At 38.6% G+C, this 144,179-nt stretch overlaps 6 protein-coding genes and 1 long non-coding RNA gene across 16 annotated transcripts; 4 read left to right on the top strand and 3 right to left on the bottom strand.

The window, feature by feature from the left end:
- Positions 1-1,441: 1,441 nt before the first annotated feature.
- LOC128321261 (uncharacterized) lies at positions 1,442-14,960 on the top strand. Its single transcript, XR_008304862.1, has 3 exons — positions 1,442-1,543; positions 2,205-2,306; positions 14,690-14,960. It is a non-coding gene; the product is annotated as an uncharacterized LOC128321261 (long non-coding RNA).
- LOC113532187 (FERM domain-containing protein 5) lies at positions 6,122-11,167 on the bottom strand. Its single transcript, XM_026923412.3, has 2 exons — positions 10,573-11,167; positions 6,122-9,175 (listed from the first exon to the last, which is right to left on the bottom strand). Exons 1-2 carry the CDS (start codon positions 10,787-10,789, stop codon positions 8,628-8,630), a joined length of 765 nt encoding a protein of 254 aa, XP_026779213.3. The 5' UTR covers positions 10,790-11,167; the 3' UTR covers positions 6,122-8,627.
- A 13,725-nt stretch (positions 14,961-28,685) lies between the features above and the next one.
- Positions 28,686-41,548, bottom strand: pfkfb3 (6-phosphofructo-2-kinase/fructose-2,6-biphosphatase 3). Of its 3 annotated transcripts, none has more exons than XM_034313327.2 (16): positions 40,925-41,547; positions 37,281-37,409; positions 37,029-37,125; positions 36,849-36,915; positions 36,702-36,776; positions 36,539-36,595; positions 36,275-36,399; positions 35,863-36,070; positions 34,353-34,499; positions 34,162-34,266; positions 32,980-33,109; positions 32,820-32,882; positions 32,393-32,457; positions 32,113-32,292; positions 31,760-31,782; positions 28,686-29,820 (listed from the first exon to the last, which is right to left on the bottom strand). In XM_034313327.2, exons 1-16 carry the CDS (start codon positions 41,004-41,006, stop codon positions 29,814-29,816), a joined length of 1,560 nt encoding a protein of 519 aa, XP_034169218.1. In that variant the 5' UTR covers positions 41,007-41,547; the 3' UTR covers positions 28,686-29,813. The 3 variants fall into 3 exon arrangements, with proteins under 3 accessions (XP_034169218.1, XP_026779190.1, XP_026779191.1); XM_026923390.3 differs by lacking the exon at positions 28,686-29,820 and adding an exon at positions 29,827-31,257 and having other exon boundaries at positions 40,925-41,548; XM_026923389.3 differs by lacking the exon at positions 31,760-31,782 and having other exon boundaries at positions 40,925-41,542.
- A 4,160-nt stretch (positions 41,549-45,708) lies between these two features.
- rbm17 (RNA binding motif protein 17) lies at positions 45,709-56,009 on the bottom strand. The gene is made up of 13 exons (XM_026923790.3): positions 55,876-56,009; positions 55,083-55,211; positions 53,444-53,560; positions 53,128-53,294; positions 52,922-53,031; positions 52,082-52,132; positions 51,504-51,630; positions 50,371-50,522; positions 50,117-50,173; positions 49,011-49,081; positions 48,774-48,872; positions 47,919-47,991; positions 45,709-46,141 (listed from the first exon to the last, which is right to left on the bottom strand). The coding sequence occupies exons 2-13, from the start codon at positions 55,203-55,205 to the stop codon at positions 46,038-46,040; spliced, it is 1,251 nt and encodes a 416-aa protein (XP_026779591.1). The 5' UTR covers positions 55,206-55,211; positions 55,876-56,009; the 3' UTR covers positions 45,709-46,037.
- Positions 56,010-60,358: 4,349 nt separating this feature from the next.
- Positions 60,359-77,966, top strand: LOC113532074 (mucin-3A). Of its 6 annotated transcripts, none has more exons than XM_026923211.3 (9): positions 60,359-60,815; positions 61,117-61,291; positions 71,325-71,495; positions 71,867-71,884; positions 72,221-72,337; positions 72,460-72,663; positions 76,084-76,110; positions 76,228-76,315; positions 76,410-77,966. In XM_026923211.3, the coding sequence occupies exons 2-9, from the start codon at positions 61,225-61,227 to the stop codon at positions 76,588-76,590; spliced, it is 873 nt and encodes a 290-aa protein (XP_026779012.2). In that variant the 5' UTR covers positions 60,359-60,815; positions 61,117-61,224; the 3' UTR covers positions 76,591-77,966. The 6 variants fall into 6 exon arrangements, with proteins under 6 accessions (XP_026779012.2, XP_026779013.2, XP_026779011.2 ...); XM_026923212.3 differs by having other exon boundaries at positions 61,113-61,291; XM_026923210.3 differs by having other exon boundaries at positions 61,071-61,291.
- A 9,358-nt stretch (positions 77,967-87,324) lies between these two features.
- On the top strand, positions 87,325-100,410 carry LOC113532413 (peroxisomal succinyl-coenzyme A thioesterase). 3 transcript variants are annotated; one of them, XM_053241896.1, is made up of 11 exons: positions 87,325-87,554; positions 87,667-87,866; positions 89,901-90,000; positions 91,680-91,870; positions 92,330-92,487; positions 93,995-94,114; positions 95,086-95,168; positions 96,196-96,286; positions 96,486-96,566; positions 96,674-96,720; positions 99,509-99,647. In XM_053241896.1, coding segments are annotated over exons 1-11 (1,089 nt in total). In that variant the 5' UTR covers positions 87,325-87,537; the 3' UTR covers positions 99,510-99,647. The 3 variants fall into 3 exon arrangements, with proteins under 3 accessions (XP_053097871.1, XP_026779630.1, XP_026779629.1); XM_026923829.3 differs by lacking the exon at positions 96,674-96,720 and adding an exon at positions 99,745-100,410 and having other exon boundaries at positions 87,333-87,554; positions 87,670-87,866; XM_026923828.3 differs by lacking the exon at positions 96,674-96,720 and adding an exon at positions 99,745-100,410 and having other exon boundaries at positions 87,335-87,554.
- Positions 100,411-106,813: 6,403 nt separating this feature from the next.
- lamb1b (laminin, beta 1b) lies at positions 106,814-143,768 on the top strand. Its single transcript, XM_026923198.3, has 33 exons — positions 106,814-106,971; positions 108,614-108,789; positions 111,405-111,537; positions 114,035-114,108; positions 114,288-114,476; positions 115,857-115,920; positions 116,684-116,886; positions 117,015-117,135; positions 117,278-117,466; positions 118,609-118,785; positions 118,962-119,074; positions 119,156-119,235; positions 119,398-119,533; positions 120,699-120,857; positions 121,293-121,414; positions 122,139-122,259; positions 123,216-123,405; positions 123,799-123,942; positions 126,093-126,324; positions 127,423-127,586; positions 129,671-129,895; positions 130,243-130,457; positions 131,455-131,551; positions 133,595-133,964; positions 135,532-135,716; positions 136,362-136,603; positions 136,898-137,098; positions 137,203-137,347; positions 138,851-139,055; positions 139,161-139,302; positions 140,427-140,603; positions 140,754-140,913; positions 141,598-143,768. The coding sequence occupies exons 1-33, from the start codon at positions 106,941-106,943 to the stop codon at positions 141,732-141,734; spliced, it is 5,319 nt and encodes a 1,772-aa protein (XP_026778999.3). The 5' UTR covers positions 106,814-106,940; the 3' UTR covers positions 141,735-143,768.
- Positions 143,769-144,179: the final 411 nt, after the last annotated feature.

Raw genomic sequence — 144,179 nt, 5'->3', positions numbered from 1 at the left:
TTCTTAAAGTGCCCATTGAAATCACCATTGGTGTTTTAGAGCCTTTATATGAGTCTCTTGGTGCTGTGAATTCAAGTATATATTTTAAAAAATTGACAAATGTGTTTTATAGATACTTATTTTATATTTTTTTCTGCATTAAACATGGATCATTTGTCTAGTTGTCTAATATTTTAATTTTTGAAGTCAGTAGTTAGTAACACCCCCTTGGGCAAATATCACAGCTTGCAGACACTTTTTGTAGCCATCTTATGTCCTAGGAAGCCCTTCTGTTTTGTATAGGAATGTTTGTCATTGACCTGCTGTGGTGGTGTTATAAAAACCAAATTCCTTTGTTTGCATAGGGCTTAAAGAAATTTGCTAGACAAATGAACTGGATACCAGCACAAAGGCATTGTTTACTGATGGTCAACTTTAAGCAAAAATTCCTGCTGTGTTTATATGCTCTAGTATCCCAGTACCCTACCTTTCTGCATAGCTGAAACATAGATTTGGCTGTATTATTTAGCTTATCTAGGTTTTCTAAGCCACTGTTGAGTCTATTTTGCATCAGAAAAAATATTCAGGTCTACATCCAGTACATCTCCATGGCCTGAAAGGCTGTCGAGCAAAGGATGAAGCCTCTAATCCAAGACCGGCATAAAAAAGCCAGACTGAAGTTTGCGAGTACCAGAATGAAGACCTAGGCTTTTGAAGGAGTGTTCTCTGGTCATAAAATTAAACTCTTTTGCCGTAATGATCAGCAGAGGTTTTTAATCCAAAAAACACCATCGCCATGAGAGAGAATGATTATCTAGAAATATTGAACACCTAAAGACATTAGCCAGAAAGTTAAAACTTGGTTGCAACTGGGTCTTCCAGAAGGATATTGATCCTAAGCATACTTTCAAAGTTGTAACAATATGGCTTAAAGACCAAAGTGAAAGTATTGGAATGGCCATCACAAACCCTGACCTGGAGTAGATTTATAAATTGTGGCAGTAATTTGTCTAAGATTAAAGTGATCAGGAATTTGGGTCAGAGAGGCCATGTGAACCAAACCTGGTCATCTAAACTATGTGTAACTACAACATTCCTCAGAGCATATTTCATGGTGAACAATGTGGTGACATTGTAAACATCATATAGGTTTAGGAAACATCATTTACAATACATGTTACAATATGTGTTCATTGTTCTCTCTCTCTCTCTCTCTCTCTCTCACTCACACACACACACACACACACCTACGCCCGCACATGTATACATTCTGGCACCACCTGGTCTGCACAGGAGACCTTTTGCCTTTGTTCACACCAACTCATTCTCAGGAACTTAACATACCGCTCCCTAGGTTGAGATAGCTGGCTGGGGATCCACCCTGCCATAAAACACATTGTGTCTCTTCCATTTGGTACTCTGGTCATGATGCACTTCAAAGAGGCTCAGGGGTATAAAAATGGGGGCTTTTACCAGGAAGGGGTGCAGTGAGATGCTTTACCATCATGCATCCAGATGCATTTCCATCAAGTGTCCTATGTCTGTGACTCCGTCCATTGGTTTTGTAAGTTCTCCTTGTTTTTACTTTCTGTATATTGTGTAGCCTATTTGCGTTTTGTACAATAAACCCATTCGTTACTTTATCTCTCAATGCTCAGTAGTTCTTCTGCTGTATGAAAGTATGTTGCATTAGGAGTGTATGACTTGAATGATTCTTCTGATTATAAGAAATAGTTTCCTAGCTAAAGTTTTAGTACATTAGACACATTTGAAAGCGACCTCTTACAAGCTAAGATAAAGGGCTAATACTTGCATGTTTAATGTAAACCTCTGACAAGTAAATAGGAAAAGGCCTAGGCTTGCATGTCCAAAGAAACTGCTGAGCTAATAGAATAATTGCTTAATAAATAGGCTTTATAAAAGCCTCTGATGTAGGAGTGTCACTTTATCATGAAAGCTTAGCATAGAGCTGTTTTAGATTAAATACAATTGATAGACTGAGATATTATATTTTTTATATTTTTAGCAATAACTAACAGATTATTCTTTGGAGTCAGTTACATGAAGTTAACACAGTAAATTGGAATTAGATAATTAATTAAATGTATTGGAGTCAGGTATTTTAGTCATAAAGTTAAAACACGAATTTAACCTTTGGCTGCACCTGTTTCTGTCTTTGGTCATTAGAAAGCAGTGGGCCAAGATAATAACCCTTTATATTTTAGCCCTACAGACCAAACCGGACTGAGTTACACCAGTTCTGTCTGTTGGAATGGGCAAAAATTCCAGCAAGGTTTAGTGAGAAGATTGTGGAAGGCTACACCAAGGTACATCAGTTTCTTTTTCTATGGAAGCTGCAATGGATGTGTTCATTGTAGCTGCATTTATTTCATTTGTGTAATTTAACAAACTGTATAAATTCAGCTACTGTCATTCTACTGTAATTCACTAAATCATACCATACAATTAACACAAAAATTTTATTTCAATTTTATCTTTAGTCAAGACTAGTCTAGTCAGAAGAACATCCCACATTCATACTTTAGGCTTGAAGGATATATTAGCTAACTAATACCAAATATCAACCTAAACTAATATTACAGTACATTACATTTCCAACTATATCCATTAATACCAGTGTCCTTCGGGTAGGTGGTATTTCTTCATTTTAGCCAAAACAAACTACCAAAAGCTACAAAAACACTTAAACAGATATTATATAAGTGGTGGAATAAAATTAGTTACATTTACTGTACAATTACTGGCCACTTTATTAGACATACACCATATGGCCAAAAGTATGTGGACACCTGCCAACCCATATGTGGGCCCTCCTCAAACTGTTGCCACATAATTGTCTTGCTGTAGGTAGTCCTATGGTGCTCCAGTAAGGTTTGGCCCAAGTTTGACTGGGCTGTGCCAGTAGCTGACATTGACACTGGTAAGCCAAAATGTCAAAAACTTCACGTGAAAGTCCCTATATTTTCATTAAACTTCCACTGAATTCATGCAGTGCACTCCTGATTGCTTGGGTAGGTCAATCCAAAATAACCAACACCTTGAAAAATGCTATTCACCTAAAAATGTTCTGTGCTCTTTTTTTTCCCACACAGATTTGTGATTGTCAGTCACAGGTTCAGGGCATGTGCAACATGTAAAAAAAAATGAAAAAATGAGGGGGGATCACAGAATCACTTGCCTGTGAAAGTGTGGGTACTTATGGGCTGCTTCTGCTACGCCCCTGGTTTGACCAAATGCTGTCTGACTAGTATTCATATCACTCCTGAGTACTAACTCTAACACACACTTATGCTTAGTTGTGTCTCTCACTGTTACTCTGTATGAGTAAAAAGTAACAGTGTTTGTGTAAGAAATAGAGTGCATTTTCACTATTACTTTTTCATAGCAATAGTATACAAATTGCACACAACCTAAGCCATATAATGTACTGATCAATTTATTATTTGTACAGTATATTCAATATCATTTTTTTAATAAGTTTATTATATGAGCTTAATTAATGCCTAACCTATGCAGGTAATACTGAAATGTGGTAAATATACCAGTTAACAACATATCAATGCAAATGCCAGATAATGTTACCTTACCAGCTGTGACTGAACTTTTCCACAAAGAATTTATATACTGTATTCAGCTCATACTCAACAACGTAACATTTCACAGGTTTAGTTTACATAAGGTTAGTCTCAGCAGTGTTGACAAAGACGAGGACAAAAATCTTTCCATTCTGAGCAAATGGAATAATAATGCCATTGTTTCTGTGGGAAACATTCATCTTTAAGGTTTACTGGAAATCATTTTACACTCCCTAGTGAAAAAAAAAGTATACTTTATTGTATTTGTAATATATTTCCTGTTTCAATAGTACATTGCAAATATACTAACAAAAAATTGTACCAACTTTAAATATATAAAAAGTGTATTACCACCATGCTTTTACCTATTTTTATCATACAACTTTTAACACACTTTAATAATAATTGTAATTTAGTATGTTTTCTAAAAATGAATTGAATGAATGAATTGAAAGTTTTGTTTATTTTTTAAAAGTGTATTTATTTGCACTTTATGTTAATATATTTTAGTATTATTTTTAACTGTGCTGAAAATGGCCATTGTAACAATGCATTGAAAGTATACTTTCAAAGTACATTATTAAATAACCTGAAGTTGTAGTATACTTTAAGTTAAATTTTGGAGTAATTTTTAAGTGGACTTCTTCATGCTTGCAATTCACTTCATTACTGCTTTCAGAATGTAATAAAACATGATAAATGCGTTGAAAGCCCATTTAAATAAAGTGTATGCACTGCACAAAAGGTTACTCTTGTAATTGTGATTTAAGTATTTTCACAAATTTATACAATGTCACACAGAGGTCCAATGTATAAACATCAATCCATGACTAATTTTATACCAACAGCACACCATATGAACACAAGCAAATGTGTTCTACAGGAAAGTAACCTTTTATCGAATGTGTTTTTGAAATGTTTCAGATGAATTTTGGGCGAAATGAGCAATTAAATTAGCATTAGCCGATGCTATTTTGCTTAGCTCGCTATCAGTGCTGTGGCTGAAGCTTACAGAGTGCTAACAGTTAGCCTACTAGCTAATACGATAGATTTCATATTGTTCGGGGAACTTAGTTGGCTTGGTATTGCTAACTTCATAGAGCTAGCTATTTATAAAGGCAGCGTTGCAGTTTACAGACTTGGTAGTTGATGTTTAACTGTTTGTGCTCTTGTTTGAAGGGATTTGTACATTTTTAAAGTTGCTATTCACACTTCTTGTTTTTGACAGCGAGGCCGCGAATTAGCCGTCATCTCAGTCTCCAATTAGCTTAGCCTGTTAGCTAGCTAGCTAGTCGTGTGTGTGTGTGTGTGAGAGAGAGAGAGAGAGAGAGAGAGAGACGTTGCTAAAGTTCGGTGCTGTGACTCGAGATGCCCGCGGTATTGGAAAAGGGTACGACGGAGATTTCAGGGAAAAGAAGAGGCAGAAACTCGGTGAACAACCTGACAAAAAGTTTTACTTCCAACGGCAGCAGTAACAATTGTTGGTCAGTGATGAGGAGCAGGGTAAGTGACGGGTGGTACAGGCCCGGGTTGGCTAATCGGGAGCAGCGGGAGGATTCCCGGGGGCCGGTCTGTGTTTTGTTGTCATGCCACTGGGTTGAAATACAGATGTCTGTTATTGAAGTTACATGTTATTTATTGTAATGACCCTGACAAGATGTGCATTCAGCATTGGGGGGGAAAATTAGCATATTTTTACTCAAAAATAATATATTTATGGTATATTGCTTGTGTTTTGCAGACACTCTTAATTAATTTGTAATGTACTTGTAATACAAAAAAGTACACTTTAATATCACTAATCAAGCATGCAATTATCTTACACAGGCATATACTTACAGTGTACTAAGTATACTTGAAGTTGTTCCAATTTAGCACATAAAAGTACACTAAATACACTTAAAGTTATGCTTTACTACAATTTAATTACAACTAAAATATACTTAGCACAAAATTAGTTGTTCCAAAATAGCACACTTCAAGTTAACTAATCATTAACACACTTAAAGTACACTGACAATTAGTCTGGCTGCAAGTATACTTCGCTTTTTTTTTTTTTTTTTCACTAGGGCTGTATCCACGTACTTCGGATTTTTTTTGTGAAAAGGGCTCAGTTAGGGGAAATTTGTATGTATATGTCATACGCCAGCTCAGATACTTCAGGGTTAGGCACAAAAGCAGAGACAGAATGAGAGCAAGTGAGAGTGTAAACAAACAGTCAGCAAAAAGGATTCAGAACTGATTAAGTTTTAGAATTTTACTTGCTGCAAAGAGATTATTATTTGTTCTTGAATTTACTGGATAGTCCACTGGTTTATCCTCATTGTGAAGTTTGTATCATAACCTAGTTGAGAAGTTGTGGAGACAGAGAACTAACAGGAGGTGTTGGTGAAGTTCTCTGTATTTTTATACTTCAAACTCATTTACATCAAATGAGAGGGCATGATTCAAGCCTTCTGCTTGCATGCTCTGTGTCTTTTTATCCTCTAATGTGTGTTTTAGCTATTTAGCTCTAGTGTGCATGACAGCCTGGAGAACAAAATTCACAGAATAAACAAAAAAATACATGAAGGGGAAAAAAGATCAATAAACAGAAATGACCAGTCATTGTAATTTTTGCTATCTACACTATATGTTAATTAGCTAGAATGAGCCAGCTGTGTCTATCAGAGAAGCCCTTACATTCATCCTGCTGTCTGTGAGATTACAGTGGCATCAGTGATGCACAGGCACTGCTGCTCAGTAACTGTGACAGACACATTTGTGTGCAGAATAAATTTATTTTATTCACATAACATTTCTGTAATACTGAGTAATCGTGACTCACAAATAGTTGGACCACTTCCCAAACTGAATGCTATTGTACTAAATAGTACTGTATATCGTACTACTTAGGGTGTTTTATTCAGTTTGGGACACAGACTTGAATTCTATCAGAATATATGCAGCTGTGAGACTAATGCTCACAGCGGGCAAGGCCACAGCACTACCCACGTTACAAAATGTTCCTCCTCAAGCAGTGAGTGTGCTAAATTCTGAAGTCTTACATTATGTAGATTTAAAAACAACAGTTATGAAAGAACTTCCTAGTCTTCACTAAAAATTGCATCATCCTCACACAAATCATTGTGACACTTTGTAGCCTTTCCACTACAAGTGAACCATCACCTCAGGGTACTGTCCATGTTCAAATTAAAGGTTAAGGACAATGAAAGACAGTCTCAGGGTACTTCAGCCAGAGTCTCCAAAAAAAAAAAAACAGATTGAGTGGGTCGACACTGTTTACTGTATGATGAAATACATAATGTATTCCAATAGATATGTCTCTTTGGAAAGGCATATGTACTTATTATAAATGTACACTATATGGTCAAAATTTTGTGGACATCTGCATACGCATACAGTATGTGCTGTGTGAACACCCCATTCTAGATTTAGTCCCCCCTTTTACTGTTATAATAACCTCCAGTCTTCTGGGAAAGCTTTCCACTAGATTTTGGAGCGTGGCTGTGGGGATTTGTGCTCATTCAGCTACAAGAGCATTAGTGAGGTCAGGCACTGATGTTGGGTGAGGAGGCCTGGGGTGCAGTCGGTGTTCCAGTTCATCCCAAAGGTGTTCAGTGGTGTCGAGGTCAGTGCTCTGTGCAGAACACCCGAGTTCTTCCACTCCAACCTTGGCAAACCATGTCTTCATGGATCTCACTTTGTGCACAGGGCCATTGTCATGCTGAAACATGTTTGGGCGCAACTCTTGGTTCCAGTTAAGGGAAACTGTAATGCTACAGCATACAAAGACATTCTATACAACTGTGTGCTTCCAACTTTACAGCAACAGTTTGGGCAGTGAACACATTTGGGTGTGATGGTCAGGTGTCCACATAATTTTGGCCATGCAGTGTATATTTCATTCATATTTTTGTGTCATAACAGCATAGGATAGGATAGAATTTTTATAGCACCTTTTTACAGTATAGACCACCTCAAACCTCAGATGCAGCAAGAGCTGCATCCCCTTCATCTCCTTCATGCGTACAGCAAACTAGCTGTGTCTGACAACTTTTTGTCCAGCAATGCATCCTGTGTTGTTATACCCTGTATAGCTATAAGTCAAACACTGCTGGTCATCACCCTACAACATCTCTTTGTTATAATATTACTTGCTCAGGAACCAAATAATCATAAATAACACTGCCTATCAAACTTTACAGATAACCCTCAAAACATTCATATCCTACTTAAGGCTCTATTTCTATATCATTGTTAACACTGGTGTTTTGCTATTTATGTTGGAGCACAAGACAATTTTATTTTTTATAAATTTATAAATTAAGAAGCTGCACCGGAATGGCACAAAAAAGGGTCTGTAACAAATAAAAACTCAGGTTTGTAGTTTCTATATTAAAAATTATACAGTAGGATGGATTGCTCAATGAAAATCCATCTAAATACATTACTTGTAATATATAACTAGCTTTTTGTTTTACCATATATACCATATATAAACATACTATATAATATAATTTGTTGTTATACCATGTTTTGGAAACATACGTCAACTCCAATTGCTGCACTGTACACACTCACTTCTTAAATGGAAGGAGAGGAGCCACACTCCTTATTTATTCAAACTCAGAACCTTTTTTTTTTTTTTTTTCATTTGCACTGCCCTACACCACATTATCACCTCCATCTGTGGTCACAAAGATATCAAAAATCTCAATCTTATGCCCTGTTTGCATGTGCATCATAATCACAAAAATATCTGTCTATTGCCCACTTTGGGGGGGAAAAAAAGGGAGAGGTTTTTATTTTGTTCTATTTGTATTTTGTCACAAGGCGGAGAATTTTTGATGATGATCAGTGGAAACCCAACTGGAAGATTTTAGATACATCAAACAAACCACAGTGCACAAATGAGGAGCAATATATAAGTTGCAACCTAGCAGCAATAAATGATAAATATGGAAAAGAAAAAAGGAAAAAAAGATGAAACAAAAACAACAACAAAGTAATCAGGATATCCAAAAATATATAGAGAGGCTCATTATCACATCATTCCTTTATGAGATGGACCCCTATCCACCGCAGTGTGCAGGTTAGCCAGCGTCTCAGTGGACAAAAGTAGGCATAGTGGAGCTGCTGGAATTCAGGTGTCTCACGGATGTCTCTCAGAAAAGACACATCAAGTTTGGATTCTGTTAGAGCAATGAGAAGCAGGAGTAGGGCGAGGAGCAGAGCAAGCATCACTAAGAGCAGCCGTGCCAGAGTGCCAATCACCTCACTAGCCTGCTGTGTCTCCATGCCACCAGTGGTTGGTTTGAGTTTTCCCAGGTGAGAGGGTTTGCCTCTAGGTGTATGGCTTACACTGCAGGCCGGTGTACCTTCTTTTGGAGGGACTGATTCTGGATCCCTCACCTCTTGGTCATGTGTGCTTTTGAATTCTGGTGTGGGTAACACATCACTGGAGGGCTTGTAGGATCCTTCTGAAAATTGTGCTTCTCCATTTTTACCCCCTGGACCACTGCAGTGTGTGCTCAACAATGAAGTGCTACTAGAGACGGAGTGCTCAGGCGTGGAGCGACTGCTGACACGTAATGAATCTGAGAGAGTAAAGGAATAAACAATAGATAAGAGGGTTTGTCAGTCTATTTATAAAATTAGTGTAATAATTTTATTTACAACGCTGATATATGTACACTAACCAGCCACTTTAATAGGAACACCTGTACACCTGCTCATACAGCCAATCATTTGGCATAAAATCATGCAGATACAGGTCAAAAGCTTCAGTTAATGTTCACATCAAACATCAGAATGGGAAAGAAATGTGATCTCAGTGATTTGAACTTTGGAATAGATGTTGGTGCCAGATGGGCTGGTTTGGGTGCTTCAGAAACTGCTGATCTCCTGGGATTTTCACACACAATAGTCTCTAGAGTTTACACAGAATGATGGGATTCAAAAACATCCAGTGAGCAGCAGTTCTGTGGGTGGAAATGCCTTGTTGATGCGAGAGGTCAGAGGAGAATGGCCAGACTGGTTCAAGCTGACACTGAAACTGGAGAGTTGACAATTGGAAAAAGACCGGTTGATGATCTGATGAACATTCTGATGTTTGATTTTATGCATTGTGCTGCCACCACATGATTGGTTGATTGGATTATTGCATGAATGGACAAGTGCAAGTGTTCCTAATAAATTGACCAGTGAGTGTATTCTACAATAATATAAAATTATGGTTGTAACATAAACATAAATCAGTGATTCGTACAAGACTGTACTCTGCATAAATCAATAAATCTTAACAAATGTTAGATACCATAGCTAACATTACACTTTAGTTTATTACATAGCTATTTGAATGTTTGTATGTATGTTTTGTTGGGGTTTTTTTGTATACAACTGACAATGTGCAGAAAAAGCACAAATGAATGTACTGAGCACAAAACACAGACCCCCAACCAAGGGAACAAAACTAATGGTTTTATAAATCATCTTTCACCACTTTCACCTTTTATTATCAGTATAGAGAATTCATGTATATCAGTGATTTGTTCAATAAACGGAAATGGAGTCGGGAGTGGAAGAAAGGAAACATTATATGTTCTTCTTCAGACTGAAAACTGAAAATCATTTACCACAATCTCAGAGAACAACACTGGGGTTGTGTTACAGAGCAATATTCTTGTTGTCAAGTTACTAGTACTACTGCGTAATAGCATTACTTTTGTGAATACAGTGACAAAATCCAGATATACAGTACACTGCCTATCTTCACTCTGGCCATCTGAAATTGTGCACAGTCTTAAAATGAAGGACCAAAGTGAATGCTGAATCTTTATTATTAGGTGCACAGCAGTATAGTTACAACTCTTTGAGAGTGAGCTTACTCCTGTGTATCGTAGAGCCAATTATATTATCAGAAATTGCAATATTCACTATTTATCCTTGAATTAAGTTTGTACACTTGATGCATTATAGTGAGTCAAAGTATTACCTGTGGTTCTGTGGCTTTGTCCATATGGAGAGAGGCTGATCCCAGAGGAGCTACTGGACTCAGGTAGAGAGGGTATGATGGGCAGAGCACCCAAAACGTTACCCAGAAGTCTGGGGCCCAGTGTAAGCACCCGCACTTTCACGTCCCGGTAACAGTGATTAATCATCCGCAGGTGAACATTGACCTTCGTCTTGATCCGGATCAGACACTTAACCATGGTGTTTTGCAAGTGTGTGTATGTGTGAGAAACTCTCTGATCAGGGTATGTTTTTGTCGTTGTGTGTTTGTGTGAAAGCGAGAGGGGGAGTAATGGAGAAAGAAGGCAGTCGGTCAAACACTGGACATGTGAGTACTCACTAGTTTGCTCCTCCTCCTGTTCTGAGTGCACAGTTGGACCTCTCGCTATATTTATGGCAGCGATAATAATAGATCTGTAGACAGTAACACGGAGAGCACAACTCTTTATGTCACTGTCATATTATGTCTATGTGAGAAAATAAGAAGGATAGTTTCAAGATTTATCTATATTTCTAAGAAGTAATATTTAATCTGATATATTAACACTGTTAATGTAGTACGATAAATAATAATTCACACTAAAACACAAATAAAACTAATAATAATAATACAATTGACTTATTAGAATATATTAGATATTTTAAAGTTTCATTTATATATTAAACCTAGTGTGCTGGAAAATTAAATACCTTAAATTTTACTGTTTCATGTTTCATGCTAGTATCCTCATCATAATTACAGTGTGATTTATTAATTTCGCCTCTTATTTGTCTGCACATGTTAATTGCCTGCCTTTGTTGTCTTTGTCCTCTATTTAGTTGGATTCAGATTTAGCCACAGTTTTATGTGTAAGAATGACAGTACAAATAAGAGAGTACTTACTAAATGTTACAAAATGATACAAAATTAGCATGCAAAATCCTTACTGCCATGTTTATGGCATTCAAATATAATTAAATCAAGATACAGACCTTACACAGAACACACACTCAGTGTACTCACACCTATATACCCCCAGTATAAAGGCAGAGTGACAGGTCCAGGTGAACACGCTGCACAATGGCAAGTGCTCTCATATTACAGATTGACTGACTGCTAGAGGAAGACGTCTGCAATTCTGCAATATGTCATGCTCTTTTTGACATGTCAGCCCAATAGGAATAAATGTCAATACATGTCAATAAAATCCGAGACATAAACAGATCTCAAACAGAACATTATGCCACAGCATCGTGTACAATGGAGCTGGGTAAAAATGTTTCTTTTCAGAAGAGATTTACTATATTTAAGCATTGTGTTTCATGTAGAAGAAAGGACATCATTGTTATTTTTAGTCTGCTGTAAAGCTGCTTAATCTGTGTACTGCTGTACTACTGCTCTCCTTAACAACATACACATAGCATGTGCAATAGTTAAAAACAGACTTGCTACGCTAGCTGCATTGACTTAGCATCAGAGGAGCACTGAACCCCTTAAACCCCCAGCTTATTATTAGCTGTTAATCCTGAAGCATATTATACTGTAAATGATTCAGTAACTACAGTAAATTTAGTAGTAAAGGTATGTAGTTATGATGGTGAGGAATATGAGGAAAGAGCCTTAGCTGACCTCAGTTAGTTAAGGGTAAAAATATAGGTAACAGCAGTTTGAAGAATTAAATATTACTGAACTTAATGATTCGACACTTTTTAAACTCAACAGCAGAGATTGTTTTTTTATAAAATATACAGGTACTCATACACAGATATCAAATAATAGCGCTCAAATAGATATCATACCTTGGCTATACATAAGAAAGTAGTTTTGGTTTACTGTAATGGTACCTTTTTGAGTATAATTAAATCGTAATCTTATAATTTTACTTGAGTTTATTAAAAATAAAATATGCAACTATATTTATTTTTGATCACCACTATGGAATAAAAACATAATAATGCATTTAACCCCAGAAGAGTGTAAAGGACAGTATGAGGCCTTTTTAAGTAATTTAATTGAGACCCAATCAAAATAAAGCAGTTTCCTGATGAAATTCTACACTTCCGACACCAAATGCTTAGTCAGCAGTAGCAAGGTCGGCGACAGTGAAGACAGATGGACATCCTTGAACCAACTTATCAGCTATCTTCGGTTTTAAATGCTGAAATGAAACAACATCATAATGATTTTCAATTATGTGAGCCAAAACCGGTGGAGATATCGGTATTTCACAGCTCAACAGCCAACCTGCAGAAACATGTACCAATAAGCAATTCACTAGCTGAGTGAGCTGCACTAGCTAGCCAGTTCCTTGGATGTTTTACAGTTTGAAAGCTCTGTATTAAACTTAAAATGTCACTTTGATATTCAGTAGCGATTGTCTGTTGTGTTAAATATATCTTTGTGCTGCTAAAGCTTATAGGTAATGATCAGGATAATGTGTAATGGATGGCTATGCTGGATAGCTAACTATGTATGTAGCTAGAAACATGTATGGATTAACATGAGCTAGCTAACGAACCTAGCAAGCTACTGAATCCCCCAGCAGCATTTGGCTAAGTTAGCTAGCCAGCTAACATTACCGTTCTTTATATACTATTGATAATGGAGGTGGTGTTCACTTCAGCAGAGCTCACTTGGGTAGTTTAATATATTTCTTCAAAAATGAGTGTTCCTCAGATACACAGGGTGTCCCAAAAGTCTCCATACATAAGGGAAATAACACTTTTTAGCAGAACATATTCTACATGATTGTCATTTCTTTGTAAACACACATGGAGAGGTCTCTCCCAACTTTTGGCAACAGTGTCGTGTGTGATGTGCTTGCCATGTTTCCTGTTAAAATCCATCACAACCTTATGACAGCTTCCTGATCCAGCCATGAGAATGATTTCAATATACTGTATATGTATATATATATATATATATATATATACATATATATATATATATATATATATACATACAGTTAGATCCGGAAGTATTTGGACAATATTATACACCACCACAATGGATATGAAATAAAACATCAAGATGTGATCGAAGTGTAGACTTTCAGCTTTATTTTAAGAGGTTCCACAAAAATATGGCATTTACCATTTAGGAATTACAGCCATTTTCAACAAAGTACCTCCATTTTCAATACCTCCATTTGAACAAAGTGACATAATTGTAAATATAACCATAATTTTAATAATTGGATGAAAATGTTCTCAAAACTCAAATTCTGAGTTTCCTCCCTGGAGATGCTTGGTCAGGCCTTCACTGCAGCCACCTTCAGTTGCTGCTTGTTTGTGGGTCTTTCTGCCTTCAGTCTTGTCTTCAGTAAGTGAAAAGCATGCTCTGTTGAGTTGAGATCAGGCGACTGACTTGGCCATTGAAGAATATTCCACTTCTTTGCCTTCAAAAAGTCTTGAGTTGCTTTCGCAGTATGTTTAGGGTCATTATCCACCTGCACTGTGAAGCGGCGTCCTATCATTTTTGTAGCATTAGGCTGAGTGTGGGCAGAGACTATAGCGCTATACATCTCAGAATTCATCTTGTTACTTCTGTCAGCAGTCACATCATCAGTAAACATCAGTGAGCCTGTTCCATTGGCAGCCATACATGCCCATGCCATAACACTTCCTGGTATACTTTGGATCATGAGCTGTTCCTTTCTTTTGCCATACTTTTCTCTTCCCATCATTCTGGTACAAGTTAATCTTGGTTTCATCAGTCCAGAGAATCTTATTCCAGAACATGAGAGGCTTTTTTAGATGTTTTCTGCCAAAGTTTAATCTGGCTTTTCTGTTCTTGAATGTTACCAGTGGTTTGCACCTTATTGTAAACCCTCTTTATTTACACTCATGAAGGCGTCTCTTGATTGTAGATTTTGACAATGATACCCCTACCTTCTCCAGAGTATTCTTGACTTCCGTTGATGTTGTGAAGGGGTTTTTGTTCACCAAGGAAAGGATTCTGCGATCCACCACTTTAGTTGTCTTCCGTGGTCTTCCAGGCCTTTCGATGTTGTTGAGCTCACCAGTGCTTTCTTTCTTTTTAAGAATGTACCCAACTGTTGATTTGGCCACACCTAAGGTTTTTGCTATCTCTCTTATAGATTTATGTTGTTTTTTTTCAGGCAAATGATGGCCTCCTTCACTTGCATTGAGATCTCCATGGACTTCATATTGGTAGCTCCAGTCAAACAGCTGCCAAATGCCAACTCAATACCTGATATCAACTCCAGACCTTTTATCTGCTTCATTTGTCTTGAAGTAACGAGGGAATGAACCGCACCTGGACAATTAACTTCTTGTCAGTCAATTGTCCAAATACCTTTGAGCCCCTGAAAATTGAAGTACTTTGCTTAAAATGGCTGTAATTCCTAAATGGTAAATGCCATATTATTGTGGAACCTCTTAAAATAAAGCTGAAAGTCTGCACTTCGATTAGACCTTGATTGTTTTATTTCAAATAAAATTATATATATATATATATATATATATATTTTGGAAGACATTTTGCTAAAAAGTGTCTTTTGAGACACCTGGTAGAACATTTTTTTAATTAGTTATGTCAGAGTTTAGTAACCTGTAAAGTAATTACTCAAGTAATTTGACCTATATACTCTTACATGAGTAATTTTCTTGATCACTACTTTTACTTTTACTCAAGTGAATGATTACAACAGTACCAATACTTTAACTCAAGTCGTAGGCAGTAGAGAGAGAGAGAGTCACTCTTAAGTAGTGTGTTGAAATTTAGTGACCAGTGAAGCATAAATGAACCTCTTCAACTCTGTCTTCATATTGAATGGTCATTCTAGCTGAAACACAGCAGCAGACACAGAAAGTGTTTTGTTGTTTCTAGAATCCTCTGAGTGATCTGGAATTGTTCCCTGTGTTATTCAGGGTTATCTAGGTAGACTAGGATATTGTCCAAGTATGTGACAACACTTTCCTTTATTCAGAAGTTGCTTTATCTCACTCTGAAAGAACTCTCGGGTGCTCATAATACCGAAAGGGAGTTTGTTATTATAATAAGATTTACCCAGGGATAGAGAAATAAATCTTGGGCAGGAACCTAAGCTAGGCCTTCCTTCCCATTCCGCTATGAATTAACAAATGCATGGAAACCCCGGTCACCCCATCCAACAAACTAAAACATACAAAATAAAGCACATGCATTACTACTTGACATGTCCATTATCAGTATTTGAGTAGTCTCTGTGATAATGTAGAAGGTAGTCTTACCTTCTAACGCTGGCTTCTTTCTTGCTTTTCACCAAGCAAACTCAAGCTCCTAACTAACAAGCTCCAACTAAATGGCCAGTACCGGTATGTTGAGGTTTCTTTGGACCATGTTCTTTTTATTATGACCCATTAGGGAAAATGAATATACTCAGGCTTCTTTTTCCTTTTTAAGTTTATGTTCATCGACCCACTTAGTGTGGGTTTACACTTATTCATGTTTTTCCAAGCAATTACAGCTGCAGTTAAAGTTACAGTTAGGACCTAACTGACCACAAACTGATTACAAATTCAGACGTCAATAACATTTCCGAATTGTTTCTTATACACATACACATAGCATGACATAGACTTCACATTCATTGGTTTGTTCTCTATGTATCGTGTTGTGTGTATGTGTGTGTGTGTGTGTGTGTGTGTGTGTGTGTGTGTGTGTGTGTGTGTGTGAGAGAGACCACATAATGTTCTATTTCATTGAACTCCCTTAGTGACCAGGGCCCCTCGGCACCTGCCCAGTAGGCCCAGTCAGCAATCTGCCCTTTATCAATCAGATGGCATGAAAAAAATTACAAAAATAACTGTTAGCTTGACTCTGTATGTCTTGTGTTAATTTCTAATGGGAAAATTCCTTGGTACCTGCAAGCAAAGATTAAAAAGTAGTGTCCCATTAGAAAAAAAATACATAAAGCTTGGTGTTATGCTCTGGGTGTTTAAGATTTGGAACAAATTTTAGTTAGTAAATGGATCCATTGCTCCAACTGATACTGCCATTTGCAAGTATGCATCATGTTCTGGTATGATCTACACTCCTGGGCAAAAAAAAAAAAAATGAATGGTGTTAACAACAAATCATTGGTCAGAAAATTAGCAAGAATTAAACAAATGTACTCCTGGGAGTGCTCAAGAACTCCTGAGCTAGAAACAGGGAAAATCACTTATATAGTATCTTATAAAATCACGATAATGTTTAAAATGTTTGATGTAAAATTCAAACTAACACATGTCTGGATGTACAAAATTTTCCAAAAAATATCTTCTGGGATGTTTTTTCTTAAAGGATTAGTCATTATTTGGTTATCTGCCACACCTGATGCAGCCCATCAAGGGCCACAAGGCTTAAACATTTAAAGAAATCAAAGGGAAAAGCTCCCATACTAGCTTCCTTTATCTATTTGTTTAATTCTTGCTTTAAAAAAAACTCCCACAATTGCCACCACACACAACAGCTCTGGAGATGCTTTCATGTCTTCATCACAGCCACCTGCAAGAGCTGTACCCAAATCTCCAGATTGCTCTGTACAGAGCAATAACACTCCCTGTGACAGCTGCCTCTGAGCAAAGTTTTTCTGAAATGAAGCTCATTAAAACATACTCGCGCTCATCTATGGTGGTCTGGCAATAATCAGCTTCAGCTCCGAACTGGCAATGCAATTATCTTACGATGAGCTTATCGATGACTTTGGAAAAAGCAGGAGTGTGCATTTGTAAATTTCTGAAACTTGAAATGCTCCAGCAGAAGACATAGGCAAAAGTTTATTTTTAAAATTATTTTATTATTATTCTTTTATGTCTTTTTATTTATTATGTTTATTATTTTTAAATTTTTAATAGTATCGTTTTTTTTTTGTATTATTTTTGTTGTTATGCTGTAGAGCAACAAATGTAAATGGTTTAACACTAATATATACTGTTTTAATTTTTTTTTTTTTTTTTAACTTTTCTGTTCTGACACCTAATGTAGTTGTTTTTTAAACTTTCATAATATTTGCAGAGGATGGGGGCACCACAATACAATTCCGGTTGGGGCACCTATTTGACCAGCAGCAGCCCTGGTGCAGTGTCCCTTATTGTCCACTTGGTGTCAGCAGATCCTTCAAAATATTTTCATTCTGCGTCACATTTTCATTCCCTGCGTTTACTGGAAGAGAATGAAAATGTGACGCAGTAGGTCATCAGACCGAGGAAAATGAGTCAGGGCTTCTGATGTTGTCAGAATAATGAAGCAATTGCAATTACCTAAACATGTATAATTGTCGACTTGGTGATGTATTAAGTCTTTTGATCAATATTTTGAAAAAGGTAATTAAACCTCAACTCATCCAGGTGTCAGGTGTAAGTCCCTCCTACTATATGTTATCCACTTATATGTGGTGTAAGTCCCTCCCATTTGCTGGTATCTACCCACTTGTGGTGTAAGTCCCTCCCACTAGTTGGTATCCACCCACTTGGGGTATAGGTCCCTCCCATTTGCTGATATCCACCCACTTGTGGTGTAAGTCCCTCCCACTTGCCGGTATCCACCCACTCGGGGTATAGGTCCCTCCCACTTGCTGATATCCACCCACTTGTGGTGTAAGTCCCTCCCACTTGCTGATATCCACCCACTTGTGGTGTAAGTCCCTCCCAATTGCTGGTATCCACCCACTTGGGGTGTAAGTCCCTCCCATTTGCTGGTATCCACCCACTTGTGTTGTAAGTCCCGCCCACTTGCTGGTATCCACCCACTTGTGGTATAAGTCCCTCACACTTGCTGGTATCCACCCACTTGTGGTATAAGTCCCTCCCACTTGCTGATATCCACCCACTTGGGGTGTAAGTCCCTCCTATTTGCTGGTATCCACCCACTTGGGGTATAGGTCCCTCCCACTTGCCGGTATCCACCCACTTGCGGTGTAAGTCCCTCACACTAGATGGTATCGTGGTATAAGTCCCTCCCACTTGCTGGCATCCACCCACTTGCGGTGTAAGTCCCTCACACTAGGTGGTATCCACCCACTTGGGGTATAAGTCCCTCCCACTTGCTGGCATCCACCCACTTGTGATATAAGTCCCTCCGACTTGCTGGCATCCACCCACTTGCGGTGTAAGTCCCTCACACTAGGTGGTATCCACCCATTTGGGGTATAGGTCCCTCCCACTTGCTGGTATCCACCCACTTGCAGTGTAAGTCCCTCACACTAGATGGCATCCACCCACTTGGGGTATAAGTCTCTCCCACTTGCTGGCATCCACTCACTTGTGTTGTAAGTCCCTCCCACTTGCTGATATCCACCCACTTGCAGTGTAATTCCCTTCCGCTTACTGGGCAATGGTCTGCAGATATACATGCTTGGAGCTCTCTGAAAAGTAACTGACACTCTCTGAAAGCCCCGCCCCCTTCCCCATCTCACAGTAGTAAGCTCTTGGCCAGACTTGAAAGATGTCCTGATGTGGTGTCCTCAGTTTGAGTGGCAGATTAATAATATGGGACTAAGCAGCCTTCAAGGTTGCGAGGTCTGTTCTATTATAAGTCTCTTTCATGTGGTTCCATTTTACCACATTTTCATGATTTTACCTGTTTTCCATACATAAACACTGCAGTAGTTAAAGTAGTCTATATGTTTGGCAACGGTGGGGTTCTCAAAAACTGGGAAGTGGGCCTTAAGGAGAAAAGTTTGAATATGTCTGCTGTACTCTATCAAAACGTTTAAGTGGAAAAGCTGTCCTTGTAACACTGATGCACTATGAAAGCATACACGTCAATACATATTCAAGAAATCCATTTATTCAAGTGAGCAAAATGTCTCGAGGATGGTTCTGTATATTGCGCATCAATGGAAACTTGGTAGTGCTGGGATACGAACTCACAAACTCTGATCAGTAGCTCAGAGACTTAACCTCAGAGTCACCCCTGCTGCGTCATCTGAATGGTTAGCTAGGAGCAGGTGCTTTCCCACAATATTAACTAGCCAGTTTTTCCAAATAATAATTATACCAATACCATGAGCATTATGCAGAGAAGCCACAGAGATGTATAGAGCACCAAGCAAACTCAGGTTCACTGCAACCCCAGAGGGCAGGGAGCATGTGCAAACAGAGTACTGAAGGTGCAATACAACAATGTGCTGTTGTTTTCTGTTCTTTCGCTGTAGATGTGGCAAAACAAGTTTGGCTAGCATGGTAGTACAATTTTAAATTAGTATCAAAAATACCGAACTCAGTGACCTCTCCTATACTCTGACATTTAGTATATAAATAATTACATTTTCCCTTGATGAGCTAATCCACTAAGTATATCTGTAAGGGACTGAGTCACAGAAATAAGCATGACGTGGGAATTGTACTGGAAGTGCTGCATGATCCTTAGTGAGTGTGTGTAACAGGATTAAGGTCTAGCTGACATGGCAGTGGATACATAAGAAAGGACAGTGTGTCTAATAGCAGAAGGATGGGTGCTAAAATGTACACATGTATTATACACACATATAATAAAAAACCAAGAATATTATTGACCTGTAGCAAAAATATACCTCAACGTCAAGTTCAAGAAGATTTCTGACACATTGCATCAGCACATGCACTGAAGCTGGAAAACTCCAGTACATGTACACATTAACAAATGAGGTAATGTGGGAAGAGTACAGAGAGAACAGAGTATACTCTTGGTTCTACTTGGAAATTTTTTGGAAAGCGAAACTCTCTGCTTTAAGGTTTTACATTAAAAGCTGTAAACCCAGAGAAGCTAGATGAGCATATGAGCCAATGAAGACAGAAATCAAAGATCCTTAGTTAGCACCTTAGATCTATTCTTAGACCCTCACTTACTCACTTTCAGGAACTGCTTTGGCCTGGTCAGGGTCATGGTAGAGCCGGAGCTGGCGAATGTTATGGCGAATGTTATTTGAATGTTATCTGGGATACATGTCTTTTAAAATGCTCATTGGGTTTCATGATGAAAAATAGAGTTTGTTAAAGAAGATGCTAATGTCAATGTTTGTATGATGATGTTGAAGATCATTTAAATACTCAAGTGAAGTTTAGGCTAATTAGACTGTAACTGAAATAGTGTCATTATTGGACCGTTTGAATTTGAGGGGAGGAGCCTCACTTATAAAAGCCTAACTGTTTGGTCAAGAAGAGAGGGGGGGACAAAACTGAGTCTTAGTTGGACTAGTAGCCAACATTTTCTTTGTCAGTATGTGAAGTGCAAATTCTTTGTGTAATTCTTTTTTTTTTCTCATTTTGTTTGGAATCACGTTGGACGACTTCTTTTCCATTGCTTGGTGCATGCCTGAAAAGACAATTAAAGCAACATCAAGAGACTTCAGAGTTTTGTGCTTGTTTTTGCTGCCTACTTTGCCACTGCTAAGAACGGCCTCACTACACACAGAATGTTAGAAATTATAACTTTAGTATTTAGATTGCTAAGAAAGAAATCAAAGATTATTAGACCCATAGCCAGAAATACATACTTTTAGGACTTTAAAAGACCAACAAGTTAGCCTTTTAAAAAAGAAATCAAACATTATATTCTAGGATATGATAAAACCTTAAAAGTTCTCCATATAAATTTTTATCTTAGCTTGCTAAGATATAAATGAAAGCATCTTGCCGGTTAGAACCGATAAGAAAACTCCTTAGAACTGTAGAACTCTTCTACTAAAGCATTAAAATAGACACTAAACACTAAACAGACATTAATGCTTCTTAAACCAGAACTCTTAAGCACACTTCTATAATTCAAAAGATTGAACTCTGACCCAAGGTGTAATGTCTGCATTTCTGCGTAATGTATCCTCTCTGTTTATTAATTTGGTGTGTAAATTAGTCTTTGGCCCAGAGTGTTATGTGAGCAGAGACTGATGGGGCTTAGACCTGATATTCAAGTGAGACACACTCAGTACATCAAAACACATGGTTTACTACAGCAAATGGGCCACCTTCTCTTTTAAGTAACTGTATACAATAACATGAACTTGTACTAATCCTATTTTCTAATTCTCTCCATCATTAATCCTGAGATGATGTCACATATGTTAAAGTTATAATTTATTTTATGTAAGGCATTTTAAGCTTTCATTATAGACTTGCAGATTAGAGTTGTGACCCAGGATATTCATTCTGCACAATTCTCTTTTGTATTGTTGTCTTTTCTTTGATCTCACTGTCATTATGTGCCTTGGAAATTCAGTTCTTCTGAGCTCTGACATTTGAATACACATTTGCATATCAATATGTAATATTGTTTTTCTCTTTGAGTTGTAGGATGATTTTGCTCAAACAGAAATATGTGTGTTTTCTTCTGTGAGAGTGAATTCTGCTGTATAATTACGCATCATTTGTTTATGGGATTTTTCAGGACATATGAATAATCCTATGTAATAAATATATTGTATGTAATTACTTATGTGCAATAAGAATTTATTACCATTACTTCAGTAACCACACTGAAATTATTTTCTCCTTTCATTTTTGAAAAAAGCACATAGCTTTAAAAAAAGAAAAAGCATGTAACATTGTCAGGAATATCTTTCTGGCCCAGACAAGGTAAGATGCACCTTTTTTCTGGTTTTCCTACATATTCAGAAGTTTTTGGTCCTGAAAACACACACACACACACACACACACACACACACACACACACAAAAAAAAAAAAAAAAAAAGCAAAAATTGCTGTCTGCTTCTCAAGTGTGGTCACCAGTAAAAAAATTCCATTCATCACATGATGTGTGTGTAAATGGTTGTCTGTACAAGTCTGGAAAGTTTGGTACTACAGTGCATCTCAGGACAACCTGAGCTAAGGCTGACACTCGTTTTTTGAAATAGTTTGCAGGGTCATGTCTCAATTTTTTCAGTTGCCCGAAACCTGAACTAACATCGCAACAAACCGTACAGAGAGTAAACACAATGTTGAATGTTGAAAATGAGTGGCATAATGTTGAAAAGGAGTCGTACAATAAATTATACGACTAGCTGACTTTTCTCACGTTCGCTTACTGACACGCCTTTTTTTAAGAAGTGTTGAGGAAGTGTAATTTGGCTCTTGCACTATATGGTGTCATTGTTGATTTTTTTAGCAATATCCTATTTCTTCTATGTGGGTTTCCATTTGCATTATATGTTGTCAAGACTTTCCCTTTGCAGCAGTTGCTGTCACACGTTATCATCCAAAATTTGCCTTTTTTTCATCAAATTTTTATTCTTTATATGCAGTGATTGTAATAAAATAGTTGTTTTTATATTGGTGCTTCAATATTAACAGAAAGTTGTTAATATACTTAATATACTTAGCATTTCAAAGCCCATGCCCATTTCCATTTCCATGTTGCCTACTCACAGTATGTGAGAGGAATCACGTCCACCTGAGAGCCTCTTCTCTCCTCCTCTTCCCCTCTCTTCTGGTTCTTCCTTCCAGCTTCAGACTCTCGCCGCCTACCCTGTGTTTGCTCCACCCCCAAAGCCAACATTAGTAACTGACAGAGTGGAAGTGCTGGTATTCTGCTGTTGGCATACCCACACTGCTAAGGATGAACAGCACTCTGGACTGCTTGCATTTCACTAAATGAAATATCCTTAAGCAAAAGGTCAAACAATGAGCCAAGATTTTGGAGAAAGAACACTAAATAGGGACTGTATATTTGTGCCTGTGCAAAATAAAGAAAGAGCTGCCTTTTAAATATAATTTTAAATTATGTGAAGAGTTCAAGTTCGGACATGTTAGTTTCCTGTACATGTAGTACTTTTATCTATTGATTGTGTTCCCCTTTGGCTAAATAATGACCTTGAATCCTACCACAACACAGACTTTTACATTTCATTTGCTGATGCTACAGTATCATCTGACAAAATCACTAACAGTACAACTAAACGTGCTTAACATGCTAACATGTAGACCATGCAGCATTAAAAAGCATATTAAAATTATTCTTATTCCATCGCCATGTGAATGTGAGTATTGGCTTAGCATGAGTGACATGCAAAATATTAGAAAACTAAAGGGAAGGGGTGGGGAACGAGATTGGCAGAGAAAGTGCAGAGTGTGGACTACGTGATCTCGGGCACATCACAAAGCAGGGATCAATTATTCAGCCATGTGAGAGAAAAAGAGAGATGGAGAGAGGGATTATAGGAAAGTGAGGACAACTGTGAAATGTGGTGCTTCTGTAGGTGAGTGTGCCAGTAAAATAATGGAATTAAATTAAACTTCACTTACTGCCATTGGACTTTATTTTCAAGTGAACACCAACTGCACTGTGCATCAGTTAAATGACCTTAAATGAGCTTATTTCATGCTTCATGTTTGTGCATGGCCACCAAAATCAATTTTACCTTGTGATTAATGTAGGAATGATACTGTGTAAGTATGGATTAAAACATGACGGGCTGTGTTGTTATAGGAAAATAACCACACATCACAAAATGTTTTATTCCTTTTAAACCACAACAATTTCTCAATGATGATAATTTTACATTCATTAAAGAATGATATCATGCTTTTTATTTGTTAATAGTTATGTTTAATGTTGTGGAACCTCTGAGAAAAGTTAGTGTCTTTTATCACTTACATTATAACAGCTATAAACAGTCATTCCCTCACCAGCCTATCTTTTTTCTCTATTGAGAATTGAATAAGACAAGCAGACATAAAAAAAAAACAAGATCGTTATCAAGTGTAAACTCCTGAAGTTACAGTTTTACCTCTGACGGTTACAAAGCACTGACACTGGAGACTCCTTCCAAAAATGCAAAATAATCGTCTCATCACAGAAAACTTCACCATAACAACAGTTACGTTTTTTTTAAAATCCGCCTAGTGTTGCGTTCACCATACAATTCCCTGTGCACATTCCTGTTACTACAGAAACAATAACATATTAGAACACTTGCATTAAAATAAATCTTGCAGCTGGAACCAATGTCAGTTATCAAATTAAAAAATAATCTTCTGTCCAATCAGTATCCAGCATTCAACAGCGCTGTGGTATAATTAAATAATATCGCATTAAGAACAGTGCTGTTATACTGATTCAGAAGGGCTGTGATCCAGCCGTAAGAACAAGGCTGCATGTAATCACATCGTGTGCTGATTTTCAATACAATAGCATGATTACAAGTGTGATATTGCTTTTATACAACGGGCCTATAAACTCAAATTTAATATTATGTAACTGACATTTCAGATATAATATGATCAAATATTTTGTTTATTTTTGCTCTGTCAGTGAAAGTAGTTCCCTATGAAGCCAGAGCTGGATAGAGCTTTGTATGTTGCCATGTCAATGCACAGACTGACTGACAGCCTGTAGAAAGCGTAGTGATGGTTTCAGTGTAGAACACAGACGAGCGGAGTGATACAAACACTGCAATGTCCATGTGCTGTTATACTAAATATCAGCACTCTGATGAAATTAGTTGACCAAAATGAACTGCTGTATACTTAACATTATCACTACTGTTATTGTACTTTGCCATTTCTCTCTTTCATCTCATCTTCTGTGTCTTGCGCTTGAGAGTGTGAAGAATGCAGCATCATTCAAGGGAAGTGAGCGATTATCTCATTGTTCAACTCTATTGAAAATCCGGCTTTGAAATTCACTTACTCTCTCTATCCCTGAACCAGGGATAAAGCCTCTAATCTCCTGACTGGACTGCTGTCTGGCTGCCATTCTAGGTCACGCTTTTCACTTGGATAAGAGTCAGCAGCATTCTGTTTCCTCTGGACATTGGCACAATGTGTGCAGACTGAAACGTAGAGGGCAGTGGTTCTCAGAGCGTTGCTTGTAAAGCATGCATAGATAGATAGACAGACAGACAGATGACTTTATTAATCACAGAGGGAAATTCACGAAAGACAAGGAGTCTGGGATTTTTAAAATTTTTAAAACTCAATAACTCAAAAACAAATAGCCACAAAATAAGGAATAACGTAATTACCAAATAATTGCAATGTGAAATCTGTAAACCAGCGCACTAGTTGTTTCAGTATTGACACATTTTATAATGTACGTAAGAACAATAAAGATGTTTGTAGAATATACATATTTGTGAGTTTAGCATATTTCTCATTTTGACACAAACAACTTTTATGTAGTTCAGTCTGAGCTGTACAGATTTTCCATGCAAAGTAATGCAGTAAGTAATGCAGTAAGATCTCTCTCTCTCTCTCTCTCTCTCTCTCTCAAGAGTTCAGGTAAGACACTTAGCTTTACATTCCCATGACTCAGGAAAAGTGTTGCCTGATAGATCAGCTTTGCGAGACAGCATTACTTTGCTTTTCCTTTTGCCTTCTAATCACTATGAAGCCTAAATAACACACTGAGGGCTTGTAAAAGCATTCACTGCAACCAGACTAGGAAGGTGTTTTTTCCTGGTGACTCAGCTCTGTCTGTGTGTTTGGTCTCAATGCACTCAGTGACCTGCTCTTCCACATGGCCCCAAGTCTCTTTAGCCTCAAGGACTGATGCCTTAATATGTCGATGACAGTCGGAGCATGGGAACATTTGCTAAGGGTAAGAGTGTAATTAGTCTGTCTGCTAATCTCCATAAAGAGCATTATCAGTCTATTTCAAGCAGGCACACCTAAGTGGATCGTGTCAAACCACTGGAGTAGCCATGTGTAAATGTAAGACACTTAATGAAACAAATCAGTTCAGAGATACAAGACATGAAAGCAAAGACTCAGATCATGCATGGGAATGCAAGGAACCTCATCCAAGCTCCTGGAGGCCAAAATTTTTTTAAAAGGAATTTCCCATTCCCCTTCCTGCTTCAACTGCTTATATAAAATGAAAATGTGTTCTCGATGCTCTATCCCAGATAATGCAAAGCTTTACTTCCCTTCCTCCCTTTGGCTTTCCAAAATGTTGTGAATTAGGACAAGAGGCTGGTCTCACCAGTGGACATGAGAGAAGTCACATCCACATTCCACACTATTAAATGAAACTGCCACCACTACGCAAATGTTCCATAAAGATGACTCGGTTTAATAGTCATGTCAGGTCAGTAGCAAATGTTGAGTCTCCAGCTGCTTCAGTTTGCTACCCAACCACACATACACAATTCCTTTATACTGTGTATCTAATGTTATTCCAACAATAATACACTAAAGGAAATGCAGACAGCTTTGTTCTGTTAGAGGTTAAGTCAGATGGATGCTTACGTTTGTGAGAGGAAGCTGTGGTTTCAACACTGCTGCCAAACCGAGCTTCCTGTTTTCTTCCTTCTAACATAAAGCTAATAAATACTATCCCATGCATTATGTTTTTGGAGATATTAGTAGTGATGTGTAGGGTGAATTCAGTTATATTAGGACAGTTTCCAAGGTTCCATTTTCTGAGCCATTTTCTTGCCATTAATTAAAAAACAAAACAAAACACATGATACATCCTCATTAAGACTTATTTTTTTAGCATAATTATTCATGAGATCATTAAATCAGATTTCACTAAAAGGATGTATATATATATATATATATATATATATATATATATATATATATATATATATATATATATATACATATGCATCCTAAGTGTGTGATACTGTATATTGGTCATGTCAATTTAATAACCATAATGAAAAAGTTATAGCCAAAGCATTTTTATTTTTACTGTCATTTTTATTACCTTTTGGGGTCAACTTCCTATTTGATCCTGCCACACCCTCTTTTATGATGCTACATGAATTAAGTCATGTTACCTAATAAGCAGTTATGGCTTGCTTATATAAGTTCTTACTTTTACATATTAGACAAGAAAATAAATGCTGCTAAGTTTAAATGTCCAAATTTACCTGATGTGTCAGTATACCTGAGTTCACCCTATTTACACCCGTTGAGTTAGGTTACTTTATAGAAATTAAAGAAGTCTATCCATCAGTGATTATTTTATAACTCTTAAACTTTATGATTCTGTGCTATGGCATCTGACTGAACACAACATCCCATAAGGAGTCTTCAGACTGACTGCATGTTGTCCTATAAATACCTATCTGAGCTCACAATGCTGTGCCTGACTGCTGTCACATCCACACAGCTCACTAGACTGATGACCCAACCTGCAATTAACACTGTTGGCTTGAAACTCACTAGTAAGTTTTGTGGATAAGATACTAACTGGGAGGGACTCATTACAATTGACACACAGTTCACCAGGGTTGTGGCAATTAGCCTTTTGTAAATCTTGAACAATTTGTAGAGTCATTTCCTGTACATATCTGCTTGTTTACCTTCCAGTTACAAAGCAGTGTAGAGTTCAAATGCTTACTCATTTAGTATTGCTGGCTGTTGCATGGTTCTGGTGACTAATGATGAGTTTATATTCACCTGTTTCTTGTTGTTTATTGCAGTAGTATATTAGTCTCTCACCCGAGTCAAAGTAGGATTCCACCACTTACTATGATTGCGTGTGGGGAAAAGACATTTTGCATAAAAAGTATGTTTATGCAAATAAATCTGCAGTAGTGAAATTATGATATATAGAAATTACAAAGAAGTCAAGATCTAAATTTTAAGCGTGTTTGTCTAGGTCAGGGGTATTCAACTAAAACTGTAATGATTTAATATTAGTGATTCATGTGACCACTTTTGACTAGCACCATGGACTCTGAATAGATGAGATATCTATTTTCTCCACTATGCTGCAGTTTCATCCACTGACATACTTTCTGAGGTTTGCATCTGGGCTGCTTTACCGACATGCGAAAGAATCATTTCCTTGTTTCATTTCCTTGTTTACCTTCTGTTTATTGCACTTTAAAGATATCATATGATTTGAATGACTCATTTAGTATTGCTAGCCTGTTACATTGACAAGACTGACGCCAAGTGTCTAGGACTGATAGACAAAGGTGGCTTGGGCTGCATTTTCTCTTCCGATAGATGAAAACAGAAAGTAAAAAGAATCATCAGAAACTGAAGCATGGGGTGCGGGAGAGATTCAGAATTAATGACAAACACTGTGTCTAAATAAAGCCAGGCTGTGGGCCAAAGCAAACTGAATGCTTAGCTAATGACAAGTTCTGCTCATGACCATTTTGGGAAAACAAGGAAAAGGAAATGAGACAGCTCTGTAGAAGGAACTAGTTTTTTTTTTAAAAAAAAACAAACAATAGAAAAAAAGCCATTGCTATTTCCTTCAGGTTATTTATTGGTCCAGCAAATACATTTTTTTTTTCCTTATTTAACATTTCGTGTTAAAGGGACAGGTAAGTGTGTCAATAATCTCAACATAGGTGCTTTGTACTCAAAAAAACAAATGCAGGTTGTACTTTAAAAATAAATAGTTTAACAGAATAGATACAGCATTACAAAATACAGTATTCAGGTCAGAAGCAAACAAAAAATAGTACCTCTTACTACAGTTAGGAGCAATATAGTACAGTGCACCTACATTGTGTTATGCTTTACATAACTAGTATTTAAGCTGAGCCAAGGCTCCTCAAAGTGCATTTAAATCTTTACTAAATAAATGATACTTGTCTGAAATAGTAAATAGTAAAGCTTGTTTTTACCTACAAAATATATAGATAAATCCTTGCAATTCAAACGGTAAACATTTGGTTTACATGAACTGCATATGGAAATATGAGACACTTCCTCCTAAGAAACACAGTATAATTGTATGATCTTAGATAATTAGTACCGAAAAGCGTTGTCGGCCTGAAAGCCGAAGCACTAGGCACTCTACGGAATTCGCTCAGTCATACATCAAGTAAAAAGGAAATCACCTTTTCTCCATCACAATAAACAATTATAAATACCCTGTCAATACAAACATATTCCAGTTAGAAACACACATAATTACACTCTCAATCTTACGTACACCTCTCTCATCATAGAAACATTCTTTCATTATTAAACACACATTTATCAGACACATCTAAAACTGACATTAACAACAAATTAGCTTTCCCAAAGCCAGCAGCAGTGTTCAGGAACTCAATATCATATAACAAACATCATACGACATCATAAGACAATAAAACAACATGTAAAGAACTTAGTATTTGTGGTGCTACTTGAGGCTTAGTGTGCTTTGTGAACACACCTCCACCTAGTCCCACACAGGTGCTTCATTATTCCTCTTTGAGGGTGAAAGACCCTCAGTGCCCATTTCTTGTCCTTGTCATTGGAGAAAGACTCAAATGGTCCTGCACTGCAAGTTTTTGGTTTGGTTAATTCCCATCAGAATGAAGAAAATCATCCACCTCACTGGCAGAGCCGGGCAATGTCATGCTTCTCTGTGATGTGGTGTTTCAGGTTCTGCAACAAGGACAACAAACAGTTTGACTTTGATTAATAATAACAATTATAATGATGATGATGAAGAATCTATGAATCTATGAAAAAATTACAACAAATCATGAAAGACGTAGTACAATAACATAAATAACTAGTTAAGAAGCCTTTGCTATAGCCCTGATCTTAATCCCTCAATCAGGTTTGGAAAATATTCTTACATCTAGTGTTAATATACCACAGAGGTACAGCACAGCTACCATAAAGACACCAATAAATGGCCATATAAAAATTAAGCTAATAATAACAGTTGTAACATACCTGTACCCCTGCTCATTCATGCAATTATGTGAAAGCAGAATAATGTGGAAGCTGAATAATGCATAAAATCATGCAGATACAGGTCAAGAGCTTTAGCTAATGTTCATATCAAATATCAGAATAGAAAAATATGATCTCTGTGACTTTGACCGTGGCATGATTCTGAATGCCGGACCGGCTAGTTTGAGTATTTCAGAAACTGCTGTTCTGGGATTTTCAGGCACAGTGTACAGAGATTACACAGAATGGTGCAGAAAACAAAAACATTCAGTGAGTGGCAGCTCTGAGGGTGGAAATGCCTTGTTGATGAGAGAGGTCAGAGCAGAATGGCCAAACTGGTCTGAGCTGATAGGATAGCTACAGTAACTCAAATAATCACTCTTTTGCAACCGTGGTGAGCAGAAAAGCATCTCAGCATAAACACATCACAACATTGAGGCAGATAGACTACAACAGCATGGCGGGTTCCACCCCTGTCAGCCAAGAACAGGAATCTGAGGCTACAGTGGGCACAGGCTCACTGAAACTGGACAGATTGAAAAATCAGTGCCTGGTCTTTTTCCAATTTTCCAAGTCATTCGACTCCCCATTGGATAATTAATTGTATGAATGAGAAGGTGTACAGGTGTTCCTGATAAAGTGGATGGCGAATGCATATTAATACTAATAGAAGTGACAATGCTGAAAAAAAAAAGCAGTACAGTACATTGCATCAATGTTCTCACGTTCCAGGAACCATGTTTTTCTATGTGCTAGGGTGTCCTTAAAACAAGTCTAATGTTGACCCCTTTAACATTAAGATTCTGTGTAGGTTATAAATGATTTAATTGTTTGGTAAACTCTGTGCACTTGCCCCTCCCTTCAGCCTACAGTGTAATCTAATTTGTAGGTTGAAGGGAGAGGCAAGTGCACAGAATATACCAAGGCCAGGGTCATATGAGGTTGCAACAGTAAAAAGCTGTGGGTATCTGCTCTCAGGTGACCTAATATTTTGAGCACCCAGCAAATATTACAATCTGAAATCATTGTCAAGTCACTGAAATAAAAGCAGGCAGCTTTTCTAATCAGCACCAGAGGCACCAATATTACCTCTGAAACAGCAACACAGTCATGACTGTCAGGTAGTGGAATATGGTGCGTCTTTAAGCATGCAAAACAAAGACAGGATACACGAGACAAGCATTACAAAGTGTTTAAAAGAAAAATTAGCAATAAGCTAACTGACAGCTTGAAGAAGCACAGCAAGCCCACACGCACACTGCAGGGATATATAATGTTCTGTTATCTATGACTGATGATGCAGGGGGAAATGCCAGTTACAGAAGTGATGTAATTGCAGAAGAGAGGGCTTGGGGCGAGGTTATTTGAGTACAGATGCAGTATAATTCCTAAATGATAATGGAATTTTACCTCAAAACACACTGCAAAGTTTTATAAGTAATGCATATAATGAGGTTCTATCTGGCATTTCTCCTTCACCCAACATTAATTATTAGTATTAATTATTAATACTAATATGACATGTTAATGAAGACTGAATGTCACCAATTAAGTTTACTTGATGAAATAAATTAGCCAGTTGAGCTGGTCTACAAGCTCATATTAAATAAGAAAGCGAAAGACAGATGCCATTGATACTTACAGACAAGCTAGGCCAAGCCAGTGCTGTAGTGTTAATAAAGGAAAGAAAATGAGGAAATGGGGAAGAGTGTGACTAAATGATTAGAGCACATGGATCTCTGTTAGTAGCAGACGAGTGATAGGTGTGTGGCGGTCTGGGAAACCCTGTGGTTGCAACTGAATTCTGAGAAATATTACAGAAATATTACAGTTTTGTTCTGATCAAAACTGGTATTTTATTCCTATAACATATGTTAAGGATATTTCATGTATAGTTGAAAATGTCAAAATTTCACCATGTGAACGGTTTTCCAGGCTGCCATATGTATACAAACACATCCACACAAAGATACACACACAGAGGGTTTGTCATACCTGTGTGGACAGTGCAAGGGAGTTATTTGCACTAGCACAGAAGCTCATTGGTGCTGGAGTGAGGTCACGGATGGCTGTATCGTCCAGGCTATCGATACGAGGCTTCTTAGTGGGTTCATGACTCGTCAGAGGAGTCACACTGTTCCTCCTAATCAGAGTGCCTTGACTTCTCTTCATCTCCTAGAGAGACAGAAAAAGAAAAAAAAAAAAAGATAATCAGGCTTGAGGTCTAACTTAGTAAGCGCATGTCTTAATTTCTGTGTGCATTTCGCGTTTTTACCTCAGGTCTTTCCCGGTGTGTGTTTACTGCTTCAATGTTTAACGAGATAGACTCCACTTTACATCCTGGAAAGATTAGCAAACAGCACCAGTTAGAATAGCTTCCTTTTACGTCAGACTAATGCTGCTGATAATATGTTTTCCGGAGCAATTTTTTTTGCTATATCCTAATTGTAATGTTACAAGAAAATTATTGCAAGCTATAGTACTGTTAGTTTGGGGCTATAATAAAAATAAGGGGGATTACATCAAGGGGGATTACAGGGGGGTTACATCAAGACTGTAACAAAGTCTTTAGTGCAGACAAATTTTTCTTCAAGCAAACAAAATCTATGGGGTGTGTCATATTCTGGAGTGACTCAATGTCTGGAAAACATTGTAAGAAGTCTGAATATGCGAAGAAGTGCAAATAATGACAAGGCTCTTACCATAGGCCACTGGGGTCAGCTTCAATATGGTGTGGAGTGGACACTTCAGGTACGGCATCTCATCTGCAGCCAGAAACCCAAGGATCAGTCACATGACCCTTAAATACAAAGCAGTCAAAAATAGTACCTAATCAGGAGTGATGCATTACACAAGTCTCACCAGCACTCTTGTCTAGGAAGTAGGCAAGGAGGCAGCGCATGACAGCTTGGTGACAGACGACTAGAACGTTCTCCTGCCTCTCGAGCTCCATGATAACAGGCTCCACCCGCTGCACCAGGTCCTGGTAGGACTGCAGAGAAAAAATGAAGAAAACAGGGAACGGTAAGCAAGAACAATAATCATCATCACTGATACTTCAAAGTGTGCTCAGTTTGGACAAATCCAAAAGGAAGCATTACATGTGTCCTTCTTAAAGAAGTGCTGTAATTATGTGGTACTGTAATTGAGATCATTAAGTTATTTTTAGGTAAGGAATAGAAAACAACATGGCATGTTGTTATAGGAAAATAAACAATGAAACAGTGTGATACCACCCTGAAGTTCATTATTTTTCAATAACGGCAAGCCCTGAAGTATTTTATTCCTATAAGTATACTAATATTGTTCTCTCACCAGCCTCTCTTTTGTCTCTCTTGAAGTTAACAAGACAAAAAAAATGCAGCTTGTCATGTTACAAAAAAAGACCTCCACAAAGCCTTCCATCCTAAAGACTCTCCCATATCAGAAAACTTAAAGGGACAGCTTTACTCTGACTGATACACATTTCTCACACTGGAGACTCCTTCCAAAAATCAACAATATTAGTGATTACATGTTATAAATCTGTTTATGTGTAGTGTCTGCTATACAAGTCCCTGTGTGTTACCATCATCAGTATAAAAATGATAGCTATTACTGTAATTATCTACTGCCAAAGCTGCTATTATTGAAAGTTAATCAACATAATGTATTGTGATAATATTCTGAACTGGGACAAATGATTAGGCAATTATTGTGATAGGAAGATTTTGACATTTCGAGCATTACGGATCCTAAATATATATAAGTACTGGTAATGGTTGAGTAGAAATTTTACAGGATATTTCAGGTAGATGAGTTTAAAGCAGCAGTTACAGCAAGTGTAATAAAATGTGCTCTGGGACAGTTCTAGACCTAAAACTAATTTCTTTAGTCTAGTTCTTTATTCTTATTTATTAAGTTCATTTTAAATGGATTATAATTACTATTGTTTTTTTTATCAGTATAATATGACAGCTTTGTAGGTTTGTATATTGCAGCTGGTCATTGTGGATCTCTTGCTGTAATGTCATGGTGGATTGTGTGTGACTCAGTGGCACTCACCTCCCCAGAGGGGTAGCGGTAATAATACTTGTCCTGATCTCTGAGAGCGAACTCTTCAGGGTATCGCTCCCGCATTTCTTCATATGTCATCTCTTCGCACACACCCTGTTGACATACACAACAAACATACTGCTTACTAGAAAGACTTTTGGCAAGAGACTAAAGGAAGACGGCTATGTTGATGAACGTACTGCATCGATCTCGTTCAGGGCTTTCCACTGCTCATACGGCACGTTCAGCGCCTCAGCAGTCTGAATGCTTCTCCTTAGCTGGCTTGTCCATACCTTCAGGTTCTTAAGATTCTGCTCCCCGACAAACTTGGCCAGAGCTCCAGCGAACTGCAGAAAGAAAAATAATATGCAAATTAGAAATACACATGCCCTCCTGCCATACACTGTGCTACAGCATACTACACTATGCTATTGATAAAAAGCAAACGGCTGTGTTGAAGAAATACAACAGTGTTTTGAACCTCAAACTTACTGGGAATCAGAAAAGGAAGAAAGAAGTTGCTGAAGGAACAGAATGGTAAGTTCTTTTACTACAGTGTTTCCTACAACTTTACTATTACCTTACAATTTTAATGTAACGTAAGAGTGCAGTATTCCATACACGTCAGTATTCCTGTTCAGTATACCTTTTCCTGCTAATAAAACAGTACAATACAATGTCATGTATTAAATATAACATAGAATTATTGTTATTTATTAATTTTTCCATCAGATCTGTTAATAAGGCCAACCTTGCTGGGATTTACCTCAAAATCTCCCCTATTCCCCTGTATGGAAACTGTAGGTGGAGAAGTGTCAGAAAATGGAGAAATCTTTTTGCCTTTTCTGATTAAACATTCACATCAGCATAAAAGTTCATTTCTCCCATAATTTCAAATGTGAGGAAATGTATTACATAGAGCAACTGTTACATAGAGAACAAAACAGAGTATAATTATAGTACAAATATAAAAGCAGTATAAAAAATATTAAAATGTAACTTCACTTAACACTGTCCCAGTTGCGCAGAGATTCCCTTTATGGAATACTGTCGCTTCCTTGCAAGCATGTGTTCATAACACTGTCAACACATACAAATGATAAAGAAGTTTTTGTTTTTTTTAAGTATTAGCCTTAGGTAGATTTTACAGAGCCTCAATCATCACAGCCTGTATGAAGGCTGGTATTATTCACTGAAAGGCAAAAAATGCTGAAATAGTGTATGGAATACCATTCTCCTACATTAGTTCACATTAGTACATAGCTAGCCAGCCAAGTAACAGCTAGTTAACTAGCTTTCATTTAGCACAGTTCTGTTTTTCAACTGCGTTTCACACTGAGTTTTAATTTTAGTTCAATATTAACCCAAATATGTCAAAATCTATCATCACAACCAAGATTCTGTTTATCACTAACACTGGCTAAATTAGGTAGCTAGCTTGAATAGCCCACAAGTTTTGTCAAAAGCCAAAATTGTCTGTTTACCACATCATCCTTTAATAATTTACATATTGGTTCAAGTCATTGGGCCTATTCTATTAGATCACTATCTGAGCTCATACATAAAATAATATACATGAATCATTTTTATGGAAACACTGAAAGAGTATTTAAAATTAATAAACAATCAAGTTAACTATCTAAAAAGCACATTTTCAGTGCATAGTTCAGCCCAGTAAAATGTAAGATTTATCCGTCCTGTTAACCGTACCTTTCTACCACGAGTAGAGAGGCCTGAGTCTCCTCCCAGGCGGCCCTGCAGGTTGTGCTGACTCTCACCATGTCTACACAGGTAGATGGAGCGTGGTTGGACATGGATGTTCATTAGATAATAGACTATGCGGCTCTGAATGTGATCCTGAATGCAGTTTACTAGGAATCTGCGGCCAACGTCGATCACCTTGATAAAGGACAAGTTCCTGAAAGTAAAGAGAAACCAAGGTTAAGTATGGAGAGAATTATGTTTAACTGTACTTAACTTTTTTTTCCATTTATTAATAGATGCACAGTTTGCTGCGTACTATTTCACCTTTCATTTTTATTTTATTTCAGGAAACTGTATTTACGATGATTTCAGTACCAACTGGAGGCTGCTTGAGATAAACTTGCGTTTGGGTGAGTACCTGTCATAATCATCAGGGTCCAGAGGCTGATAGTTTATTCTGTAACACTCGATCCTCTTCTGAAAATCTTCCACAGCATCGGTTTTGTTGCAGTCTTGGTAGTCAGGACAGGAGACCTTCACTTCCTGTTATTAAGCAAGTTCATATTAAATGACTTTCTGAAAATCTAATCAGGAATTCTTTGATAATAGTAGACTTTCTTCAAGCCCTCATTAATGCAGAAATGCATTTAACTCCAGACTGGCTGCTTATCACAAAACGTACCATGATGTTGGTAGCAATGACGTTTGGGTCATCACAAACAGACTCAATGAAGAAGATCTGTAAGAGGAAAGAGTCTTTTGGATTGTGCCTCACTTTTAAGTCACTTTGAACAAAAGCATCTACAAAAGGCATTATGACAGATGCTGTGATTGAAATAACAAACCTTGAAGCTGTTCTCTGCACCAAACTCCAGAATCATGTCTCTTCTTTCTCTGGTTGTGTTTGTGGCATCAAAAACCTATAGACAGTGATACCGGTAAGAATCCATACCTCGCGTATGTAGTTATATGCGTAGAGACAGGATACTTACTGCAACTTGACCACCCAGCTCAGTGAGGTACATCTTGACATCTTGGAGAGCAGTTAAGGCACATTGTCTAAGGAATCGGACAAAATGGATAACATAATTAACAATTTTATTTATTACTTATTTATTTATTATGATGTCATTTCACTGACTAAAATGTATTAAATAAGGTGTCTGACTCACTCTCTTATTTTGACTGCTTCTTTGTTGTCTGATTTGAAGAAGTCATATGAGCTGTAGTTCTTTACTGTCTCTCTGCGATACTCACCAACGTTGAAGACTGGAAAAATAAAGATTGACAGTGTAACATCGACAGAGAGCCTTGGGAAACACCTTTAACCCTCAGCTTGGATTGGATTCTGCCTCACTTGCATGCTGACTTTGTTTAAATGTAAATATCCAGTCAGGAGGATTTTTGAAATTTGGTTAGTTTACCTTTGGTAGGGATGCCGATCCAGTTGAGGTAGCGAGTGAGTTTCCTTGACATGTATGTTTTGCCCCTGGCAGGTAGACCGACCATCACTATGACCAAGGGGGAGTTGGCCAGATTAGGACCTCCACCAGCTGTAACAGAAGAATGAGAGAGGGAGTGGAAAAAAAGAGTAGTGAAAGAAAGAGTAGTGAGTAGTTAAACCAGGCTGTTTAAAACTTTATAGGTGGGCAGTATGATAACAATTATCACTATACATTTTTCTGAGAGTATCGGGTGTCAGTACTTCTACTATACTGTACTCTCCTACATTTCCATTGTAATAAGTAGATGAATGGACATTAAATTTTCAACTTGCCCCTTTATTGTTTATTTTTGTTAGTTTTTAATTAAAACCAACGTTGCAGAACGTTGGTATTACCAGTATGTTGTGTTTGTTTCAAGCTCATCTTATTAAAACTAAATATTGTGCTGTACGTATATCATGTATTGTGATGTGATGAGATCATGATATATTTGCCATTCAAGTATTGTGATATGATGAGATATATTTTTGCTATTTCGCCCCAATACTACTACAACTGACTTTTAAAAATGTTAAATAAATACTGGTATATGGCCTATCTGCAATATTTTTTCCTCTGCAAAACATTTTGTTCTTTCTGATCTGCTCATCCTCTCCCAGCACATCCTCTCCTAGAATTAGGTCATTTTCTCAGAGAGATTGAATGAATTGGCAATTGAGCTCAAATAAGGAGAGAAAAGCTTCTCTCCTCCTTCTCTGTCCTTTTTCTCACTCCAATACCTAAATTTCAGAGATCACTGGCTAGCTAACCCTAATCCTACACTGAAAAAAGGAATGTGAGCTCGGTCAGATTTAAGGGAAAATATTTTTTCATCAAAAAAAAAGGTTTTTCATCAAAACAATTTCATTGCTTATACTAAAATTAATTGAAACAAGTGTCTAATGTGTTTTTAATTATGTTATAAAATCTCGCAAAGATGTTGACTCTGGCAGGAAGAAAAGACTACAGTATTAAATTAACTTAATTAACTTGTGTGGCAGGATAGCACAACGAGTTAATTAACGAGTCCTGGGTTTGATCCTAAGCTCAGGTAACTGGCTGGAGTTTATCCCAGGGCTTTGAAAATACATGATCAAATCATGTTGGCTGTATAAAACAAATTGTGTTAATGTGACTCAATTCATGTGGAACCAGTGTATGCATTTGAATTAAGTAAATTCAGTGAACTTTTATTCAGAGTAGGGATAATTCTACAGGGAAATGTCACTATTCAGCACCTTAACATCACTACTATCTTTTGTATTTTGATTTCAATTTCATACATTAAAATGTTCATAAAGGAAGTTGTGAGTGCCTTTATAGCTATGTGTGCAAGTCTCCGTTCATCAGTTAGTGAGGCAAAAGTATGAATGGTCCAGAAAAGGTCACCAGGCAACTCCAGAACTCTGCTGATCTCATTAACCTCCACGGCTCAGACTGATCAGTCATACGTGAGACAGAGCTGCATCTGGCTTGTACATTCTAACCCCTCAGCCTCATTAAACATTGAGTCTATGCAAAATGAGCTGTACCAAATAACACAGAGGGCATATTAACATGGTCATAAGCCCAATTTTCAAATATCAGAATCAGAATAATTTTATATGCCATATACAGTTACATGTATTAGGAATTTATAATGTGTGGACTGAGATTTTTCTGACAGAACTTTGGAGTACCGTGCACCAATTTAGTCCAAGTATGCACATGTAATTCCCGCTTTCAAATAAACATGTGAACAGTTTTATGGTTTTATGGTTTTATGGTTTTACGATCTAAGGGGTGTCAAACGACTGCCTGCCAGTTCCAGCCCAATAAAGGCTCTAATCTGACCAACCAATTGAATTTAGAATCCGAATTAAAACCGTCATGTAGACAATAACTGAATTGAAAGACTGGTGAAAAAAAGAATCAGTTATTCCATTGGGGGCAAAACAGAGGAATAAATTCATGGCCATAAACTCAGGTGCTAATGATGTAATTGTTCTTTAGCAAGCTAAAAAAATAATAGAAACCTTGTTTCTTTCCAAAATAATTAATTTAGTGGTTTCACAACAACAGGGGTGAATACTTATACACAATCACACCTTTTACGTTTTTATTATGTATACAACTATAAATGTATAATTATGTATAATTTATATAACTTGGAAACATTTGTTTTCTTGGTAATGGATTGCAGTCTGTTCATCTGTTTTGTATATGAGATATGGTTTATGCATTCCGAATGGACCGTTCAGACACATGCTGATAAATGAACACATTTAAGAGGAGATGTTGATGTGTTATTACAACAGTGATTAACGTCACTAAACTGGTTCGTTTGACACTGGACTAAGTGTAATGTGACCCGTTATCTAAAATGAGTTTGAGACCCCTTCTTCATCCTCCTTTTTTTTCAGTGAGCAGGATTATATTAGAGTCAGTCACTCTAACATAGGCTGAATCTCAAACAACAGGGATTCTCAGGGAGCTTTTACATCCTGCGTAGAGCATCGTGTCCAGTAGTGAGTCACTTGAATTCAGTGGTGTTAAATTGAACCGATGAGGTGAATCGTGACGCGCTCCATCCTCTAGGTGGTTGCCATGGTGACGCTGGCTACTCTGAAAGCCTCCTGCTTTATTCATGAATTGCTAAGAATGTGAGTCTGTGAATCACAGTTGCATATTCATATGTGCAGTGTGTTCAGTTAAATTGAACACCTTGCCTTTCATCAACTCACTGGCAATCTACTAAACTTGTGACAAACTATGCTTCCCATTTGAAATGTGGCCAGTTTTACCTGTATGTCAGGATGGCAAATTGGAAATGAATCGATTTAAAAGAATTAATAAATTCTTTACATAAACGTAAAGACAGCCTTTAAGCTGATGCTTTTCGCATTGTGTTTATTTGAACACAAGCCGCACCACCATATCCGAAAGGACCCTGCTGAAAAAAAAACCTATAGAAACCCTCATAGAATTTGTAATGGTTTTAATGGAAACTGTAACGGTTCCTGTGGGTCTCTACTGGTAATTTGTTGCTGTCTATCGGTGGCATGTTATGTCTAGTGGATACCATTAAGGACCAGTAATGTAATGGTTTTAATGGTTAGCTGAAGGGTTGTAATGGTATTTGAAGTGGAAACCATTAGAATTTCTGTGGTGGTTTCTGTTGGGGATTTTTTTCAGCAGGGGAAGTAAAGATGACCTTGCATTCCATCACTCTCTACTTTTTGAGTTAGCTTAATTCATTCATTCCGTGTTTGTATTAAGCAGGGATATGTTTTTCCTCACTCAGCACCCATTCGACATATCTGACCTGCTTCATTAAGCTTGTTTTACACTGATCACTGTAACCATTCACAGTCCTGGTATTAGCAGGCTGACTGGGTTGTGAGATGTAAATATGATGTAAATATGATCTTTAACATTATTATATCTATTATCAGACATGTTAATGCTGTAAAACCATTTGGACAGTCACAGTACAAATCATCCTCATCATCATCCTCATCCTCATCATCATCCTCATCATCATCATTATTATCATCATCATCATCCTCATCATCCTCATCATCATCCTCACACAAGCCACTTACATTTAGGAGGCACTGTGGGTTTCTCCTCCCTGGATGGAACCCAGATCTTCTGGATTCTAGTCTGTGTTAGTTCTCTTGTCATCTCTTGTAGAAATTTCAGCGAGAGAGAAACGCAGCTATTCGAGCTTTCGGCAAGTCCTGTTATCTAACAGAAAACGAAAAAGAAAGCTAAACTGTATTACCTTATTATCTAAGCCGCCCTATTTAAAACACTGCTAGAGAAGTCGTTTCTTCTTCGTCTTCTTTTTCTTTTTCTTCTTCTTCTTCTTACTTAAAACAGCATCTTAAACCTCTGTCTTGCTCGCACTGAAGCGCGTGAACCGGCAGGTGCGTTTTTAAAGCGCTTTACGCCCTCGTGACGTTCTGCGTGGCGTCATTTCTTCTACCGGCAAACAAACCCCGCCTCCTGCAGTGTGATTGGCTGCAGCTCATACTCACGCGCAGCTTCTTGTTGGATCGTTGAGAAGCCGTTCACATCACCATAGCAACCCTTATAGCGAAACTTGCTTAGCGTTAGCGACGAGTTATGAAATCTGATAAGGACGTTTTATCCTGGTTTTATTTATTTTTTCTCAATATCAAGCTTTAAAAAATGTTTTCTCATAACCGTTCTCGTCGCTGTTCAAACTCGTGTGTTTGATCTAACAGCCGCACTAACCAATCCTAGAGCAGGAGGTGGGCGTTACAGGAAACCCCCCCTCCCCCTCCCCCCCTACACACGTGACCTGGTGTGTGCACGTGCACAGCACATGAACACGCTGCGCCACGCCGTGGTGGAAAACTGAGAACCAGTACCAAAATATACCAAAAATTCTGTCCATCGAGAGGGAATATTGTACTTTTTTACATTATATTCACGACATACTTGCACGATCCAATGATCAGTAGACCTATGTCAGTTGAATCATTTGTTAGCCGACGTCCTGGAATGTAAAAGCCTCCCAGTAATGCATTCCTAACCGGTATAACCATGAATTTAGCCAGTGCACCAAATTATCCTCACCTCAAAGTGCCTACGTGCGGATTGTCACTGCATCACCAGAAAAAAAACCCACCGAAAAAAAAATGTCTACCCAGCACATCCTGGGTTCCTGCCACTTCTATTTAATGACACACTTACTTTTAATAAATGCATAACTTCATGTGCATCTGTGGGGGTTTGTGCTGTTATTTTAAATTGCCATTTATGAGGACATTTTTGTGCAAATTATTATAAAAGCATATCGGTTTTTGAAATACATTTAAATTATTCCACCATCATCTCCATTTTGATTGCATTTCATCCGAAAACTCGGCTCTTTGTTTCCCACAGAGTTAGGCTCGAAATTCAGTGGTTATGGACGGATACTGATTTGCTCTAAGCTGTGAAATGGGCACATAAATGTGTGGTGCATGATACATCAGATTTATTAGTTAAATATCAATAAACAAAATGTTACAGCAGGTTAAATGACTTTATTTGGATTAAGTACATGAATAATACACTACTTGATGATACACTGCAAAAAAAATAATAAAAAAAACATATAAGCAAGAGAAAATATCATGGATATATAGTCAGATTTATGTAGTATTTTTTATTATATGATTACAATAAACCAAATATAATTTCACTATATTATTAAACCTATTTCTAGACGTTTAGTGACTAAATTTGAATTTATTTATTTTTAAAAAGAAGCAAAATTATTTGCCAATAGAATAAGAAAATTCAAAAGCTTGAAACCGGTTAAAAATGTGTAGAAATAGATTAAATATTTGGTTTATTGCAATCTTAAGGAAATACTATCTGAGTCCGACTATATTCAAGATATTTTCACTTAGGGGGTTCAGTTGGTGACCAAATAAAGATAACTCTCTAGAATATTGTGCATTGCTTAGAAGAATAATAAACTATATTGACACATGTATTTTAAACAATTCCCGACTATTGTTATTCTGTGGGAAATTTTGAAATTGTAAAAAAACCTTTACATAAAGCGTCACACTCCCCCATTTCACTGCTGCACTGTGGGATGATCCGTTGCTATGGAAACACAACAACAACCGTTATTTATATTCTAATGGTTATGTACAGGCGTGCATCCGAGCAGCGTGTACTATTTACTCCATTAAATAAAAAACGCAACTCTTTTTTTTTAAAGCATCTAACCTCTACTGCAGCTTCCAGAATGGGATTACTGTGTGTGTGTGTGTGTGTTCTCGCTAGTATAGGTAATATTTTGCCTGTATTATACATGTATTATTGTACCTGGTGTAGTAATGTGCAGCTGGCACCCTTTTGTTAGAAAGCCGAAGCCCCGCCCGGCGGACGCGCGAGCCCGCACGTATCTGTGCGTGAACGTGTAGGGAGTGCCTCTTGGAGTATCCTCACCATCACTGACTGCCAGTGGTGTGCCTTAGACTTGCTGGATTTCACACCTGCAGTCATGTTCGGTAATAAATAACAGTCTGAAATGCGATGAGCCCCAGTGCATGCGAATTTCTTCAGAAAGAAAATAAAACGTCGGGTCATTGTAGTTTGGATGCCAGCACTGACATTTCTTCTGAACAGAGACTTAACGTGTAGTCAGTTTTACAAAGTTGATGGTAAAAAGTAGATAGACTACAGAAATGCTCAGCTACTTTGCATATTACTTCTTCAGCTGGAAGTGGTTCCCCCCAGGGTTCCTGCTTCTATCCTGAGCTCAGGTTAATGCCTGTGCTGAGTTTTGCATGGCCTTCAGCATCCGTCTGGGTTCTTGGGTTTCCTCCAACCTTCCAAATTGGTGGCTTGGCTACTCTAAATTGCCCCTAGGTGTGAATGTGTGTGTGTGTGTGTGTTAGTGGCATTCCTGGAATAGGCTCCTTGAGCCACAGCCACCATGACAGGATAAAGGGCTTACCAAAGATACTTAAATTTTCATTTAATTTTAGCCTGTGATGTTTCCATATATATCGAGCTCTTCAGAGATACTAAGAAATCAAGTCTATATGAACAATGGACTTCATGAGCGCAAAAAGCATTGGCAATCTACATCTGGATTTCTGTAAAGCTGACAATGTCTATTGTTACAAGTGCTATATAAATAAAATGGAATTAAAATTAAACACAATTTCCAAAAATGGTAGCCAAAACTATTTATAAGTGTACATTTATAAGGTTACAGTGGGCACAGATTCACTGAAAAATTCATTGATCGGCTGGTCTTTTTACAAACTGTCCCGTTTCGGCGAGCATGTGCCCACTGTAACCTCAGATTCCTGTTCTTGGCTGAAAGGGGTGGTACCCGATGTGGTCTTCTGCTGTTGGTCCATCTGCCTCAAGGTTTAACGTGCTGTGCTGTCTGAGATGCTTTTCTGCTCACCACAGCTGTAAAGAGTAGTTATTTGAGTTATCATAACCTTCTTGTCAGCTCTAGCCAGTCTGGCCTTTGGAGTCTCTCTTACCAACAAGGTGTTTCTGCCCACAGAACTGGTGCTCACAGGATGTTTTTTGTTTTTCACACCATTCTGTGTAATCTCTAGAGACTGTTGTGTATGACAGTCCCAGGAGACCAGCAGTTTCTAAAAATACTTAAACCATGCACTTTGGCACCAACAGCCATGCAAGGGTCACTGAGATCACAAACCTATTAAGGATGTTGTTCTGCCACTACATGCAGGTCCTTCTTGAATAAGGATAAATTAGATCCTCCATCAGCACTGCACAAACCAGTGGCCTGAATGATCACCAAGATGTACCCTGGTTAAAACTACAGATATCTCAATGCCTCTCTCTGTTTTGTTCTTAGAGCATACAAAGATGCTTCTCTCCACTCTATTCCAAGTAAAATCCCCATGGTGTAGACAGGTACTTCAGCGAGTCCCCCAACACATCTCATAACAGCTTACATAAGTGACACTGTTTTAGCAAAGTAGCACAGCTACTCACTTTTTTGACTATACATTGTGAAATACTGTATATTGAGAGAAATACGTGCTCTTCTGGATTACAATATTACAGACACCCTAGACTTCGCCAAAGTATTCAGTGAACCGCTATCACCCCTTTTGTTCAAACCAAGGTGTATATAAAGAAACATTGGCATTATCTCAACTTTTTCATCCAGCCCAGATTATCCTTTTCCTGTCTGGACTGGACAATCTGATTGAATAAAACTGCATCAAGATAGAGAACAATGTTACAGACTTTCATAAATCTAATGGACTGGAATGGCCTCTCAAGATAAGGACATATAAACCAGGCCTCGGGTCTATCAATAGTCTGCAGACGAGAGTGTGAAGTTCTCACAGGAGCTGAGATGACATCAGCCGTATGTAGGTTCCCTACTTTACAGATTCACAGGGGGACAGGTGAGTGGCATTGCATAACCAAAGAACCAGGACTCATTTACTCTCATTCATGTTCTTTTCTCCAAGCCTGGATAAGTCATTACAAACCATTTTTATGTGGATGACCTGAAAATAAGCACATGGATCTTGAAATACAAAGGAATAAAGCTATGGCACACTTGTTTTAAAAAAAAAAGCAAAACACACTATTAAAGTAAGCCAAATATTTTGATCTTTGAGATGTTTCATGGCAGGACTACATTTTGAGCATCTGTCTAAAATAATTATAAGAGAAATCTCATTTGCTGCCGCTGACATACCAGACATATTTAAACTCTTTCCCGGTGAGACCCACTTCCCAGGGATTTCCTTCTTGAACTAAACCCCAAATCTACAACACTGATGTGAATAAAACAAATCCAAAAAAAAAAAAAAATTAAATTAAATAATAAAAAAAAAACCCACAAGTGTAGATTTCCAAAATACGCTGTTTATTTCCTGGTTTCTACAACACAGTATGCTTCTTATTCAGAGTCAAGAATGAGATGCTCATGCTAATACACACTGAACTGAGAACACAGAGAATCCTTGTGTAAATTAAATCGCAAATTAAAAAAAAGAAAAGAAAAGAAATCTATTTCAGGTTGCAGGTTAAATATTCCAATGTTCATTATAAACAAATATGAGAATGAAAAATGAAAAAACATCCACTGTATGTACAAAAAGAGGGCCACAGACATTTTTTTCCCCTGGAATTTTCACACAGAGAAAGGGAGGGATGTTATCCTGCTTGTGTGGCTCACACCGGTTCTCCCAGGTCTAGCACACGGAATTTGTCCAGGTTATAGAAGCAGGCTTTCACCACTCGACCTCCAAAATACCTTCCGTTCAGATCCACCACGGCTGAAAAAGAAAATGTACACACACCCAGATACAGGTTATCCGGCACACATCCATACACATGTATCTGTAAACAAGAACAGTCATTCACAACTTTCTAAACCCCGATGTTAGATGAGAAAATTGTTTAATATACCACAGTGCTGTTGAGTTCTCGAATCTGAAGGTGTGGATTAATTCTCCCTAAGAGCATGACCTGGATATTAGTTCCAGCTGTAATTCAAATGTGCTTGTTCTAATACATTACTATCTCTATAGTAACAGCTCATTCACATGGACTTGTATGGCAGTAGCTCTACATATTCTGAGCATAATAATAAACAGATTAAAAACGTACTGTTATTAAACAAATAAAAATTTAATCGCAGATATGCTGAGATTTTCTGTAAGTAATTTTTTATGTTATGTTATTATTAACCGTTCTGAAAGGAGGTATCAGTTCCATCAGTAACAGGAAAGAGTTCGGGACAGAGAATTCTGCACTTTCTGTATCTAGTAACATGACAAGCTGTGTTTGCTTTTTCTTTGTCTCATCAACTTCAGCAGAGAGAAAAAGAGAGGCTGGTAAATGTAAGTGGATAAATATTGATAACTTTTCCCATCCATGAAAAAAAATGCACAGGACAGGACTACACAGCCCAAAATAGCTGGGTTGTGTAAGTGATCATTAAGTAAAAAGAGGACAAGCGTATATTTTATTAGTAACCAGAATGTGCTCTTCATTGCAAAGCAGTTTGTTTAATGCTCAAAGGAATCTGGTAGCAGAATTTCATTGTTAACTAATTAAAGAGTACAAATTTTCAGATTGAATGATGTTCTATAACCCCAGGATGACATGAACAAAAGCTTCTTTTTTCTGGTATGCACAGTTACAGTTATAAATACTTCCTGCGCTTATGTTCTATGTGTGAGACACCTTCATGACTTGCGGGTGAAATGACATTGCACCTGAGAGCACCTTACTTCCTGTCATTCTTAGAAAAGTGCTTTAGCATGGTTGTATTGTTTATAGACATTACAGATTATCTGCCACTCAAGTGTGTGTCATGCAAGTGGAATTTGTTCCAAGTCTGTTTCTTGAATCAGTTTTTTTTTTTTTTTTTTTTTTTTGAATGTTCTGTTTTCTGGAGAGGCCTGTTCTGAACATTTGTGCTTATTAGTTATTAAAGCTTTTTAATAAATAGTCGCATTGACATGATCCAAAAATCCAAATGATCCTCCACTGTAACAGATCTCCAGCAGTTTATCATATCAGATATTTTTTTTCTATAATGCATAGTACTAAGATAAGAGGTGAAGCAGAAGTATAGCTAATGCTGTAAAACACTATTACTACTGTGAGTAAAAGGCTTGCTGAAACCAACATTCTACCTTTTTTTTTTTTTTTTTTTAATTCACCTGGCAGAAGGTTTTATCCGAAGCTATTCGTGTGTGACACAAAATCTAATCCAAGCAAATAGTTGAGCATATGAGGGTTTAAGTGCACAAAACTGGCTTGTGGTTTGAACTGACAACCTTCTGGTCACTAGTGCAGTACCTTAGCGAGCGAGCTACCACAGTCCATGTCTGAGCGTGGGAATGAATGAATAAAGTGAACTGGTTTGCTTTGCCAGTTCTCTGGAGGACATGACTCTCCAGGGGATGTGATGTAACTTATTACAAAGGAATAAAAGAGCGATAAGGGAGATGATGAGAAAGAGAGAGGCAGAAAGAGACCTGAAGCACCTAATTTGGAGTCTACCAGCCATAGACACAAAAAAAGTGATGAGAAAATGCTCACCTTTAATGGCTGACTCAACCCGTTCAAATTCCAGGAATATTCTCACCGCTTCATCATCTGCCACATCTGAGATCTGAATACACACATAAACTGATTATGATTTCTACAACTGTAAAACAGACACAAATTATAGATGTTCCATCGACAAAAAGTGCCAGTGCCTAATTTGAAATCTGTTCACCCTTTTCCACCACAGAAACAGCTGATCACTTCCAACACCCACGGGCTGGGCTGGGTCTTGGAGTCAGCATCATTTTATCACCATGAGAACAATTCCAGCATCTCAAGTTATTTACATGAATGCCATTAAAGATGCAAACAGTGCTGTTCAAAGCAATAAAAACATGCATCTATGATCTTGCATTAATATTAATTGTTAATTAATAATTGTTGTCTATGATGACATTTGTGCGTTGTGTATTTGGACTTTGGTAAAATATGTTCTTAAAACCAGTAGAGCAACTTAAAATCTTGTTATTTTTTTCAATGTGTATTAGAATACTAATTTTCACAGGTAAACCAATAATTAAAAAAAAGTAGTCAACTAGCATTTTTCCATAGGTCAAGAAAAAAACTGTTTCAGGACATCGCTCTTTTTAAGTCATTTTATTTGTGCAGCAAAGGATGCAACAAACTGCACTTCAATTAAACGCATGTGCTGCTGATCTGACTCTAAACTAGTTGAATGGGATTATATAGTGATCTGCAACTTGCGGCTCTGAAAGCACTCTTTCACACAGTGCAAGGATTTTATTTAAATTTTATTTAGCTTTAATGAACAACAAAAATAATTGCAGGAGGAATTTAAGCTGTGACCCACACCAGCTGTCTGCAGACAAATAACCAATTACTCACCTCAAAGATAACACACTTGATGACTTTGCCATATTTCTCACATTCCTCTTTTGTTTCAGCTTCTAGGTCTTCATCCACCTCTCCTCTTCCCACCATGTTCTGCAAACATACACACACACGTTAAGCTCGTCACTAGTACATTTATGTGCTGCATAGTTTTTAAAAAGCAAAAAAAAAAAATCTCAGTTCTTACATTTTCACTTTTCATGTGCACACACACTGCCTTACACCACTTACCCGCAATAACACCACCTTCGTAGGGCACTTGAGGATCTCAGTCAGAGGGTTGACCTCATTCTTCTTCGTATCTGCCGACGAAGAAATATAGCAGAAACCTTGTGTTATATCACGACTGTTTCTTTTAACTGAACAAACATGAAACTCAGAATTTCTCTTTGAAAAAGGCTAGAGATACTGTCCTGGACTGTTTGCTATATTTGGTACAGCAAAATTTAATTATTTATTTGTTTAAATGAATGAACATGTTTGTTGTCCAACATTGTCCAATCTGAACGAGTAATGGAAGACTGTCTTACCCCCCAAAAAATTTTTTGCAAATGCACACTCATATAATTGCCTCAAATTGCGTTAACACTGATATATTTCCATATATATCTGTCAATTTGTGACATTTGTAATATTGTATTACAGAAAGTGAAATGGACACGGGCATGAAAAAGCAAAGTATTGCATGTCTCAAATGTGTCTTCAGCTAACAAAGGCAGAGAATCAAATCGAATCTATTATAGTGCCACACTGCCACAATGTAATGTATGTTGCTGTCCAATTGTAAATGTCGTTCTACACATATACAACTGTAAAAGCATGAAGAACAATATTTTAGTGCGTCCTATGGATCTCGAACCAGTTTGTATATTTATTCCAAATTTCCTAACAAAACTAGAAATATCTGACGCAAATATGCAGAATGCCCAGAAATACTGAGAGCACAGTTGTTTATTTGGACTTCTAGATTTACATGTAGGTCTAGAAGCAATTTTGATTTTTTTTCCCCCCTCCTAACCCTTCAAACTGCACTTTAATTTCACATTGCACACGAATGACAGAGTTATCTGAGAGACAGACAAACAGACTGACTGACAGATACATGTATACAGAACAACTGATAAATACACAGAGAGCAAGTGTACGAAAGTACTCATCTAGCATGATTCTGACCAAACACGAGGCAAGAATAAGTGATTGAAATATCCAAAAGCGTGCCACATTTTACGCCCCATGCTTATAGCAAATAAGATACAAGGTAATAACATGGATATCTGGAAGATAAAAACAGAAGCCTGATGTGTAGCTATGAGAGTAATGCACTATGGAAGCCAAACCTGCTGCTCCTGGATTATAGCCAGGCGTGTCAGCCGCATTCTGACTGGATCCTCCAGCTGAGAAACATACACACAGTCCACAAATGATTAACCATGTTCTTAAAAATGATAACCATGTAACTTGAATATGAGTTTATTCAACATTTAAAAACAGAATCATGGTTAACCCAAATTTTCTTGTGCTGTGTATGAAAGTTGATGAATGTGTGATTAGTGTGATTAGTGAGTGTGTCTGATTGCACTTGCGAGCTCACTCTTTTCTGTCGAGTCTCCAACGATGATCTTCCCACCCCGTTTGCTCGTTTTCTCCACTGATAGAGCTGTACTTAGCCCCTGTTCATGCTTGCCCAGGCCCTGGCCTTCCCGAAAGCCATATTTCTGCATAATCTTGTGCGCCACCGTTCCTCTGCAATATACACACACATACACACACCTAGCTGTGGCACATCAGACAATACAGCTATTGACAAGCACACCACCAAGTTTCTAGAAAATGAGCCTTGCTAGCTAAGTTCTAAATGACCATGTCTGTTAAAGAAATATGAAGTATAGCCAAAAATTAAAAGTACATAATTTTCCTCTTTATCGCAAATGTAGTAAATCAGTCAGCTGTTGATTTAGAATTCTGCAAAACATATTGGTTGGCTCAGTAATACTATTTGTAGATAAACAGTTTGATAAAACAGCAGAATAATCAGCAGTCAGGAGATCAGTTTCTCCTGCCAGTTTCGGAGGAAGAAAGTGATTCATTCCGTAGGACACTTTCTCAGCGTCAAGAGCTTTGCTACGTGGCTATGTTTTTTTAAATAGATAAGAGACAAATGGGGTCGTAATGGCTTAGTGAGGAATATTCTGGTCTACTCTTAGGCCCTTAAGCAAGGCTCCTATCTGCTCTTGGAGTGCTGTATCACGGCTCACCCTGTGCTCTGACTCCAGCTTCCTAATAAGCAAGGACATTTAACATTTAAAAAGCATTTAACTGCACTGTACTTGTATATGTGGCAATAAAGGCTATCACTGCCTTGTCAAGTGTCTGATGATTATTTAGTAATGCATGAGTAAACTACTGAAAAAGCAAACTCTGGACAAGAATTGTCTTGGTTAACTGTCAAGAGGAAAATTGTTCACATTGCATTCTTGCCCAAAATATGTTTTTAAGGAAGCTGTGGCGGCTTCCTGATTCTCCACAGATGATCTTCTCTCTCAATATGGTTTATCTCATGATATATTGTATATCCTGTGCCCATTATCTTCTTTCTTTGAGAAAACACACCTTCTCTTGTCCAAGTTTTCACGCATATTAAAAAAAACCTTTAAAAGGTGTAAAATAAAGCAGGAAAGAAAAGGTAAAAGTAAGGAATAAGCAGTGTTCAGCAATGACACTGACCCCATGTTGGCCAGGAAGGAGCTGGTGGGTCCTGGAGGCGAGCGTGGTCTTTCAGAGTCCTCATAAACAGGTGGCGGAATCGCCGCTTTGGACCGCTGACGACCTTCATCATCATATGAGTATGACGCTGACACAAAACAACAGACAACATGAGAATCAGTGACAGTGATACTGACCCACAGAATCACTTTCAACTTCACCTATATATAAGGTGGTGATGTTCAAAAAATACAATGAGAGGTGACTGATTTTTTTTTTTTTTTTTTTTTTTAAATTAAGTGATTATACTGGCTTCCATGTTACTGTGACAACTAGGCCCTGGCTTGTGGCCTCATGTCCAAAACCACTATGACTATTTCTTTTGCAGACCTTTTAGAACCTGAGCCTAGTGAAGACCAGTTTGTATGTAAACTACAGCATGCACTAGGACACCAACACGGGAGCTGTCTTACAACTACGCCAGATAAGGTTAGCAATCATGTCCAGTGCATTTGCACATTGCAACTACGCACAAACATAGAGAAAAAAAATACACAGTCACTATAAACAATACACAATAATTATAGAATTTTACTTACAATCCTTCTCCACTAGAGACGATGGAGGTGCAATCGCAGCTCCGCCCATAGCTGTGTGCCAAACAAGACGCAGGTCAGCATAAAACGTACAGAATGAAAAGTAGAATTGTGTTCAAGTATCAGCTGGATGAAAAGATCAGCCTCCACCTCTGGTGATGGAGTATTTTATCAAGATTTTCAGCCAGTTAGTAATGAAAGTGCAAAAATCTACCTATTCTTTCTTAAGAAACATTAAACAGCTCAAAAAACTAGTGATCTTAATACACTACCTTTACATACATTTTCAATTATCTGGTCTTCTTTTCCACTGCACATAAAATCATTATTTTGAATACATTAACATTAAATTAAATTACTATGGAATAAAATGTGATGATATCGTGTAATGCAGTGTTTTATTCCTCTTATGGTACGATTTACCACCTAGTGCCACCTGAATTTTCAGGACATAACAGATGTATCTATCACAGTGACTATTGCAATGTAAATCTAAAATTCTAAATCCTAAGAATAGTCTAGATTGTCCACTAGTTTGTGGAAAATGCATTCTGTAGTGCATCATGCCAGAACTTCTTGCAGCATGAACATAAATATCAAGTGCATTTAATTTGGGAATGTGGATTTGGAGCATGGATTTTTCTTTCTTTGATTGTTGGATGAAAAGGAATAAAATGCTAGTGACTGTAGAATCAGCATCTTTCTAAGCTTACTTTCTGCCAGGTTTTAAGAGGGGGGAGAAAAAAAAAACAGATAGGTCATAATCCACCTTGTGCAACATAGCTAGTGAGTAAGACAGTAAGAGCATGTGATAACAGAGCCGATGTTTCAGAAGACACCTACTTCTCTTCCTCTTCTCTTTCTCATACTCCTCTTCTTCGTCAGAGTCTGCCTCTGAAGGGAAGCGAGAGAAACCGCTGGGCGCGCTTCCTTCATGACGTTCTTTGCGTTTCCTGCAGGAGCAAAATACACCAGAGAGCTTAACAGTGAGACGACTATCAACAGATCAGAGATATATATTGTATGATTAGTATAGTATACACGCATACTTCTCCCTCTCCTCAATCTCCTTCTGTCGCTCCTGCTCTCTCTGCCTCTGGCGCTCCTCTCGCTGTCTTTTCACCACTTTCTCATAATCGTTGGGGAACATGGGATCATATTCGTCGGCGAGCGGGATCAGGACATCGCCAGAGGAAAAGCCAGGGGGTGCAGAGTCCTGTTTCATACACACAAATTGTTATGTATAATATTTTAACGTTATTAATGTATTAACATACACATACATAATATGTTCGATTGCGTTTCTTGATGCCATTTTGTAAAACGTTGTAATTAAAGACAATCCTGCACATGCACAGTCCTCACCTTCATCCCCGCTGCTGTGTGTGGAGGTGTGTCTGAGATCTGTCTGTCATCTACACTGCTTCCCCTTTTCAGATCGATGACCGGAGCCAGAACATTTGACTGCCTCATCCTCTGTGTCTGCAATACATTAGTGATTCATGTGAAAAACTCAAACTCAAAAACATTCAAGTCACATTTTTACATGTTGAAATCATTTTAGGGAAACAAAGTGGACAAAGTGTGAAAAAATGTTACAGCATAGGTTTTTGCCACATTCTTTTAAGAAATGGTTGAGCTGGGTCAGTATTCAACAGATAAGTGGCTAAGAGTTGTTGGGTCATAAAAAATAAAAGCCAATCAGGTTCCAATATGCAAATGTATGATTTACCAGGCAAACATGGTGGGGCATTTGCAGTTTGCATACTCACAGTATCAGGATTTCATAATGATGGTGTTCATATCATGCAATTTATTACCGCCAAGTATGAAGGCCAAGTTGCTGCGGCGCCCGGGGAGCAGTTTGGGGGTTCGGTGCCTTTGCTCAAGGGTCTCACCTCAGTCGTGGTTTTGAGGGTGGGAGAGAGCGCTGGTCATTCACTCCCCCCACTTACAATTCCTGCCGGACCTGAGACTCAAACCCATGACCTTCAGGTTCACCTTCGGGTTGCAAGTCCGACTCTCTATCCATTAGGCCACGACTGCCCCACATTTACAGGCTTCAACAGCTTTTGTTTAATTTTACAATAATAATTTCAATTTTACAATACATTGACTTTGTCGTAACATAGATTTTATATCTAGGGACTGGGAGCACCATGTCAAAGCTTGAGTCTGTCGTCACTGAATCATTTTTTTCTGGATTTGGATGCATGTTTCAGAGCATTGTCCTGCGACTCAACCATGATTCATCTGTAACTCAACCATCATTCATCTGTAACTCAACCATCATTCATCTGTAACTCAACCATGATTCATCTGTAACTTCCTGGCAGAGGCAGTCAGATTCTCATTTAAAATTTCTGGTATTTGATGCAATCATTAATGCAATCATTTAATGCAATCATTTAATGCAATCAAAGAGTAGTGGAAGCTCAGTGGATAAGACATTGGACTACTATTCGGAAGGTCAAACCCCAGCACCGTCAAGCTGCCACTGTTGGGCCCTTGAGCAAAGCCCTTAACCATAAATGAGATACATGTGGACGTGATAAGAGTGTCTGCCAAATGCCATAAATGTAAATGTAAGAACAATCAATGCCATATCATGCAATTTACATTTCCCTACAGAAAACAATTTAAAATTACTATAAGTTCACAGACAAAATCCCTGTTAATTAACTAAAGTAATTAAACAATTAAAACAATAACAAGCTTACATGAAATCTTTTTTTGTTGTTGTTTTTCTTATGACAAAGCTTGACACCACTGTTGTTATATCGATTTTATGCATCATGCAGTTCAGCACTACTCATGACACTCACAATACTCACGGTAGAAATGAACATCATGACATGCTTTGTCACAATACTTGACTACATATCATCATACTGGCCATTTCTGTTTTAGTTTAAATCAAACAAAGCTCATATCATGTGTTTAAACACAAATTATACTTACATATATTCTCAAATAAATAAAGTTAAGCACCAACAGTGTGTACCTTTGCCTGTGTCAGGGCAGCTTTCTTCACTTTAAGCTGGGACTGCAACAGTTTGAAGTTCTTCGACCAGCCTTCAGTTTTTGCATCGCTGGTGGCGACCCCCAAATCATCATACAGAGACATGGTAGCCTGCACACACATACACATGGAAAGGAGAAAAATTAGGCTGCATCCTATTCAGTGAATAGAACTAAAGAAATATATATTTTAATTCTCAAACGATTTGGGATTAGGCTTTCTACATACAAAAAATAACTCTAAAATCATTCATTGTTTAACATCTAGGGCAGCAAACAGAATGTAAAAACCATTCCAGTACACTCTGGTGTACAGGATCCAAATATTAAGTGGTTCCTCACTGGTCATGTAGTGCACCACACAATAAATAGACGTTACTATTTCATATATTATATATACTGCACTTATATAAACATTTGTGCTTCAGCACTAATAACTAACTCTGGTTATTATTAAACACCACACTGCTACAGATGATCAACACACTTATTCCTGCCAAAACATGACTCAATCTGCTAACCAAATTACAATTTCATAACAGCAAAGATGTCTGGGATTGAGTATCTGGCATTATTACACCTATTATCGCTATAATACACTGTTAATCGGTCTAGTATCTAAAACATAGCTATAGCGTTAGCTAGCTGGAGGGAAAAGCAGTTAAATAAGCAGCCAACAAACACAAACAAAACAGCAAGAAGCAGCGACACCGCAGTGTTTTGAAAACCGACTCGACTTTTCCTCCAGTAAACACTCTACTGAGAAAAATACCAACCAAAAGTCAAAGAGTTCAGTATATTCCACAAAATTAGCACAACATGCTAGCTAAAACTGCGCCGTCGCGTTTTGTCGCGTTTACATGACGTCATCAGTAAAGTGACCATCCTCTGCCTTTACTCGTTGCTTTGCTGCCCTCTAGTGGAACAATCTAAATGGTTCCATACTGGTCACTTTATTAGGAACACTTACATAAGTCAAGTCAGGTCAAGAGGCTTTTATTGTCATTTCAACTATATATAGCTGACGCAGTACACAGTGAAATGAGACAACGTTTCTCCAGAACCTTGGTGCTACATAAAACAACATCGTCACCTCACACAACATAGAGTTACAAAACACAGAGCTGAGGACTAGACTAAGTTGTCCTAGTCACATAAAGTGCGTCGTGTGCAACCTAGTGCAACAGTGCAAAACAAAACAGTGCAGAACAGACAACACGAGACAGTGCAGGACAAGTACACAAACACAAAATAGCAGCAACCCGTAACCTACTGTATATATATTTATTTACAGTGCAATGTGCAAATTTACAAGTAATAAAGTAGCAGTGCCAGTGATGTGCAAAAAGAACCGAGCAGAGCAGCAGTAGCAGTGGTGGAATGTACAATGTAAACAGTAGAACAAGAGAACAAGCCAACTTGTTTGTAATAACTTAATGAATGTATGAAGTTGAATGAGTGTGTGTGTGTGTGTGTGTGTGTGTGTGTGTGTGTGTGTGTGTGTGAGTTTAGTTCCAGTTCAGTTGTGTGTGTTGAGGAGCCTGATGGCTTGAGGGAAAAAACTATTGCACAGGCTGGTTGTGAGAGCCCGAATGCTTCAGAACCTCTTCCCTGATGGCAGTAATGTGAAGAGTGTGTGAGAGGGGTGTGTGGTAACTGTTCTTTCATGCAATTATCCAATCAGCCAATCATGTGGCAGCAGCACAATGCATACATGTACACATACATACATAACACACCTGAATTTCCCTTCGGGGATTAATAAAGTTTATCTTATCTTATCTTATAAACAGATACATGTCAAGAGTTTCAGTTAATGTTCACATCAAATATCAGAACAGTCAGGTGAAATGTGAGCTCAGTCACTTTGACACTGGTGATAGATGGGGTGTTTTAAGTATTTCAGGAACTGCTGATCTCCTGGGATTTTCATGTACAACTGTCAGCCAAGAACAGGAACCTGATCACGGGTTCACCACAGCTGGACAGCTGAAGACTGGAAAAAACATTGCCTGTTCTTTACCAAATCCCATTTTCCCCCATTCTGATGTATGATGTGAACATTAACTGAAGCTCTTGACCTTTATGTGCATGATTTTATGCATTATGCTGTTGCCACATGATTGGCTGACTGGGTAATTGCATGATTGAGTAGATGTGAAGGTGTTCCTAGTAAAGTGATCGGTGAGTGTATGAAAAGCACTGCAGAAGTCAACATTAGTAAAGTGACTCCCAGATCTTTTCAGTGAGTCAGAGCAATCAGGTCAGATTGGTGAAAAGAACCAGCTAAAATTGTTGGTCTTTGTTTATTGATCACTTATTGTTTAATAAATTCATTAGCCTGAATGGCTTTTTGACCTAGTAAGATTTTTCAGGGTCCTCAGTCCTCTCTTGTGGACTCCTCTTCAGCTCAGCCCACAGATTTTCACTGGGGTTTAGATCAGGGACTGGGATTGGCAAAAGCTTGATTCTTTGAATGCATCTCCTTATCTGTGACTCAAGAATAGTGTGTCCCTGCCTTATAAACCTGTAGTAATTCAAATGGTAGTAATTCATTTCTAAATCCTATCCTTATCAATGCAGGGTATGTGCTTTAAACATGAACATTCATTAAATAATTATGTGGAGGTACAGAACAGAAACAGTTAAGTGAACTTGCAGTCAAATAATCCACATCTTGTAAGGATATTGCATAATTGCCAGTAAGAAGCTGGAATGTGAAAAGCAATAGTATTGTGGTGGCAGAGAGTCTGCAATAGCAAGTATAAAGTGTCACTCAGTGTACTTTTAAACAGAATGTCTTCCCTGAGGCCAGAACTGTACAGGCATGCATTTACCGCTCTGTGGAATTTAAGGATTAAATGTGCTTAAAACTTTATGGCCAACAATGTAGAACGGCTCCACAGTAGGAACTCAATGCAACAAAAGTCAGTACTCCTTTCATTACTGAGATTCAATTCTTTTATTTTTTCAATACTTCATGTGTCCACCTGCATTTTTATAACAGACTCAATCTTCCTAGGCAGGAGGATACCAGCATTGCACAAATTTCTGGAGAGATGTTCTGCCATTCTTCAGAGGCATTTTTTTCAGCTGCTCTTTGCTGCTCTTTGCTTTAGAAAAAAAAAAGAAGAGCAGGCATTCATGGTGCCATCTATAAATGTCATCTCCCCAACACCTTTTGCACTCCTGCAGCCCCGTATCATCACACTCTCACCTCTGTGCTTCACTGTCAGGACTATGCATTCACTGGGGTAGTCCTGACCAGGTTCACACCAAACATGCTGGATACCATCTGAGCTGAACCAAATTATCTTGGTCTCATTTGACCAAGGAATGTGCTCCCAATATTAATCAGGCTTCTTTTCATGCTCTTTAGCAAGGTTTATCACTGCAGTTTTGTGCCAAAGAGCAAGCAACGTTTTTTCTCTTGGACACCATCCATAGAGGTTGATGTTATGCAGTGCCATTGTCTGATCTGTCAAAGAAAGTCCAATTTCCACGATTACATTACTCTGTGCCAAGTCTGAAGCACTTGTCTGTCAGGTTTTCAGAGATAGTTGTGCAAGTAGCACATTTTCCTTGATGTCATTTTAGGAGGACAGCCACTGCGGCTCTGATTAGAGGTACTATGGCTCGTTCTGTACCTCCTGATTACTGCTGCAACTGTGTTTCGACTGATTTTAGTTGGTCACCGAACATCCTGTATCCCTTTCTATGTTTTTCTATGAAGTCTCACAATCAGATTTTTCAATTCCTTTGGCAATTCATTCCCATATGGATCCATGATGCAGACATGCAGATAGACACAGCCCATTGGTCCAAAACTGATAAAGTTCTGGTGTTCAAAGGTCATTTTATAACTATGTTCATGCATTTAGGGTAATTGGAAATCACAGGTGTACTCAACTTTGCTTCAATGATCACAGGTTCTACTATAGGGCCTGTATTTTCAATATAGTCTTCCTAAAGTATATGTTTTTGATTAGATAAGGGGAAATATTCTACTTGTCATCCTTGAAATAATGCAATTATTGAGAGGTGATATAATTTTGAATCATTTGACATTTAAGTGATATTGGTTACTTAAACCACTTACAGGGGTGTATTCACTTCTGTGGTCTACTCTGTGTGTGTGTGTGTGTGTGTGTGTGTGTATGTATGTGTGTGTGTTTAGACTGTAATTTTTAAGTTATCTATTTATTACATATAGAAAATATTCTTTGATTTGTTATGTATATAAATAAAACTTTTTTTTTTTCTTTTTTTTTTTTTTTTTGTCTGTACAGAATCTCTTTGGAATGTGGCATTTGTATTACTAGACCAGAGTGGTACTTTAGGATTGAGTGTGCTAAACAACAATTAGTTTTAATAAAGTCTAAAAGGTTAATATAAATGGTTTAAAAAATTCCAAAATTCCAGGAACACATTGGAATTGGAATTTTCATCCTATAGTTCCAGGCTTATTGAGAAGGAACTGGACAGCTGAAGACTGGAAAAAGACCAGATGATGTTTTTTTTTTCTCTAATCTTCAACTGTCCAGTTCCGGTGACTCTGTGCCCATGATAGCCTCAGATTCTTGTTCTTGGCTGACGGGAGTGGAACCTGATGTGGTCTTCGGCTGTTGTAGCCCATAGACCTCAAGATTTGATCTGTCGTGCGTTCTGAGATGCTTTTCTGCTCAACATGGTTGTAAAGAGTGACTATTTGAGTTACTATAGACTTCCTGTCAGTGCAGACTAGTCTGTTCGTTCTTTTCTGCTCTCTCTCATCAACAAGGTGTTTCAGCCTGCAGATCCTCCACTCACAGGATGTTTTTTGTTTTTCACACCATTCTGTGTAGAGACTGTTGTGTGTGAAAATCCCAGGAGATCAGCAGTTTCTGAAATCAGACCATCTCCTACCAACAAACATGCCACAATCAAAGTCACAGAGATTGTACTTTTTCTTCATTCTGATGTTTGATGTGAAGATTGGATAACTGCATAAATGAGCAGGTGTACAGGTGTTCCTGTTAAAGTGACGGGTGAATGTACATCATTATTTAAAAAGATGGGACAGGGACAGGCAAAACTAAATTCCCACCTTACGCGCAGTGTTCCTGGGATAGGATCCGACCCTGACTAGGATAAAGGGCTTTAAAACTCATGCAACCTCACTAAGGCTGTTTGGCAGTGAGGGGTGCAAGAGCAAAGTGCACATTTAAATCCAAAACCCTCCCAGATATTACGGAGTGAAAACAGCAGATCTGGCAACTCCGTATTTGCGTATACAAGTACCACTGCAGCTGTGTCAAGTGTTAGATTATCCTGTCTGCCAAGTGTGAAAACTGGTGATGCGGATTTCTGCCATTTGACTTGTTATTTTATTGTAAGGTTTGGGCAGTGGAGGAGAAGGAGGGGTTTGTCAACGGAAGACGAAGTTTTTCAGGTTTTCTGAATCTGAAAAATGAAAATCGAAAGTCAGAATGACATGCGATACACCACACGGAAACTTCTGCGCGAACTCACAACGGGTTTGATTTCACACTAGGCTACTAATAATTATTAAATCAAAAAAAAAAAAGGAAGTAAAACCCTCGCAAGAGATGGAAAAGCGCGCTACGCAGCGCCTTTACGGTAAAAACTGTGCGTGACGTGACGTGAGCGCTAACGGAAGCCGTGTGTTTGTGCTCCTGGCTCAACAATAAGTGCTGCGGTCGGCTTAGCATTTAAGGTAGGAAATAACTCATCATCGAAAAAAAAAAAAAAAAAAAAAGTTGTTTAGATGGCTTGCTGACTTCGTATGAAGTCTAGAGGTTTCTTTCCCTGTAGATGGCACTGCGAATTATATAATTTGCTTTAAAGTTGTGTTTATCTGTGGATTTTTAAGAGCATTGTAGTGGAAATTCATTATTTTGGAGATGAGTTAACATACACAAAGCAGAGTTGGATGTGTTTTATTTCAAGTCTACTCTCTCCACGATTTAAGCGTCTCACCTTCAAACAGAAAGTGAAAGTTTTTCTTGGCTAGTCAGGAAGGAAACCCCGACGACAGACAGTGACTGCTGCATCTGGGTAGTCCTTAAAATGCGTGTACAGCTCAAGCAGGTCAGTCAGCCTCGGACACCCAGGACGCACTGGATATGCGCGCGGCGACCCTAACTTTCCTTTTCATCATCTCTGAATACTCCACCATCACAGGAGGAGATGGTAAGTTCTGAGTTAGACTACCTCCCTAATAGTATTCACAGTCGTTGACGACTTACTAGAGCACGAAACCAATGCTGTAGGTACAGAATGAATTGGCAGATACAGCCATTCAGCCTTCAGACATTATTTACAGGCTGAACTCAGAGTCAATATACAAACTACATATACACAAAATACTATTTTAATTTCCTTCTGAAATCCACAATCCATCCATTCAAATAGGAAGGCAAAATAGCATGAAGAGCAAACTCACAGGATATCACACAACAATAACTCACAACAATCACTGAGCCTTCTTTGTACAAAAATAAATTTGGAACAAAAAGTAGGAGTGAGACATTTAGGAACACCTAAATCTGCTCAGTTTATGTGTATTATGTGTATTATGTGTAACCTTTCTTTTAACATCAAAGTTTTGCTTCTTCTTGCTTTATACAGCAAATGAACACTTTTATGCTGTACAATTTATTAAGTATGCCTTAGGGTTAATTAGGATTTAGGATGTTGGAATAGTACTATTACCATTACTATGTACTATTATAAGGAGTTTACAACATTGATGATATATATGTGAATTTATATATGTATGTGTATATATATATATATACATATATATATATATATATATATATATATATATATATATATATACACAGAGTACTGTGCAAAAGTCTTAGGCACCCTATTTTTTTAGTACAAACTTTGTAATAGATTTTTACTTTATGACTTCTACATTATTGATTCAGTACAAAAACATTTTAAATTTCCAAATATTAGTTTTCCAGCACAAAAGTAAATTTACTTTACTTAATTTACTTTTACTTTTTACTTGAATTTAATTTACTTTGAGTTACTTATGTCAGGGCTATTTATGACCCAGACTAAGATTTTATTTATACAACCATTTTTGCTTTTTTTTTTTTTTTTTTTTTTGTGAACAATGTCAATTTGTACAAATAATAAGGCTGGTACTAATGGGTACTGGAGGCTACTTTATCTTAACTGTATCTAAACTTCTAATCTTTTGTCCTTCGTTTGTCTTATGCTGTCAACACATCAGGTTTTTCCTGACAGAATTTTGGAATAACTAGGAGTGAATTGTGCTGGGGAAACACAAATATTTTGAATAAGGTCTAACATCATTAGCAGGATCCTGTGGCTGATAAAATGAATACACCCCGCTGCTGCAATAACAGTCATAATTAAAGAAGAAAGAAATGTAGAGGATATTTGTTTTGTTTTTAAATGAAGAAATCCTGGCTGTAAAAGGAGGCAGTTTCAGTATCAACAAACTGAAATCATGTGAATGATGCATGTAAATGATGTCACATCCAATGATTAAAGGATGTCTGATTGGTGCATTTTTTTAAAAACAGCTCAGACCATTTTGGAGTTTTGCACTGTGATGGGAACAGTGAAAACATCAGTGACACTGACATGGTGGAAGATTTTTGTTTTATGTGTTTTATGGATTTCTTACTTTTTTTTAAACAGAAGAATTAAATATATATAGCATTCTATATATAAGTAAGCATTCTGTATGTAAGCTCTTGCACCTATGTTCTCTTTTACTATAAAGCCATTGAGCACACAGCAGGTAAAGCACCAGACATGAGACTGAAGCTACTGTCTGTTGGACATGAAACATAAAATTTATAGACAAGCTACATCATCGTGACTCTGTTATAACTATATTTGGACCAGGGCCCTAGCTACAGACTATATGAAATGTGATATTTTCTCTACAGCGAAGATGTATGATTCTCTATGAGACATGTCTCAGTAGTAATGGGAGAGATTCATACATAAATAAAAACAAAATAATAAATACAAAGGGGGTTTAACTTAAAGAACATTAAAAACATTCATTGCAGTGATAACTGTTCATAAGTTCATTCAAGTTGTACATGAGAGAGTTGTTTGTGTAAGAGGGAAATACCCGAACCATGTCCTTGTCGCACTTCTTCTAAGCATTAACCAAAATTCACACGTGGTCATAACATCCATCTCTGGTGATCAGATCACAAGCGGACACAGAAAGGTGTGATTGCAGTCAGATGCATCTCTCTCTTGAAGTTAATAAGAAAATTAATGCAGCTTGTCATGAAAACTTCGATGACAGAAAGCTTACAGAGTGTTACAAAGCTCTGACATACAAGACCCCTTCCGTAAATGTTAAATAAATGTCTCTTTACAGAAAGTTTCAGTATATCAATGATTATACATTCTTAGGGCTCATAATCGCAGTTATGGATGTTAATAAGTGTGAACAGGTGCTCTGTTCAAATCTCCTAAAAATCAGTTAAAATCAGTTGCACGTAAAGCAAATTTTTCCCGGCTCCACCCTCCATTCAGAATCCAGCGCTTGACCACGCCTCCGCCTCCACATACCCCCAACTCCGAACTCAGGCCGGGGAGCCATCCAGCCTGCCACTGACTCTCACCCCAATGCCGAGAGAGGAAATCAGCCACAGCCATCTGCGCCCCCGGGCTGTGGACCACCTCGATCTTAAATGGCTGAAGTGACAGATACCAATGAGAATGAGTGATCAACACATTGGCATCCTTCATGCGGTGGAGCCACTGGAGCGGGGCGTGGTCTGAACAGAGGGTGAACGATCATCCCAACCAATAGTATCAGAGGGTGAGGTCTGCCTACTTGATGGCCAGACACTCTTTCTCAATCGTGCTGTACTTACTTTCTCACACCAATAGTTTGCGGCTGATGTACAGCACAGGGCGCTCCTCCCGCTCCACCAACTGGGACAACACAGCCCCCAGCCCTCTGTTCGATTTTACCTGAATAAAAGCCTGTTGGCACGACTCCGTCCACTGGACTGGATCTGGTACTCCCTTTTTAGTGACATCTGTCAGTGGGCTGGTGACATCCGAATAATTAGACGCAAACCTATGGTAATAGCCGGCCAGCCCCAGAAACTGTCTCACCTCCTTTTTGGTCTTGGGTTTCAGGCAGGTCGCAGTCACTGCTGTCTTATCAATTTGGGGATGCACCTGCCCATGGCCCAAGTGGAAGCCCAGATACTGTACTTCCACCCATCCAGTTGCACAGTTTTTTGGGTTTGCTGTGAGTCTCGCCAATCTCAATGATCTCAGGACAGCCCTCAGATGCTGCATGTGTTGCTGCCAATCATTACTATAAATAATAATGTTGTCCAGATATGCAGTGGCATAGGCAGCGTGTGGACGGAGGATTCTGTCAGTGAGTCATTGGAACGTCACAGGGCTTCTGAACAACCCAAAAGGAGGGGTCACGAATGGGTGTAAACCAAATGAAGTGGAATAGGCCGTTTTCTCACAAGATATTGGAGTCAAGGGGATCTGGCAATATCCCTTTGTCAAAGCCAGTGTTGATTAACAGCGAGCTGCACCTAACCGATTGAGCAGTTCATCAATGCGGGGCATTGAGTACCAGGACCACTGGATTGGACCAGTCACTGTGGGACTCCTCGATTTCCCCCATGTGATGTTGTATGAGATTAGTGCAACCGGGTAGCGGCAAAAACACGTCAGGAAATTCCATGATTTTGGGACGGTGAGAGGTGGTCTCTATATGGGAACGGGGTGAATTGAGCGACCATTTTTAGATTCATCTCCACTCCTAGTTCCTCTCTCACTGGAACAACCATCGCCAAAGCCACAGGGGCCAACTCTCTCCATGATTTAACAAGATTGAGGTGGTATATCTGCCACGCCCCACCTCTATCTATTTGCTTCACCTCATAGTCAACCTCCCCGACTCACCGTGTGACCTTGAAGGGCCATTGCCACTTGGCGAGTAATATGGAGCTCGACGTTGGTAGTAATACAAACACTTTATCTCCCTGTGAAAACTCACTCGCCAGGATTGACATTCTTGCACCAGTAGCAAATTCTCCTGTGTTATTTGCCCTAGTGTTTGGAGTTTTGCTCTCAGGTCAAGAACGTACTGAATTTCACTTTTGCTCTCTGAAGGTCCCTCTTTCCAATTTTCTCTGATGATGTATAAGATGCTGTTACGCGTGCGCCCATATAGTAATTCAAATGGGGAGAACTCCATGGAGGCTTGCAGGACCTCTCATACTGCGAATAGTAGGGATTTGAGCCACTTATCCCAATTCCGAGGGTCCTCATGTACGAACTTCCGAATCATATTTTTAAGGGTTTGATTACACCACTCGACCAGGCCATCCATCTGAGGAAGGTAAATGCTGGTACGAATTGATGTAATCCCTAAGAGTTCGTATAGGTTGCGACGGGTGCGTGACATTAGCATGGTGCCTTGATCGGTCAGGATCTCTTTCAGGATCCCAACCCAGGAGAAAATTTTGAAGAGTGCCTCCGCAACACTGCGTGCTGAGATGTTGCGAAGAGGAACGGCTTCGGGGTATCGCTTTGCTAATCCAGTAGGACCAACACAAAGCGATGCCCTCGTGCAGTCCGTTCCAGTGACCTAACAATGTCCATACCAATTATCTCTAAGGGGACCTCAATTAATGGAAGGGGGCTCAATGGCACTTTTGGGGTGACTTGAGGATTCAGCAGATGCCGCGCACCATCTGCAAACATCACCAGTAAGAAGTGGGCCATGAGACGGTTTAGCGTTTTGTCCTGACCTAAATGTCCCACCATCGGATTATGATGAGCTGCCTGGAATAACATTTCCTGATGGCTTTTTGGGACGAACAACTGGGTTGTTTATTCTTTGGTTTGAGTGTCCTGCATCACTCAGTATAACCTATTTTTAATAACCGCAAAATAGGGGAAGGAGAGTGCAATGTCAGGCTGAACCCGCTGACCATCAATTACTTTCACTTTGTTGAAGGTGTGCCTGAGGGCTCAGGTTCAGGGGAAAGGTTTCAGGGAAACTGGCCCCCGTTTCCATGGTGCAGGGAAAGGGGGAGGGCGGGGAGAAAAAGGAGAAGAACAAGAGAGAGAGAGGGAGTGAGAAGGGGGAGGGGACTCACCTGCCCCAGATATGCCACCAAGTGGTCCTCCGCCAGTTGGACTGCTTCTTCTAGCGACGCCGGACGGTGGCACTAGACCCATTCAGCTGTCTCCTCCAGTAGCTGGGTGACAAACTGCTCCAACACCACTATGTCGACTACGTTGCCAGCCCCATGCTCCTCTGCCAGCAGCCACCTGCGACAGGCGTCTAGTAGCTGTTGGGCTAAGGCAAATGGGCAGCCAAGCTCACTGCACACCAGCAAGCAAAAGCATTTTCATGGGTGCGGGCCACCCGCCTCAAAATAGCCTGCAAATAGTCCAGGTACTCCAGCTGATTCACGACCGGAAGCTGTTGGGCTGTCAGCTGGGTTTCCCCCGACAGTAGCGGCAACAAGCGGAATGCCTAGTGTGAGTCTGGCCAGCCTCACGCTTCCGCAGCATGCTTAAAGAGTTCCGTAAATGCTTCCGGGTTGTCCTGTGGTCCCATATTGGAGAGCATGATGTGGGGCATGGTGGCAGCAGAGGCCACCAGGGCTGCTGCTGGAGGACCCACCGTTTGGACCAGGCTCTGCAGCACCTTCCAGTCCTCTGCCTGGGCTTGAAGCAGGGCCTTGAAGTGCTGCTTCTGCTCTGTGTGCAGCGGGAGGAGGGCCTGATGTTGCATCTGGTGGATGTCAGCCAGGGTCTGGACAATCTCTGCGAGTGGCGCAGACTCCATGATGGTGGATCTTTCTCCACTCCCGGGAACACGCCCCCACATACACAATGGCATAATTACAATTATGTCTAAAGGTATATCTATTTTTCAGGCTTGAACATTTCCACATTTATGTTTATTTAATTGCAAGAAAGTGTTCACTATTACACTGCCAGACTGTACCACGGCTTAAGTTTGTTGACCTGGGAAATTGCTTTATATAATTCAATACATTATGCTGACTTTTTCAGTATAGATTCTAGTTGTGTTTTGTGAAATTTGTGCACCATTACTTATTTTTCAGATACTTTCTTTGTTGAGCATGACAGTATTATGCTGTTTATGCTAGTCAGTATTTCTGTTTTCTGTGTACTAATTCAGGCTGTGGTCTTGTGATATAAATGTGTGCACAACATTTAGGGAGTAGGAGCTTATCATATACAGAGGAAAGGATGTGGTTAGCTAAGGAGGTTCGCTAAGTGTAGTGTAGAGCTAGTAATAATTCAGCATACTACACACAGTTACCAGCATTTTGTGAAGCACTTGCACAGCTGAGCTTTCACTACATCTACTATTAGGCACATAAACAAAAGAATCTCAGAATTGACTGGAAATTGACATGGAATATAATACTTGCACTTTCAATCTGTCTGTCAAACCCCACTTGGCAACTCGACAAGGTTGAATATTTATACATTCACCAGCCACTTTATTATGAACAACATATTAATACTGAGTAGTCTCACCCATTTAGCTAAACACCACACTGTATACCCCTAATGCTACCAGCCAACAGCAGGAAAAAAAATTGCAAGTGTTACAGATTGAAATGTGGAGAAACAGCATGAAACCAGGTGAGCAGCAGTACCCTGAAGCACTCAGCGCAATCTCATCTGGAGTTTTGGAAAATACAAAGTAAAAAGGATGTGATGAACTATGTCTACACTTGTCAGTAACATGATCAGTGCTAGTGGTTGATTTTCTTCATATTACAGTGGCCTTTTATGAAGGTCAGGACTTTCTACCATCACACAAGTACAGATGACATGATTAACTTTAAATGGATTAAATGATTAACATGGAGTGCTTATGTTTAAAGGCAGTGGTTTAGACCTTGTAGCCCATGTAGGAAGCCCTACATTTCATTTAAGTGCAGCAATGAAATGTTTCTGTATTTCATGTATAAATTAATGTATAAGTGTGTCTATATGTCAGGCGTCAGAGATGGCAACAGTTGCAGTGAATGAGTTTATTAAAAGAGACTGGCAGGTACAAACAAATCCAAATCATAATATCAAGATCAGAATCCAAAAACAGACTAAAGGTCAGGCAATGTACAAACAGGTTATCAAGGAATAAGGCTATAAGCACAAAATGAGATAACAAACGTGGGTCAAAACAAGAAGTAGCAAACATGGACAAAGGCTTGATACGTCAGATGAAATACAGAGCTGACCAAATATGTCGCTCTGTGTGTGTGTGTGTGTGTGTTTGTGTTTGGAGTGTGCTTATATGCTGTGGTGTGATTTGAGTCCAGATGTCTGTAATTAGTGATCAGGTGAACATGAGTGTGTAAACTGGGAGTTGGAGTCCGTTATGGCCATGTTTGTAGGTGGAGGTGCATTCTGGGAAATAGAGTCTGACCCCGAATTCGGCATTGACATGACACTATATTATTCAACTTTCTGGGAGAAATTCAATAAAAATTCAGTAAATAACGACTTCTGTGGGCTCTTACGGCAGATTTAAGTACCCTTTGTTTTAATGGGTGCAATGTAATGAGGCTCGTAATATGTCATTTTGGGTCCTGGCTGAATATACGGCTTCACTGGGGGTGAATAAGTGTGTGGACGGGGTTTAAAAAAAAAAAAAAACATATCTCGACATTTAGTGGACAGTGCACTCTTTGCTTTCCCCATCCTGATGCATGGCTTCTCCATATGATGTTTAGGAGATCTCTCAAAGGGGTGGAACCTTGTAACCAACTGCCAGTAACTGAAATCATCTCATACTTAAACATATCCGCACTAGTCAGACTTGCAGAGTGCTCAGAGCTGCAGTAGTGGTCAGTAACTAAATCCAAAACAGTTTTACATAACTAGTATAGTCATTGTAATTGGTAACTATTGCATTTAATTATGTTTGATTATTTGTGTTAAATTTTTGTTTATTTATAGTTCTATTTACCTAGCTGTCATTACCTTCTTCAATGAAACTGAGCTAGCTAGGTATCAGCTTACCTGGCAGACACTACCAATTCAGTTCACTACTAGTTCAATTCAATTTTATTTATATAGCACTTTTAACAAGTACATTGTCACAAAGCAGCTTTACAGAAATATATAAATTCAGGATATAAATTTTAAATGTATAAATTTATCCGTAATGATCAAGCCAGAATCTGCGGTGTCAAGGAAAAACTCTCTGAGACGATATGAGGAAGAAACCTTGAGAGGAACCAGACTCAAAAGGGTACTCATCCTCATGTGGTTGACACCGGATAGTGTGATTATAAATAATTTCCCTTCTATAACTGTGTACTACATGGTCAAAAAGTGTAACTAGGAAATTCATTATAGCTTTCACATGAAGTCTATTTTGTTGAAGTTATCAAACTGTTCACTGATGGAGACTTGAGAGACTTAAACACTGAGACTGTGTCTGAGTCCTGAACATTAATTGGAAGGCTGTTTCATAACTGTGAGGCTTTGTAAGAGAAAGCTCTGCCCCCTGCTTTAGCCATCACTATTCAAGGTACCACCAACTATCCTGCACCTTTTGATTGAAGTAGGCATGGCCGATAATAAAAGACCAGAAGTTCACTCAGGTACTGCGGCGCAAGACCATTCAGTGCTTTATAGGTCAATAGTAGTATTTTAAAATCCATGCGAAATTTGAATGGGAGTATTCAAATAATCCAACCTAGAGGTAACAAAAGCAAGAACTAATTTTTCTGCATTGTGTAGTGACATTATATTTCTTATCTTAGCAATATTTCTGAGATGAAAGAAGGCTATCCTAATGTTGATACTCTTACTTATGAGGAAGACAAGAATTAAACAGGCTAGACCATCAGATGGACCAGATAAAACAGGACACACACAAACATATATACACTTGTGCTTCCCCTAGTCTTGAAAAAAAATGTCTCAGATGCTTGTTAACAAAAGTGAAATGCTTTACTAAATAAAGCTTATTCCAAGGTATAAGATTTTAAGAAATTTGTTAAATCTAAACAGAATTTGTTTTTGTGTTCTGGAGCAGCAGGGTGTGGCAAAGACTTATTAAATATTAGAAAGTATTATCTGGGTATTATCTATACATCATACAGTTAAATCCCACTCAGTGTCGACTGCTAATCTTCTATCTTGGAACTCTAGTGTATACATGTGGGAAGTAAATTTAAACTTTCTCTCATTAATGGGGTTGGGCTTGCATTGGCTGGATGTGGGTTCTGTAAGTAGGTTTTGTTATATGGGGCTTTTTTTCTGCAATGTAGCTCATCTTGCTGTAATATTAATGTCACGCATGTGTGTATGTGTTTGCATTTACACTTACTCACACAGGCTAATTTCCATGATGACCAATTGGTAATTATACCATCCTTGTGTTATCAGTCACATGTGCTCAAGCATCATGGATATGACAAAAAAGCAGCTGACTCGGTTGTGATCAAAAGTAATGTGGCAGAACAAGGTGCTAAAAAAGCAAGCGAGATGTCATTTCTGTTTCTAAAATCAAAGTCAATGCCAAAAACATGCACTTTTGGATCTCTAAAGGATTCTGAAGTGTCACAGATAAGCAGAACAAATTTTAACATTGACTTGACTGTGCTGTGGAGTCATTTGGATAATTAGGAAGTCTTTGTGTTTTGATGTTGGCATTTATTTTGTTATTTTTGTGGTTTGTTGTTTCAAGGGCACAATGTACTTTTGTAAGGCCCAGTGTTCTGAGTGCATATTGTGAAGAAATCTTAAGGAAATCTACAGTTGATTCCATTAATCATCCCGTACCATCACTGAAATGTTATGGTTGCAGTCCATCTTTGTACCACAGTCATCATATCTAGACTGTTAGCCCTATATGACAGCTTTCAACACTATTACAATTACATGAAGGACTATGAGGAATGTTGTGTGCGTATATATCCTGGGACCTTTTCTCTCCCTGACCATTTGCTGGATAACTATTTGGGAGTGAGCCAGTGAATAATTTACCAGAGTGTAACCATAATCCCATTTCAGTTACTTCAAAACAAGGAGTCATATTCATAAGTCATAATGATATGATCTCATAGATCAGCATTTACAAATTTATGCAATATAAAAGTGCATGTATGTTTGTCTGAGTTTGTATTAGTGTTTGAAATGTTTTATTCTTTTTTTCTTCTAGGAAATTGTGGGGCTCCTCCAGAGATTGCAAATGCAGAGAAAGTAAAAAATATCACAAGTCCCAAGTTCCGCATGACGTGTAAAGAAGGATACCTGAGAGCAGCTGGAACTTCCAGCCTCTTTAAATGTAGAAATAACTCATGGGATAACAGTCCTCCTCTAGTATGCAAGCGTAAGGGACTTCTATTCAGCAATACATTTGCTTATAATGGTGTGTTATAGTGTGTGTATAAGTAAGGCTTTGCTAGAAATTTTCCTTACAGTCCTTTTCTTTATCTTACAGTGTATCACTCCACAGCAATGCTGAACTCTGCAGCATGTTTTTACTTTTAGACATATTTTAATTTGTTTTCTTATTATTTCAGGTTACCACAATATCACAATTTGTATTTAAATAGTGTCTTTTATAATAATAGCTTTTATTCAGCACATAAGTCACAATGACTGATTTTCTTATTGTGATTATGCATTTGGATTATGCTAATAAGTCATCTTTTCTTTTTCTTTATGTGGCATTCATGTTTCAATATGGGTGTCCTGCAGGTCGTCCATTACCGCCAAGTGAGTAGTCTTCTTTTGTAAACTTATTTCCTGTCTACCTTTCTTTGAAAATTGATTTGGATTTATATCCTGCAACTGTCTCTTCCTGCCTTGAGCTTAATACATACAAATAGATTTCTGGGACAACAGATGTGTGGTCAAGTCAGTACTTTCACATGTCTTTCTGCATACCCATCTCTGTCTGTATCTCTCGACCTTTATTCCACTTACACATTTACAATAAGTTAAACACACTACACATTCTGTCAAAAAGGACGTTTCTATAAGAGTTGCCTGACCGAAAACCCAAGACCTTTTAACTATGACTCATGTTGAACTTTATATATTATATTACAGATGTAACCCAGCTGATTCACACTTCTAGTTCAACTGTAACTTCGTCAATGTCCAGTCCAACACCGAAGACATATAACGTGACTGCATCACCAGGAAAACACACTTCCACAACATCTGGTATGTATGTTTTAAGAACTTGCATGGGTGTGTGGGTGTCTGCGTTGTATGTGTTTCCGTGTGTCTGTGTGTTTGCATCAGGCATTGCTGATATTTTCTTGTATGATACACTTCTACGACAGGGAAAATTGTCTTCACAGCAACACACACAGCTTCCACAACATCATGGACATCCCGCCAAACCTCTCAGAGGACCACAACAATGGAGGAGACATCTGTCACCACATCAATTACGGCTAGAATTACAGCTTCGTCCACGACTGAGAAAGAAAATATGATCACAATGTCCTCACATTCCTCTAGCAGCTTCTCTCCCACAAGCACTGGTCAGCATGAACTAAAGGAAACTAATGGGCTAATTTGTCTTTATCCAGGTTTAACTCAAATAATCTACTAACCTGACAGCTGAAAACTGGCATCATAGTCCAAAAAATATGATTTTTATTTCAAGTGGAATCTAGATTGGGTTGCCATTTTATCAGGTTCACCTACCATATGTTACTTTGTATGCATATAAATGCTATGTACCATTCACCAGCCTCCCTTTACCCTGTTCATCAGTGGGAACAAATACCACCAAAGCACCACCACTCATCAGATATTATATTATATATTATTATATTATATTGGGTGTTGGATCATTCTCAGAATGGCAGTGACACTGACATACTAGTGTGTGACACTGGCACAAGTGTCAGCATCATCCAATAAAGTGTTTGCAAAAGAAAATAATAATTAACATTTAACAAGAGTCATAGTTTTAAATCCAAATCCATGGCGAATTCAGGAGCTACCACAAATCTACAGTCCAAGACATTATGGAAATACTCTCACTCGCCTGCCTGTTGAACTCACCCATTTCCTGTTAACCCTCATTTATATCCATGTATTTATGCCAGTTTATTTACCACTTACCATTGCGAGGTTTTGTCATTACAGTGTGCATTTCTGTTTTGTTATTCCTGTTTTTTTTTTTCTTTTTGCGTCTTGTCAGGTGGCAGAAACAGTATACAGATTTTGAGTGCCTTATCTGTGCTGATATAGCAAAATATTGTGGAGAAAGAACTTTGGAGGGACTCACCATGGGGGAGCGAGAAGTGGGGGGCGCTCGCTCATGGGCCTACTGTGGAGCCTGGAGGAGCATTGTGCCAACTGGTGCTTTGGACTGCCACAGTAGTAGCACAGTCTCTCCTTCTGACGCCTTTGGCATTTCACAGGGGTTATTATGACTTGACCTAGTTGCATGGGTTCTGCAGCATGGAGTTCTTGGGCAGGGTTCATTTTCATGTTAAACAACCAGGCAGTTGTGTGAGTTCGTTAGCAGGAGGTGTAGACGAATGGACAGGTCTATGAGTGAGTCAAGGGACACCTGATCGTCCTGACATGCCAGCTTGGTGAGTATGTTAGTGTTCAATCCTTGATGATAAGTGGCCTTGAGCACCAGCTCATTCCAGCCATTACCAGCTGCTAAGATTACCCTATTTGATAAGACAATACTTTATTGATCCCAAGGGGAAATTAAAATTAGAATAAGAACTGCTTAGCGTATACAGTCATCAGTGCCAGAGGCTGGTGCAGGGTTTCGAGGGTGATGAGTCTCTCTCCAATCTCCTTGCCCTCTGGAGAGTGGTCTGTTGGAATAGCTGGAGGAAACGGTAATAGGAAGAAGTGTGTTGACCTCCTTGAGATTAAAATGCAGTGGCCCAGGTTATCTGTTATCAAGTTGATGAATTGAGCGATTTTGGTTTGCTCGGAAACTCTGTCTTAGCTTGAAAAGTATAGCGAACATTGTAGCATGAAGCCTCTATACCTGCCAGGATCACCTGCATATTTGTCTGGGCATACAATGAGCGGAGAAGCCAATAGAGAGGGTGCCACAGAGGGGGCTAGCATGGATGTCATTGTGATGTAGAACTGTGCTAGCTGCAGGTTGATCATGGCTATCTGCTGCTGTTGTTCTTCAGTGAGGCAAGCCCTGTGTCATCACAGCCCAATGCCAATCCAAGTTACCCGCTGCATGTATTTATGCAGGCGAAGTATTCTGTTAGGCGGCAGGGATGGGCACAAGTGCAGGTAAAAACGCTTTATTTTTCCAAGTTGACAGACAGATCAAATCATAAGACAAACTAAGTATCAAAAAACAGGCAATGGTCAGGTGACAGCATGGACTAGGAAAAACAGGAATCAAAATCCAGGAAAACAAGTGTGTCAGAATACAAACGCTTGGTAACCACTGGTAACAGACACAGAGTATATACTGAACTGCATTCAATGCCACCACCTTCCACCTTGTGACAAACTTCTGTGAGTTTCTGCTACCTGCTATGCCACCAGATTTTTATTAGTAGTAGTAGTAGTTAATGGTAGGAGCAGTGGTATTATTATTATTATTATTATTATTATTATTATTACTTTATTTTAATTTTTATTTTACTTGATTTTTAATTATTCATTGGGTGTCATTAGGTACAGAAACAGGATATTCATAGCCATAGTGTGTATTTTGAGTGAGTCACAGCTTTTTATCATGACATATTGCCTTGCCATTTTGATTTTCCTTTATTTCCTTTATTTTCCTTTAATTTTGTTTTTTTAACTGTTGCTGTATTGTATTTTATTTTTTATTAACGAATCAACCAGATTGTGTTTCAGTTGTACTGTGATTGTTTAATGTATGCGTGTCTTAATTGCTTGCTGGTGCATCTGCATATCAAATTCTTGTTTTAGAAATCTCCTGATCCACTTATACCAGTGCAACACACACTACCATGTCAGTGTCTCCAGTGTGCCAAGAATGAGCCACCAACCAAACAATATAGGGTCAGTGGTGCTCCTAAGGTGTTTCTGCTGATGTACAGAGAAGAGTGGGGCTGGCATACTGCATAGCAACAGATTGTTGTAGGCACATTCAAGACACAGACAAAATAGTTTTCTATCTATTCGATCTGTGCAGGGTGCACTCACTGACATCAGGAAATCCAAAAATAGAGATCTTAAGTGTGGTATGTAATTATTGCAAGGGATAGTGCTAACCTTCTTCACAGGTATTTTTAAGATGAGCATTGGCTGAGGAAGAACAACCGATATTCCGAGCGCTGTCTCACTAATCCATTTGCCTAATCCATCTGGCTTTCTGTTCGGTCCAGCTTGGTTTGACAATGCACAAACTTAAACAAATCAATAGCAAAAAATAGAAGGCGGTGGAAGGGATGTGGAAAACCTACTTGCAAAAGTCTTTAATACATTAAAAAAATAGCAATGGACAATGTAAACAAACCTTTTTCAATTCTGGAAATAAACCGAGAGCCGCTGCTAAAAATGAATACATATGAATAAATAGTTTAGAAAACAGTAATTTTGTAACCTTTATCATTTCTTTTCAGAATATAATTAAAGCAGCACTTAAACTCTGTCTTCTGCCAGTTGTTGTCTTGTGTGTCAGTTTAGCAGCTCTCATCGGCTCGATTCGGCATTAACACGTGTACTTCCTGCAGCTTACTTCCTGTTGTTTAAGTGTGATATGTGATTACTCTTGTGATTCCTGCCCAAGCAAACAACACAGAGGGGATAGTAACCTAATGATTCAATTGAAACAGACTAAATACTGCATATGTAAATGCACTCTCAGTTACTTCATCTTTCTTTGTTAATTCACTCAGACTGGCTGTCACCACTTCATGTTTTTACAGAAACATGTTCAACAGCACATCACTGCCTCACACAACCTCTCTCTCTCTTTGTTTCAGGAGACATTGGTGCTTTGTCTAATACAGGTAGAACTTTCATTTTTCATGCGCGTGTCTCACCTCCCAGTATCTCTCTGCTTCATTTTCAGATCTGTCCCTCTCTGTGTCATTCTAATAATTTCTCTCTGTTTTATTGATGTTTAGCCACAAAGGGCATCACTGCAGGGATTTTAATAGTTGTAATTATTGCTGGATTGGCAGCTACAGTAGCCGTTCTTTTTTGGCGTCGACGGTAAGATTTTGAAAATCTATGCAATGTAAATTAACATAGATGCCTTATTGTACACTACTGAACTCATTATCCTGTCTCTGTTATTCTCTCTTAGTTCAAAGCTACCTGGTGGACATTCTGTAGAAATGATGACCCAGAATTCTGGCTCAGATCAGCCCTTAATGAAGCCGCACACCTTCACAAGCAGCTGTCCTCCAGACCCTGTTACACCTCCAGTCACTCCTTATAAAGACTCTTCCGGGAGCACATATATTAATGCTCCTCTTTCTGCTTAAAATGCTTACCAGGGCAAGTTAAATAGAAAATATTTCATGTGTGGACAACAGCATTATGATCAAAATGCTATGTTTACAATGAAAATGCAGCAGACAATCCTGAAACAGTGAATCCAAGACAAGAAAAAAAAATCCTTCTAAACATCCTTCATTGTAATGGCCAGTTTTATTCTAGTATTTTCTAGCTCTATAGCAATATTTAGATCATCAGACCCACTTTCGTGCATTTCTACAGAACTTCAGCTGCATTTGCTTTATCTGCGTTGCATGACACTTGTATGTGCTCTCAGTATCTTTTCACTTAAAAAGTGCAGAAATGGCCTTAAATCTAAGTTCTTTTACAGACAGTTCGTGTGTTTGTTATTACTTTCACACAATATTAAAGTTTTTTATTTATTTATTTGAAGTATATACAGGATAATTTTTTTTACGTGTTAAACTGGAAATAATGAATATATGAGTTATATTTTTCCAAAAACCTGCAGATTTTGTGTGTGCAATCCCAAATGTCTGGTACAGTGGACACAGCATTATATTATATATGTTATAGTGACCCTATATAAATATATAATAAATGTGTTGTGGCGTTTAATATGCAGCAGTAAACTTTGAACAATATGTACATAATGGGTAATGTTTTTGCTCTCAGAACTGAGAAGTTAAAGTAATATAGAAGTTTAATAATTGGGCTCTGTGCCCCAGCAGACTGTTTGACATGAAAAAATGACCATACATTTATTTGCTTGCTTTAAGTGTATTTACGTGTATGAACCATATAGGAATCATTTTAATACTATTCTTGTACATACACTCCTGGGCAAAAAAATGGGCCAAGCCCAAAATGGCAAAATATTAAGCTTTTAATGGTCTTAACAACAAATCATTGGTCAGGAAATTAGCAAGAATTAAACAAATAACTAAAGGAACTCAGTATGGGTTTAAGACTTGTGGCCCTTGATGGACTGCATCAGGTGTGGCAGATAACCAAATAACATCCCAGAAGATATTTTTAGAAAGTTTTGTACACCCAGATGTGTGTTATTTTACCTTTGCATACAAGAAGAATATATAAGTGACTTTTCCTGTTTCTAGCTTTTCCTGAAGCAGTGCACTACAGCAAAAGTAAACCAGCAAATGGTGGCACAGGAGCTCTCAGGAGTGTGTTTGTTTAATTCTTGCTAATTGTATGACAAATGTTTTTTATTTTTTTTATTTATTTTATTTTTTTTTCGTTAAGACCATTAAAAGCTTAATATTTTGCCATTTTGGGCTTGGCCCATTTTTTTGCCCAGGAGTGTAGTCATCTATTTTCAGAAAAAAGCATGAGCAATCTGATGATGTAAGATCAGTTAAATAAAGTAAGTTAAGTAAGTTGCCTGATGACTCATGGATACTGTTTTTTTTCTGCATGTTGTTTGTTTCAGGGGTTCTTTAAATATGATTCTGACTACATATATACTGAATAAGAGGGCATGCCAGAGCAAAATGTAATCATAGCAGTGAAAAATGTGTAATGCAGTACAGAAATGCTGCTGCTTTTAATTTTTGACATGTGGATAACATGCCACCTTGAAAAGCAAAACATTCAATGCATTCCTCTTATGTCACTTGACGTCTTTAAGGAGCGAAAATCAGCATGGTATTGCTTTTTAAATAGTAAAATGCTGAATTTGTGTCAGGAGTGAATGTGAGCCACCTTTGAAAGTAATTCACACTGCTGCACTACATTTCACTAGATTCAGTTTAAGGTAGAAAAACAAAGAATGAAATACATTAAACAAACACCATGGTATTGTTTTTTTATGAATCAAATACAGACTTTGTGTCAGAAGTTAAAATAATCAGTGATTGAGTTGAATAATAATTGAGTCATAAAATAATCAGTGGTTTCTCAGAAACTGTAAGTGACAAAGATGCACACACGTGCCAAGCCCTTCCAACAAAGTTGTTAAGTATGTTATAGAATTTGCATGACTGCTTGTGACAACAAGCTGAGCTACAACTGATGCTTTCTTGAGTTGAGTTCCCTCATTAGCTTGCTAGCCTTGTAACCTATCTTTCACCTCGCTGTCCCTGAGTTAGTTACGACTGCTCTCCTTGTTCAGCATGGTACCCACCTTTCAGTCTAGTGACCTGCGGCCCTGTGGATATGCGCTGCTAGAGTGGTTTAGTGTTCCTCCTTCACCATACCATGCTCTTCACCACTGAGTTTGAGAAGTTAAATTGACTTTGCTAACATGCATACAGAGGCCAAAGTAACGTTTCCCTCCATTTCCCAGCATATCTCTGCTAGGTTGTGCTATCGGCTCTATCTTGAGCTCCTGACTAATGGGCCTGTGGCTGAGCAGCTTGCTATACCACACACTCTTTTCTGGTATGTTAACAAGATCATACCACACACCACATTGGGGCTGAAGTTGATTCTCCCCATGTGCACTCATTTCCCATGCCGGGTAGGTTACTCTCTCAACACCTCCACTCAGACTTTTCCACATACACCCCATCTGGCCATTTAGCAGCCTGTGGCTAAGCACCACTAGTGTATTAACAGCATAAATAGCATTTTTGCCTAACAAGCCATAATCGTGAAAGACTCATTGCAGCCAAAATCCCCTGGAAGCTAATAGTGAGCCACAATTATGTGCACGCTGCCTCAGTGTTGGTCAGGTGCAGGAAGCAGTCTCTGGTTTGGACGTCCCATGTGCTGACTGTGCGGCGTTACACATGCCAACACATTATGCTCAGCTGGCAGGTTCAGGTGCTGATTCGGAGTTGAATCTGACCCAAGAGCATAACCTAGCCTAAACAACCTGCTGGTCATAAATGTCCGTGCCCAACCATGAACAATAAGCGGAGTAAAAAGTAGAGAAAGCACTTGGAACCTCTTTTGAAGTGAAGTGAAGTGACTTGTGGCTAAGTATGGTGACCCATACTTGGAATTTGTGCTCTGCATTTAACCCATCCAAGTGCACACACACAGTGAGCAGTTGGGGCGCCGCAGCAAAAAAGGCTGCCCACTGCTCCGGGTGTGTGTTCATGGTGTGTGTGTTCACTACTGTGTGTGTGCACTTGGATGGGTTAAATGCAGAGCACAAATTCTGAGTATGGGTCACCATACTTGGCCACAAGTCACTTCACTCCATTTAAGGATGGACTGGTGTCAGACGTGGCTCAGCTAAAACAACAAGAGGCAAAGTATGAACATAGTTACAGGATTACGTATTATGTCTTTACATATTACTTTAGTCTGAAATGATCAACTCTGTGTTTTAATGAGTGACAAAATACAAATACAAATGGAGACTATCTGTTTCTGCTACTGATTTCACTGTCAATTAAAGGACTGAGCAGAAGAATCAGATCTGTTTTCTGACAGTGTTCCCACTCATTAGCATTCAGGGTGTGGTATTTCCATGAACTCTGATTGTTTGGGTCACATAGCAATTCCGACATGTAGGACTCCTGAATACCCTGGAATACAGTGGATATCAGAAGAGGAAGACAGTGCTGTACAGTATAGCAATCATTTTCATACTTTCCTTGCATATATTCATATATTTTCAGAAAAAGCATGAGCAATCTAATGATTTAACATGTTAAATAAAATCATCACATCATGCAATGGCTGTGGATGACTGCCTGATGACTCACTGAGATGTTCTTCCTGCCCTGTAACACTGTTATTTTTGGATGTTGTTTATTTTAGGAGTTTCCCTTCAGTATCTTAAATACATCTCAGTTGGGTTCATATCAGGTGTTTTTGGTGGCTAGAACAAGACATGTTTTCATTTTGAAAATGGTCAGGATAGTATAGATTCTTCATGAACACCAGTGTATCTTGCTGATTGATGGTTATGGATCCTTACACATAGGGCTCTTTTAAATGTGATTCTGACTATATGATTATAGAGAAGATACCTTGTCAGAATGAAAAGTAATCACAGCAGTGAAAAATGTGTAACGCAATGCACAAATGGTATTGCTTTTCATTTGTGATATGCCATACCTATAAGCAAAACTTTCTTACAGCGTGGGATTTCTTTTTAAGAAATAAATGCTGAATTTGTGTCAGAAGTGAGTGTGCACTTCACTTAAGAACAATTCACACTGCTGCACTGCATTTCAGTGTGAGATTCCATTTAAGCTACAGCAGTGAAAGAATGTGAAATGCATTGAACAAAGAACAAGTGCCTTTTTTTTAAGAAGTAATGCTGACAGAAGTTAATGTAATTCCCCATTGCACTGTATTTCACTTTCATTATGCATATTACATTTGCAGCCATGCCACACTGAAATGCAATAAATTGAAAAACAGGTAGATTACATTAATCACACATTAATTACACTTTATCCTGGTCTGGGTCACGGTATTTTGATCACCAAGATACTTTCTTGTGAGCGTGCACACACATCTTGAGACCTTCCAGCAAAGTCACTTAGTATGATGTAGTATTACAGTAAATACCACAATAAATACCACTGCTGCCTCCTAAACAAATTGCTGGTCATAAATGTCCACACCCAGTGATGACAGATAATCAGAGTAAGAAGCAGCCAACTGAGCCAAGTTTGATGATTGGCATCAGATTTGGCTCAGCTGAAACAAGAAACTTAATTCTAGACAAAGTATGAATATAGCTAACTGGATTACTTAACCTTTACTTATTGTTATTTTAACCTGAAAGTGTAAACTCTGTGTGCTAATGAGTACAACAGTCTTGTTCTTGTTCTTGCTCCCCACTTGTACAATGAGGTCCAAGCCCAGGTGGAGTATAATAAAGACTGTTCTTCTCTTTTTGCTGCTGTCTGTTTTTTCTACTGAACCGAGCAGAAGAAGCAGATCTGTTTTCTGACAATGTTTCCACTCACTAGCATTCCGGATGTAGAATTTCCATCAACTCTGATGGTTTGGGTCACAGAGCAAAGGAAGTTTTCTGACATGTAGGAATCCTGATTACTCTGGAAGACAGAGATGGGAGAAGAAGCCACAGGCAATTGCTTTAAGACTACATGGGAAGCCTGGCCTTCCCTAAAATATAATTAATATGTGTAAGTGAAGTGGTATCTATATTATTCATCACTCTTGGTGAAAATCAATATTTTAGCAAAACAAGATATCATATCTCACTGGAATATCATCCTGTTCATTCATTTAACACAATCTGATACAAATGCAGTGAGGCACAACTCCTATGGCTGATTCAAGTGCACTGTTTTAATGGGAGAAAAGATCAACGATACTTGGACAACAGGTTTATAAGACATCATTTTGGGTCCCACCCAGATGTCATGCTTCACCGAGAGTCAGAGAGTGTATCATGGGTGGCTTTGCATAGAAAAAAAATGATTGATGTTTATTTGACAGTATGCTCTTTGTAAATGCATTTTGTCCCACCTGGAAGTACAGCTTCTGCCAATCACTGAAACAGTATTGAATATGACAGACAGGATTTTAAACTTAAACACTGGAACAACATGAGTGAAAACAGGTCCTTTCAGCTCTCTTGGTACAGTAACGTCAATTGGATTACTGGTAGTCCTGGCCTTGTATGACAGGGCTAAATTTATACATTTACAATTTATATCCTGAATGTATTTCTTTCTGTAAAGCTGCTTTGTGACAATTTCCATTGTTAAAAACCCTATACAAATAAATTGAATTGAACTGACAGACATCTGTGCTTCCCCTGCAACATTCAACATATCCTGGAAATCAGATGACAGAGGTAATTTTTTTTTCAGGTTATTGTTAGATTATTGTCATCCATGTTAGTTGAACCAGTCAAAAAGTAGCTACTCGGATAGCAAATGTGATGCTATCATGATCGTAATATGACTACGTCAAATCAGACCGCACACCTGATCAGACCACATTTCAGACACGATATGGACCTGACTTACAGTTGAAATGGCGCAAGCGTTAGTTATCTACGTTTGGGACTGTTACTATGAAAACAGGACATTTAAAAGGTCATTTGATACTTTCTGAACACTTAGCAGCACTATTAGTTCTGCTGTGTACATGCCAGAATTGCAGCTAACAAGTTAAATCTGTACATAGTTCAGGCTGCTATAAAAAAAAACATTCAAATTGCAAAACTGTAGGTGACATCATGTCTCGTTTCTGGTCCCTAGGAAGTCAACAAGGGAAGTAGCAAAATTTAGTAGCTTTAGAAGTCTTGCATGCTAGACTTCTAGCAGACTTCACTAAAAGCAGCCAAAAACTTGCACATTTACTATTTCTAAGGACATGGAACAGAGACAGAGAAAGAGACAGAGAGAGACATTTAATAATACATATACATATACAGACGTGGACAAATTTGTTGGTTCCCTTCCATGAAAAAGAAGAACCCACTATCTCTAACTATCTCTGAAATAATTTGAAACTGACAAAAGTTAATGGCATCAATCACTGTTAATTCCATGTTTAACAAAAATCAGACATTACTTTTGATTTTTGATTAAACTGAATATTTTACATAATGAACCAAATGAAAATGACATGGACAAAAAAGATGGTACCCTTAACTTAATATTTTGTTGCACCACCTTTAGCAGCAATCACTGCCAACAAGCAATTGCAGTAGTTTACAAGGAGACTTCTGCATCAGGTAACAGCTTTTTGGCCCACTCCAGCCCCAAAACATGACTGAGCCCCCTCCATGTTTCACAGTAGGTATGGTGTTATTTTCTTTGAAAGCTTCCTTTTTCTGTGTGTGAACATACAGCTGGTGTGACTTGCCAAAAATTTCTAGTTTTGTTTCATCAGTCCAAAGGACATTCTCCCAGAAACTTTTTTATGTTTATGATTTTTATGTTTTTCTTTCAGTACTGGCGTTCTCCTGGGTCTTCTTCCGTTGTTGGAAGAATGTGACAGATGGTGTGATTAGATAGTGATGTACTTTGACCTTGGAGATCAGTGGCCTAAATGGCTTTGAATGTTTTCCTTGGCTCTTTGTCTAACATCCACACAATCCTTCTGATCACCCTGGGGTTGCATTTCTTCTTGTGGCCAAGTCCTGGGAGGTTGGCTACAATCCCTGGCTACAAAGTGTAGTCACAGGAACATCAAACTGCTTGCATGTTGATGTTCCTGTGGCCTTTAAGATGGCTATTTACAATTTTCTTTCTGCACTCCTGAGACAACTCTCTCCTTTGCTTTCTCTGGTCCATGTTCAGTGTGGTGCACACAATGATACCAACCTGCACAGTGGCATGTTTTCTCTCTTTAAATAAGCTGATTGGGTGTTACAAAGATTGAAGATACCTGTGACACTAATTAAGGTTAAACAATTAGTTTGAAACATGATTAGAATGCAGTGATTTATAATCTTTTTTAGGGGTACCAAGAAATCTGTCCAGGCTGTTTTAGATTATCTTGATAAAATAAACAATAAGTAATTTCTCTTCACAATTTTACTGGTTTAATCTATCACATTTTCAGGAGCAATGAATCATATATATATATACAGTCAGGTCCATAAATATTGGGACGGTGACACAGTTTTGGTAATTTTGCCTCTGTACACCACCACAGTGGATTTGAAATGAAGCAATCAAGATGTGACTGAAGCGTAGACTTTCAGCTTTAATTCAAGGGGTTTAACAAAAATATTGCATTAACCGTTTAGGAATTACAGCCATTTTTTTACAGAGTTCCTCCATTTTCACAGGCTCAAAAGTAATGGGACAAACTAATATAATCATAAATATTAGGATTATTTTTATTACTTGGAGGTAAATCCTTTGCAGTCAATGACTACCTGAAGTCTGGACCCCATGGACATCACCAAATGCTGAGTTTCCTCCCTTGAGATGATTTGCCAGGTCTTTACTGCAGCCATCTTCAGTTGCTGCTTGTTTGTGGGTCTTTCTGCCTTCAGATTTGTCTTCAGTAAGTGAAAAGCAGCTCAGTTGGGTTGAGGTCAGGTGATTGACTCGGCCATTTAAGAACATTTAATTTCCAAGCTCTTGGGCTGCTTTCACAGTATGTTTTGGGTTGTTATCCATCTCTACTGTGAAGCGCTGTCCTATCAGTTTTGCAGCATTTGACTGAATCTGAGCAGAAAGTATAGCTCTGTACACTTCAGAATTCATCCTGCTACTTCTATCAACAGTCACATTATCAATAAACCCCAGTGACCCAGTTCCATTGGCAGCCAAACATGCCCATGCCATAACACTGCCTCCACATGGTTGACGGATGATGTGGTATGCTTTGGATCATGAGCCCTTCCTTTCCTTCTCCATACTTTTCTCTTCCCATCATTCTGATACAAGTTAATCTTGCATCAGAACTGGTCAGCCTTTTTTTAGAGGTTTTTTAGCAAAGTCTAATCTGGCCTTTGTGTTCTTGAGTGTTACCAGCGGTTTGCATCTTGAGGTAAACCGTCTGTATTTACATTCATGAAGGTGGCTCTTAATAGTACACTTTGACAATGATAGGCCTACCTCCTCCAGAGTGTTCCTGACTTGGCTAGATGTTGTGAAGGGGTTGTTCTTCAATAAGAAAAGAATTCTGCAATCATCCACTTTAGTTGTTTTCTGTGGTCTCCTGATGGCCTCCTTCACTTGCATCAACACCTCTTTGGACGGCATATTGAGAGTTCCCATGAACAGCAACCAAATGCAAATTCACCACTTGGAATCAGCTCCAGACCTTTATCTCCTTAATTTATCATGATATAAGGAGGAAACAGGCCACACCTGGCCATGAAACTGCTTATCTGTCAATTGTCCCATTAGTTTTGAGCCTGTGAAAATGGAGGAACTCTGTAAAAAATGGATGTAATTCCTAAACGGTTAATGCAATATTTTTGTTAAACCCCTTGAATTAAAGCTGAAAGTCTACGCTTCAGTCACATCTTGACTGCTTCATTTCAAATCCACTGTGGTGGTGTACAGAGGCAAAATTACCAAAACTGTGTCACCGTCCCAATATTTATAAATATTATGCATAATATTTATCCATAAATATTGGGACAGTGACACAGTTTTGGTCATTTTGCCTCTGTACACCACCACAGTGGATATATATATATATATATATATATATATATATATATATATATATATATATGTGTGTGTGTGTGTGTGTGTGTGTGTGTGTGTATCAGGGGCGTTTCCTCCGAGGAGGCATGGGAGGCAGTGTCTCCTCAAAAAATTGGATGAGAAAATAATCGATATTGCAAAAATAAAACGAAGCAAATTACTAAAAATTACTAAAAATTGCATTAAAAGTATAAAAGTCACTCGTTTTTATAAAGTAACGCTGTCCAACAGCGACACCTGCAGGTACAGTTACAGCGGAGGTTTGCCTCCCCTCAGCCCATTGACTTATAACAGAGACCCCATAACGTGCCGTGGGTTTAGTGGGGGGTCATTGAGAATGAATGGGGGAAAGTCACGTGAGAGGAGGCAACGCCTCCATTCCGCTATAATTGGATGTGATAAGTTATGATTGGATGTGATAAGTTATGATTGGATGTGATCGGTTATGATTGGATGTGATAAGTTATGATTGGATGTGATAAGTTGGTTCGATAAATCCCGCCTCTTGTTTTGGTGCGAGCTCTCGGCCTGAATGGACAAAATGATGGCGTTAGTGACTAATTATAAAGTAAGTAAACAACTCACTGGCTTAGATGTCACTGTTTTGTGTCACGTCAAAAATTAAAAATTTGAAATGGCCTGAAAACGTGATGACTGTTAGTTTTTAGTGAGCATTCAGCTTGATGAAATGAAAGCTATCTTCGTGTCTGTGTTTGTGTTTACAGAGCTTTTATGACGATGACCTGAAAATAAGTTGACTATTAAAAAGAACAGCTGAACATCAGTTCACAAATAAAATAATATTAGTAACACTTTACGATAAGGTGTCATTTGTTAACATTAGTTAATGTGTTAACTAACGTGAACAAACAATGAACATTTATTACAGTATTTATGAATCTTTGTTAACGTTAGTTAATAAAAATACAGCTGTTCATTGTTAGTTCATGTTAGTTCACAGAGCATTAACTAACAAACACGTTTGATTTTAATAATGCAATAGTAAATGTTGAAAATAATATTAAATAAAATTAATAAATGCTGTAGAAGTATTGTTCATTCTTGTTAACTAATGTAATTAACTAATGAAACCTTATTGTAAAGTGTTTCCGAAATATTGTTCAAATTGTTACTGCAATAATTGTTACTTTAGTTATTATTTTGGAATAAATTTAAAAATGCATAAAAACACCATGAAATGTATAATTAGTATTAAAAATGTGTGTGTGTGTGTTCACTACTGTGTGTGTGCACTTGGATGGGTTATATGCAGAGCACAAATTCCTAGTATGGGTCACCATACTTGGCCACATGTCACTTCACTCACTATATACATATATATATATATATATATATATATATATATATATATATATATATATATATGTGTGTGTGTGTGTGTGTGTGTGTGTATACATATAAATTGTTTTTTTTCTTTGCCTGTCTGTCATCTTTTACATTTTTCAAAGAATTTCATTTTTCATTACCAAAATTATCTTCCCAGTGCATTACACTGCACATGATGAATATGAATCAGCAGTGCTACCTGAGACACACAGAGAAGTGAGACAAACACACGTCTTACTCTCACTAGAACTGGCTCGACCACGTTTATAAGGTGTTTTTGTTTAATATTGTCGTGTTGTTTTCTGGCTAATGTGTTCCCCTTCTGTTAGCAGGCAGGTCAGTGACAACAAGTTGAAACAAGCTGAGTTTCCTACAACCTCTTCTCCACCACCTACAGTTCAGTCGGCTCCTAATGTTCACTTAAAAGAGTCGGTTGAAGGAGTCGGTTGAAAGAATCGTTTGGCTTGCGAGCGACACATCTCTAGCGTTCCCAGGCGTTGTACTTTCCTAGCTAGCTCTTCTGTGCAGGTACAGGTCTTATAAAACATGTTGGCCGCGAATAGGTGAGTTCCCCAGGGTTAAAGCAGTGAGAGCTTCTGTGAGACTATATAAAATGGCGTCATTTGTGGAAAAAGAGCTTTAAACGTCATGTTTTTGTCTTCTCTGGGCTCCTAGCAGGATGGTGGTGAGCGGCCTGTGCCCTTTGCTCTCAGTTCAGCCCACTCGAGGACTCGTGGACGAAAAGATCCGGATCATCGTGACAAATTTAAACCCGAGCCAGGAGGTGACCCTTCACTGTCTGCACCATTCAGAGGATAAGGACTTCTGGGAGGCGTTTGGGCACTATGTGAGCGACGAACAAGGCACTGTAACGGGTACAAACTAAAACTTTCTGATCCCAACACACACACAGACTTTTCTATAAGTGTCTATTATTTAGTGGACGTCTGTAGTTATTACAGAGATCAGAATGTTTTCACATAGCTGTCACATTAAAACTTATATGTACTACAACTACATACACCTCATTTTAATACAAACTGATTATTTTCACCTTTCTTGAGCCTGTTGCAGGACTTGTGGCCTGCCAGTGTTGCCAACTCTTCAGCAGCTAAGTCACAAAGTCTCTACATAATGCCATAGACCAATTTGCATATTGATATACAGTGTTTCCCTCACATAGACTTTACCAGGGGGCCATCATATTAACGGCTGCCAAAGTATATTTGGCGACCCATTTTTTATTTGTTTATGCGTCCGAGAGAGTGACGCCATTTGCAATCAAGTAAACAATGTCAGCTCGCACTACTCTTCCCCTACCTGTTCCTTGGAAGCAAGGAGTGCTGGTCACAAAGCAGTCAGTCAAACTACAAGCTACACATGAGTGTCATTACACGTAAAATGCATACAATAAAGGGGTAGTATACGAGAAACTGCGAGGAACATTAGTAAATGTTAAAAGTATAGCATAAGCCAACATAAGGAAGAGTGGGATCACGTACTCCTAACTGACAGCAGTAATCGATTCTAAAAACTAAACTACAATAAATATGTTAGCAAACACATCAATGAGTTATTTATTTAATTTTAAAAATCCTGAAACATCATCAAATACATTTAATATTGGCTGAGGTACAGTACCATATTACGACGTAAATAGAGCCATAATCGTCATTTGAAATCATCTGACTGCACAGATGCTCATTTCGAAGCACTGAAAAACAGAAGCAGTGGAACGAATGACAAAAACATGATCTCATAGGTTCACAGTATTTAGTTTCAGTAAGGTTAAAATTGGATCACATGGAGCAAGTGAAACATTGACACCAAAAAAACATTACATACATGTTACATAAATGTTACATACACGGGGGCAGTCGTGGCCTAATGGATAGAGTCTCGGACTTGCAACCCGAAGGTGAACCTCTAAACATTACCAGGAAATATACACTCACTGTAGGAATTCCTGTATAACTACTTATTCATGCAGGTAGCCGTGTGGCAGCTTTGCAGTGCATAAAGTCATGCAAATACCAGCAGCTTCGGGTAATGTGCACATCAACCACCAGATTGAGGAAAAAATGTGATCTCAGTGATGTTGACGGTGGCATGGTTGTTGGTGCCAGATGGGCTGGTTTGAATATTTCTTTAACTGCTGATCTCCTGGGATTTTCATGCACAACAGCCTCTAGAGTTTACTCCGAATGGAGCAATAAAGAAAAAACATCCAGCGAGCAGCAGTTCTGCAGATGGAAACACCTTGTTGATGAGAAAGGTCAATGGAGAATGGCCAGACTGGTTCGAGCTGACAGAAAGGCTACAGTAACTCAGATAACTATATCTACTATAACTCTGTATAATCGTGGTGAGCAGAAAAGCATCTCAGAATGCACAGCACTTTGAATCTTGAGTCAGTTGGGCTACAACAGCAGAAGACCAAGTCAGGTAACACTTCTGTCAGCCAAGAACAGAAAGCTGAGGCTGCAGTTGGCACAGGCTCACCAAAACTGGACAATTGAAGTCTGGAAAAATGAAGACTGGTCTGATGAATCTCCTCTTTTGCTGAGGCACACGGATATTAGGGTCAGGATTTGGTGCCGGCAGGATGAATCGATGGAGCCAGCCGGCCTTGTGTCAACAGTTGGAAGGAATGTTTCCAATATCTTGTGGAATCCATGGCACAAAGAATTGAGGCTGTTTTGAGAGCAAAGGGAGGCCCTACGGAGTATTAATATAGTGTTCCTAATAAACTGCTCAGTGGGTGTATATAACTCTATAAATACAAATGATCAGCTTTAATCCTTCCATGAAGAAACTTCATTTTCATTTTTCACATAAATTCAGCAATAAAGCAGTCATCCAGTCTGCCTTTATGTGATGTGTATGTATGTGAACATGTGTGCACGCAGTGGCAAAGGACGCCAGTGTGGGAGGCACGTATACAGGTGTGGAGTCCATGGCACTGATGTGGAGTCTGCGGCCAGTACCAGGCAGCCGAACAGGACTGAGGTATTTCATATTACAGCACTCAATCACGATCAATTATTATGCAATTAAGTGATTTAAAATGTAAATGTACGGCAATTGTATTTTATTTGAACACTTAATGCTTAAAAAAATGAAATTATTTTTCTTAAAGTAGTGCATTTTTAATGCAAACACAGCTCTTCCCCAATGAATATTTGTAAGGCTCCTCTGTACAGAAGGAGGTTTTAAGTGTATTCTGAGTCTCTTTTTTTTGGAGCACTCCTTAATTCAGAACATTTCATGCTCCTTTGTATTCATTTGTTTGCCGTCTTCACTTCAGTCCACAGGTCCTAATGCAGAGACTGAGACGGCCATTTTAAAACATAAATTTTTTTGTTCCCACAACCATTTATGCCTTCATTTGGGTGTATGTTTGGGGTCATCATGTTGTTGATGGATCTGTCTGTGGCCAAGTCTTAGCTTCCCGCAACCAGAATGCTTATCCATCTTAATAATACCTGGCAGGTTTAACATTGTGCAGGTCAGCAACTGTTTGAATAGAAAGTAAGCACCATTTTGTGTAATGTTTAAATTCCTTTGACCCTGTTAGATTAGATTGGATAGATTAGATACTAAATTAATGTGTGTGTGTGTGTGTGTGTGTGTGTGTGTATATATATATATACTACACACACACACACACACGCAAGGTATAAGGTAGAGAAAGTAGAGACCAGCTCAGTGCAAATGACAAGGTGTACAAATATAGAAGGTGCACTGTGCAGAGCAATGAGGCATATATCCGGTAGAGAAAGTAGAGACCAGCTCAGTGCAAATATAGAAGGTGCAGATACAGAATACAGAATGAGGTATAAGGGCAAGTTACCATGGTAGTGCAAATGACAAGTGCAAACAGCATTAATATTGTACAGTAGGGTTTGTTTGTTTGTTTGTTTGTTTTTAACATGGGTCAGAATGGGGGTGTTCACTTCAGAATTCAGAAGGCTGACAGCCGATGGGAAGAAACTGTTCCTGAGTCTGCTAGTGCGACAGCGAGACTCCTGTAGCGTTTCCCAGATGGTAGAGGAGTAAACAGACCGTGGTTGGGGTGTGAGATGTCTTTGATTATACGTCTCACCCTCCGTAAGCGACGTCTGTGATTATTGTCTTTGATGGAAGGTAGCTGGACACCACTGAAGTATTGGGTGGTTTTCACCACCTGCTGGTGCGCCTTCTGATCTGAGACAGTGCAACTGCTGTACCACACTGTGATGCAGTTTGTTAAGACACTTTCAATAGTGCAGCGGTAAAAGTTCAGTAGGATCTGGGGGGATAAGTGAGTTTTCCTTAGTTATTAAATTACAGGCTATAAAGACATTAGCTCTGGAGAAAATTAATTGACTTGTAACTGAGTTTGGTGCTGTAAAGAAGGGGTTCTCAAACTTTGTGGAGCTAGGGACTCGATGATCTTCAAAGCCAAGTACATCTTTACTGGACTAAATAATTTGTTTTGGTTTTCCTTTTAGCTGGTCCTGTTTTTGCATGATATGTTTTTTTAGTAAGCCACATGTTCATTTCACTTTTGTTCTTACTTTTGTTAAATTTGTGATTAGTACGATGACATTGTTTATAGACCTGCTTGGTTTTGGGTTATTGAGGTCTGAATTAAACCCATTCAGTGCATGTGACAGTTAAACCTTATGCACCTATGTGTAATTTAGGTTGCGAAAGCAAGATGTCCTCTCCCCAATGATATTCCACATTTCTGTGTATGATGGACACATCGCTCAGGATTTTAACCAGCTCACACCATTAGTAACCATCATCATAGAAAGATGGTACATGGCTCCAGGTGTGCAAAGGGTCGACGTCCGTGAGAAAGGAGTTCGAGGAACTTTGTTCATCCCTCCAGGTACACACACAAACACTCAGTCCTTTGTAGAAGTTAGGTTATGAGTTTAAATCCCAACATCACCAACTGCCACTGTTACCTGCTTAGTTGTATCATGTCTCATATATAAGTTGCCTTGAATAGAAGCATCAGCAAGTTGAGGTAAATGTAAATGTAAAACCTGAGAACCCAGATGAAACCAAAGCAAACATGGGGAGAACATGCAAAACTTCACACACAGTAACCAGAGCTCAGGATCGAACCAGAGACCCTGGAGCTACCATGTTGCCCCTACCCAATATGATGTATGTAAATAGCCTAGGCAAAATTAAAAAGTATATACAGTACAGAATGATAAAAATGAAGATTAGCTATTACTATCACTGTTACTATTAATAATAATAATAATAATAATAATAATAATAATAATTATAGTAGTAATAAATGCTCATAACTGAAGTGCTCTTTCTGTTCATTCAGGTCCTGGCCCATTTCCAGCTGTGCTGGACATGTGGGGAGGAGGTGGAGGCCTGGTGGAGTATCGAGCTGCCCTGCTGGCATCACATGGCTTTGTTGCTTTTGCTCTGGAGTATCTGTCTGCAGAAGAAGCAAAAGACATTAATGTCAGTTACTTTGAGGTAATTCAACCCAAAGCTCCTTATGTTCTCATGGTTTGCACATACATACCTACATTCAAACCTGAGAGGTATAAGTGCACAGGAAGCTTTGTTATCATGCTTAGAGTGTGTATAATACACTGCCTGGCCAAAAAAAAGTTGCACACTCTAATATTTTGTTGCACTGTATTTAACTTTGATTACGGCACACATTCGTCCTGGCATTGTTTCAACAACCTTATGCAACTTCACAATGTTTATTTCCATCCAGAGTTGCATTAATTTTTGGCTGAGATCTTGCACTGAGGACAGCAGAGTCTAACCACTCAGTAAAGTCTTCTCCAGCACATCCCAAAGACTTTCAGTGGTTAAGGTCAGGACTCTGTGGTGGCCAATTCATGTGTGAAAATGATTCCTCATGCTCCCTGAACGACTCTTTCACAAGTTAAGCCTGATGAATCTTAGCATTTTCATCCTGGAATATGCCTGTGCCATCAGGGAAGAAAAAGTCCATTGACGGGATAACCTGGTCATTCAGTACATTCAGGTGCTCAGCTGACTTCATTTTATTGCTGCACAATGAGGCTGAGCCTCGACCTGACCAGTTGATGCAACCCCAGATCATAACTGCCTCCAGAGGCTTGTACAGTAGGCACTATGCATGACGGGTGAATCACTTCATGCATTTCCCTTCTTACCCTGACACGCCCATTGCTCTGGAATAGGGTAAATCTGATTTTATCAGACCACATGATCTTTTTCCATTGCTCCACAGTCCAGTCTTTATGCTTCCTAGTAAATTGAATTTTTTCCGATTAGCCTCACTAACAAATGGCTTTCTTGTGGCCACACAGCTGTTTAGTCCAAATCCTGTAAGTTCTCATCACATTCTGCTGTAAAGTTGACGGTTCACCACCATCCTTCCAGGCTTTAATAATGCACTGGACATTTCATAACCCAGTTCCAGTGATTTCAGCAATCTCCTTAGTTGTTTTCTTTGCTTGATGCAGGCCAACAATTTTCGCCTTCAGTAACATCTTTTCCACGACCATGGGATACGTAATCTGCCATGGTTGTTTAAGAAATGAGAAGCTGAGATTGCACTGAAGTCTCCTTGACCACACAGCACTCTATGTTTATCATCAGAGTGCATGAATGAGTTGCAAAATTATAGTAAAACAGAAGGCAGAGTCCAATCCAATGACTTTTGCCTACTGTAACTACCTGCTGTTTCCTGTGTGCATGTGTTCACGTGTGCCACAAACAGAGGATGTACCTTACTGTTGTTACTTGGTTGACGTACATTCTGTGTACTATTTCCATATACAGTTTTGTTTTTGGAGAATATTTTGAATAAAAAAGGCATTCGGGGAGAAAGCTTTCCTGAAGAGAGAACCCACATTCTCAAGTGCTCACCACCATTTATGCACATAGATCACATGGATGTTTTTCGGCAGCTGTGAACATTTTGGTTTATGCATTTCATTTCATACTTGAGCACAGATTGGTGTTTGTGTCTGTTTTGTAGGTAGCATGTCAGATCATGCAGGAGCATCCCATGGTGCTAAGGGACAGAGTGGCTCTGTTGGGCCTCTCATTCGGCGCTTCTGTTGTGCTATCTGTGGCTGCCTACTCCTCTGTCATTAAGGTGATTTACCATTATACATACAATAAACACAGAAAAAAAATATTAGTGATAGGCTTTTCCACTTTCCACAGGGATATGCAACCAAATACTTTAATTTACTTTTAACTCTAGACTGTTAAGTCTATCTAAATATTTGTCTAGGATATTTGTCTATCTGTTCCATTATTTGCTCACCTAAAAATCGGGTGGTCTGCCACCAAAGGTCCCATGTTCTTGATTTAACACATCTAGTTATCAGGAAAAGAAAGCTGAAATTCTGTTCTTTCATGTCATATTCATCTTTTGGTCTCAAATGTCTTCAGTGTATAGCAAAAAAAAAAAAGAATTAGTTCTCCTGCTCCAATAATCTAGGAGGGGGCTAATTACACCCACTATCCACTTTATTAGGAACACCTGTACACCTGCACATTCATGCAGTTTTCTAATCAGCCAGTCATGTGGCAGCAGCACAATGCAAAAATAATCATGCAGATACAGGTCAAGAGCTTCAGTTAATGTTCACATCAAACATCAGAATGGGGTAAAATGTGATCTCTGTGACTTTTATTGTATTTTATTGACTTTTATCACAGCTACAGTGGTCTTGTTCATAAAACGATACAGGAATAAAAGTGGGATTCATGTAGTTTGCTAAGTGGTTCTTTAATAGCCATTGTTGTCTGAGAAAATTAGTCAGCTAATAAAGTACACAGCTAAATAATGCTAACGCCACTGGTCATGAGTTTGTTTGAAGGTCACAGTCTCAAATGTATGACATGTCTGCTTCTTTGCAGCTCGACCAGGATCATATGTCTCTGAGATCTCAACATGTTCCTCACTGTCTCAGTTAGACTGATCAGAATCACTTGCTTTTAGGAAGAAGTCGACAGTTTCGACCACGCGAATGTACACAATCCACTTCTTTCTTGCTGTCTGTATTGTTATCTCCTAAATACAGATTGTGAACACTCTCGCACGTGATTTTGTTTCAGCCCCGGTGTTGCATATGCATCAGCGGCAGTCACGTCACTCCTGTACGTAATACTATGTCTGAAGTTTATGAAAGGCTTCACAGGTACGTACACTGGAAATGTGTGTGCTGCTCCATCATTTCAAAACATTTTTACCAACTCTCACTTTCCTGTACATACCAATATTATCTCTATACTTTAGATTTTAGATGTGATTTGTGTAAATTAATTAAAATAGTGCTTTTTAAAGTATGAAATTATAAAAAGGCCCCACAGCAACATGTCAGGATAATATACAAATAGTTGAGAAAGTTTATTCAGCCATTAGACATTACCACTTGTGCTGATACACGAGTGTACACGTGTCCTAATACACCAGTGACATCTGCACCCCACAAGTACAATGTTTTTATTGATTGGGTGGTAAGAAGAGATTAAAGTGTTGAGCCAGTTGCATCATTTGCTGTACCTACAGCTGTTCATTCAAGACTTTATTTGCTACAAAATGTAATAAAACAGAAAGGGAGATGAAGAGATAGAGATAGAGAAGAAAAAGTAGGTCAGTAACTTCCACTTTTTCATCCCATGTTTGAGAGTTTATTGTTGAATTTTACACTGATGTTGGTACATTATGAAAGCTGTTACTAAATATGATCAGAAATCTTTTAAGAAAAAAAAAGATTGTGAACTGCAATCTGATCTTTACTCAAAGGGGGCTTTGTGACTTCCTATTCATTGCAGTAGAATACAGTAGAATCCTTTGTTATTACTTCGGCGTGAACACACACGTTGCTTTTTAGGGATTCTGGTGGTGTGATATTACTGACTGTTGTAAGAAGTCTGGAAATTGAAAACACCCCCAACCCTACACCCCCTTCCCTTTTCTGTTAAACATGTAATAATGGAAGACAAGCAATACTTTGTTTTGCCTGTATTTGCATATTGAACTTAAAAACGTTATGGTGAATTTAAAGTTCAGGGACTTGCCATAAAACCTTTAAATATGTGTAATCTTAAATATGTGATAGTTAATTAATTATTGGAGGTGTGCTTATGATTTGGAGTCATTAAAATGTTATACTGTTGTATTGCAACTTAATTATTAATTTAAAATATTGAAATTATTTTTAGAATGCTTCATAAAGTGCGGATAGAAGAGAATGAGGTCATCTGGAGAGACCTCATCTTGCCCATTCCAACAGATCCACCTGAGAAAGTGGATGTAAGTAACTTTCTCCTGCATTTTTGTAGCATCCTAACTTTAAGTTTGAAAGCATCTTACTCAAACAGTTGCTGGTATTTGATTTATTACAAAATACTCCTACATTTGTGTGCATGATAGTTTGTGGCTCTGTATGTGCTCACTTTTTGTGTTTGCATATGTTAGCTCATAATGAGGTATTGTACTGTAAAACACACAGGTTGGCCAGATAAGATGTCCACTGCTTTTGGTTGTTGGCGATGATGATCAGAACTTGGCTACACTGGAGTCAGCTGAAGATGTAAGAAGCTCACACAGATGTACACCATTCATGGTGTCACTGCATATCTGCATAGAATATAGGGCTGCAATATCATTTGTTGACCTTTCTCTATTTTGATATTATAGAACGCTACAGTACTGAGAGCTTGGATTTTCCTCTCTTGGGTTTTATGGCAAGTCCCAGAACTTTAAATTCACCATAATGTTTTTAAGTTCAATATGCAAATACAGGCAAAACAAAGTATTGCTTGTCTTCCATTATTACACGTTTAACAGAAAAAGGAAGGGGGCGTATTCAATTTCCAGACTTCTTGATGGTATACATGTCTGAATTTCTTTTGTTTCATCATTTCTTTTTAATTTGAATTTAAGTTTATTTAATTGTGAAACCTCCATTTCAAGCAAGTGATTATAATAAATAGTTCAGAGGTGGTCCCTTTTCACTAATGGACCACCTCTTTCTAGTAGAGTCTCCATCAATAAACACATCCAAATTTCCCCTTGGGGATCAATAAAGTACTCTATCTCTATCCTCATTCTGGTTCACTAGGTCAGGGACTAAGAGTACTACCTCTCTAAATCTCTGTTGGGAAGGTTAGTATGTATGAAAAAAACAAGACAAGTACTTTTTTTTTTTTTTTTTAAGTGCTAATTAAGGCATAGCAACAGATGGGATTATAGTTGGTGACTGTATGCCTACATAGTGCACTTGTACAGTGGATATAAAAAGTGGTATAAAAAGAAAAAAACATACAATACCCTGGTTGCACAATTGTGCACACCCCTTGGCTAATACTTTGTTAAAGCACCCTTTGCATATAATACAGCACTCAGTCTTTTTGGGTAAGAGTTTACCAACTTAGCGCGTCTTGATTTGGCAATTGTATTCGACTCTTCCTTGCAAAAATGCTCCAGATCTCTGAAAATGTGAAGGGCTTTCCAAAATGCTGATCATCATCTTCTGAAGTCATTCTTTTGTCAACTTGGATTTGTGCTTTGGGTTGGTATCTTGCTGGAAGGTGAAATAGATTAGTATTTGTTGCTATCCATGATTCATGTCAAGGGAAATGATTCTTTTGAATAAAGCCCCAATCCCAGCTGAAGAGAAGCAGCTCCATACCATAATGCTGACACCACCATGCTTCATCATGGCTATAGTGTTCTTTGGGTTATAAGCTGTCTTGTTTTTGTGCCAGACATATTTTTGAATTATGCCCAAAAAGTTCTACCTTGGTCTCATCAGACCAGAACATATTTTGACACATGCTTTGGGGTGATTCAGGTGGTCTTGGATGTCTTTTTTTTTCTGTCTTCTTTTTGCTAGGGTGTCTATGGCAGCCCATAGAACCATCTGGTAAAAAGTTGTGAAATTTGGCACACTGATTGGGGAAGGAGTAAGGAACATTCTGAATAAATTTGGGCCAAGTGCTGCCGATGCTCTAGCGCCACCATCAGGTCCAATTTGTCCCTAATTTGGAAGTACATTTATGGTCATAACTTTTGAATCGTGTGTCCAAAATTTAAAAGGCATCCCTGGATTCCCTGGGTCAAAATGATTTCAGCGTATTTTAAGACATCAATTTCCGCCTAATTAGATTTTCCTCTTTTTTTTTTTTTTTTTTTTTTTTTTTGTCAAAAACAGATTTTTTTCATGATTTTTCCTACACATTTTGTCCAAACATCACCAGATTTGGCACAAGTCATCTACAGAGTAAGCCACACAAAAGTTCTCAAAAGAGTTTTGAATACTCCAAACGGTTTGTCCATAATTGGCCAATGAATCTGATGCCGAAGCCGCTAAACCGGAAGTGAGGCTGTATCTCAGCAGTGACTTTGTTCACTGATGCAAGTCTTGGTAGGCATCTTCAGAACTATGCAACAAATTCTGTGCCAGCACCACCTACTGGTCAAAAGTTGCAAAAACATGCTAAAAAATGCTTTGCTGCTACTCCTCCAAATTTTGTGCAATCTTCACCAAATTTGGCTCACATCATCTTGAGACCTCATCTTTATTTGGGTTTAATATCAAATAGCATTTTTATTGAGCAATTTTCAATAAAAAAAAAAACAGTATAAGACAGATATAAGTTTGGTGCAGTTAGTTGCACAAAGTGGAGATAAAATGCCTAGACTAATGAGAAAAATATAAATACCTTAGATGTTTTTAAATTGCAAGAAGAAAAAAGTACATGTCAGAGCAGTAGCAATCATGACCACAGGGCAAAATAGCAACAGACAACACCACAGGTCACAGCAATAGGGGCAGCAGCAATGGCACCCTGCTGCCCATTTGTTCATCTAGACCTTTCCTCCTACAGTCAGAGAATTCCACCACTGTACATGGTCAAATCATACACATCATGAGTCATTGAATCCCTTTGCCTAAATCTATGGCTCTGCTTTTCTGTGATTGCTTAGGCAACAATTGTAGCATGTCTGTGAATGTACGGCTCACCGAGTCTGGGTGCTGGGTGCTTTTTTTTTTTTTTTTTTTAATTTAAATTTTTATTTTTATTATTATTTTTAAATCAGTATCACATTATTCATGACAGCTGTATAATAACTACCTTTGAAAATGAGTTTGAATGTGATTGGTTAATTCTGAGCACAGTCTTTTCCTTTTTTTGCCTAAAACATTTCTGTGTGTTTTTCACTTGAATTTTGTTGATTGCTGATCTGACATAACATAAAACCTGCAATTTTAACAGTGGTGTGTAGACTTTTTATATATGGTGTAGATAGTATGTAGGGTCACCCATTAAATACACCTGCCTAAAATAGTAGTTGTACATTATCAACTCACATCTCAGTGTATAGTATATGTTAACATAATGTTAAAGAGTCCCTTAGATTGACAGTCAGCAGCATATCACTTGACTTGACAAAAATTGACTTGGACATAACTGCCATATTTGGTCACAGTCATTTGCAACCTCTTTACTTTCTTTTCTTTGACTTCAGATGGAGAGAATAACTGAAAAGGCAGGGAATAGGCATTTGCTCAAGATCCTCATCTATCCTGGTGCAGGTCACCTGATTGAGCCGCCCTACACACCACACAACAGAGCCTCCAACTTCATGGTTGCTGGCAAGGAGAAAGGTGCGTACAGTCATGAAGAAATCTGCATACGTAACACTTATTGATAATAAATTTATCACCATTACAGTATCTACTCTGTGTGTGTGTGATTTCACAGTGATCATGCTCTGGGGTGGACAGACCAAACTGCATGCATATGCACAAGAAGACTCATGGGAGAAAATTTTGGACTTCTTACACCAACACCTCTGCTATGCAGCTCCACAGGCCCGACTGTAGTGGTGTAAGAAGTTGTTTTTGTTCTGGGCTTTTTTTTTTTTTGTAATTGATAATAGAAAAACAAACAAAATAACTCTTTGAATGTCTGCGATGCTTTTTCACTACCTCATCATTAAAACAGAGAGGATCGCAGATACACTTCATACGGTGAGGGTGCGCAAAGTTTTATAATGTTTAAATCACCTAATAAAATGACATTAATTAAAAGAACTGACTAAATCAGCTTTATTTCAGTGTAGATGTAAAAGCAGCCAGTGAAAAGAGTGACTTTATAAAATTGTATAAAATGCAAATTCATATATCAGGGGTATAACAGTATGAACACATTATTCAGATTGAACAGATAATGCTTCCTAAATGAATATGAATGCAGAGCTGAACTGTAGATACAGTATTGGGTTTTTTTTTTTTGTTTGTTTGTTTTAAGAAAACTTTGTAAATGTTACTGATTAAATTTTGTATCCTTTTACCACTTCCTTTTACCAATAGGAAGCACTATAACTATGAGTAATGTTAAAACCATGATAAATATTATATTACCACACATACATATGAAGTGTCAGCCACATTGCGTGATGCAGTGAAGTTATACAATACTTTATGTTCACACATTCTCCGAAGTTAATTAATCGCTTTAACATGGTGTTGCCGTTTAACATGCACAATAACATTATACACTATGTGCCCAAAGGTTTGTGGACACCAGAACATCACACCCATATGTATGTGTCTTCCACAAAATGTTACCACAAAATTGGAAGCCCGCAATTGTATAGATTGTCTTTGTATGTTGTAGCATTACATTTTCCCTTCAGTTGAACTAAGGGACCCAAACCTGTTCCAGCATGACAGTGCCCCGTGCACAAAGAGAGCTCCATGAAGACGTGGTTTGCCAAGGTTAGAATGGAAGAACTCATGTGGTCTGCACAGAGCCCTGACCTCAACCCCACTGAACACCTTTGGGATGAACTGGAACTCCGACTGCACCTCAGACCATCAGTGCCTGACCTCACTAATCCTCTTGTGGCTGAATGAGCAAAGATCCCCACAGCCACGCTCCAAAATCTAGTGGAAAGCCTTCCCAGAAGAGTGGAGCCTGTTATAACAGTAAAGGGAGATTAACCTGAAATAAGATATTTAAAAGCACATGTGGGCTGTGATAGTCAGGTGTCCACAAACTTTTGGACATAGTGTAATTTTGCAACTTGTATGTCTTGAGTCAGCACTGTCAAAATTTGATGTGAATTTCAGGGTTCTTTTAGGAAGAGAATATAAAGGAATAACAAAGGTTTACTACATTCCTTCACAATTTATTATTAAGAATATTATCATTCCTCAAACATATATTAAGACCTTCAATATATAAAGCTCAATTGCCAGTTGAGATATCAACACTTCCTTGGCAATTTTTATCAAGGATATCTTGACATCATCCTGACATCAAATTGGTATGAATTGGATGAATCATCTAGCAAGAGTAATTAAAAGTTAGGTACCTGTCAAAGAGCACAAAATCCAAAATGGCTAAGTTAGTGGATATGAGCGTGAAATTCTTTTTAAGAAAACCCATATGTTTTCCAGATTTGGTGCATATAGGTGAAATTGGATGCCCACATACAAGATAATTATCACAGGTGCCATCATTTAACATACATTTGAAGTTTGCCCCACATTGCATGATGTAAAGTTGAATTATGTCACATTTCCTGTTTGAGCATCATCACATTCATTTATCAGCTATAACAATTTAATATCATGGATATCCTTTGATCATCCTGACCAAATTTGATATGACTCAATGAACCATCTCAGAGAAGTATTTAAAAGTTCAGTTCTTGGACACAAACACAGATAAATGAACAAATAAATAAAGAAAAAGGATGGATGGATGGATGGAGACTAAAAAGAAAAGGAGAAAAATTATTCTGAAGGTATAGCTTTTGGTCAAAGAATGTTATTCAAGGAATGGACCCTGTGTCGTCCAAAATCTTTTTACAGAACCCCTTATAGTGCTTCTAATTTTCTCTAATTTTATGAAATGAAAAATACCTGTAATTCATAATGAAGGAGCTGGAGGAGAAGGTAATTCCCATCTAAGTAAGATCAGATGCCTGACCAATAGTGTTGAAAATGCTACAAAGCCAGCACTATATTTGGGCAGTCATAAAGTGGGAGGAGGGACTCCAAAATGGTGGCGTATGGGATGGAAAAGAGTGTAAGCTACTACTGGGGTCACTAGGGAAATTTTGTAGGCCAAAGTGGTGCCTAAGTTATTTCCAAATCCTTATGGTTGACTTTACAATAACATTTTTTACAGTAGGGTAATAAAGGCACATTTAGAAGGCCATTGATGAGAGCTGTTAATGAAGCAGGGTTGGTTAATGAAATCTCTAAATCTAATCAAGGCAGGTGTGGAAATGTAGTTTCAGAATGACTCCATTGTTACATAGCTCTAATGATGAGGCCCAGGAATAAAATATTAAAATATGGTAGAGCTAGGCCTCCTGGTGATTTTGGTTATTAATAAGTAGTAATAACTTTCCATGTCTTGGGGTCTTCATATTCCAGATAAAGTCTGTCACCATACCATACTATTTTATAAAACTAGGACTGTGGTAGAAAAATGGGTACGCTTTGAAAAAGATAGCTAAATTTAGGAAATGAGTTCATTTTGACTACAGTTTTGTAGTCAAGTACAGTCCCACAACAGATAAAGGCAGGAGTGACCACCTGTCAAACTTTCTGGTAATGTGGATACCCAGATATGAGAAAACATGACGGGTGAACATGAACTGTAGGCTATCCAAGGGAAAGGATTCTGTGTAAACCTTTAAGAAATCTAAGAAGCCCAGGCTCTCACAAGTTTTTGGAAATTACATCACATAAAATGTACTGGTTTTATAGATTTTATAAAGTACCCCTTTATTTATATTCACATTGTGCTCTTTAACTTAAATATAATTGGTGGAAGTTAGCATTTCTGTTAAAAAAAAAAAAAACCTTAACGATTAAATGGTATGAGGTATTCGTGAGTCTGCTAGCCGTCAGAAAGGATCTGTCTTCAAGAGTAAATATTTGTATACAATAAGCGGTAAACAGGTAATATATATATATATATATATATATATATATATATATATATATATATATATATATATATATATAATGTATGTATATACACACTCACTGACACACACACACACACACACACACATATATACACACACAAGGTATAAATGGAATATGGAAGTCATTATTATCAGCTACACGCAAAGTATCACACAGAAAAAGGTGCCCTACATTTTTGAAGGATATGGGAATCTTAGACTAGTAAAAGATCAAAAAAAATATATAAAAAGATTTCAATTCAGTTATTATAATATAAGTTACAGCAGCACAAAGTCTTACAACTGTAGCTGACAAGAGGATGACTAAGAACTGTGCAGCTCGTCTTTACACAAGTATTGTAAAATAAGTTTTCGGAACCTGACTTTGTCAGTAAGATGAAAGAAACATTAAGCAGAAAAATCTGACATATTCCATGTAGAGTTTCATATGCAGTGTTGTACTGCATAAAGCAAGCATTTAAAAATATCTCCAGATTCTGAAATCATTAATCATCTTAAAGGCATTCCTTCAGGTTCAGCAGTGAAACAGCTCACTTGTAGCTGATAGTGTGAGGGTGACTCCCTGGAATTATCAGTGTGCTGTGCTTCTGTTCCTCCAACATGCTTAAGTATGTTGCGCGTGTGCGTTGCCTAGTGTGTTGCCAGATTGAATGATACTCACCTTCTTTGGGTTGCAGGAAACTGTACTACTTCTTAACTAATTTTGCAGGAGTGTAGCCAGACGTTTTACAATGGGGTGTCCAGGTTATGCCCAGTGGATTTATTGGTGGGGTGGAAACTAAGGGTGGGGCGAAAATACTCATTTGCATCCATACAAAATAACATGTAGCTACCCCATCTGTCTGTGGCCTGAGTAGAATCCCCATCTGTCGCTCAAAGCACACAGCTAAGCAACAATTGTTTGTCAACTAGCATTATACAAAAAAGTCATAGCTAACATTACAGTAGACTACATCTTATGAAGTACATTAGTGTTATAGATTCAATATCATTAGATAATGGTAGCTAATAATGAACTGTAGAAACCCATGTTGTTCCTCCAAATAATGAAAACGATTAGAGTAAAAAAGATTTGACCAATGTTTCCTCACCAGTTTGTTCATTTTGTTAAGTGGGGCCCGGGAATAGTTTCTGTGTTATCTAGCTGAACTTGTTTTTGCTTGCGCAACATTATACTTTTTGACAATCCTTGCATTGGCCAATGATGAATCATACCCTCATTTCCCAGAGATCTTGCAATGAGTGTTCCATTATTATTCAAACTATCCTCTCACAGCGATATTAACCATGTTGTTCAGTTTCACATCATATGAAATTGGCAACTGCACTGAATAATAATACTAATACTACTACTACTACTAATAATAATAATAATAATAATAATAAACCCAATAAATAACCCAGATGTTTAGCATAAACATTTTTGTAAACAGCTTTTTTTTTAGCATGATTGACACTGGGATATGCTACACTAAATAATAGATAGAGCTACAGATATCCAGTGAATAAGGGTGTAGCCATATAGCTTTATAATTTGCCTGCATTCATGAGAAGGGCAAAATATGGGGGTAATTATGTTAATTCATTTGTTTATTGATTCATCCTCACTAAGTGCTTTATCCTGGTCAGTGTCACGCTGGAGCTGGAGTTTATTTGGGAACACTGGGCTCAAGCGATGCCAGTTTATAGCAGGGCACCATGCAAACACATATTTACACACATTCACACCTAGGGGCATTTTATCGTATCCAGTGCACCTACTCGCATAGGAGCTGGGAGAAAACCGGAGAACCCAGAGGAAACCTTTCCCAGACACATATGAGAATGTGCACAGAAATTTAACACATACAGTAGCCTAACCTGAGTTCAGGATTAAAGCGAGGACACTGGAGTGACTCTGGGTAATCTTAATCTTCATGTAATCTTCATTTGCTTTTCATCATAAACAGTTGTTTATATTTTTTTTGCCTCCTATAGTACAGAGAGCATGTGTTTAGTGCAGAGAGCATGTGTTAGTACAGAGAGCATGTGTTTAGTACAGAGAGCATGTGTTTAGTACAGAGAGCATGTGTTTAGTGCAGAGAGCATGTGTTTAGTATAGAGAGCGTGTGTTTAGTGTAGAGAGCATGTGTTTAGTGCAGAGAGCATGTGTTTAGTGCAGAGAGCATGTGTTTAGTATAGAGAGCATGTGTTTAGTACAGAGAGCATGTGTTTAGTGCAGAGAGCATGTGTTTAGTATAGAGAGCGTGTGTTTAGTGCAGAGAGCGTGTGTTTAGTGCAGAGAGCATGTGTTTAGTATAGAGAGCGTGTGTTTAGTGCAGAGAGCATGTGTTTAGTGCAGAGAGCATGTGTTTAGTGCAGAGAGCATGTGTTTAGTATAGAGAGCATGTGTTTAGTACAGAGAGCGTGTGTTTAGTGCAGAGAGCATGTGTTTAGTATAGAGAGCGTGTGTTTAGTGCAGAGAGCATGTGTTTAGTATAGAGAGCATGTGTTTAGTACAGAGAGCGTGTGTTTAGTGCAGAGAGCGTGTGTTTAGTGCAGAGAGCGTGTGTTTAGTACAGAGAGCGTGTGTTTAGTGCAGAGAGCGTGTGTTTAGTACAGAGAGCGTGTGTTTAGTGCAGAGAGCGTGTGTTTAGTACAGAGAGCGTGTGTTTAGTGCAGAGAGCGTGTGTTTAGTACAGAGAGCGTGTGTTTAGTGCAGAGAGCGTGTGTTTAGTACAGAGAGCGTGTGTTTAGTGCAGAGAGCGTGTGTTTAGTACAGAGAGCGTGTGTTTAGTACAGAGAGCGTGTGTTTAGTGCAGAGAGCGTGTGTTTAGTGCAGAGAGCGTGTGTTTAGTGCAGAGAGCGTGTGTTTAGTACAGAGAGCGTGTGTTTAGTGCAGAGAGCGTGTGTTTAGTGCAGAGAGCGTGTGTTTAGTACAGAGAGCGTGTGTTTAGTGCAGAGAGCGTGTGTTTAGTGCAGAGAGCGTGTGTTTAGTACAGAGAGCGTGTGTTTAGTATAGAGAGCGTGTGTTTAGTGCAGAGAGCGTGTGTTTAGTACAGAGAGCGTGTGTTTAGTACAGAGAGCGTGTGTTTAGTGCAGAGAGCGTGTGTTTAGTACAGAGAGCGTGTGTTTAGTGCAGAGAGCGTGTGTTTAGTGCAGAGTGCGTGTGTTTAGTATAGAGAGCGTGTGTTTAGTACAGAGAGCGTGTGTTTAGTGCAGAGTGCGTGTGTTTAGTGCAGAGAGCGTGTGTTTAGTGCAGAGAGCGTGTGTTTAGTGCAGAGAGCGTGTGTTTAGTACAGAGAGCGTGTGTTTAGTGCAGAGAGCGTGTGTTTAGTGCAGAGAGCGTGTGTTTAGTACAGAGAGCGTGTGTTTAGTGCAGAGAGCGTGTGTTTAGTGCAGAGAGCGTGTGTTTAGTGCAGAGAGCGTGTGTTTAGTGCAGAGAGCGTGTGTTTAGTGCAGAGTGCGTGTGTTTAGTACAGAGAGCGTGTGTTTAGTACAGAGAGCGTGTGTTTAGTGCAGAGAGCGTGTGTTTAGTACAGTGTGCATGTGTTTAGTGCAGAGAGCGTGTGTTTAGTACAGAGAGCGTGTGTTTAGTACAGAGAGCGTGTGTTTAGTGCAGAGAGCGTGTGTTTAGTACAGAGAGCGTGTGTTTAGTACAGAGAGCGTGTGTTTAGTGCAGAGAGCGTGTGTTTAGTACAGTGTGCATGTGTTTAGTGCAGAGAGCATGTTTGCATCCCTGGATCATCCCTATCTAATTTATGTACATACGATCATTTCCGAGGTTTTCAGTAATGTAAGGGAAGTTTAAACAGCTGTTTGTGATGGAAAAACTACACGCTATTTGAATAGATCTGGCAACCCTGCTCCGCCCGGGACTGTTCTCCTCGCGCTGGTTGTCACGCACAGCGGTTTGTGCGTGAGAGCATCCGCACTGAGTTATACTGCACACAAGCTGAGTGCAGCCATGTGGATTTTACACTGTGCCATGATTCTGGGTAAGTTTTAATAACTTTCTGTCTAAAAACAAAGATTTTAACGGCCAGAGAAAAGATGGTGACTTTTCCCATCTTTAACTGATCGCATCTGGGGTGTGTGTGTGTGTGTGTGTGTGTGTGTGTTTCACGTGCTTGAAGAGATTCGAGAGAGATTTTAGTTGGTTGCATGTTTATGATTAGGGGTAAAATACGAATCCTCCTTACGAATTGGGAACAAAAAACAAAACAAAACAAAAGCAAAGTGCTGAGCAGCTAAACTGACCAGCCAGTAATTAGTTCATTAGCTTCGTTTTATGCATTTTATGAAGAATGAAAAATACATGTATGTCTCCCAGTGAAGAATAAATTTATGTTTTTAATTCTTAAGAACCAAAACATTGAAGTTGCATTCCATATTTTATGGTCAATCAGGACACATGTGTTTTGGTGCCTGTATGAATATACTCATATTTAATTATTATTATTATTATCCTTTAAAGGCTATATAGAAGCATATATTTGAGAAGGTTTAATCTACAATCTGCAATCTATAATCAATCTGCACCTAAATTTGTTTACTCTATAGGCCCATCTGACAAGCAGCAATCGAGTGTTTTATCTATAGGCCTAATTTATTTACACTTCAAGTGCACTGTCTTTAAATAAAGTGTTAATCTAGAGTCTAATTATAATCTGAAAAGATACTAGTGCTTAAATCTAACTTCCCTCTTCTGAATACATGAGCTCACAGATGCACACAACTGGCGAATAGTTAATCACTCTGATTAACTCCATCCTTCCCACAGAGAGAGCCAGTTTTGCTCTCTTAGACTCCTAAACATACCTGTGGCTTCTTGGGATCCAAACTACAATCTTCCAAGGTGTTCAAAAACTTGTGCCTGGCACTGTTTATGTTTCTGAGAATAAAAGGGGACAATGGTCATAGATAGTCTACGGTCAAACTGGAAAATTTGAGGTTTGTAAATGCAAATGTGTATTTTAATATCTGTGTATGTAAATACTCTGATGACTAACTGTACTACTTTTGGTCTGTTTACATACAGTAATACATACTTGACCTGATAAAGCAGAGCAATTATATCAACTGTGATCATTAGGACAGACTCAGCGTGGCACGATGGCCCACTAGGTAGCATTGCTGTCTCACAACTCCAGGGTCCTTCAGTCCTGAGCTTCATTTACTACACTGTATGGCCAAAAGTGTATGGACACCTGACTGTCACCCCAAAATGTAGGCCTTCCCCAAACTGTTGCCAAGTTGGAAGCACACAGATGAGGATGTCTTTGTGTGCTGTAGAATTACAGTTTCCCTTCACTCAACTAAGAGGTGCAAACCAGTTGCAAAACTGACAGTGCCCCAGTGCACAAAGCAAACAGGCGAATAAATCTGGACTGGGATGTTCATAAAGCACACATGGGTGTGATGGTCAGGTGTCCACAAACCTTTGGAAATATAGTGTATCTGTGTGTATTTTCACATGTTCTTCCTGTCTCCATGGGTTTCCTTTGGGCACTCTGTTTTCCATTCGGGATGCAATCCTGCCTCAGGCTCAGTTTTCCCAGGATAGGCTCTGTGTGTGTGTGTGTGTGTATGCCTTCAAACATACAGCTGTGAACTCTTTTTCTTATTGTTCTCCTGTAGCATTTGGTTCGGCTGTCCAGGCACAGCTTCTTCCTGAGGCCAACAATATGTGTTCAGAGGGAAGCTGTTACCCTGCCACAGGCGATCTGCTGATCGGCAGAGCTCATCGCCTTACAGCCTCATCCACCTGCGGACTCCACTCTCCCGAACCCTTCTGCATCGTCAGCAACCTAGAGGTAACAAAACTGAACTTCATATTTATTACATGAATAATAAAAACTTTTCAGTAATGGATGAATCTAATTAAACCAATATGTAAAGCTTGATGTACCAAGATGTGTAATACGGAGGTTTCTATTTATCTAATTATTCTAATCTCGGCCAGCAGTATGGCTCTGACTTTCCCTCTATGTTATACATGTAGTTTTTTTATATGTTGTTGCTTTTGTTTCCATCTTTGCGTGAGTAATCCGACATCATTATTTCTATCCACTGTAAAAAAAAAAAAAAAAAAAAAAAAAAAAAAAACATCTACTTCCTGGTCAACAATTGCTCCCTTTGTCGAGTTTGTGATGTGCAGAGGATGATGTCTCTCTGTCAGAAAGTCCCAACCGCCCTCAGGCGTCTTTCCGAGCTCTTTGACATGCCACTGTAGTCCACACTGAGAACGTTCTGTGTATTCAGAGCGAATAAGAAGGAAGTGCTGAGAAGTTAAAGCTATAAATTTCAGTATGTCAGTGGTTTATGAGTCCTGTATCTTGCCATGTGGTATTCAGACATATGCACACACAGGCGTTCATACATAGTCAGTGTGAATAAACATATCAGAGAGGACAGAGAACACGCTAATGACACTATTGCTCTAACAGCACATATGCCATGGAAGTAGATTTGCTGCATAAACCTTTTTCCACAACTAATTCCATTCCATTTATACCATACATACTTTTTAAGTTGCCTTTTATGTAAAAGAGGTTTGAGCTGTGGGCGGTGCTAGTTTCTATGCTGACAAATGATAAAATTGTAAGCCTGCCATGCAGAAATTAGTGAGCTCGTTGCATAGTTATATTGTCACAGATGTCTTTGAAAATTTGAGTTCAGGCCTGGGAAAACTTCACATAGTGAAATTTTGATATTTTTCCACTGCATGTAGTGGTCAGGGATTAGAAATGATTCATTTTTCATTTTGGTTCGTTTCTGAACAAAATCCATATTTTATGTTCCTTTTCATCTGTTCCTCTTTCGTTGGAAACCAGTTAGAATGAAATAAACCTATGTTCTTTAAATATGATAGCCTACTCGGCTTATAGGAAGCCTAGGATATAAATAAAACCAAACACTGCATTTAACCGAAACTTTTTTAAAGGTTTCAGAACATCTTTCTACTTTGCAGTGGGATTTGTTGCTAGAAAAATCGTAGGAAAAATACCTCCTTCACAGATTTTTCTGCTGTTGGCCCATCTTTGAAAACCCAGCTACAGAAGCTATCTAATGTCATATGTTCCTATAGCCAGGTGTGCAGGAAGTAACCAATTCTGGAGAGGAATTTAGGCCTATTGGGAAGATGTTTACGTTTAGGTTATACTTAATTAACATTATTAACCATTATTTTTGAATTTTCACGTTTTTGAAATTTCTTTCATTTTTGTTTTTTGTCTTTTGTTTTTGTTCTCTATAATGTTTCTAATCCCAGATAGTAGTAAAGTTATAGTATTTTAAAGCATGGTTACCCCCAAAACGAAGGAAAAAAAACCCTGCATTTAAAGACTCCATTCAGACTGTGGCGCAGGAGCCTGACGCACATTTTGACAGCCGCTATCTGATTACAGACTGAATTGATTAGGCTTTTGTCTGTATTGCTACAGAACTTGACCAAAGAATGCCATTCATTCACTGTGTGAGGAAATCACACTTAGCTAGCAAGGTTTTAGCTTTAACTTTAGGCAGACTGACTGTTTTTACCACCGTGTTTGTTAAACTGGCAGGATATTAGCTTAGGGAAGTTTAAGATGTAGCTTAAGTAAAAACATGTCCACACTGTTTCGGTGAAGTATATTTATGGTTTCTTAAATTTGAAGTGTCAGAATATATTATAGGCAAAAAAAACTCAATTTTGGCCAAAACCAAAACATAATTCATAATTCAGCCACAGTGACATCTGATGGGTTTTCCCAGGCTGCCACAGAAATAAGATTAGAAATACTTTTAAACATTAAGATATGTGTAGAAGTACTTTTAAACATTAAAGATTGTATCAAGTGTCAGAATCAAATTTGTTTTCTTTAAAGAAGAACATCTGATTTTTCATTAATATAATAATTTTCTTCGAATCTAGAACGTGAACATAGCAAAGGTTTTCCAAGTTAATTGGCCAACTTAGCTAAGAATTCTTAAAGCAGTGTTATACAATACATGCCCTTGTTAATGTTAATGATTTTCATAATCTTGAAAGCAGTGAAATAAAACTCTTAAGTGAATATTTTCCATATGAAATGTTGTGCCACCAGTTGTTGTTTTTTTTTTCAGACAAAACACAAGGTTTAAACGCCTCTTATGAAGTCATGTTTAATTAATTTTACCTTTTAATTTACCTTACTTTGGTATCATTTTAACTATTGTATTTTCCACACTTTTTTATTATATATATTTTTATCTTGTTATTTTCTTATTATTACTCTGCTCCCTACACACTGGATGTAGTGTCATCTGATCCACATTTGCAAGTGTGGTATGTGTGTATGAGCGTGTACAAATATGAGTAAGGGAGACAGTAACAGGTGCAAGACCAAAACATCTGGTGTACAGATTCTTTAAGCCTGATTCCTAAATGATTTTCTCGATCCATCTTCAGGCTGAGAAGTGTTTTGAGTGTGACTCTCGGAGTCTCTACAACGAGGTCACACACCCCAACAGCCACACCATCGACAACGTGGTCACAACCTTTACTCCCAACCGTCTCGTAACATGGTGGCAGTCTGAGAATGGTGAGTGTTCTGTCTGTGTATGAGGTTGAGTTGAAGATGAATAAACACATGACTAAGAGTTTAATTTAAAGTGAATATCATAAAACCACACACCAGTAAGAATTCCTAGCTCAGTGCTGAGGCTTTTCGATCCTGTCCTACTTCCTGTGGAATTACCCAGTGTCCCTTGGGGTGGGACCCCTGACCAGGGAAACAGAGAGAGCAAAAGATTTCAGCCAAGATGAAGAACAGAGGAAGGGGTGGGAATGAAAAAGAAAACGAGAAAAGATGAGTAGTGCAGCTGGGTGTGGGAACATTTCAGTCTCTTTCCCACTGAGTCTCCCGTGACCACTTTCCACAGCACTGAATGATGGGATTCATGGGCAGTTTTGCTCCATCACTAATTCATGATTTATTAGTGAATGCTGGGTGTGGAATTGTTGGAACTGTAGTTCTGGTTTCTAGAGAGAATTCATGAGTCATAGGAAAAGATTATCATAACACTCATGTTATGGTTGGGCTGAAAAGACATTGTAAATTTTCTCTAAAGCAGACCATTTCTAAAATTATACTAAAGCTAACCAAAATCTGGCCATTCTCCTCTGACGTCTGTCATCAGCAAGGTGTTTTTACCTGCAGAACTGCTACTCACTGAATGTGTTTTGTTTTTCTCATCATTCTGTGTAAACTCTAGAAACTCTTGTGTGTGAAAATCCAAGGAGATCAGCAATTTCTGAAACACTCAAACCAGCCCATATGGCACCAACAACCATGCCACTGGAATCATGCCACTTCCTTTTATCTTTGATGTGAACATTAACTGAAGCTCTTGACCTGTATCTGCATGGTTTTATGCATTTCACTGCTGCCATATGACTGACTGACTGGATGAATGAACAGGGGTAGAGATGTTCCTATTAAAGTGGCCAGTGAGTGTATATGGCACTAGATAAACCGGGAAGTATATTTATAGATACTAAATTAAAGGTGCTGTTTGTAGCATATAACAGACTTATAATATCATTTTATATCATTTTATCACTTTAAAGACCCTTTTATTTTTTTCCTTCACAAATATTGAAGGAAATTTTTGTCTTTATCTTGGAAACACAGTGATCGGCAATTTTATTTGGGGGTGCGCTCTGTTTGTTTTAAGCTTCTGTTCGCATCTTTCTGGACTGGAAATTATCTCCACACACTGCTGAAACATAGATGCTTAACTCCACCCCTTTTTTAAAAAGGCTACTCACAAAGCATAAGGAGTTTCGGCAAAGGATATGTGGGGTCTTGATTGATGCCATGGGGAGTGAAGGCTAGCCCACAGAAGAGCTACTGTAGCACAAATTGTGTAGCTGTGTAGCTGCAGACCGGTCAGAGTGCCCATGCTGACCCCTGTCCACTGCCAAAAGCACCTACAATGGACAGGTGAGCATCAGAACTGGACCATGGAGCAATGGAAGAAGGTGGCCTTGTCTGATGAATCACATTTTCTTTTGCATCATGTGGATGGCCGGTTGCATGTGCGGTGCTGACCTGGGGAAGAGATGGCACCAGGATGCACTATGGAAAGAAGGCAAGCTGGCGGAGGCAGTCTGATGCTCTAGGCAATGTTCTGCTGGGAAACCTTGGGTCCTGGCATTCATATGGAAATTACTTTGACACATACTGCCTACCTAAACATTGTTGCAGATCAAGTAACCCCTTCATGGCAACGGTATTCCCTAATGGCGTTGGCCTCTTTCAGCAGGATAATGCTCCCTGCCGCACTGTAAAAATTGTTCAGGAACGGTTCGAGGAACATGACAAAGAGTTCAAAGTGTTGACCTTGCCTCCAAATTCCCCAGATCTCAATCTGATCGAGCATCTATGGGATGTGCTGGACAAACAAGCCCAATCCATGGAAGCCCCATCTTGCAACTTACAGGACTTAAAGGATCTGCTGCTAACGTCTTGGTGCCAGATACCACAGCACACCTTCAGAGGTCTTGTGAAGTCCATGCCTTGAAGGGTCAGAGCTGTTTTGGTGACACAAGGGGGACCTGCACAATATTGGGCAGGTGGTTTTAATGTTATGGCTGATATTTGTACATTTAATTAATCCAAAGGGATTTTTAATCCTACACTTTGTGGCAGACTGAAATATCACCCATGAGCTGTTTAGATTATGGACATAAACTGCAAAATGAACATTTTAGCATGAATATTATATTTGTACTGTTTCTAGCGACTCCATTTTTAACAAGACACCATGTTGGACACTGTGCCGCTGCGGTCTGGTATAAAGAAGACCTGAATGAAAGCTAATGCAATTTTAATAATAATAATAATAATAATAATAATGTGACAGTTTATTATTTAATATTACATAAGTCAAGTTTGTATGCATAAAACACTGATTTAAGTTGACTTAATGTCCCAGGTCATTGGGTGTTCTTTGCTAAGTACTGAAAAGAACTCAACTAGATGAGAAGTTAGAACATCTCTCTGACACACACTCAACTCTTTGTTTCTGTCACAGGAGTGGAGAATGTGACCATTCAACTGGACTTAGAAGCTGAATTCCACTTCACACATATCATCATGACCTTTAAGGTAACAGACACACACTATGTCTATATACATGACACGTTGCCTCAGGAATCTCCTGCTTCTGAGGAATGTAGAATATACATGTAAGTGTGTTTCATCTTTCGAGTCAGTTTTGTGTAAATCTTGTGCATTTTCTGTGTGTGTGTGTCTGTGTGTGTGTGTGTGATATGCTCTGCATACAGACGTTTCGTCCTGCAGCAATGGTGATTGAGCGTTCATCAGATTATGGGCAGAGCTGGCAGGTGTACCGTTACTTTGCATTCAACTGCTCAGCTTCTTTTCCACACATCTCCCAGGGACCAGTCAAGAGTGTCGATGATGTCATCTGTGATTCCCGGTACTCTAACATTGAGCCTTCAGCAGAGGGAGAGGTCTGCATAACACACGCACACACACACACACACACACAAAGAGTCAACCCTTCAACCCCTAGATACATTTGACTAAAAAATCATTCATAGTCTACATGACATGGAAGTTTTAATTAAAAGCGGCAAAAACAGATAAAGATATCATAAAGATGTAAGTTTGGGCATTCCTGGCCAAATTATATATTTTGTTGGTTTTTGAAGTGAAAAGAAGTAAACACAAGAGAATTTTATTGATGTTTCATTTCTTGGCGTAGTTCATGGTGGGTTTAAGGTATGTTTTGGCTCATTGTCCTGTTGTAGAAGCCAGTGTCGTTTCAGCTTCAGTTTCTTTACTGACAGTGTCACATTTGCTTCCAGATTTTGCTGATATTTACTGGAATCCATTCTTCTAAATACCTGTGCAATGTTTTCTGTGCCACTGGCTACCACACAACCTGAAAGCATAATAGATCTAGCCTCATGCTTAACAGGTGGCGAGGTGTTCTTTTCATCAAATGCTACTCCTTTTTCTACAAATATACCATTGGTGATTATGGCCAAAGAGTTCCATTTTTACTTCATCAGTCCACAGCATTTGTTTCCTCTGGCTTACCTAGATATTGTTTTGCATACATCAGATGTTGAATTCTGTGATGAGGTCCCACGTAAGGTCTCCTTCTGATGACTCTTCCATGCAGAGCATGTTTGTGCAAGCAACATTGCACAGTAAAACACTGAATCGCTACTCCTGTGTCAGCTATACCTTCCAGTCGTTTTTTAAAGTTGTGAGCTAGAAGCACTTTGATGTCTTTTTATAGCCTTCCTCTGCTTTGTGGACATCAGTTAATTTCATTTTCAGATCCTCAGTCAGCTGCTTAGAGTGTTGGCAGTGTTAGCACAAGGTTTGAAGATTCAGAGGAGTTATTATTCCTATTGACAAATCTTGACCTTCCTAACAAGTCCTAATGAGTCAATTAAGGCCTAATCAGTTAATTCAGTTCTGAGACTTTACAGCAGAATGTGTGTCCAAACGTTTGTGCATGCCAGAGTTACACAGTTAGTTTTAAAAAAATCCCAGATTTTCAATGTGCTCTCTAACTTTTGGACCCTACTGTATTTATCCATAACACTGCTGCAGCATCTGGCAAAATAATGTTGCACAGACATGAAAGTACAGCATGTAAAAATAAGATTAAATTAAATTATTTTGGATTGAATGAAAGAGAACATACACCTAGATATTGAGTCCTTGGGCCAACAGTAATTTGCTGCACAATGAATTTATTATTTAATACATTTTGGGGAACTGAGAAAAGGATTATGTTTCATTCTGTACTATCTCATTATCTCTCTGAATGTCTGTTTCAATCTGCGTGTGTGTGTGTGTGTGTGTGTGTTTAGGTGATTTTCCGAGCACTTGATCCTGTATTTAAGATTCCTGACCCCTACAGCCAACGAATCCAGAGTAAGTAGTGGAAAGGCTAGGCCATTTGTAACCTTAAGGCATGTGAAGAGGAGGGATAGCTTACTCAAATCTATATAAAAGGCTCGATATTTTGTCACTGGTTATGTTTATTTGCGTTGTGCGTCTATCTGTTAATAATCTGAATGAAAACGTTTATGCATACCCCTAAATCAGAATAGATTAAATTGAATGCTTATGTAAGGAATAAAAAAGTTGGTGCATGCTGTTATAGGAAAATAATCAATGGTGGGGTGGTGTGATGTGGCTGTTACTACCACGAAGTTTCCAGTAACAGCACATCCTGTAGTGTTTTGTTCCTTTTATACCACAGCAATTTGCTAATGATTACATTTTATTAAAGATTTATTTAAGAACATCCACAAAACAAACTGGTTCCTGTTATCACTTACGTTATACAGTTATAAACAGTTTTCCCCTTACCAGCCTCACTTTTTTTGTCTCTTGACATTAATATGACAAACAATGCAGCTTGTGGCGTAACAGAGAAACAGAGTAACAGAGAAGCAAAAAAAGACCTCTATTCTCTAGACTGACATCTTTTAGGACTTTGTACATGCAATTAAAAAGTCAGCTAATACACTGAGTTACCATTAGCTACATCGCCATTAGTTACTCATTGTTATGGCAATGTTGACACCAAATACTTCTCTTCATATGCACATTAATATGATTAGGTTTGGAAGGACTCATTAAACATAGCCACTGTTAATGGTATTTTGTATGTGTCTTTGCATCTGAGTAGACCTCTTGAGAATAACTAACCTGCGAGTGCGGATGGTGAAGTTACACACTCTCGGTGATGACCTTCTGGATGGCCGAAATGAGGTGAAGCAGAAGTATTACTATGCTCTCTACGACATGGTTGTCCGTGGCAACTGTTTCTGTTATGGCCACGCCTCCGAGTGTGCACCAGTGGATGAGAGTGAGGCAGGGCCTGAAGGCATGGTACGGCAGAGTCAGCCAAAACATCCTTAAACAAAATCCAAAAACCGTCAGCAGAGTCAGCATTGAAAGTCAAATTCACAGTGTATGTGTGTGTGTCTGTGTGTGTCTGTGTGCTCATGATCACACAGGTTCATGGCCATTGCATGTGTAATCATCGCACAGCTGGATTGAACTGTGAGAAGTGTCAAGACTTATATCAAGATGCACCATGGAGACCTGCAGAAGGTCGAAATGCCAATGAGTGCAAGCGTAAGTCATGCACAATCACACACACTCGCGTGCGCACACACACACACACATGCATTTGGTCTATCTGAATTTGTGTTACTGACATGTGTCTGCATATGTGTATGTGTGTGTGTGTGTGTGTGTGTGTGTGTGTGTGTGTCAGGCTGTGAGTGTAACCAGCACTCGTATGTGTGTCACTTCGACATGGCGATGTATGTGTCATCGGGGAACGTGAGTGGAGGAGTGTGTGATGATTGTCAACACCACACACAGGGGCAGCACTGTGAGGGTTGCAAGCCTTTCTACTACCAGCATCCTAACAGGGACATAAGAGACCCTCGCATCTGTGAACGTAAATATGATAGTGTACTAACATACTGTGGTTTTGTTGTCTGTGTGTCAGGATGATGTTGCTGAATTTACATATATGCTCACATTATTTATTTAATGGTGCTGGAATCCTTCATCTATGCTTGTTCTCTATATGCAGTACATTGTATAAATAATTGGATAAGTATTTTCCAAATTACTTCCCATTTAGTGTTAATTGGCCAGTATTAATTTTGGGTAAAGCTTTTTTGGTTTTTTTTTTTATTAAAACAGGTCTAGATTGTTGTGGCAGAATTAAAGGGGAGCTAAATGATAAATCGCAGGATTAATTAATACTTTTTTAATACTGTATTGAAGAGACCCAGAGATTTACCTTGTTACCAACCACCTGCTTAAAGAGGATTTCAGCAACTTAGTCAGTAGAAGTATATTCTTTTGCTGACTTCTGACACAGATGTGTCTAAAAAGCTTGGATCTCATTTTTTCACGTATGATACAGGTCACATTCAAATGAGCTATCTGATATCTGGTCATCTGATTCAAATCAAAACACTCACATCCGATTTTTCTGTTAATTCAGAAGTTACCATCATTGATACTAATAAACGCTCCAGAGTGTGATAGCCGACTCCTGTCACAAGCCACTACAATGCTAGTTCAACACGCTTGGGACAGTTGCGTATGCAAACTGTCGAACAAAAATTTAACACGTCATTAAAGGTGTTGACTCCTTTCCACAGCTGACTTCTCAGCCTCGACCGCATTGCTCAGGAGATGGAGGTTGACCAAAGTAATGCGTTGCTTGCTTCCTTGCTTTGTCTTCCTTTGTCTCACCTTTATAACTCGCATGATGTTTTGACGACCTCTTAACATATTTGGAAGAAACTCTATGAAAATGATCTCATCTACATTGTTCAACTAGTGGTGTAAAGTTGCTGCTTTCAATGTAGCGCATTTTGGCAGGGAAACGATGCAAACACAGGAAGCAGATACAGTATGGGTCGACAAAAACACAATTTACCAGAACTGTGTAGTAAGTAAACGCAGCCATTGTTATGATTGTTATGATACTGCCCACGTAATCCACTGATCCGTCTCTGCAGTGTAATTATGTATAAAAAAGGTGGAATTATGAAAAAAGTTTGTGTAATTGTGTGTTTGCAGCATGTGACTGTGACTTACGGGGCTCACTGAATGGTGGTGTGTGTGACAGCGTGACAGACGTGATGAGGGGACTTGTCGCTGGTCAGTGTCGCTGTAAGCAGAATGTGGAGGGAGAGCGCTGTGATCACTGCAAACAAGGATACTACGGACTTGGCCAAGACCTGCTAGGCTGCCTCCGTGAGGAAACACACACCCATACACACTTACACATATGTATGCACACACACACACACACACACACACACACACACACACACACAGGTGGTTTTTATGTTTGTGTTATAAGAGCCTTGAACTATACAATACTTCCTGTTTATTTCTGTGTGTGTGTCTGTGTGTGTTTCTAAATCCAGCATGCAGCTGTAATCCTCTGGGCACTCTTCCTGGAGGAAGGCCCTGTGACACAGATACAGGAATGTGTTATTGCAAACGCCTCGTCACCGGACGAAACTGTGACCAGTGTCAGGTGAGAGAATGTTTGTGCCTGTATGAATATCTAAATCAGTGTATGTGTGCTTATGTCTGAATGAGTGTCTTTGTGTCTCAGCCTCAGCACTGGGGCCTCAGCACAGATAAGGATGGCTGTCGGCCATGTGACTGCGATCTTGGAGGAGCCCTGAACAATGAGTAAGAGCAAACAGCCTTCCTTACACAATGAGAACAGCAGATTAATTTACTCAGTCTCATACAACATTATCTTAATCTATCAACACCAGTAGCATTGACAATTAGCATCTCTCTCTGTCTCTCTCTCTCTCTCTCTCTGTCTCTCTCTCTCTCTCCCTGTAGTTGTTCTCCACAGACAGGGCAGTGTGTGTGTAGAGAGCACATGTCTGGCAGGCGCTGTGACAACATGAAGCCTGGTTATTATTTTGCTGCCCTTGACCACTACACTTATGAGGCAGAGGAAGCAGCATTCGAACCGGTTAGTCCCACCCAGGGCATTATGGGAGTTTGAGTATCACACATTTTCTAAAAAAGAAACTCCTAACATCCATAGAATGCACTGGCGCTATCATAAAACCTCAGAGAGGAACAATATATTGGTAATCTGCTCAAGAACATGCACAAAATCAGCAGATGTCTGAAGACTATTTCAAGAGCTTAACGTTTTTTTTTTTTGTTTGTTTTTTTCAAATTACATAAATCTGGTACTGATTTAAGTAATTATCAGAATAGCGTCTCGAAAAATAATTTTCTGTAACTGCTTCATCTTGGTCAGGGTTGCAGTGTCTTACGAGACAGACTCAGGAGAAGGTTTAACTTCCATGTGCTGGAGGTTTACTAACTTAATAGCAACAAATCCCAAACAGTGTCTTGAAGCAGGCAGGAAGTCCAAGTACTTCAAATCCAAACAAAGATCAACATGGCAAATCGAGCATATAAATAACAACTGAATTAAGGATTGTACACAAACAACAGCTCAGAGCATACTCAGTGAATTGGCAAGACCTCACAGTAAGTTAGTGCATGAGTTTATAGTCCATAAACAGGAAGTGACTGTGGAACAGGAATGTGTATGTTGTAACTAAGGGGAGAAAGCCCACTGTTGATGTGGAGGTGTTGTGATATGACTCAATGTTACACAGTAGATCTGGAGACTGTCCTAGGAACACTGTGTGTGAGGCAGAGAAACACCTTGGACGGTACGCCAATCCCTCACAGAGCACCACGCGCGCATGCATTCACATACTCATTCTCACCAAGGGGCAATTTAGTGTAGTCAATCTACATACTATAATCTCACACTCTTTTTTTCCATTACTCGTTTATATGATCTCCCTTGATCTCAGACTTGAATGAACAATATCATCTGCTAATAACAGAGATTAGCAGTTATACTGGACACTTCTCCAACTCTGGCTATATCCTGAAATCCTGTCCATGAAAATCACAAACAGGAATGGAAACAAAACACATCCTTTACAGAGTCGGATGGCTTAACAATTATAACGTAATGCTCTTGTGTCCTCATGTGTACTTAAGAATGAGGACGCAACTCTCACTGTGCACATATAGATACCGGATCACACACAGTCATTAGGTATGCAGATGTGAGCTATATGTAATTGTGTAATAACTGTATTCAGGCAGTGACTGTGGTGGCGAGGCCTCTGCCTGCAGATCGGCCCCCGACCTGGACTGGAATTGGATTCGCCAGTGTACCTGAAAGAGAAACACTGCAGTTCACCATTGACAACATCCCACAGTCTATGGAATATGAATTATTGATCCGCTATGAACCTCAGGTGACACACACGCACACACACACACACAAATTCCAGCTGTATATCCTTTGATATAGGAGAAGGGTTTTGTAAAATTAAGCCACTACAAATTTTTTTCCAAGATGAATGACAGCTATGTTAAATAATATCATTTTTTTGAAAAATCCTGTTATCTTTCCTGTTATCTATCTTGAGATTTAGATAAATGTGATTACATTATGTATTGCATTTTCTGTTCCTTTGAAAAACATATATAATTGAAGTAATATGTGACAGAGGGGGCATCACCCCAATGCCTTCTTTTAGCTGCAGTTCAGTACACACACACACACACACACACACACATCACACATAAAAAATACAAAAATGTGCATGAACTGAATTAATCTATTGATTTGAGTGCATCTCTTCTGAAGGGTGTTGATATGATGTGTGTGTGTGTGTATGTGTGTGTAGTTGCCAGATGTGTGGGAGCAGGTGAAGATAGATGTGATACGTACTGGTCGTCCTTCCCCATCTGCACACTGTTCAGCTCCTTACGCTGACCAACAGACCATCTCACTTCCTCCAGGCTCCAGGTAGTGTGTGTGTGTGTTAAGAAGTATGATGTGTAATGCAGTTATGTTTGATGTTATTGTATTGTTATTGTCGTGTTATTTGGATTTATCCAGTCATTTTATCAGTGGGATAAATTTCTGTGATGTCTTTAGTGCCTTGTTGTTTCTTTCCATGAGAGAAGAAGCTTTGTGTTATAGAGCTGCTGTACATTAACAGTCACTTACACAAATCAGTTACATTAACACTGGAGTCAGATCATTTAAGGTAACCAGAGTCAGATTTTTTACATAGTAAAAATTAATTCACGCATTCAGCCTTCGCCTATGCAGTTTTCTGTTGTTGTTAATCAGAGTGTTATTTGCTGAATTGCGAATATTAACTGCTGAGCCAACTTTGCTGTGGTGAAGTCACACCCTGCATCTGTTTAACACCCATTCCACCCATTTATCTATATTAGTTTAGGAAATGTCTCTACTGTATGAACAAAGCCTCTGGTTGGTTCCACAGTCTGCATATTAAACTTCAAAGGCCTTAATGGTGATCTGAAAGAATTAAAACAATCTTTTCTCCAAAACTTACATGTTAATCAGTATTTGAAGACATATTGTAAGCTGCAGTGAAATAACTAATATAAAAACAAAACAAAAAAAAGAATTAATAAAGAATTCATTGATGGGGTATATGGCTAGGTGCACCAGTGGGCTTTAAATTTAGCTTTAAACTTGTGTGTGTGTGTGTTTTCAGGTATGTGGTACTGCCCAGGCCACTGTGTTTGGAAAAGGGCCAGAAATACACAGTGAAAATGATTCTAGCACTTTTTTCATCAAATGATCTTCATCACCAGCCGCATATGCTGATTGACTCTGTGAGTAACTTTCTCTGTATTACACCACAGCTGTCGTACCTCAGACATCACAGACTAAACTATACTGTCTGCATTAATGTCCCAGTCTAAGGTATATGAGCCTATTAACCTCACTGTAGCTGTCACACACCAGTCTACTGTGCAAATAATCAATTACAATATGATATCGCAATACTGGTTTTGTTATCAGGAACTTAAAATATTGTACAAACATCTCTCATCCATGAAGAGGAGTCATAAGTTTGCCATAATTTTTTTCACTCAACAAGAATTCTGTTACCAAATATGGCAAGAAATCCGCCCCCTTAAATCCGCTTAACACAAAGCTGATGGTAGCAAGTGAGCCATAGTTAACTGGAGAAAGGCAGATGAACTCAGATCAAATCAAACAGAAAGAAAATCCAGATCAGATAACAGAATCAGGTTAACATATCAAGAGAGGTTTGCTTCTTCACCTGGTAACTGGGACACTGGGACAGTATATACAGTGCCCTGCAGAATTATTGGCACCCTTCCTAAAACTATTTCATTATTCTCATTAGATCTACTTCTCTCTCTCTCTCTCTCTCTCTCTCTATAATTAGTTTAGTAAAGTTATGCTATGAAATTAGAATCACCAGTCCACCTACTGGCATGTTTTGGGAGGTGGGAGGAAATTGGAGAACCTGAATGAAATCCACATGGCCACATGGAGAACATACAAAACTTTGCACAGACAGTAACCAGAGTTCAGGATTGAACTGGCGATCCTAGATCTGTGAGGCAGCAACACTAAGACCAACATAAAAATTATTTTTTAACTAAACCACATGGGTCACAGTTATTAGAACACTTAGATATTCAGTCTTTCATTACTGTCTAGCAGTTACTGTACACTTCCACAGACACACAACCACTTCAGACTTTAAAAGTGATCTTAAAGTTAGTCTGACTTTTGCCTTCTGGCTTCTATCTAGATTGTGCTGTTGCCTGTGGTGCGAGATCTGGAGCTGTTCTCAGGGGCAGCTGACAGAGAGGCAGCGTGGGAAATGTTTCAGAAATACCGCTGTCTCGAGAACAGTAAGAGTGTCCAGAAAACACCCATGACCACCATCTGCAGAGAATACATCTTCAGCGCATCGGCCCTGCTGCACCAGGGAGCTATGGGTCTGAACACACACACACACACACACACAGAGAGAGAGAGAGAGAGAGAGAGAGAGAGAGAGAGAGACATATATGGTTGACAGTGTTAATAATTATGGAAGTATTGGCACCTTTTATAAAAGTGAGCCCAAATTGCTAAATTATGTGAAGGGCACCAGGGCACTGGAAAGTGGTATGTCTATTGGAAATGGTCACAATATTTTTGTGTAATACACATTTTAAAAAAAGCTCAACTGTAATGTTTATAATATGGATTATATTTGGGTAACAGTTACAGGATGTGTAATACATACACATAATATGAAAACAATCCAAAAAGCAATCCAAAAACGGAATTATAATGACAAAACTTCTGTATGTCTTCGTCACTCTTACACACACACACACATGCAGAATGTGAGTGTGACCCACTAGGCTCTCTCAGTACGGTGTGTGAATCTAATGGTGGCCAGTGCCCGTGCAGGCCAAATGTGGTGGGCAGGAAGTGTGACAGCTGTGCCCCGGGTACCCTCCAGCTTGGACCCTCCGGCTGCAGGCGTAAGTTTAGACACACATCTTACACAAACACTAATGAGCCAGGTTATTAATGAAAAAATCTGTTATAATTAATAAATCCATACCTAATAAACTGCTTGCACAGCTGATGAAGGACTTTTGTCTGAAATATCTTGTTTCTCTGGAAATTTTGTGTACTATGCTGAACTTACTACAACTATTGCTAACTATTATTTATACTAAGGCTGTCAGAATGAGTTTAAACCCTAACACTAAATAATAGCCTAATAATAGAGTAATAGCCTGATATGGGCTTTTGATGACACCTTTTCTTTGAGCTTACAGTGATTCACATGTAACTGGTAACAATTTCCAACAGGCATTTATTGCATTCTCCAATAGTGGCCTCTGTGGCTGAATTTTAAATAGATTTTAATTCCATGTAGTGCATTATTCCACATGCTGCACAGTGTACATACAGTGTATACAGTAGGGCCTTATTCAGAGTTAGCAACTTAAGTTTAAAAGACAAATCAGTATTCACGCAAGGAAAGTTCTCCATATTCTCTGTGATGCTGCGCTGATTCTTAAATTGATTTAAGTGGCAGTTCATTCAGATTATTAAAATTACTTTTCAAGGCTAGTCCATGCTTCTGAGGTTGCCAGATTCCTGAGTAGAGGTGTTTTTTAACATCTAGGAAATGGAGATACTGCATTAGATACCCTGTTGCTATCTAGTTTTCTCAGCTGAACAAGCATTCACCTGCTATAGTTACAGCTCACTTTAAGTAAGTATAGTATATAATTACAGTACTGGGTAAAGAAATGCTGTAGAGAAAAGATGCTTTCAGAAATAATGAAATGAAATGTTTCTACATTAAAAGAAATACTATAAAGAGCAGTAAACAGTAATAAATGAAACAAAGTCAATATTTGGTCTGATGAGCCTTTGCTTTAAAAAAAAAATTAGTAATCTCAGGTACAATGTGTGCAGTTTTATAAGGAAATGAGCTGTAAGTTTTACTGAGTATCTTGCAGAACCAGCCACAGTTCTTCTGGAGACTCTGACTGTCAAACTTGCTTCTTATTTTTGCAGCAAAACCCAGCAGCCTTCATTATGTTTTTTGTCTTAAAAGTGCTCTCTTATGTAATATGCTGCTTTCTTTACAGACATACAAACATTTTTCTGTAACATTTAATTTTTGCTGGAAAATTAATGTTTGGAAATCTAAAATGTTTTTATACTGACTCGATAATGTAGAAGTCATAAAGTACAATTCTAAAACAAAGTATGTGCTAAAAAATACAGGGTGCCTAAGACTTTTGCACAGTACTGTATATATATATATATATATATATATAAATATAAATTCATTCGTCAAGTTCAGCAGTGTCTCTGATTAAGATGCTGCTGTGTTTTGTTCACCATGTGGAAAAAAAGTGGACTTGAGATAATTCATTATTTATGTTTTTAATATAACCCTTGAATAGTATTTTATTGTTTCTGGAGTGAATTTACAGCACAAAACATAAATTGTGGTTACATTAATCTGTCAGACAGTGGAGTTGGACTTACTACTGCTCTGAGACACAAGTTTGTTTTTAATAAACTCCATCCCACATGAACAGTTCCTACATGACTGTCCAAGTCTAAAGTCTGATTTTGGTTAATTTTGGTATTAACTCTTCATTACGTATGTATACTTCAACTCTAAATATATTCCATAGTGAATAAGAATCCTGTTTAAATTTGGACTGGGTTGGAAGGAGTTAATTAAAAAAAAATTATTCCTATGTGAAGAAGAGCTGAAGATGGTGAGAAATGTATAAAGCTGCAAATATCACCACCAACTAAAACAAATTTATGATAAGATCATTAGTTGGCCTCATTGTAATTTCCATTGTTTAAGAAAGCAAAGCAAATTATTTTTCACCTTGTCACCTTTGTTTGTAGCAGCATAAAATTATAGGTCAATTAATATTTGAAGATAACATAGTTTTAGTAGTAGTAGTGTTTGTGTATTAGTGGTACTGCAAATGTTCTCCAGCATGAAATTATAGGCTTATTAATATTCAAATACATTCAAAATACTAAATATTAAAAAGGCATTTCAATTGCTTCATTTTTTAAAATACTTTTTGTGTCACTCATATTGTGTTAATGTGTACTTGTGCTTTCTCATCCTTCCCAGCATGTGAGTGTGACCCGTTGGGCTCAAAGAACACTTTCTGCAATTCGACCACAGGCCAGTGCTTGTGTTTACCTGGTGTTTACGGACGTCAGTGTGCCCACTGTCTGCCCGGACACTGGGGCTTCCCACAGTGCCAACCCTGCTTCTGTAATGGGCACGGAGAACACTGTCACCTTCACACAGGCCAGTGCTTGGAGTGCAGAGACCACACCACAGGAGATCAGTGTGAGAGGTACACCAAGAGTCTATCCTTAAAACTCTACATTTTCAGCTCTGTATAATATGAAAGCTTTCAATGATATTACATGTTAATATTAAATAGACGTGGAAATTATTGTTGTTTAGATTCCTGTGAACCTGCACCAGAACATGTTTTAAAGTAGGTCGCTATATCAGTCTTGAAACTATGTTATACACTTAGGGTAACGTATTGCGTACATTTATTGCAATAACCAGGGTTCAAATTAAAGTGTCTCTTAAAGGGGTTAAAGCCCCTAGTTCCAGCCAGAGCTCTGCTTAGAGATATAGATTGATTATTATGTTATATAATATGCAATGTGTTCAAGTAGCTTGTACATCAGAGCATGACATCTGCTTGTTTGAAACTTAAATTTAGTTTGGATTTGAGTTTTTATATCTCTAAATTAGCTCTCAGATATCAGCATGAGTATGTGATTGTCCTCGGCTTGATGGTCTGAAAGACTAGCTTTGTCAGGAGTCTCAGGAGGCTCAGGCTCAGGTTCATTCAAAGAGGGAGATAGTATAATGAATGAGCTTACACACTACGAGATTAAGGAGGAAGGTAAAGGGATTAAGGCTAATTCGTTGTTCCTCAGTGCAGTTGTAGCTAACAACTGTCACCTGTAATGGCTTCCATCTCTGTAGGTGCATGTGTATATACATATACACACTGAATATATCACTTCACTTAGTACTCACAACAATGAGTCTTCACCTATAATGAAACCACTCCTCAGTAGAGTCCCTCTCAATACGTTCTCCAAATAATCCCTTAAAAATATCCTGTGAAATTTACTTTACCTACATACAGCTTAATCTAGTTCACCTCAGTGTATTGCCTCATATCCTCATGTGTCTGTCTATTTGCTCAAAACCTGCTTCCAGTTACCACAATTCTCACATGATGTATGTAGCCAACTTCTGAGGTCTAGGATTGTCACTGCAGAATTGTTTCTCAATTTCTTTTAGTGTTTTTATCTAGAGATACTACAGGAAATAAAACATGAATGTTGACGCCTAGTTATCATGATAATACTATGGCAGGCATCATGGCATCCTTTTAATATCCACGTAAATATGATGTCCATAGGTGCGAGAAAGGTTACCATGGCAATGCGTTACTAGGCAGCAGCGACCGCTGTCGACCCTGTATGTGTCCCGATGGTCCTGGCAGTGGAAGACAGTTTGCAGACACCTGCTACCAAAACCCCAACTCACTCCAGCTCTTCTGTGTGTGCAGCCAAGGATACAAAGGTAACAACATTCCTATTACGTAGCATGTTACTGATAAAGTAGGTTGTACCTATGTTTTAGAATACATTTCTCAGTAAGTAAAATGAGTAAACAGAATTAGGTCTTCTGAGTGTTTAGTTGCAACCCTCTGTGTTCTTGGTACAAATATTGCATCATTTGCACTGGTGTCAGCAACGTTCCAGCTACAGTGCATACGTTTTTTTAGTGAAAATTCTAAAAAGAAAACATGATTATTGAGTCAGAGGAGACAAAATACTCAATGTTCCTGTAAGTCACCTTGACTATCCTGTATCTGGAGGGACATTTTTATGCACACGTCCCTTCAATATCTCAGATATGTTAAATGTCATCACGCCACAACTTCAGACATGAACAAAGTCTGGCTGTGTGGTGATTGTCAGGAGCTGCAGCCAATTAGGAGAGAGAGAGAGAGAGAGAGAGAGCATGAGAGTGTAGCCTGAAGTAACTCATAATAGCATAACATCCTGTATCATTAACAGCTCTGAGCATGGACTGAAATCTGGCTCATCTGTAATCTGATTTGATTAAAAACATGTCAAGTGAGAATGTAATGTTTCTCCCATTTGCCAGCGTAATCTCTAATCTCAGGCTAAACCTAGTCTTCATGAGAACAGTGCTAGCCTACATTAGCCTACAACTTGCTACATTACTGTGCTGGTGCCAAGCTCTACAGTTGCATAACTAACTTTGTAAAATTCTTATGATTGCAGTCCAACAAGAGAATCAGTTACATAATTTTCCAACTGTTTTTCACAAACCTGGTTTTGTGGGAAAAAAACATGCTGTCACAAAAATGTCACTAAAGCCAGACATGAAAGTGGTACATTGATAGGAAACTCAGGCTTTTGGTTGCATGTTAAGAGCAAATTGTGTATGAATGTAATCTGGGTTCTCATAAGGAAGATCCAACTAAATGATCCTGATCTAAACAACTCTCTCAGAAATCTGGCAGCATGTTCAGCCTAAAAATAAGTCAAATGCCTTTGTGTGAGAATCCTGCCATGTGCTAATGGTTTCCAGTGCTCTGTGCAAAGCAGTTACTTTCCCACTGAAAGTGAAACTGATACAAACAGGTTTTAGGTTCAAACTCAGTGCATCATTGCTGTAATCTGCACACAAGTCTGAAACATGCACACACACATTCCACTAATTTACACACCCATGGATATGGGTTGCGTCCAGGCCAAACTTCACATCAGATCACTTTATGAGTGAAAATGAGACTAGCAGTTCTAGCTAGGGCTGCATAAATGTGGACCAAAAATAGCTACTGCTACACTTTCCAGTTTTGTTTTTCACACAATTCTGTGTAAACTCAGAGAGTAAACACAGAGACTGGTGTGTCTGAAAATCTCAGAAGATCAGTGGTTTCTAAAATACTTCAACCATCCTGTCTGGCATCAACAACCACCGTCACTTGATTAGGAACACATGTAAACCTGTGCATTCATGCAATTATGCAGTCAGACGCACAGTGCATAAAATCATACACATACAAGTTAAGAGCTTCAGTTAATGTTCATATCAAACCTCTGAATGGGGCAAAAATGTAATTTCAGGGACTTTGACCATGGCATGGGTGTTGGTGCCAGATGAGCTGGTTTGAATATTTCAGAAACTGCTGATCTCCTGGGATTTTCACACCTAACTGTCTCTAGAGTTTACACAGAATGGTGTAATGGTGATTTTTTTTCCCACATTCTGATGTTTGATGTGAACATTACCTGAAGCTCTTGACCTGTATGTACGTGATTCTATGCATTGCACTGCTGCTACATGATTGGCTGACTTTGCCAATCATGATTGGCTGAATTGCATGATTGAGCAGGTGTACAGGTGTTCCTATTAAAGTGGTTGGTGAGTGTATTGATACCAGCTGATCAAACCTTAATGCATCACATTTAAAAATGCATTAATTTGGTGAAAATTGATTGTTTTTATGTATTTATATAAATTTTCCATCTCTCCAATGCCTTATTTTATAACACTTACAGAAAACCGATATGGTCCGAATGCTCATACATCTGTATTGCAATATTCTGATAATGTTTTTCTCTCCTCAGGACCAAGGTGTGAGGAATGCGCACCTGGTTACTATGGCAACCCGAAGGTGTCAGGTGGACGGTGCTACCCATGCCAGTGTAACGGCAACATTGACATGCATGACCCGATGTCCTGTGATGCCCGCACGGGCACTTGTCTCAGGTGCCTGCACAACACTGAGGGCCAGGCGTGTCAGCACTGTCGCCGTGGCTACTATGGAGATGCTAGCACCCAAAACTGCCAGAGTAAGTATGTGTGTGTGTGTGTGTGTCGATCTCTGTATGTGTAGAGACATACTTTTCTAGTGTGTGTGTCCGTGTGTTTGCTATGATTCCATTTCCATTTTCATTTCCCTGAAGTTCCCTAAATTTTGTTGTATTGTTAAATTCGGTTTTTGCATCTTCTGATTTTGTTTTGTATTGTCGTACATTTGTAGTTTTGTACATCTCTCCTCCACTGTACTATAGACCATTATTTTCCATAATTTTTATGAATATCATAATTTTTTTTAGCTGGTTCACCCATGCCTATGTTATTCATCTGTAAAAGCTCATTTGTTTTATTTGTATTTTGTGTGTGTGTGTGTGATTAGAGTGTATGTGCCAGCTTTTGGGTACTGACAACCACAAGTGTGTAGATGGTGAGTGTGAGTGTGACCAGGTGAGTGGGCAGTGCCCGTGTCTACCCAGTGTAGAGGGTCTGCACTGTGACCGCTGTGCCCCAAACACCTGGAACTTCCACGGTGGCAAAGGCTGCCAGCCATGTCAATGTCATCCCACACACTCTTACAGCCTGTCCTGCAACGGGGTGAGTACACACACACACACACACACACACACATACACATACACACATACACTCTAGGAATGTAACTGAACACTAATACATTATTCTAAATGAAAAAAGCAAAAGATTGCATGAATCAGGAGGTTTTCACTTTTCTTGCTGGTGCGAGCAAGTGGGCGGATATGAAGCACACAGAACAAAGAAAGACAGCGTTCATTCAGTTTTCGTTCAGGCATCCTTAGTAACTGCCTGATCAGGATTGCAGTGGTTTGAATTAGGCTGCTAGTTTGTTTATATTTTGGTTAGTAGAACTAAATTTATTAGAAAATATCATGGACAGGTACAAACAAAAATAATAACTGCATGAGTGGGATTAAAAAAAAGAACAGTCCTGCACACATCTCAGGTCGATACCAATTATGACCTCGAGTGATGTAGCTGAGGTTGAGGAACTGTCAGAGCCAGAATTCACAGATCATGCTGACAGTGCTGACATTTCTAGTGATAGTTTATATGTAAAGAAAAGGAAAGAAACTTGTGGTTGAGGCTACGTCCACTACAGGTTTAAATCTGAATACAGATACAGATACAAAGTCTTGTATACAAAGTCTTATTGTGTTACACCTCTACCACACATATGCCTTTGATTTCAGCATATACCATAGCCAGTAAATTTAAAGTTATTTGGCAGGTGATTTCATCCAAGGCAACTTACAAGCAAGGCAGAACACAACCCAAGCATGCCATTCAGGGTTAGTAATCTTACTTTAGCGTCCAGCAGTGGCTCAGTGTCAGTCCTGGGGTTTTGATCTCATAACCTCGGCAAGTACACAAGTGGCTTTATTCTCACTGGATGGGAAACATGGCTTAATTCCTCTCTTCCTGTTGACTCATAGTGATGTTAGCCAGTTGAGTACAAGGTCATACTCCAGCCTTCATGTTTAACCAGGCTCGTTCTGTTCACTGTTTACTCTTGGCCAGCGACGTGCATACTAAACTCCTCAAATGTGTTCCTTAGATGTCTGGTCAGTGCTCCTGTATGCCAGGTTTTGGTGGCAGGACCTGTGAGGAGTGTAGAGAGCTGTTCTGGGGTGATCCAGAAGTCAAGTGTTATGGTGAGTTTAAATATTTGTCTGTTTGTCTCTCTGTCTGTCTAACTGGCTGTATGTCTGTCTAGTTGTCTAGACAATTTGTCTGGTAGCTGGATTTCTTTCTGTATAACTGACTATCTATCTGGCTAGCTGTCTTTTTGTCTCTCTGCCTAGTTGTCTGTCAAGCTGTTTGTCTGTTTTTTCTCTGTATCAGATGCTACAGCAGGCACAGGCTAACCGAAACTGGACAGTTAGGCCTAGTATTATTGTTTTCGCACTTACGTTTTCCTTAAACCAACCTTACTGACTACAAATACAAGAACAATCAATTCACATTTGTAACCATACTCATTGATGAAAGGCAGGATCATAAGGCAATTATAAGTATCATCATAAGTAAATTATAGCATTTTATACACTGGGAATGTTACATTCAATGCCATCTTCAAATTTGGCAACAGCCGATTATGTACCACAATAATGAAGCAACTACCACGGCAAAGAGTAATAAAATTAAAGGTGCAATAGATATATTTTTTTTATTTCTTACTAGTACAAATAACATTGAAATAAGGATCCCACGTTCTCACCCCCGCAGCCCAGGTTTGATTCCCAGGCAGGGAACCAACCCAGCCACTGGGAGTGTACTCTCAGTGCTGGTCCCAAGCCCAGATAAAATGAGAAGGTTGCGTCAGGAAAGGCATCTGGTGTAAACCCTGTGCCAAATCAAACATGTGGACCAATGACCTACTGTGGTGACCCCTAATGGGAGAAGCCAAAAAAACAACATTGAAATATGTAGAAATGCTAAAAGATTAATGGTTTAAGCCATGGCCTCAGCATAAGTGTATTATGTGGCTGAGAAAACCCATTTAAAACCTGTCTTCATGTCCTGAAGGCTTGTTTGTCAACGCCCGTTTACTCTGCCCCATCTCAGTGTCAAATCAGCAAGCACCCAGTGCAGCCACGTAATTTGTAAAAAATGGAATGACAAGAAAGGTTATTATTGTTGAGGGTGTTATGGCTTTACATAACAAATCAAGTAGATAAACTTTGTTTGTTTGTTGTTGATGTTTTTTTTTCATTACAATGTAAAAAGAACAGTAAGTGCACTTGGGGATATCCTCGTAGATCATTATGAGCAGAATTTTGCATGTTTACAGAGTTGTAACTTGCCTTTCAAGCAGCTGAATGTCCGAGTGTGCTTGCAAGTGATGTCATGACAGTCCTTGTTAATGCTAACTCTAGTGGAACTACCATACATTCTGGGATCGGAGCTTTGTGTACATGGGCTGGAATGGGGATGGGCTCAAGGAGTAAAACTAATCAATTAAATTTTTATTCAGACTTATTTAAGCTTTAGAGACCTAATCATGACAAATTTTGACAAATCTTACCTAATGCACTTTTAAGTCAGAAATTTCTGCTAACAGCTAGCACAAAATGATTAATAAACTGTAAATGCAGGATTACAGTCCAGAGCAGCTTATTGTTTGTGTGGCATATCCACTCATGCAAAAAATGTGACAGAGATTTAAGGCAAATCTAGTTTATGTTTAGCTCATATGTGAGTGTGTTTTTTAGGCAGTAATGTTCCTACTCTTGAGAGTTACTCATTTTTTTCCCTCACACACCCATACCCACACACACGCACACACACATGCAAAACGCACACACACAAGCACACACACAAGCACACACAGACCAAAACATTCCAGGGCAGAAAAATACACAAGGTCTGGCCATGCTCCGTCTGAAAACTAGAAGAATTCAACTTAGAGATTCCAGCTCACATTTTCCAACCATAACTTCTAAACAGCTGTGGGAACACACACACAGACAGACACACACATACACACATGTACCTCTTCTGCTCCTTTATCATGTACAAGTGGTACAAGTGGTAACAATCGATGCAGAAAATGTAGATTCCAGCAAACAGACTCAGCTCACACAGATCCACAAACACAGACATTTTTCATTCACGTAGTGTTTTTGAATGTCAAGCTGTGATCAGTCCACTAACTTATGTGTGTGTGTGTGTGTGTGTGTGTGTGTGTGTTCCAGCATGCGACTGTGACCCCCGGGGCACCTCTACACCACAGTGTAACAAGTTGACGGGAGCATGTGTGTGTGTGGAGGGCGTCGCCGGTCAGCGGTGTGATTCCTGTGGGCGGGGCTATGTGGGAACTTTCCCAGACTGCCAGCCATGTCATCAGTGCTTCCGTGAATGGGATGTCACTGTGGGCGAGCTGACCAATCAGACGCAGCAGTTGGTGGACACTGTGGAAAACCTGAAAGTTACAGGCGTGACAGCAGCCTATCAGGACACGATAGACAGTCTGGAAGGCGGAACCAAGCAGCTCACTCAAATACTAGAGGATGACAAGGCTCAGCAAACTCTTAGATACTCTCAAGAGCTTCTGCAGCAGGCCAAGTATATGTACACACACACACGCACACACTCACACACACACACACACACACACACACACACACACACACACAAAAACTACAATCTTATAAAGCAGTCAGCAATATAATATTGTTATTGCATAATGGTAAGATAGGGGTACATCACTGGATTATTATTTAAGTTAAAGCCTACTACTATTTAAATACTTTTCCAAGAAAAAAAAACATACTTTTACACCTTACATTTTCATTTAGACCTTCAAATTACTCGTTACAATCTCTAAAGTCTCGTCTTCAAGCCAATGACTGTATACTATACTGTATATCAATCAAATGGACTCGGTTTAACATCCAGTTATTTCAGTTTAAAGCATCCAGTTAAATTCAACAATGTATAAAAAAACTATTAAGAATCATGAAAATTTGTCATCTGCTGTAACCTTCTCGTGCTACATAATGGAAAATCCAATGGACTGCAGCGTTGAACTTGAGGATGAGTGCCCCAGGCCCTACCTCAGTAAAATGTTTCAATATGCTGGATTAAGCAAAGACTCGTAGAAAATGAGGTGTCTCCTTTACCTTTACTGAAGGCATGAACTCCATCTAATTTGAAAAAGCTAATTTGCTAACTGGCTATATATTAGTAAGTTTCTCTATTTTCTTAACTAATGCCAGTGTAGGCTAGCATCGATTCCAGAAGCAAACAGATTTAGCTAGGCAGCTAAATTCTAGGTAATGGTAAATATTGGTTGTTTACATGATATTTTACTTCTGGTATAATTTTAAGGCTGTCTTCTTTTATTATGGATTCTAATTGTTTTCTAATATTATGGATTCCATTCACTGTGCAGTCATACTGCTGTTTAAAGACACGGTTAGAAGTCCACCCGTCGATCTGGACATCCTTGACAAACTTAACACGCTGAATTATAAAATAATCTTTTGTAAAAATACATAATTAACAAAACATAAAATGTATCAGATATTTTTTTATATTCCACCTGTTATTGCTTATTGGTAAAATTGACAATTTGGTGAATGATTTTAACTGGAGGAAAATCATTAAAATCATTATTTTTATGAAATCATAAAATCATACTACACAACAAAATAAGAGAAGTGTCATTTAAAAAATCAGATACTCTACAGGATTATACATTTAAAATGATCTTGACTCATTTGATTTTGTTGTTTTATCAGTCATTGTTTTAGTGTTTTTTTACTGGAGTATGCACAGGACTATATCATGGTTGGTTAGGCTTTTTAAATTTGTACTCAAATGCTCTGCCTCTTTCTAAACACTTGTATCTGTAAAACTAGACATCACGATATGCTTTATGCATTGTGATATGATATTTTTGCCATCAGTGACGCTTTCAGCTTTCTAGTACAGTTATTACTTAGGAACAGTCAAACCACAGACAAGAAAAATCTCAGTAAAGGTTACATTTTCATGAGGAAGAGTCTACTTATGAATTGAGCTATTTTCCCTTTCACTTCATTAAGGTTCTCAGTCTTTGCCCTCTCCCTCATGTCTCCTCCTTCTCACTTTCTCTCTTTTGAAATGTTTCTCTGTGTGTTACTCTCAGGAGGATCAAGTCTGATCTGGACCGATCTCTGAACCGCTCGGAGGTGGATGTACAGCAGGTCTCTGAGGAACACGGCAGGGTTGCTGAGGAGATCAGATCACTCAGTCTGGAGACTCAGAAGCAGCAAGAAAGCATTACTAACACACAGCAACAGGTGCTGCGCATCAAACACTCCGACCCAGCGGGTATGAACAAGCTTTCGGTTTGCTCTCTGTTTCTGTTTGCTGTTACTACTGTTGATATTCCAGATCCTGAGAAGGAATCCTGAGTTTGAAAGCAGAACTATGTAATTTAATATAAACTAATAATTATATTATTATTACGAGCCAAGCCACAGCATCTGGTGTTATTACAGCAGTATTATGATTGGTTTGCATCAGTTTGAAAGTGTGTCGTATTCAGATATTTTAGCCACTCCAATTTTCTCTGCTTCTGAGTAATAAGTAAAGATTGACATGTTACAGAAAGTAATGTTGTTAAGTGGGATATTTTGCTTTGAAACGTAGTGGAGGAAAAGTATAAAGTCTGCAAAAATGGAAATACTTTAATAAAATACAGTTACTTGAAAAAAGTACATTAACGATTTACTTGTATCCATCACTGTGTATACCTAATACCCTAATAAAATTAGCCCAGATTTTTAAGTGTTTTCTAGTGTTTCCAAGGCATAGTGTTAGGGTTAGACCATTTCTGGTTTAACTCCGAATATAAAAACAGATAAGAATATTTCGAGCACTAAACGGATTCAGATATAGATAATACGGCATATACGGCATGACACTGTGTTACACCCTGAGTGTGCTATTAACATGTGACTTGCTGTTTTACAGGTGCAGTAGACAGCATTAAGGAATATTACCAGCAGTCAGTGGAGGCGGAGAGCCGAGTCAATCAGGCCACCACAGAGCCGCACAGCCCAGTGGAGCAGTCAGCTGGTCTACGGCAAGCCACAGAGGCCAAACTGGATGCTGTGAAGGGAGAGTTTGAGCTCAAACAATCGCTGGACTCTAAATTACTGAGCACACTGAACCAGGAGCTGGAGCAAGATGACTTTTCACAACTCAGCCAGCAGGTAAACCAACCTGAGAAACCTTTTTTGAAAATGAGATTATGAAAAATATTATGTACATACAGGTTGTTTTAGTTAACAAAAGAAAAGTATGACATGAAAATAGAGATAAAGATGAGATACACTGGGCATTGTAGAAGAAATATAATCTAAATGAGTGGCTTTTGGGACATCCATTGCTACGTAGTGAACAGAACAATAGGGTTAAAAAAATAAGGTTAAACGGTGGTCATATTAGTGAGCATGCTGAACAGATTTTTAAATTTTAGCCTGAGATCTCTCTCTGTTTTTATGAAGGTGTGTGGTGGAGAGTGGAGCCGAGATGGCTGTGGAGCATGTGGAGGTTTGGGGTGTGTGGGTGAGGACGAAGAGCCTCAGTGTGGAGGACAGGACTGTAAAGGTGTGATTACTGAAACCAACAATGCATGGAAAAAAGCTAAAGACCTGGACAAGGACATCATGGACTCGCTAAAAGAAGTGGAAAAGCTTCAAAGGATGGTGTGTGTTAACCTCAGTGCAAATCTAAAGCAGATGGACTACAGTGATGGGAAACTGGAAACTCGATGTATTTTATAATCTGTTAACGTGTTTGTGTGATTCAGGTTTCTGCTGCTCAAGGACGTGCAGATGAGAGTAAAGTCAGAGCACAGGATATCCTGTTGAAGGCCAATCAGAGCAAAGCAAGAGTTGAGCAGACCAACCAGGAGCTACGAGAGCTCATTCAGCAAATACGAGACTTTCTTACAAGTAAGCACACACTTAAACACACACACCCATGTTCATTTTCATTTATGTTTAAACAGATTTGAGTCCAAAGTGTGCATCTTCCTGGGTGTCTGTTTGGACCTCTATTTTTCACTTTATCTATGAGACATATTTCCAGGTTCTTTCAGTGATGTTTTTGTGATGGAATCTGGGTTATATCATACCCATAAATATTAAGATAACACTTTAGTGATCCCAAGGGGAAATTATAGAACATAACATCAACTGAGTCCAAGCCAGCAGTTTTCAGAGTTTGCGTCCCAATAGAAATGCTCTAATTAATTGATGTGAATGTGCCACATTGATGTGTCTAATGACTTCAAATATTCAACACAGTTACATAAAGTCTTATTAAAGGTATGAAATGAGCAGTCATATTAAAGAGTGGCATAGAGAGAAGCCATAAGAAGAAAATTGACTGAAGTTTTTAGGCACACCATTACCAGCAGTGAAAACCACAGGAGTGGAATAAACTCAGACCCAAAGACACTGCCGAAGAGTGGAAAGAAATTGTTAGAGAGATTTGCAAACAAGCCAAACAAGCAGATAATGTTAGAGAAAATTTACACAACCAAGACCTTAAGTTTGTTTGGTTTCACTGATGTTCTTTCATTGTAAAAAGTAACAAAAATGGTCTAAATGTGTATGTAAAGGTATTAATAGTGGAAAAAAAAATCCTCTAATAACTTGCTTGATAACTACATCAGATTTTTTTCAGACATATCTGTTATAACCCTGCCTGCACTAAATGAAGAAAGTTTAAATCGGATTAGATTTGTTTTATACAGGGAGGTGGGTGAATATCTCTGGGATTTTAGTCTGGATTAATCTAAATCCGCCACACCAGTCATTTTTTTAACAGATTGCCAGGTGTCAGGAAATATTACGCCATATTTTATAGTATATCCTGTCTGAATTGACATGCTGGTAAAGATTTTGGGAAAAGAGGTTTCGTGCTATCGTTGTATAAAGACACTCCTCCATGAAGTGCTTTTCTAACCAAAAGAAAAAGTATTGGCCAAGTTTAAAATGCAGAACAATAAAATAGAGACAACGTTTAAAAGCATGTGTCAGAGAAGCGATGCGTCTGGTGGTTTTAGGTAAGTTATTGTGTTCCTAGAACAGTTACAGCCTTCAGACATGTTACAGTGACCTACTAAGCACAACTTGCACAGCCATGCACACTGCAACAATAGCTTATAATGAAAGTCAAAACAGTAAGTTTGTAGTAAAATGAGGTGTATGCAGTGTTTATGTTGTACAACATGAAGCCATGCCCATCTCTGTGATTTATACATCACTTATCGTGTGAAAAATCAATCATATTTACTACAGAAGTCATCTGGAGAGGTCTTACATCCGTAAAACAAAAAAAAATGGCTGAATAGTACTTTAGAGTTTAGTCACAAACAGATTACGAAAAGCACTGTTATAGGAATGAACATGACTGTGTGTGTGTGTGTGTGTGTGTGTGTGTGTGTGTAGGTGGAGCAGATCTGGAGCGTATTGAAGCACTATCTGATGAAGTTTTGAAGTTGAAGATGCCGGTGGTTGCCGGCGAGCTGAAGAATGTGACTAGAGAGATCCAGCAGCACGTGGCCAGTCTGACCGGTGTGGACGACGTCCTGGCTCAAACTTCTGAACAGGCACAAACAGCTGAGAGACTGCTACAACAGGCACACGTCATCAGGTACACACACACACACACACACATATAGGTATAAACATTCTGTACATATAAACACACACATCATAGACATGTGAGACACCCACATTCATGGTGTTTGTGCTGCAGTGAGGAAGCTACACAAGTGGGGGAGGAAGTGGACAAGGTGAAGGTGGCACTAAATGAATCTGAGCACGCTCAATCTGCAGCAGAAGACAGCTTGAAAGCAGCCAAGAGTGACCTTGACTACACACAACAACAGATAACCACTGTGAGTATGTGTTTCTAAGCAGTCTTGTATGTGTGTGTGTGAGGATTGGTTCTCTTAAGTCTTGAGATTCCTTCCTCATGTCATCTCAGGGATTGATCTAAATCTCTGGATTACTGTAAAGCTGCTTTGTGACAGTCTGTTGTCAAAAAGCGCTACACAAACAAATTTGAATGGAATCAAATGGAGGTTCACTGTCTACCATCGGTTCTTTGTGCTTTATTATTATTATCCCATAACACTGTGTGGGTGAGAATCACAGATGTTGCGGTCCATGGAAGTTCTGTGAAGACAGGTGATGGAGCCAACTAGCCGGATAGCACTAGCTACTAAATAAACAAGGCCTTACTGAAGGTGAAAGGCTTTTCTCTGTTATGATCAGTGTGCCGCTCAGGCCACAAAACACAGTTTACATGCTGTGTCTCTCTGAGGCCAATGGTAGCGAGCTGGCTACTGCTTTTAGTTTTGATGTTGTATTTACATTACATTAAATGGTTCCCATGAGTGAAATTGCATTTACATAAACTGAAGGTTTTGTTTAAAAAAAACTAAAAGCTGTTTTAGAAAGTTTACATTAATGTTAATTTTCCCAGATTTTCTCCTCAATTTGGTCACCTGCCAGCTAGCACTCCACTATCATATGACAGCTAGGAACCAGGCTCTGAGACACTTGAAACCAGCCAAATGCATCTTTTCGAACTGCTGCTCATGCAGCTTGGCAGAGCAGTGTAACACACATGGAGGAAAGTGCTATCTGCCCTCTTCCACATACACAATCTCTCAGACACCCATGACTGACTGGTGTCAGTGTGACTAACAGGGGAGAAAGAGTATGCCATCCCTTGGCCAGTTTTGCTCACATGGCTCCCGGATGGCTGTGAAATCAGCGGGATTCAGACTTACGATCTCCAGGTGATAGGGTGAACGATTTTGTATTGTGCCACTCAGGAGCAAGTTAAGGTTAGGTTTACATGTCAGCAGGGAGAGAGCTAAGAATTCTGGACCCTCCAAAATCATATTATTTTGAGTCCCAAACCCTCTATAATTTCACATTTTGGCAAGAGAGCATAGCACTAAGCATAGCACTACTTACATCATTATGAATTACGTGTGTGTGTGTTTTATAGGTGGACTCAGAGACGGTCGCAGCTGAGTTCATGCTGAGTAACGCCACTCAGCGGTTGCTGGATCTTGAGAGGAACGTGGGTGTGGTGCGACAAAAGACTCAGGAGAACTCTGACAGTGCAGAACTTGCTCAAAACAAGGCCGAGTACATCTCTGAGAACACGGAGCAAACCAAACGGGTAACCTGATCCCCTGTTAAAGAGAAGAGGATGGAGGGACAGTCACAAGTAGAGAGGAATAAAGAAGAAAAACAGACTTGGAATTGCATAACAGTTAGGGATTTGGAAAATAACCACATAACTGTGTGTGTCTGTGTGTGTGTTTGTCAGACACTGGATTTAGAGGTGCAGCCTAAGTTCCAGACAGCCCATGGCCTGATGGAGGAGAAAGCAGCAGGTGTGTCTGATGCACGCCAGAGAGCAGAACAACTGCAGCAGGAGGCAAAGAATTTAGTGACTGATGCCAACAGCAAATTACAGAATCTAAAAGGTAATCTCACCCACACACACACACACACACACACACACACACACACACACACTCGCACACAAACACACACATAATTGAGTGTATGAAGAAAGGTGTACACTGTGAGTGTGTATACTACATGTGTTTAGAACCACTCTAAACAACTGCATTGATTGGATGAGAAGTAAAATGAAAATGAACCGTTTACACTTTTAAAAAATCAACTTTATCTTTATCTAATCTTAAAATTAAAGCTGTATGATCGAGTGCTAAAACTCTATAAATGCACCTCATAGTGAGCCTCAGTTGTGCACACTATCAGTATGTGTGCAGATAGTACAAAATAAACCCATTTATTATATATAATATCAAGCTCCACCCACAAACACACCTGCAACTTTCTCAAGGATTTGTTTTCGAACAATCACAAAAATAGCAACGTTAACGTCAAAGGATTTACAAAGCAGAGCTGAAGGTTATACGCAGAGAAAGATATCATTAACAAACAAATGTCCATGAGGAAAAATTACTTTTAATGTTATAATATTTCTTAATATGCTTAGTGTCTTGAATAGAATTGTTCAGAATTTAATAAAATGCTTTTGAATAAACTAGAAAACTAATGGATTGTGAATCAAATTGATTCACTATCAGACCAAAGATTCACACCTGTAGTGTATATACGGTGTCTCTTTTTCCTCACAGAGCTGGAGCGGACATTCTCAGTGAATCAGAGAACTCTGGTAGAGAAAGCACAGGAGGTGGAGGAGCTGGAGAAACAAGCACAGGCCGTGCTACAGGAGCTCAGCCAGAGAGTCACAGTATACAGCACCTGTCTGTGAAAACTCTCCCCAAAGTGATTCATTTATAAACGCCACATTATAGATACTTTCTAACACTGAATTACTTTAACCACCCGTCCCCTAAAAAAATCATTGTTTTGACAGTAACATTAAGCTAAGTTGGTAAGGACTCTGACTCTGTTGACAAGCGTTGCAGTTTTCTGCATGAAGCGACTGAGATCTGCTGTGGCCCAAAGACACACACACAATAAAGCACTGTTCTCCTTCTGCTAAGCCACTATTTCTCAAATCCTGGTCCTGGAGTCCCACTGCACAGCACATGAACTTAACTGAGAAGAATATTTTCATATGAGGGGGAAATGTAACAATTGATAAAGATGGATTTGGTAAAAATGCAGCTGTAAAGGTTGAGCTAATCAAAATGCAGTCATTTGATTTCAGTTCTAAGATTGAAGTTCTATAACATAAAGCATGAACCATGCTTTGATTTCTGTCCATGTTCTGTCATTTTTCATTCAATATCCATACCATAAAATAGCAAAACTATTGTGTCCATGTGGAAGTAACAAATATTATTTCTTTTTGAAATGAAAAAGGCATGCATATTAAAAAGCAATTTGCTCATTAGAAAGGTGCTAAATATTTAAGCGTGCATTTCTGATACTTATGCCTTGTGCTGATCTCCTGGGATTTTCACCCACAACAGTCTCTATTGTTTACACAGAAAAACCAAAACATTAAGTGAGCGATATTTCTGTGAGTGGAAATGCCTTGTTGATCAGAGAGGTCAGAGGAAAATGGCCAGATTGGTAACAAGCTTCCAGGAAGGATATAGAAACTCAAATAATCACTCTTTGCAACTGTGGTGAGCAGAAAAGCATCTCAGCATGCACAGAACATCGAACCTTGAGGTGGATGGGCTATAACAGCAGAAGACCACGCCTGTCAGCCAAGAACAGGAATCTGAGGCCATCAGGGAAACAGACTCACAGAAATTGTGCAGTTGAAGATTAGAAAAAACATTTACCTAGTCTTTTTTCTAGTCTTCAGCTGTCCAGTATCACTGAGTCATTTATGTGAGAGTTTACATTTATGAAATCAAATAATTTCATAAGAATTCACTTTGGCATTCATTTGCAATACAACTATTTTTCATTTCATGTGCATTTTACCAAATCCAATTTCTTGTTATTTTCATCATTTGGCACATTTGGTTGCTAAGCATTTTGTCCGTCATCAAATGATTTATTCAACAGTGTGAATACAAAGGAAAAAAATTCAATACAAAGAGAAGGTCATCAAAGCTGTAGTACATAACCTTTGGGAATTTCTGCCCTCTCTATTAGAAGTATGTTATTACAGCAGAAATATGTTATTATAGTCTGTGCTCGGCTGATTAGTCAATTGTTGCAAATAGCAAACCGATAAACATTTAAGAGTTCACATAATGCAGTGATGGGACTTGGTGCAAGAACACTGTAAGGTGTTTTTCAAAGCACACACACATGGATTCTTGCCCACGGCTGATTCATTCAACACATTCACAAATTGGTGTGTTACAGCAGGAAAACACGTGCAGTGTAAACCATTTCCAAGACCAGGATTTCCTTTTTTCCAAAACCTAAATGCATTCTTACATACAAGACACACCCAGGCTACTAACTGTTCACCATTTAATACATTAACAATATCTATAGTCCACTGATAGAGTTCACTGATAAAGACTGTTTAAATTTATATGTACTATATCTATGTGATATTTTACAAGCATGTGAGACCAAAGTTTTTTGTATTCAGAAATGTCTTTTCAAGGTAAAATATTTAAAAATTGCACTCAGTGGTAGACTATAAAAAAAGGAACAAACATTGTAGTAGGTTTAAGCTACAGTTTCCTACCTTATAAGAAATTGTCTTCTGCTTTATGAATGTGTGTGTAACTGAAATCTTACAAATAAATTTGTCTAAATTACAAAATCTTCAGAAAAAAAAAATTACCACTGGAACAGGTTTTAAAGATGGACTGGTCAATATTTTTACTGTCCTTACTATTAAATTAGGACCTTGACATTAAAAGGCTCTATCTGTCTTTTCTTAGCAATAACATAACTTGTTATTTACAAGCCACTGGATACATGTAAGAAGTGTTATTTCTTAAACATCTAAAAAAAATAATAAAGTTGAAATGTTCTAAATAATAGAGAAGCTCAAAACTCCTCCTTCATATTCTCCTTTAAATATTCCTCCTTTAAATATTCCCAGCCAGTTAGCAGATTTATGGCTATCATTGCTAGTGTGGTTGAGTGGTTTCCTCCAACACATCACCACTGTTTATTGCTGAGCCTGTTGATTTAATTGGATTCTTTGGAGTTGGTTTTCTCTCTACGCTTGGGTCAGGGACAAGTCGCTGGCAATGGGGTCCTTTAGAGCCAAAAACTTTGCTCACTTTATAGCAAATAAATACCATCAGTGTGTCCTGCTGTCAAT

Source organism: Pangasianodon hypophthalmus, chromosome 18 (assembly GCF_027358585.1).
Source record: "Pangasianodon hypophthalmus isolate fPanHyp1 chromosome 18, fPanHyp1.pri, whole genome shotgun sequence".
Classification (NCBI taxonomy): domain Eukaryota; kingdom Metazoa; phylum Chordata; class Actinopteri; order Siluriformes; family Pangasiidae; genus Pangasianodon; species Pangasianodon hypophthalmus.
This window is presented reverse-complemented; position numbering and strand designations above follow the sequence as displayed.

Bases quoted from the DNA above. Each gene is read 5' to 3' on its own strand.
- rbm17 (XM_026923790.3), bottom strand. From the start codon at position 55,205: ATGTCTCTGTATGATGATTTGGGGGTCGCCACCAGCGATGCAAAAACT. The intron at 50,523-51,503 runs GTCAGTGTCATT...TGTATATTGCAG, and splicing joins TCCTTCCTGGCCAACATGGG to AGGAACGGTGGCGCACAAGA. The intron at 50,174-50,370 runs GTGAGCTCGCAA...TATGTTTCTCAG, and splicing joins TGGAGACTCGACAGAAAAGA to CTGGAGGATCCAGTCAGAAT.
- LOC113532413 (XM_026923828.3), top strand. The intron at 87,867-89,900 runs GTACAAACTAAA...GTGTGCACGCAG, and splicing joins CGAACAAGGCACTGTAACGG to TGGCAAAGGACGCCAGTGTG. The intron at 91,871-92,329 runs GTACACACACAA...CTGTTCATTCAG, and splicing joins AACTTTGTTCATCCCTCCAG to GTCCTGGCCCATTTCCAGCT.
- pfkfb3 (XM_026923390.3), bottom strand. From the start codon at position 41,006: ATGACAAGAGAACTAACACAGACTAGAATCCAGAAGATCTGGGTTCCA. The intron at 36,400-36,538 runs GTACGTTTTGTG...GCTTAATAACAG, and splicing joins TCATTGCTACCAACATCATG to GAAGTGAAGGTCTCCTGTCC. The intron at 31,258-31,759 runs GTAAGTATCAAT...GCATGCTTAAAG, and splicing joins TGGCTTGGCCTAGCTTGTCT to ACGCACCATATTCCACTACC.
- LOC113532074 (XM_026923211.3), top strand. From the start codon at position 61,225: ATGCGCGCGGCGACCCTAACTTTCCTTTTCATCATCTCTGAATACTCC. The intron at 61,292-71,324 runs GTAAGTTCTGAG...TTTTTCTTCTAG, and splicing joins CACCATCACAGGAGGAGATG to GAAATTGTGGGGCTCCTCCA. The intron at 76,111-76,227 runs GTAGAACTTTCA...ATTGATGTTTAG, and splicing joins TGGTGCTTTGTCTAATACAG to CCACAAAGGGCATCACTGCA.
- lamb1b (XM_026923198.3), top strand. From the start codon at position 106,941: ATGTGGATTTTACACTGTGCCATGATTCTGG. The intron at 117,467-118,608 runs GTAAATATGATA...GTGTGTTTGCAG, and splicing joins AGACCCTCGCATCTGTGAAC to CATGTGACTGTGACTTACGG. The intron at 131,552-133,594 runs GTGAGTTTAAAT...TGTGTGTTCCAG, and splicing joins TCCAGAAGTCAAGTGTTATG to CATGCGACTGTGACCCCCGG.
- LOC113532187 (XM_026923412.3), bottom strand. From the start codon at position 10,789: ATGGTTAAGTGTCTGATCCGGATCAAGACGAAGGTCAATGTTCACCTG. The intron at 9,176-10,572 runs GTAATACTTTGA...TTACTCTCTCAG, and splicing joins ACAAAGCCACAGAACCACAG to ATTCATTACGTGTCAGCAGT.